This window comes from Cinclus cinclus, chromosome 1 (assembly GCF_963662255.1).
Source record: "Cinclus cinclus chromosome 1, bCinCin1.1, whole genome shotgun sequence".
NCBI lineage: Eukaryota > Metazoa > Chordata > Aves > Passeriformes > Cinclidae > Cinclus > Cinclus cinclus.
Window position 1 is genome coordinate 35138737 of NC_085046.1, and position 144179 is coordinate 35282915.

Here is a 144179-nt window from a genome sequence, read left to right on the forward strand (position 1 = left end):
TCTCTAATTTTGACTTGCTCTTTCACTCAGTGTTCACTCTTTTCATTTTTCCTCTCTCTAGTTAGTGCTATGAAATATGATAACAGTAATCTTGAAACTTACTGTAAGTAAAGGTTAATGTTTTTTACCATTATGTCCTATTGTCCTTCTGTGCTGGCCCTTTTCATAAATTTTCTTCATTCATACTCTTCCCCTGCTATTTTCCTAACTTTTCTGGAGTTTCTTCCGTCCTTGAGAATGACAGTGAATGAATGCTCAGAGGATCGAACTTCATTGCAGCTTCTTGTCTTAGATGGAGGAGGGAAAAGCAATTTGCACAATGAATTCAAGAAAAATGTATAGATCCCTACAGAAAGGGGAAGTCAGATGAGAAAAGGAAGGTTGGAAGGGCTTCTTCTGTACAAAAAGGATTTAGAAGAGTGCCAGCTGAAACAACTTTGTTTTCACAGCTTAAAGTCAAAATGTGAGAGAACAAGATATGTGAAGTCAGAATGTGAGAGAACTAGAAAATCTTCAAATAGTGCTTAGTTTTACTGTTATCCCAACAGAGATTCTCCCTCCTGGTGACTCTTCTTCCAGGAGTAGGTTGCCATAGCAAAGAACAGAACAGAAGCTGGGAATTTCCTTCTGGTTTTTGGCGGAAGAAAAGTGGTACTTTCCCTTGACTTCAGCTGCTGTTTACTCAGAAAGTGAGTATATTCTGTATTAAGGCTGTATATTAACAGAGAGATTTTGTTATATACATTTTTCTTAAAATCCAGAGAATATAGGAATAGTTACATTAGTGGTCAGGACGCTGAATTTCATGTCTGATTTATGCAAAATGTAAATGTTTCAGAGAAATTAAAAAGACTATTACCTATCTACTGACTCCTCTCAGTTTGTGATAGTTGTACAAGAGACATTTTCTCAAGGTCTTCTCACCTGAAATTTCAACCATCAACCTATTTCTAGTAAAGGAGTTTTGAGTATGCATGTGAAACCATCTATAAATACTGTAAATTGTTATGCATTTTTAGAACTAAAAATAAAGAAAACAGACATGACTGACATATGCCTCCGAAGTTGGAATACTGGATGAAAAATTAAATTGTGTAATTGATTCTGTTAAGAACTGTGCTGGTTAGTGCAACATACCCAAATCTACCATTCCCAAGGGACAGGAACTGATGTTAATTACTAATGTGAGCAATACAAAAATTAATGGGATTAAGGAACTCCACTACAAGCTTTAGGATAGGATACAATCTCACTGTCTGTTGTCTTACAGTCTACCAATATCCATGTCAAACAGCAGGAAAAACTATGTTCCCTGTGTGTTACCAAACCTTTTTTTAACCTGCTTCAAATAATTTGCGCTGTATGATTTTTTCTCACATGACTGAAAAGAAATGCATTTATGTCTTGGAGTATAGCAAGTTGAATCAACCCCTATAGTGGGCATATACTAAGAATACAATGTGATTTCTTGTAATTCAGAAAAGTTGCTAAGCTAAAGTAAATTATGTGTATTTTGACTGCCATTCAATAAAAGCCCTTCATTCCTCTTTTATACATGTATATTCCTCTTCTTGTGGTATTGTGTTGCAAGGTTTAAAACAAGACAAGCTGACACCAGCACACAGTTAATTGTCTATCAGCAGAAGTGTGTATGTGTTAACTCCCCCATTAAACCCTCAGAAGTGAAGACATATCACACTGCAACTCTTATTTAGCACATGTAGACCCAGTGTTTACCCTCATGGACATGATAAAATGAAGACAATTATAGAAGAAACTCAGGCTGTCAAAAAATTCAACTGATTTTATTTGCCTACCCACCTATAATGGAAAAGATGCAGTTTTACTCAAAGGAGTGGAAGTGTTTAATATTCTGCTATGATGAGAATTCACAAAGCATATAATGCTGAAATTGCAAATTAAAAGTTTTATGTCTTTTTCCTTGTGCAAATTTAATGAAAGCTCTTGATCACTATTAACACTTTTGTTAGTTTAAAAAAGGTTGGGTTTGAAGAAGTTATAGCATTGAGGGCTATTTTATTGGCATGCTCCTGTAATAAAAGAGTCAGATGCTTCAAATGACAAAAGTAGCTGACTTATGAAATACCTTGTCTCACAAGTCAAATGCTTCTACATATACCCAGTACTTACTAACAAACCTAAGGAGGGAAAAAATGAAATCCAATCCATTGCAGAATCCTGGCTCTCATCCGGTTTTTGTAACTCTGTAACTTCTCCTTAGAGGGCAGAGTACAACTCCAGGAGATGGGAAACGCTATATGTTCTTTTTAATGATGCACCAGAAACACTTCAAGAGCAGGTTTGTTGTCCTGTTCCCCCTGATAAAACATATGTCCCTCTGCTGAAACTGGCGCAATGCAAAGTCTTTCCCAGGGTGCCTGCCTTTCCTAGTAGAAGAAAATGCAAATTTTGCTCCACTGAAACTTTATCAAAAAATACCTCAAATAGCATTGCTACAAAATAAGTTTTCCAAATGCTGATATTAAAGACAAAGATTTGATTTTCAGCATTTTCAAGAATGGCAAACTAACAGCATGCTATTAGAATATGATAAATTTCCTGTAATTTCATGTTAAGATAACTCCAGGATTCCCAAAAGAGTTACTCAGATTTAGTGCCTAGGTCAAGACTTTTTAAAAAGACTTAATTTTTAGTTTGCAAACTAAGGCCTTGAGGGAGGCCTCTGATATCCAGAAAGTCCTTCCTGTCTGCTCTTTAACTTTCCCTTAAAGTCTTCTCTTTTAATGGGCAGGAAGGGAGTACTCTCTTTCAGGTTTTAAAAACCTTGACCTTTTTGAAAACATATATACAAAGAGTCTTATTTTCATAGCAATATGATTTAAAGCTGTGTTGTAACCAACTAGCCACTGAAGCATGATAGTCTTAAAAACAGACAGTTTAAAGAAGAACTGCTGAATGATCTTGATTTAGAAAAGCACTCCTGGATTCAAGAGCCTGTAGGGGTAGAGTAGATTGACTGTTAAGCTCTTGTTAATTCTCAACCATCACATTGAGTAGGCTGGTAGCCAAACTAAAAGGCATTATAGGTAGGATAGAGAGAAAACATTCCTTAAGCTGTGTTTAATAGGCTAAAATGGTTGAGTTACTTAATTAAAAAAATCTTCATACTTCGAGTTATAGAATCATAGCATACCCTAAGTTGGAAAGGGCCAAGAAGGATCATCAAAATCCAACTCCTAGCTTACTCCTATAATCACTGCTAGTATAAAGAACTTTCCAAAATAGAAAAAAAAAGACAAAAATAATAATGTACACAATGTTAATAAATGCTCTGCAGTAGACACATCTGTCAGTTTAAGTTTTTCTACCTCTTTTTGCCACCTTTAGTGCACATTGTACTGTCTGCACATTTTATGTGCATATAACACACCTGCTGTTTACAGATGTTGCATTCAATAATGAATTATTTATAGATAAATCTTGCTTTGGATTAATTATGAATCAGATTCTGACTGTAATGGGACAGCTTAAACATGTATGCTTAATTATAAACAAGCATAACAAACAAGTATGTGCTAGACTGTGACCTGAACAATCAAGTCAAGCAGTTTAAATTATCACCAGAATTGTGGAGATACTTACAATAAAGAAAAAATATATTTCAAGCAGAGGTGTCAGAAAAACAATATTTGAACAAGATAATTGCTAATTAAAGTGTTTTATGTTTGGAATAAAAAGTATTTAGTGTATTAGCAATAATCTGGTATTTGGCTTCTTTAAACACTGGCCATTTAGCCACTGGTTAAGGGTTTAAACATATCCTGTTTCTTGGCATGTTTCTACTGCCACACTATTTGAGTTAGAAAAGTTCAATGGGTAATGTTAGCTTAGCTGTGGAACTTTGATATTTAATAGGATTTTATGAAAATAGGTAATATGTGCACATGACAGCAAGTTCTCACAGTTAAATATTGTCATAGAAGGGTATTTTGATTCCAGTATAATCCTTATTTCATTTAACAATTAAACAAATAGAGCCTGCTGAGGCCACTACTGAATAATGATAATGAAAAAGTTTCTTCACCCCTTGATCTTCAAAAAGTTCTGCCAAAGAAAGCATACAGTTCACATTAGTATCACATGAACTGCTTTGGAAACCTGAGCTCACAGGGATAAACAAGGTCTCTATGGAGTAGCTCAGTCTTGGTGACCGTTTCTGGGATTTGGTTAATCAGAAATGCCTCCTTTTGTATATGGAAATACATTTCAACCTTAAGCATTCAAAATGCATCTGAAGAAACATCGTGCTAATTTAAGACGTCCAGTAAAACAGAATGGGACAGTAAGAAAAATCAGTGAATGATCATCAAAATAAATCTTAGCTTTGGAGAACGAATTATTTACTACCTCCATCTTGCTAGCACAACCTTTCTAGTTTAGTGTCTGATACAATGTTTTTATCAGTAATTGAATTTCAATATTTAGAATAAGCATAATACAGGTGTTATTACATTGATTTGTGTGCGTGTATTCTTAAGACTAGATTCAGAAGTTTTACTATTTCCTTTGTATTGGATCACCACCTTCACAGTCAAGTCTGGCAATGTCTGCAGGTATTGGTGTCATTCATTACAGAGCTGCCAAGGCTAAAGTTCAGTGATTTATTTTTCAGCATTGTTATCTTGTTTCTATACAGGTTGGACAGATAAGCAGAGTTGAAAAGGGGTTTTTTAATACTATTTTTTTTTTCTCTGAGACAGGACTGATCAGATTTTGCTAAAGGCCTTAAAACTGGTATTCTACTATGTGCATCTTAAGCAACAAGATGACAGAAAGCACACATATTCCTCACCAATTTACTGACAATGCTCTGTGACAAATGATTCTAATAACATTTTGTACCTGTTGTGTATAAATTTCATCCTTCAGAAGAAATGGTGACGCTCCTAATGACTAAGTGTCTCCCGTAGGGATGGTTTGTAATGTCCACATCTGTAGATACAATACTGGATAACATTTAATATTCAAGGCTGACTTTTCCTAGTTAAATGGCAAGGCACGATGTTCAGGCAAGAGATGTTCACATAAGGGCAAATTCTAAAATCACTGTATTACCAGCTAATGAAACCACAAACTTTAGCTACTTCAGATCTTAAGTTTAATATTAATGTCCCTAGTGTTTACAGTTTAAATCCTGCAAATGTGCAGGTTTTCACTTAACCTTAAGCTTTGTTAATAGTTTGATTAAATTGGGACCATATACGAGTCACGTAGCAATGTCAGAGTCTGAACTTCCTTGACCCACTAGAAGTGATACTGAGTAAGTAATATTGTCCAAAGAGCGTCATACTTTCCTCCAATCTGCACCACACCTTCTGGTTCCTTTTCTGCTGCAGTGACAAGCACCAGAATATTGAAGAAATCACCCTCACCAGCAGCAGTCTGTAAGTTGGTGGTTGCTCAATGACTGGGGGGACACAGATGTGAGTCTCTTCAGGAAGAGGAGATTGAAATGAGGGCTCTCATGCTCTGAGTGATCTAAACAGTAAAAACAGACAGAAGACATATGCTCTGTGTATGAGCCACTCTGTGGCTCTGTGTTTTGGAGTAGTAAGCTGTCCCTTCGTGTTCTGAAGGAAAAGATGGATGTGCCTTCCTTCTGGAGACAGCTCAGGGCAGTGGGCCACAAAGGTATGGAGGCAAGGCTCTGCAGTCTTTGGTAAAACCCTGGAGTTGGGGGACAGGACTGAAAATGTGCCCTTCAACCCAGTGTTTTCACCACCAGTTTGCTGAAGGGGGATATTTATGCTGCCTTATTCAAGCTATCTAAGGTAGGTATCTGATCTCTGTGCCAGCGGTTCCAGGCACAGTCAGTGATCTCCTGAGGGCAACTGGGGGAACCTAAATTAAAAGTGTAGTGCTTTCATTCGACTATAATCTGAGTCAAGATCCTGTATTAAGCACTTCAGCCAAATGCTGAAGGTCAGATGGTGTGGCTTGTCTTAGGTGTCTCTTTGCTCAGCGTGACTCTTTGCACTCTTATTTGTGCGATTTCCAATTTTGCTCAGGTTCTCAATGTATTGTCTCCCCAACTGACTCAATTTTTGAATTTCAACTAAAGGGCCAAGTGCCTCAGCTATGGCATTTCATTTCCCTTTATTCAACTTAATCGTGAAATATCAAGTTCTTGCAACATGCAACTGTGTTAAGAGGTAAAAATAAATACGTGGCTGTCTGGGATACTGCTCTTCCACCAAGTCCCTCCCGTTGGTCTCATAGCAAACCTAAACGAGCGTTTATGGGATATGTGAGGGCACTCTGGCCGAGCACACTGTGTTGTGGACACGCTCGAAGGTAACCATGAAGTTGCAGTTTCCGTTAAGCTTTTAATATTCCAGCACTCCATCACATTAGTTCCTTTATGAATTAAGGGCTCTAATTGGATTAATTGGGCTCTCATTGGTCTGTCAGCGCCCGGTAGGGTGCGGGAACGGCCGCTCCACCGCCGCCCCCCGTCTTTCCTGCGAGCCCGGGCGGTCGCAGCCCCTCGGGTGGGCAGGGCGGGTGAAGGGCCCGGGGTCCCGACGGCAGCGGAGCGGAGGATGCGGCTGGGCGCGGGGGGCCGGGGAGCGGGCTCTCCTGTGCCAGCCAGCGCGGAGCCCGGGCGAGAGGCGCGGGGCGGGAGCGTGCGGAGGAATGCAGCGGTGAGCGCGGGGCGCGGGAAGGGGCGGGCGCGGGTCCTGCCCTCCGGCGGAGCGCTCCCGAGCTGCCGGAGGGGGGTGCTGGCGGCGGGGCCGCCCATCGGCGCGGGGCCGGCCCTGTGACTGGCGGCGGCGGCGGCGGGGGAGGCCAGCCCGGATCGCTCGCTCAGCCTTCCCCGGAGAGTTTCCTCGCGGGGGCGGCCGGGGCTGCCTCTCCCCTCGGCGCTGCCCGCGTTTCTCCCCGCGGGACTGCTGCCGAGCATTGGGCCGGGGAAGGCGGCGGCAGCGGCAGCAGCAGAGAGCGAGGGAAGCAGCCACATGAATCAGTTTCTCTCTGTATCCGGCTCCGGGCAGAGGCGGCGACCATAGCGGGGAGGAGGGGAGAGGGGGAAAAGCGGCTCCTGCAGCAGCGGCAGCCGGGGGCTCCCCTCGCCGCCGAGGTGGGTAGCGGGGCCGCAGCGGGCGGGCCGGGGTGCCGCGGGGGCCGGGGCTGTCTCCGCTCCGGGGCGGCTGGATGTCGGCAGGCAGCGGGAAGGGAGAAAAGTTGCGGAGGGCGCTCAGGGGTTGCCCGGGGGGGGGGGGGGGGGGCGTCGAGCCTGCTTGTGTTCCGCCGCTTCTCGCCGCCGCTCGTGGCCGGTGAGCGGCTGCGGCGGATCGTCCCCGCCGTGCGTGGGACGGGCTTTCCTCCCGGCCGGGGCCGGAGGCTTTGGGGCGTGTTGTTCTGCAAGTTCTCTTTTCGCTCCCGCTTCGCTGTGTCAGGGTGAGAAAATACCGCCATCAACGCCTCTCGTTTTCCGCGGCTGAGCAGCCCCACAATCGCAGTTCCTCCGCTCCCCTCCAGCCTCCCCCGCCCCGGGGCGGGCCGGTCCCGGTCCCTGTCCCCGTCCCCGCGGCGGGGCTGCGCTCTGCCCGCTCGGTGCCCCCGGCGGGTCGCGCCCGTGCGGGCGGGGAGCCGGGCGGTCCCTCTCCTCCCACGCGTGTCCGTGTGTGTGCGCGCAGGGCAGCGCGCCGCGCCGCTCCTCCGCCTCGTGTGAGGACCGGTTGTCACGTTTCGTCTCCTTTTCCCTCCCCAGGTGCTGCGGGACTGGTGCTCACCGAGCCGCCACCGACACGTTCCGTCCGTCCCCCCCTCCCCTCTTGGAGCTACGCGGCCTCGGCTGCCAGATGCGCGGGGGGGAGAGACTTTGGCTCAAAATCCCCCGATCGTAAATAGAGAGAAAGCGGAAGGAGAGCCACCGCCGAGCGGCCTCGGGAGGAGGGGAGGGGGGCAGCGGTGGTGCTTCTGCCGTAGCCAGGGAGGCTGATGGCGGAGTTTGGCAGCGGTGGCGGCACCGGCGGCGGGGGGCTGCCCTCCTCCCCGGGGCCGGTCCAAGGCAAGGTGGCGTTCAAGGCAGGCGATGGGGAAGGAGGAGGAGGAGGCGGCGGGAGATCCCGCTTTGATAGTGCGGGCAGCCGGGTCTCCAACGGGGACTGTGCCCAGCCGGGAGTCGGTGAGGAGCTGGGATCAGCTCCTCCTGCAAGCCCGGAGAGCAGCAGCAAAGAAAAAGGATTTTCCACCAGTCAACAACGAGAAGGCAAACCCGGCATCCCCCGGAGGAGCAGCATAATTAAGGTAAGAGCTCTTGCTCCTCCCCATCGGGGTCTTTTTCCTCTGTGACAGAGGCGGGGAGATGCGGGCGATACATTGAGCCCTGGCTCTAGATGAAAGGAAAGGCAGCTTTTTCCTTTCTCTTTTTTTTCCTCCCGCCTGTGGCGAGGGGACTTGATTTTTCCTTTGTCAGAAGTGGACAACAGTGAGAGGATGGCTTTGTATACATCCACGCTTGTGGGTAGCAGGGCGTCATGTTTTGAGGTTTATTAAAGTAGAAGGCTCTAACTCCTGTTAGGGAAGGCGAGATAAACTAGCTGGCTTGTGACAAGAAAACATGGGCACCAGCCTGGCAGGGAAAGACATGAATTGCACAGTATGCTTATTATTTGGGATGCACCTGTGCAGAGCAATTTAGTTGGCTCCATTGGCTTGTGTGTGTGACAGGCACACAGCAGGTGATGAGAGATGCAGGATCTCATTGGGCTAGGGGTGGGAGACGGTATAATAGGGAACATTCTTCTTGTTAAAAATGACAGCTCGTTTAGCAGTAGGCCGAGTTGTACTTCACCTCTAGAAACATCTTTATACTTAGCTCTGCATATTCTGAACACTTATGTTTAAGCTTGAAAAGTAGGGGGAGCATCAGTGGTAGAATGTAGCTTGGGCAAAAAATAATGCTTTTTTTTTTAACTACAATTATTTCTACAAATAAGCTTGTTTTGGTTTCTTAAATGCACAGTCCTTGCGATACATATTGGGTTAGCTTTCCCAACCCCAGTGAAAATATAGAGAGAACGTACAGAAATTGGTCCAGTGGTATAACAGCTGTGAAATGAGGCACAACTTCAAGTACTTAAGATCTGAATTTAATCAAGATCAGCTAGATCTAAATTAAGCTAGATGTGTTGTCTTCTTAGATATTTATATGCTTCCAAAATCAGCTGTGGTGGGCTGGCCCTGGCTGGATTCCAGATACCCACCAAAGCCACTCTATCATTCCCCTCCTCATCTGGACAGGGAAGAGAAGCTAAAAGGCTCATGGGTCGAGATAAGGACAGGGAGAGATCTCTCAGAAATTACTGTCATGGACAAAACATGTCAGTAATTTGGTAATTACAGTTAGTTTGGGTAAATTAATTTATTATTAATCAAATCAGTACATGATAATAAGAAATAAAACCAAATCTTAAAAACACCTTCCCTCCATTTTGCCCCTCTCCTGTGGAATGGGGGTTGTGGTCAGTTCATCACATGTTTCTACTGTTCCGTCTTCCTCAGGGAATGAACTTTTACCCTGCTCCAGCATTAGATCTCCTCCCATGGGAGGGAGAACTTCCATGAACTTCTCCAGCCTGAGTCTTATCCACAGGGTGCTGTTCTTCATGAACTGCTTCAGTGTGGTTCCCACCTGGGGTCGCCAATCCTTCCAGGAGCCCTCTGCAGTGTGGGTTTCCCACAGGGTTGCATCTTCAGGCATCCACCTCCTCTGCCATGGAGTCCTCCTGTCTCACTGTGGTCTTCTCCATTGGCTGCAGGGAAATTTCAGCTCTGGCACCTGGAGCACCTCAGTCCCACCCTTTCACTGACCTTGGTGTCTGCAGTGTTGTTTCGTTTGTCAGTTGTGCCCCCCTTTCTCTGGCTGCAAGTGCTTCCAATCAGGTTTTTTTCCCCTACCCCATTAAGTCTGTTATCCCAGGGGCACCACCACAGTCAGGAGTGGTGGCTTGGCCATCTCGGAGCCAGCTGGCATTGGCTGGTCATAGGTGAAGCATCTCGAAGCTTCTCACAGAAGCCACCCTTGTAGCCCCCCTGCTGCCAAAATCTTGTCATGCAAACTCAAGAGGCATTACACCCCTTATCATTAAAATCCACATTCATCCTATGATATTCTCAAATTTCAGTCACATCAACAAAAAAGAATCCCCCACGCCAAAATAAAAAACACCACCATCACAGCACCAAACAAAGCCAACTCACCACAGTTAGAACGTAAATTTCACACCTTCAGTTCCTGTTTTGTCCATTTTCTCTGTTCTGTTGATTGGATGATAGAAAAACATGTAGAATATCAAGTCTAGTAGTGTATTGAAAGTTGTGTTACCATCTCCTGGGCCTTGCTGTAAAAACCAAGGGGAGACCAAGGGCAGTGAGCAGTCGAACATATTTGACAGGCAGTACCCACCCTTCCTGTCTGAGCAGTGATGCTGGGCGTGTACCTGTGTGTATGTGTGTGTTTGCTAAAGCAATCATAACAATGGACAGGGGGCAGCTGAGCTTGGTATTGGAATAACTTCTTATTTGCTGGATTTACCAGTGATTTTCTTTTTACAGGTCTGATACTGCTTAACAGTTTCTTGTTTCTTCTGTGGTAGCCCAAGAAAGACACTAGTGTTGTTTGCAGTGTGTACCATGCTGTTGTACTACTTTGTAGTGTATGATTGAATTATACAGCAACCTTCTGCCTCTCTGAGGACCAAGCAAGGTCACAGTGCCTAGGGATTTGTGATATATTAAGATCAAGAAGCATGAGATAAGGAAATAGATTTTGAATTACATTTAATAGGTACTTGAGTCAAGGTTCTTAGTTTCTACAGCAATGATAGCACTTAGGAATACACAGTTATTCAACTTTCTGCTATTATTGCTGCTGAATACCATTTTGCAGATGTGAACAGTAGTCTGTTCAGCAGCCAAGAACTGATTACTAAAACTTTGTGTTATTATTTGAATAATTATCTCGAGTAGAAAAATGTGACAACACTGCATTTAAAGTTATGTGGTCCATATTTATTTTAGATATGACTGTTTTAATACTTTTGGGAAAAATCACTTGTCTAAATATGTTCTGAATATGATTCTGCCTGCTTAGTTCAGCAGTTCAGGTGGTTTGAGTCCAGGTGTGTTGGTGCCTGGTTGAAACCTTCTAAGCCTTCTGGAACATCTGGCACGGATGTCTGCTCTTGCACAGAAGTCTGTAAAAAGTGGAAAGAGTAAGATGTAATATGCTTTTGGGAAGTATTCCTGGGGTTTTAATAGCTTATATCACTAAAACTGCTCTTAAAGAAGATAGTAACCTCAAGGTACGGGTCTGTTCCTTGCAAATGTAGATTTCATACATTGATGCAAAACATAAATTTGTCTTTGATCTGTAAAATGCACCTTTATGGAATATTTAATACTTAAATGTCGTGGCTGCCAATTACTGGTGTGGACATTTGGGTCACAATTGGAAAATTGACATTTGAATAATAGCTGTAGTTCAGATTAAATTCTTTAGATCCACATATTTGTGCATGAAAATCAGGAGCACAGATCTGTGTTTTATTTTGGTTTCAGTCTGTGCTTCCATTGGCTGTCTATTTTCATAACTCTGAGAAGAGCAGTTGCTGCCTTTTTCCCTTTCCTTTCTTACTTTCAGTCTCTGTTCCCTTTTTCCAGTAGCTCCATGTTTTTTCTGTCTTATGTATTTTGTGCACCTGCTTTTGACGTTTTCTTTCTCATTTGGTGTAAGATGATGTACTCTTTGAGGCTGAGGTGTCACCTAGGTTGATGACAGGTGGTACAGCCACTATTACTGGAAAAAGTAAGACAGTCTTTATATATAGTAGTTTACTTGGCCTTTCACTCTCATGTGTCAGCTGTGTTTAGGCTGAAAGGATTAAAGATTGTATTCTTCATTTGTTGCAATTTTAATGGAATAGCCTATTTTATTGCTTTCCTTTGTGGAACCAAATTTAAGGGCCAGGGGCTATATATATGTGTTTATAGAGACTTTCACTTTTATTTATTCTTCTCTGTATTTATGAGATTCTGATTTTTCAAGAGGCAATAGTGATGATACATTGTGGATCCATGGGATTAAGTGATTTGTGAACTAATTTATATGGTGTTTGTATGTTGTGGATTTTAGGGTGACTGTTTTGTTTTCCCATAATATTTTCCTTGGTGCAGCTAGCTGTGGTTTCCTATTATGTAATTTCCTACAACATTTCCTACAATATTCTGTGAAGCAAACTTACATCTTGCAGTTCAAAGTGGGTTTAAGCATCCTGTGCACTTTTCTTAGCTGCTCTGACAGTTGGCATTGAGCTTGCTTTATTTTTGTGTGAGGTTCCTCCATGCCTTTCTTAAAGAGACTTTGAGGTGGTAGGCGTTTGAGAATCTTTAAGGCAGCAAGTGACTTGTGTATGGGTGTGTTTCCTCAGAGCTGCTAGCTTCCAGGGGTGTCCAATAAATGCTTACAGAGCCTCATGGTTTCCCAAAGCTATAGACGGGAAGAGATCCATGGGGATAAATATGTCTTTATTAGGAGACAGGTTGCAGTAATAAAATGAGAAGAGATGCACTTAGGGGAGACTGCAGTTATTTAGAAGGCAGCAGTGAGAAACACGTGGAGAAAGGTGGCTTCAGCATTTGTGAGCAGGCGTGTTTTTATCAACATGTGTGTGGAAGCAAAGTCCACACAAATGGGTGTTTTTTTTGCATATGCCAATACTGATCTCATTGTCAATACATTTCTTGGCTGGTAACTTAAACAAATCTTTTTTTCTTATGGGTCTAAACTCAAGCTTTCATCATATAAAGTCATGTACTTGCTGAGCATTGTAAACTCCTAACTTTCAAAGCCTATAAGAAGAGAAGAACCAAATTTAGCAGGTAGATACTCTAGGCTATAATTTTCAGCAGAGCTTTGCTTTTGAAACTAAACATATCAGTGTCTTTTTATGACAGGGGATTTAGACAGCATGTACATCAAGATCTTCTTTCTTGTTAGAATGCCAGTATATGTTGCTAACTTATTCTCAGTCTTCTGTGATCTCTAGTTCGTACTGTAAACCCATTTGTATCAGGTGTAAAAAATATGAAATGTGGAGAATGTTGGACAGTGTTTTCTACAGCTATGATTGTTTTAAAGGCTTTAATATAAACCCTTTTGCTTTCATGGTAAATTCTAATGTAGCATTTGCAATGGACTTAGGTTCTCTGCAGTCCTAAGTTATATTAACCACAATGTTTGCAAGTCTTCATGGAGGCCCTGGAATAGGTCATAGATAGCCGGCTTCCATCTAAAAGTATATCAAGGAATTAGGTTGCCGGACTCAGTTTAAAGTGTATGAAATTTCCTGATTTTTCAGTAATATTGCAAAGAAACTTGTGTAACAGTGCAAATAAACTTGATTAAGCAGTCTTTGGCCTGAAGGTGCTAAGGTTCCTTAAGTTCAAAGGAAACAGCCATGGAGAGGAAAGAAAGAGAAAACTAACATATTTGGTTTATTCCTGCCCTTCTGTTTGGAAACAAAGTGCGACAGTATCAGCTGAATTCCTTCCAGTCGTAGAAGATCTTTGGAAGAAGGACGTGGATGTCCCAGCAGTAAAGGATATTTTGTCTATATGTTAAATGTGCATAATTGACATGTGCTAATTGACACCAAAACTGACAGCACTAAAAAGACATATATTTAAGAGAGAAGGCTGTAATAGTTGAGCTCCCCCTACATCTTACCCTGGACAGTCATTGAACTACACAGCCAAAGTGTAGGTTTTTCTGAGAGGCTGTTTCTGGATTTTTGTTTGTTTCTTAGTTTTTTATTTTTCTTTTAATGCATATCTGTCTTATTTCTGGTTTGTCAGTGTGAGAGGCCTGAATAGCTAATTGCAGCTCCATGAATCCAGGAGCTTCCTTTTAGAGGATGCTGTGTCTGTGAATTGTTGCACTCTCAGATAGATTATAGAAGGTTACCAGCACCTTTCCATATCTGTATTCCTTATCCATCCTCTACTACTGATTGTGTACTGGTTTCCTAATTTTTAAAGAATAGAACATTTTCAAAAGAATATTTAACGCTGTAAAGATCACATCCCCTGTGATACAAAAGCTGTATACCTTAAGTATTAGCAGAGAGTATCATATATATACATATATATACACACACACGCACACACACATTAGAGCTATGTACCCAGCAGTTTACTACTTGTGAGCCATGACAAGTTTTGTTGTCAATTAGCATATGTCAATTATGCACATTTAGCATATAGGTAAAATATCTTTTACATGTCGCAGCCACTGAGTGGGTATACTGTGCCTTGAGTTGGGTATGGATTTGAGTTGCATGAGTAGTTTCTGTAATCAAAATTTTATTTGAAGGTAAGCAGCACACACAAAAAAGTTGTTTGTAGAAATGTATACATGAGGACACTGCCTTTATGTGATTTAGTTAACTTATGCACTATAGCCCAGGAAGAGAAGTACATTTTCCAAAAGCTGACTTGGAATTGGAGCTTTATTTGGATGAATTTAGCTTCTCTGACTTCTCTTCTGGAAGAGCTTATCTGTCTTTTTCTTTTGACTGAGTAAAGAGCTTGGCTAGTGTGAATAATAGGAACTCCTTCAGCCCCTCTGCCCACAAAACCTTAAATTAGCTACAAAACACATTGAGTCTGTTCAGTGGTGAAAAATTAATTAATGGAATTAAGCATCATTATGAATACCTGTTGAGATTTTTACTTATACCTATTATCAGGCTTGATCAGTGACATGACTAGTTTAGCCTATTTTTAAACGGGGAGTTAGAGCAGTGGTGTACATGGCTCACAAATAATACACTGTGCTCCCATGATTTGATTGCATTCATGGAGGATTAAAAGAATTTAAACAGAGACTGACAGGACAAGTTAATTGTGTAGTTTCCCAGCCTTTGCTGGTCCATGGGTGATATTGCCATCAGTCCTTGTATTATTTGCACTGGCTCTATTAGGAAAAAACCCTTATATAAAATTCACCAATTATCAATCTCCACAGGCCAAATTAAGTTGGAACACATAATATTAGTCCATGGATTCTAAATTATTTATCTTTTCACACAAATATGTGATTGTGTTCAAAATATAGAAGTGTAAATATAAATAGACCAGCAGGTAGATTTTTGGGGAGGAAAGGTATATACTCATTTATGTGTAATATACACAGAGAGGAGGAAATTGTAAAAATGCGATAAAAAGTAGCAATGTAATTGTATTGAAGAATGTTTAAAAATAGGGCTGGAAGAGACCTCAAGAGGTCAGTCTACTCTGCTCCACTGTTCTGCTACAGGATCAACTGTTAATAAATTTCAGTATGATGCTTTTGTCTTTTAATCACCTTTAGTTTGTGATCCTTCTGTGCGGGCTGCTGGCTGGTTGTTCCTCTTTGTAATGGGCAAAAGCAATCATCTGCAAAAGGCTTGTTCTCATCCTACTAACTGCATTCTAATTATTTCAGATTATACCTTCAATTTGTCAGGTCCTCTCTGATTTTAACCTACCTTTTAACATGCATGCAGCTCTTCCAGCTTCAGGTAAACGTCCTGTTTTAACTATGCTCTCACTTTATCATACATGGTATGTGATTTTTTTTTTTCTGTAAAGTGATTGTAGATTTTGATATAAGATAAAATGATATATTCCATGGTTAAAATAAAAATTGGTTATTTGTATTCTTTACAACCTGTAAATAGAGAAATATGATGTAGCAGAATCTGGTTCAAAAATACGATTTATGAGAAAATATTTTTCCCTCCAAATACATTAAAATAATAGCTGCTAAGTACAAATTTATATTATTATTACTGGAGTGCAGCATTGGCACAAAAAGGGCCCTTTGGAGGGGGCTGGTTTGTTTGTCTTTAAGGAGAGTAAGTAGCAAGTGGCCTTTTCCCCTGTTTTGCAGGTGTGTTTTTGAAGACTATTGTTACTCATTTACAGTCAATCTTCACATCTGGCGTGCCTTTTAAAACGTGGGGCAGTGCCACCACTGCACTGACTTTTCCCTGTCGTAGAAGCCTGTGCATGAAGCAGTCCTTTGGACTGGCTGTTGCCCATCCTCTTGACTGCAGTACATCTCTCAATATCTACTTAAATAGCTTCTTTTCCAGAACTGTCTGTATAGACACTTGTATCCCTTGTTTCTGAAGAGGAGCATCCCTGAGTACACTCACCTGGTCTCTCCTAGACTGTGACCTCACAAAACATGAATGTTCAAAACAGTGAAGAGTGCACTGTAGTGAGTGACTGGCAATCGGCACTACTGGGCTCACAGTGTTAAATGGTGCAGCCTTGGGAAATTCAAATAGCTGTGATTCATTTCTGCCTCTCTTGGGATTCCTTTTAATGTCATTTGGCCTTTTGGAATAAGTAATAAAATATCTCAGAGCACTTCAGATTGTATACTGTGCTCAGGGATCTTTTCAGTTACCAAATATTCAGATTCTGGAAATAAGTGCAGACAGAGAGGAAGTATCTTTAAAGAAACAAACCAACTCCTTTCCAGCATAGCAGCTGACAGTTTTGTAAAATGAACAATAAAAAATAGCAAGATATTAAGATGGATTTCAAAAGTAACTGTGAAAATCTTTAACAAAAGAAACTTATTTAGGTGTTTTATTTTGATATAAGAAATGGACACCTTACAAATATATAGCAGATAATTGATATTATGCTTATTAGTGTAATGAGTGTCCTAATTACTTTGCTAGACTTGATTAAAATAGGTCAATAATTCCTTTAAATTAAGAGATAATCAGTATTGCAGGAGAAAAAGGACTTCTGCTTTTTTGGTAAAAAGCACATCCACAGAATTGTCAAGATCTTTTGATGGTTGCATTTCTGTGATTATAACTTTTCGCCTCTATTTTCTTATTTTCTTCATCTTCTTACTAGCATTATTATTTTGCTTACAGAGCATTATACAGTTTGGTGTGCTTTGATGTTTTAGCATCTGTGAACATATCCCCATCCTTTACTGCCCTTTTTAGTGTAGGATAGGAGAGGAAGAATGGTTGTGAAATTCTGCAGCAGCAGAATGGTCTGCATGGGTTTTGTTTTGTGAAGTATCTCTTATGATGGAAAATCCAGGATGCTTTATATATTTCATTGCCTGGTTTCCTATGATAAAACTGTTTGACATCATCAACTGTTTGCTCTAGCTGCATTTCTTAAAATAAAATGTAAATGACTGCATATTAAAAAAAAAAAAAGTTATTTCATTGCTTTGTACTACCTAAATGTAATTTGGACTAAAAGGACAGGCATTCAGCTTGTGTTGAAGCTTTTGTTAAGAATGTTTTCTTTCCTATTGTTGGGGATTTTAGGATAGGCAGTTATTTACTTTTTTTAAGTAACTGCTGTGAACAGTACAGGCACACAAAAAAAAGGCAACACAGTGACTTTGTATACTCTACCATGCCTTTTTGTTTAGTAAATTTAAAGCAGAATTAATTTCTTCCATGTATGTATTGTAGCAAATATTAGTTTCTGAGTTGCTGAAATAATACATCATTGCTATATTCACATGTTTACGATGTAAATACATACATTTTTGCTACTTAAGGCATGAGAAACTCAGTAATAGTTGGAAATAAATCACTTCAGGAAATGGCTTGAATCAACTGAAATGTATTTTGCTGTTTACAGAGAATGGTCCCTAAATAATTTTTGAGATATATTGATAGCAGTTTGTTACAAAAAGCCAGTGTAAATTCTAGAGTTCAAGACTAAATATTTATGTGAAATGAGAATGTATATATAGTCATGGCACATTACTACCACACAGTGGAGAAAGCTAGATCAGACATGAGTAGTTTGAGTCCCTGTAATATTAGGTTTCCTTGCTTTTGGAGAACCCCCCAAGAACTTTACATGGCTTATTGGATGTGCTTGTTAAACCCAAGTGTCCTCTAATTTCTCGTTGTTCTTCCCAGCTGCAGTAGTTGCAGAGGTGTGTTTCACAAGCACTGTTTGAGGTCAGTACTTTCCAGCTTAAATGACGTGTTCCATGTGCCTCTTGCTTGGTCCTGCAGTGAGTGGCCAGCCTGGTCTGGAATCTGCTCTGAGAGTGGTGGTGTAGTGTGAAGGCACTGAATGCTTTCAGTTGTGAGAATTTTCTTGTGGTATTTTGTAAATTTAGAAAGCTGCTGTGGAATTGATAGTTCTGGTCTGCTCTTTCACTGTCCTGCTTGGCCTGGATCCGGTTCGTGTGTCACTTCACCTGTTGTGTCACCCTGCCTGCTTGTCCCTCCCGTTCTTGAACCTCTCTGCATCCCTCATGCAGCTTCAGCAGTAACAGCCTGGCCACACTCTGCTTTTTGTCTGGAACAGCTGGTGGAGAACCTTTTATTCCCAGCAAAGGGCTGGAGCAGAGCAGAACTCTGTGTGCTCTGTGCAGTACTTGATGTCTGCTTGTGAATTCCCAGAAAAGGAGTGATGAAAAGGGAGTGCAGGTTCCAGTGCAGGGCACTCAGCCTTCACAGTGGGTTGAAGTCCCACAGGCTTTGGGGCTTGAACCTGTCTGTGATGAAGGCTGACTGCACAGCTTGGGGTAGATGCTTCTGTTTCCTCCAGTCTTCAAAAGCTCCCAGCCCTTGTGAATTTTAAGGATGACTGCTGGGGTCGAGCTGAAAAGTCCATTTGGCTCATGATGTTGCTTCCAACAGGAAGAATTGAAAAAGCCTCCTTTCCTGACATCTGCTTCCAGCCTTAAGTGGTCTGGAGCTAAGATGCATTCAGTCCTTATGGGTGGTTTTTTCCTCCCATTAGCTGTCAAAGGCCAGTTTGGAAGCTTTTTACCACCGTGACATCCTATGGCAGTTTCTTAACCACATGTTGTGTGAAGAAGTCCTTTCTTTCCCCCCCTCTTTGTTTTTTTCTTTGTGTGGTTTTACCAGGCAGCTATTTACTTGTTTACCTGGTGTCCCCTGGTTCTTATGTTGGAACAGCACTTTCTCTTTTCCACAAATGAGCTGAGAGGTGTTCCTCACGTTTGCTTGATGTAATTTCTTTTTTCTGGGCTAAAAAATCTTGATGTTTTAGTTGTTCCACCTGTTGAAGCGTTCTTTTTTTTTTTTTTTCGTGGTGCTCTTTTGTATATTTTTTTCTTTCAATTTTATTAATTTTTTGCAGTTCAGGACTACAATGGTATTCCAAGTGTGTGCCAGTCAAATGTGTAAATCCACTATAACATAATGAAGGTTTAGCAATATTGTGATACTAAATTGGATTGTAATTTATTTATTTTTAGCGTTGTCATCATCAAATATTTAAATGGTATCACTGCTGCTAATTGGCAGTGGGAGAGCACTGTTAAAACCTTTTGCTAAATATTTAAAACCTTTTTAAGGAACTGTGTAAGAAGGGCAATGCTGCTGCTGATTCTTGTGTTGGAAGTGGCTGCCATTAACATCTTTGCAGGAGACAGTTCTGTTGGAAGTCTTTTAAAGTGTTACAAAGTCTTTTCATGGTGCTGGTGACAGCATTGCTGATTAGCTTCTAGCATCGAGCTTCTAGCTGTGGTTGACTTTTAAGGTTCTTGTCCAGCACTCATGTTAATGGATTATTTTATTCAGTCTTTTATTTCTTTTGCTTTATAATGTCTGAGGCTCTTCAGAATGCCTGTGTCAGAGTCCAGAAGAGTCAAGAAGGCATTTTTATTCTTTAGAAGACTCACACAAAGTATAACAATGAGATCAGATAGCTTCCTAAAAATAGAACATCTACAGTTTCACTTCAGAGAATTATTCAACCGAGGATTAAAAAGATTATTAAATACAGTAAGCAATGAAGGACAAAGGTAACTAGAAGTTTCTGTATCCCACAAGATTGATGCAACAACATTGTCTTGGAAGGGAATCCCAACACTTGCTTGTCTGTCTTTCTCCTTTGAGCAGGGAAAGTGGTTTGTTTTCTTTCCCTTCTTCAGTACTTTCTCACTACTGAGAAGCAAAGCAATCCCTATTAGCCTATTCCTGTTCAGCTGGGCTTGCTGTGTTGAGACATACCTTGGTTATTCCTGAATTCCTGAGGGTTTTTGAATCCTTGTGCTTTTCTGTGCCCATTTTGTGACAAGAGTCCAGTGTCTGACTCATAATTTCTGAGCATTGCTGTCAGCAGCATTATCTTTATGCAATTAAGTCTCAAAGCTTCAGGTAGCTCTCCTGCTTGTTCTAAAATGTCTAATTACGTGCTATTTTTCTTCTGTGTGTGACATACACTCAGTTGGAGTAGCAATAATAGAACATGACCTGGATTTTCATTGTTTGACATGTGGAAATTAATATTTCTGTCCATAAGTATTGAACTTAATCTCCAAAAACAGTAATTTAGGAGTTCTTGCCTTGCTGGGAGAAAATTCACCATTTTTTTGTCCTGATAATTGCTGATGAATTTTTATATTAGTTGGAAATCATACCTCAAGTATATACTTTCAGTGGGTTCAGCTCAGAAAATGTATTATTTTCTTCTACATCTAATCCCAAATTCAACTCAGTCCATAGTGGATATGTAAAATTTACTATAATCATTTTGAGGGCCTTGTGATTAAAGCTTTGGCCACTAAAAATCATTTACAAGATTAACCACTTGCCATATACCTAAGAATCTTGAATTAATTTCTTTTTAAAAAATGAGATTCTAATGTTTAGATTTATAATATGGTCTGCAAACTGTTTCCTCATGTATTGGAAGTATTCAGAAGTGAATTTATTGAATTACTGAATTAATTTCAGGTCTTCCTCACTTTTTCTGGTGAATTTAGTAAAATTGCATTATGGGATGCCATCAACTAAATACATCATTTACTGGGAAAAACCTGTCACCAGGTGATTTAACCTAGTGCCTGATTATCCACCATCACACAGGGTTTATGTAAATCTGCTCAGTGTACTTTATTAAATGGTACCTTTGGCTTCAGTGATGGAGAAAGAAAATTTTTCTGATGCTTTCTGTTAAAATACAGCATAGCTGATAAATGTTTAAAAATGTTTTTGTGTGAAATAAATACAAATATATATTTTTTTTTTTTAGTATGCAAGACAAATGCAGAGCACTATTATGGTTTCTTCTGTTTGGTTCATGGCCTTACTCCTAGCTGCCATGTCACTGAATCTTGCAAAAGTCAAAATGAATAATGGTGAAAGCTACTCCCTACTTTTTTTTCCTTGCTATTTAAAATGTTTAGAATACAATTCTGTATTCTAGAAATGTACACCTTATAACCCTTTCTTATTTTATATGTCTCATCTGCACTGCTTACAGAGGTTGATGGGAATAAGTCGTGGGCTCCTGGTGCAAACTTCTGTTGGCTGCTTTTATCATAAGCCAAGTGGGCTTTTGTGTTTGCTTCTTTATTCCAGGATTTTTGAAAAATGTAATACAGACTGAACTCTTGGTCCAAGAAATCTTATGTAATTGTTAACAATGTAGTTGTGTAAATCTTCCTCTTTTTATTTGCTTAGGAGACTTTGGTCTCCTTCAAACTTCTAGGAGTCCTTGCAGGACAATGTAAACTGTCTTGGTCTTGCACTGATCAGGTGATTATTCAGTTAAAAATTCTTTAAATGCTGTTGTTGACAGACAAAACTTCAGAAAAAAGAGCAGGGCCTCAATTCAAAGCTCTCAATTTGTTATATTAGAAAGGATGAAAAAAAGTTCTGTATTATTTCAGGCCAACAACTTGGAAGGAATTTCAATTGCAATCCAAGGTTCCTGAAACCAGAGGCATGAGAATGCAAGCAGGTTGCAGGGAAAATACAGCGATTTCACAGATATCTGAGATATAAATCATAGTCACAGTGTTTAAAGGAGTTGCTTGGAAAATGTGGTATTCCATGATAATAAACAGAAATGAGGTATTTTTTTGTGTGGAATATCTTCCATGTTGCTGAGTAGTAGGGCAGTTTTTGAAAGCTGGTGAAAAAAATAATAGATTTTTGGTGATAGGTCAGGATGAGCTATATGCAAAGAATAACATGACTGAAGGAGGCAAAATATTTTTGATTTATTTTCCTACAACTTTGGTAGCTCATAGTTTTCACAGATTTCAGCACTGTACAGCCTTGTGGAAAGCTTACATTTTACTAGTATTTTGCAGTGATTTTTTTTTTTTTAATTTTTTCTTTGTGGAGTATCAGTTAATTTCTTGCTGGAAAGTGTCTTGGGAGATCTTATTGTGAAAGGTATTGTTGAGCAGCAGTAAAATCCCTCTGTGGCTTGTCAAATCATCTTGCAACACTATAGTGTATAAAAGTAATGTGATATTTCTTAACCCTCTTTCTGGAAATAGGGTTCTTTTAATGACAGTTCTTAGTTCATAAGATTTCTTTTTTTAATACAGACAGAATAAAATTTGTGTCTAATATTTTTGTTTTGTCAGTACCCTGTTTTTAATAAAAGTCATCTCAGGGAGCAGGCTTCTTCCAGTGGGAAAACAAAGAAGGACTGCCATTCTTGCACCTGCTAGATTGAGGAAAGGGAGAGAGGCAACACTTTAGAGAAAATAAGTGTTTGAACTTGTGCCTTTGCCCTATACTACTGCTAAGAAATGTTCTCACCCAGCTGTGTTCAGATGATACAGGAGAACTCTCTTCACTGTGTCTGTGGTCATTCTGTGCCTTACATTAGCTGCAGTTCTGAGAGGCAGAAATTGTGCTGCTTGAAACTTCATTTCCATCTCTGTTGTCTTTGTAGCTTGCCAAACTCATTACTTGTTTTAAATAAGCAGTGAAAAGCCATTTCTTATTGCCTCCAGGAAGTCTTTGTTTTAATGTAATTTGTTACTGTAAAGCACAATAAGAAATGTACCAAAACTCTAGGAGACTTTGAACCAAACTCTTACTGAAAAAATGTACTTATTTCACATTATACTTTTTCTTTCAGTATTCACAGTAGATGACTGGGAGAAGATGACACCTGCTAGAATTTTGTAACACTGTTTCACTTGTGTGTAAAAATTTAGAACCAACACTCCTCCCTGACCCGGCCCTCTCCAAAAAAACAAAAAAAAAAAAAAAAAAACCAAAAAAAAAAAAAAAAAACAAAACCCAACAAAACCAAAACCCTACATTTTAATCTGTAACTTGAAAAATTTCAGAGTTTATGGCACCTTTTCTTCAGTTCCTTGCCCAAATTATTTTGGGACTCTTTACTGAAGATAATTGTTATACTCAGCTGTTATAACCTGTTATTGCAAAGCTTATCAGATCTGAGACAATTGATTTTCAGAAAGATCTCAGAAATCTATGTAAGGGGCAGAAGTGTCATTAAGAAAATCTTTCCCAACAAATACTTTGGAAAGAAATGTAGCAGTTTTCCAAATACAGGGAATAAGCAACTGATGCAGAAAGCTGACTTTTAAGGTGGCATAATGTAAATCCTTCACTTTCAATTCTGTCCATGTTACCCTTTTGTTTATGACTTTTGGGTTTTATTTGTTTAGCTTTTTTTGTGTGAGAGACTGGGAGGTCTCTTGTCTGGCCTGAGTGTTGTGTCAGTTCAAGTTGTTGACCTGTGTTGGCAGCTTAGAACAACAGCACAAAAGAGTAATTTTATTTTTCTTTACTATAGCATTATTTTATTATGTGTGGTTCTTCTATGTGTATTCACTGTGTATCACTCCATCTTTTTGAAATGTTTTCTTTTTTCTTTAAAGGTAGTTACATAAGGTGATGCTATTTTCTTGGGTTAGACTTGTAAGCTTTTATTCTGTTTAGTTCAATGTCCAGAATTAGTTGAATAGACTAGTTTTAGTTTGGTGGGGAGGTATATATGTATATATATGCATGTGTGTATATATATATATATATATATATATATGGGAAGATTAATTTACCAGGAAGACAAAATACTCAGTTTAATACGAGTGAATCAGAATTGTAGTTTTCATTACATATGTTCCTGATTCATAGGGTTCATTTGAAGAGTCAAAATTCCACTTGAATTGAAAATTGTCAGCATAAGCTTAAAAGCGGAGATATTTAAACTATTCCTTATTTAATTTGAGACTAATTAAAAATAGTTATTTCTGGGGTTTATTTCATAGCTTGGAGGTTATTAAGTACACAGGAAGGGAATATTGTGTTGCAGTGTTCCTAATGTGCCAAGCAGCATCTGATCTATCGTGGTACCAGTTTGCTGTTCCAGTAAGTTTGTATTGTAAAAAAAACCATGCAACAAAACAGGTCACAGCCTTAGAGGAGAGTGCTTATTTAAAAAAAAAAAAAGTTACAAAATACTGAAATTTCACATCTTTTGTGCTCAGGCTCTTTAACATTTCATTTTCCTTTACACTTTCAAACAACCAAGGATAAAGAAAATGGAAAATATCTCAAAACTACCCTTGAGCTACTAGGGGGAATGGTTTTAAGCTAAAAGAGAAGAGATGTAGATTAAATGCTAGGAAAAAATTCTTTGTTCTGAAGGTTGTGAGGCACTGGAACAGGTTGCCCAGGGAGGTTGCAGGTTCCCTATCCCCAGAAGTGTTCAAGGCCGGGATGGATGGGTCTTTGAGCAACCTGGTCTAGTGGGTGGCATCTCTGCCCATAATGGGGGAAGGGAGGATTGGAACTGGATGATCTTTAAGGTCCTTTCCATTGTTAAGTCACTCTATTATATATTCCTCTTGATTGTGATTATGTATTCCTCCTGGGCCATCCACAAAGGTGGTAGTAGGGTGGTTGCCATGATTTGCTGCAAAGGCTCTCCATGCAAGTTCCTCAGTGAAACGCTTCCATCCAGCTTGTGTTACTCCTGGAAAACAGAAGGTGGGTTTTGGAAGCTCCTAAACTGGTGGTCATGAGCTGCTGTGTTCTTTGGTGTGCTGTAAAGCAGGCACGGTGGTGCAACAATCTCCATAGTCTGAAATGAATCAGAGACTTAAAAACTGGAATATAAATTTAAGTCAAACACGCAAATAAACAAATTCCTAAATATGCATCTTGTCATGTGTGAAGTCTTCTGTTAAGAATGGCCTTTTAATATCTAGCCCATCATCCTGTCTCCAGTGGGCCTGAAGAGGAGTGCTTGATGTGGGCTCTGAGGAGCAAGAAAGGAAGGAAGGCAAAGCTGAAGGCTGTCTGGGCAAAGGATAAGCAAGAAGATAGAATGAACTGATGTGTGTGCCCACTGGATAGATACTAGATGGGGAAACTCTGCTCAGAAGAGTACAGGGAATGCAGTTTGCATGGTTTGGTAAAGGCTGAACTCCCACTAACTGAGAAAAGAAAGATAACTCAGTGCTGAATGTCCAGGCTTCGCTGTCCCTGATCCACAAGCATTCTTACACTGGGAAGGGCAACATAACAAAGTCTCGTGCTGGAGCCCCTCTGGCAACCCAGGTGCTTCCCAGTGGGGTCACCTGGAGCATATGGTCACGCTGGGGCCAGTGCAGCCATCCCTCACTGCTGCCTTTGCCTCCTGGAGCTGTTGACTGTGGCCAAGGCTGCCGGCAGAGGGATGCTGGGTGAGAGCTGCAGCAGGCAGCTCTATGGAGCCAGGCATCCAGCTATGCAGTCTCACCACCTGTGTGGAGGGTGGGAGCCTCAGGAGGTGCCCAGGTGTTGTAGCAGCCTCTCAAGCTCGGCTTTGCATGGAGGCAAGGACAGCAGCCCCTGTTGTCTCAGAAGCCTCAGTGTGCACGAAGGAGGAGACGGGCAGGGAAGTGCTTTGACTTTTCATTACTAAAATTCATTGCTTCCCCCTGCCCTGCTTTTTGCAGGGAGAAGGAGGGTGGTGAGCTAACCTGTGTCATTATCCCTCAATACTGACCTAGTTGTTTTCAGTGACCTGGGTTCTGGGTGGGAGTTAGCGGTGCTATTCTCATATTTAGTATCCACATTTAAAGGATAGGTTTTGCTCCCGTTTATTTTTTCCCAGTTTCTTTTTGAACCCTGTACACTTTGGCATCTGTAGCACAACCTGTGGCTCAGAATTTTAGATGTGCTGCTGAGGAAAAGCTGCCCACTCTTCTTTATTGTGAATCTGCCACCTGCTAATTTAATTTGAAGTGCCTTTATTCTCTTTATAGGGTGAGATGGTGAGAAGTCATTCCTTATTGTTGTTTTACTTTGTATTCTGATGTCATGTTTGCACTCCTGTGAAGTAGTCAGGTGTGATGTATAGATTAAAAGATTTCTTAAGACTTTGGTGTCTTATTTTAAACATAACAGCTGTCTCGTCTACTTGGAAAGAAATGAAATCTTTTATTAATAATGTGCTATGCCCCTCAGCCTGTTTTTCCTCAATATGTGAAAGTAGATTGGTCACACTTGAAATCTCAATGCGTAGGGATCTTGTGATATGTTTTGACAGAGTTAGTTTATCTGATTTAACTGTAAGGCACCTTTCATGGACAGCACCTTTCATGGACTGTACTAACAAGTTATTTTGACTTGATGAACTTTTGTGCTGGCAATAATTTCCCAGTGATAGTATTCATTACCTTGAGTTTCTGAACAACTGTCACATCAACATCCTCATTTAAGGTTTGGCATTCCTGTTTCTCCATCCTGTTGGTCTGCATTATTTAAATGTCTGTGTTCTGTTTTATCCTCTGTCTCCATTGAAGTGTAGTCACTTTCTCTCCTCTCTCTTATTTGAGTATATGGTGTTAGTGTGGTTATTCCACAAAGGATTCATAAGCTGTGAACTATTGAATCCTTCACAGCTTTTCCCAGGTATTAAAACTTAAAAGGTCACAGGAAAGTATTGAATTAAATCACTGGCACAGTTCTTCTTTAGTTTAGGGGAAGCCTTCTTCTAGCATGAGCTCACTCTGTTTTTTCCAATTTTGGCAAATGTACTTGGAATTATTCTTCCCAGAATTAGTCTCTCTTGGGAGATAATATATTACTTATTCTCCTCCCCTTCCACTCACCCTTTTCACCCATACAGGAAAAAAGCCTTTCTTAGCTCTGAAAATGATTGGAACAATTTGATGACTTCTGTGTGTGGGTGAGAGGAAAATAATTTTCTTCATTCCTGATGCCTTTTTCTCTTTTTGAGCCGTTCAAGCTGGCCTTTTGTTAACAGAAATTGCTTGCTGCTCAAATCCATTAACCAAGTTCTTGCATTGAACTTAAGATACCTGTGGCAATCTCATGGTGGGTACTCAAATTATTCCTTCACACTCAGCAGAAGAAGGAAATGTGGTGTGTACAAGAAAGGAAAATGAACAGAAAATTCTTTGGTGGTTGTCCATAGTGTTTAGTAATATACTGATGGAAATTGATGAAATCCAGTTGATCTGAAGGGTCCTTAGCAGGTCAATCTAAATTGTTTGGAACTGAAGAATATTCTGCAGAGGTGGCAGTTCTCAGTGTTCATCCCTAAAAACTTGAGGCTGCAAGAGAAGTTTTCTTCTACAGCTCCAGATAAGGATTCATGCTTTACTGCTGCCGTGTATTTATTATTGATTGAATAAAAGAAGATATAAAAAGTATTTGTACTATTTTAATGCATTTTTAAAACCAGGTGGTTTTTTTTAAAAAAAATTAATTGTAAATCTAAGTTAAAACAGAATTAAATGCAAACCCCAGAATTGTAAGGAAGATGACCTTGTAAATCTGGTTGCTTATAATGACAATTTCTCCCTGGAGAATTCTTAGGAGTTCTAGTTTGCTTTTCAAGTGAGAATTTTTTTGTTACCTTTGATACTAGTTGGATGCTTTGAACTCCAGTCTGTCAAGAACTTTGGGAGAACCCAGCTTTTCTCCTGGGGAAATGGAGAGAATGGATAGTTCCTCAGAAGATTGTTGGATATGTTTTCTGTCTAGAGTACTAGAAAACCAGAGACAATTTTGAAGTAGGATCTAGAAAAAACAATCTGGACTCTGACTGGTTAATTAAACAAGTGGTAGTTTCTGTGGTACTGAGAAAAAAAATGGAAATGCTTTGGCAACACAGCTGTTGAACGGTGTGGTGAAATGACTCCTTCTAACTTAAAGATATAAAATTATTTCCCTGACTTATAGAAGTGTGTAAAGGTTTAGTATCAAAGTAATGAGAAGAAATTGAGTTGGTAAATTTTCTTAGTCATATACTTATCCATTTTGTTATTTCTCTGAAGCATTTTTCTTGGTTGTTTTTTTATCCATGTTTTTTCTCCTCTGTACGTTGGTATTTTAAATACATGACAAGAGTGTTGTTAATCCCAAGAAGATGCCAGTGACCATCCTTTTAGCAGAAGATAGGGTTGGAAAGGATTTTGAACTTACCACTTGTAGTGGGGTGGTTGACCTTGGAGGGCAGCCAAGCACCCATATGGTTGCTCACTTGCCTGCCTGTCCCACGCTACAGGAGAGAGTAAGAACAACAAAAGCAAAAAAACCTGCTGGTTTTAGATTAATACAGTGTAATAGGTGAAGAAAAGAGGAGAGAATAACCGGTGATGCAAAGGAAATTGCTTTCTACCTCCCACAAGCATCTTGGTGGCTCCCAGCAGTCAGACCCTTCCTTTTTGCTACCTGAGTTTTGTGGCTGAGCATGAGGTTATACAGTGTGTAATATCCCTTTGACCAGCTCAGGTCATTGCTTCAGGCTCTTTTCCCTCCCAGCTTCTTGTCCAGCCCTAGCCTATTTGCTGGAATGGGGCCAGAGTGAGGGGGTGAAGAAGGAGCCCTAACACTGTGTAGGCACTGTCTAGCAGCAGCCAAACAATTGGTCTTATCCACACCCTTTTAAACACAAGCTCAAAACACAGCTCCATACAGGTTGTGAAGAAAATTACCTCTGTCAGCCAGACCATGGGTTTCCCATGTGCCTGGGTGGAATTAACAGAGTAAAACATGTCTCTACAATGAATACATGATTATGTGGTCTGGAGTTTCTCTGTGTATTTCAGTTTGGTACACTGATGTCTTTTAAATCAGTCTCTTCTGGTGGTTTGATGTTGATGAATGTAAGGAGTATGATAGATTTGTGATTAGAAACCTTTGTATGGGTACTATGGCTTTGGAAAGTGATTGCATTTAAATGCTCAACAGGTCATCAGAGTGCTTAATTTTTTAAGCATTACATACATTAATTAAAAATTTTGACTCAATCTGTCATAGAGATTGAATCATTGCGAAGCTGGCACAGTGTGCAGGCCATCGAGCTCTTTGTAAGAGCTCTTCAAACTTCCCTGGCTGCAGCAAATACCATTTTCTGTCTCTTCTACAGTCATAGAAACATCTTCCTGTCATTTTGCCAGTTGAGGAGAGTGGCATTCATAAAAAGATCTTGAGTCTGTCATGTATTTTCACCCTTAACAAGAAAAAAAAGGCAGATGTTGGTCATTTGGAAAGAGGTGTGGTTTCACTCCTTTCAATGCCAGAGATCTAAAATCTTCATGGATTTTCAAAGTAATGGTAACAAGGGAAGACTTCGATCAGTTTTGCATTTCATTTCACAATCTATTCAGTGCATCAGACTTCCTTATAACTCCAGAAAATGTGTCAGTTTTTAGGAATGTAGGTCAAAAAGTCTGATAAGATAATATTTTAGTAACATTGTAAAACAATTGCTTCTGAGCTATAAAAATCTGTATTGAATTCAAAGAGGAAGTGCTATGGCTTGTAATCTAAAGTACTTTTATTTGTGAAAAGTAAGCTTATCTTTTATGTAGATACAAAACTATTGCACAGAAACTGCAGAGAAATGATCATAGTGATTGTTCCATTGTTCAGGCTGATTTATATCCTCTATTATTATTGTTATTATACAGTTTAGCAGGAGTTAGAGAAATAGGTCCTATATTTTGTATCTCCTATTTTTCTTTTTCTGAAAAGAAACTGAAGGTTAACTTAATATAACCTAGTTAAAACTGAAAGTTACTAGCTTTGTGTAAAAACAACTAATAATTTCTGATTCTCTTGGTTATTATTCAGCCTATATGGGTTTTTTTAAAAGTATTATATGCTTAAAGAAAATGCAAAGCTTGACTTGAAGTCTTCCTGTATCTTAACTACATTGACACAAATAGGTGCAATTTTATGCATCAATGGTTTTGAATTCAATGTGAGATACACCAAGTGCTAAATTAGCATTAATTGAATTGGCATACATCTATTGCTACTTAATGTGGCCATCAGAATATTGCTAGCTAAAGTGCTCTTTGGTTGACACGTGAACGCATATTGTACACTCTGCTTAATGTTTCTTTGAATATTTTACAAAACAAGGCAGTGCTAATTTTACCTCTGTTTTGTTACAGAGCTCAGTATGTGAGTGCCCTTAGCATCTCAGGCTCTTCTTGTGGTTTTATGCAATACAAATGGAGGGATGGGAATGCCCTTTTGCCTGAACTTGCACTTTGTTTTGCTGTGCACTGCTCTGGCTTTGCTGAACGGGCAAGCAAACAGGTCATGGGAAGGCTTGAGAAGCAGATGGCTGGGAAGGCAGCCGTAGACTGAGCTGTTAACCATGGAAAAGTACATTCCCTAGCCTGGTGTCTGAGCCTGTCACAGCCAAAAATATCTGTGAATGGTCTGTCTGTAACGTTAGGGAGGAAAGGTTAAAAAGAAGCACGGTAATAATACTAGAAGCAGGAGAAAGCAGTGCCAAGACAGTGTTGGATTTTTCCTCTGGCCAGTTTTCTTTCTCTCTGCAGTAGTGGTAGGAGGACAGAGTATGAGATGCAGACTGTGTTTCATTCACATCATACAGAAGCTGCAGAGAAAGGAGTGCTGAGCTGTCAAATAAATTTTCAGCAATTGTTGCTAAAATGACAGATAGTTGGGTTTTTTGTTTGTGCATTGTTAAGAAAAGTTCATTAGTCCTGCTAAGTTATGTTGGTTCTATTAAACTTGGTATCTCCAAACTGGAGTGAGAAACTGCTCTTAAGTTTTGGGAACAGAACTGTGTTATTAACGCTGGAAACAAGGACATTGCACTGTTAAAAACAATAGCTTAAAGTTGGTATTTTTATATTTCCTTGACATTTTTACACTCACTCCTTAGCTGCTGTAATTTAACATACAAAACTTGCCAAAAATAAAGAGAATGTGGAAAGAGCATGGTTCTTAGCATCCAAGTTAGGGAACAGCAGTGGGGGGGAAAAATTCACTATGTATAATCTAATATTTCTTCTGGATCTTACTACTTACATGTGTTACTATGTTCTTAGTCTGTGAAATATAAAATAGTGTTGGATTTTTTAAAAGTGCTTGGAAGCTTAAAGATACAAAAAGATAACATTTAGTAGATGAAGATGTGGAAAGGATTTATGAGGTGTTGTTGCAGGTTACACAGCCAGCTGCATTTTTTTTTTTTTTTTTTTGGTGGAGTGCTGAAATGATCGCAAACCTTACTTATATTGCACTTTGCACTCACTAAAGAAGCAGCTGTTATATGGCTCAGTGCTGAACACATTAGTGCAAGGGTCATACCAGGAAAAGCAAAAAAAATGAAGTTCCGGTGTTGTGTACGAGAATTTTTGCTTGTGCTGTTCTTAAAATAAGATCTGACCTGAAAGGTAGTGTTTGCTAATTTTAAACAATGAGATAATCATTGCACCTTTCTGCATTGCCTCCAAAAGTGTGACTGTGAGTAGCTGGCTCCCTCCCCACCACTTCATTAATCTTAACCGTGGAAGGAAACTACTTTTCTTTAGATTCTAAGGTCAGCTGAACAGCACTGTTTTTGTTTTTTTTTTTTGACTTGCAGTCAGAAACAGTAAGAAAATTGCAGATAAGCTTCAGTACTTCGTCTAAAAAAATTGCGTAAGCAAAACCATTTCTCTAAATTGCATGTAGTTTGAAGATATCTGAAATTAAAAATATGACTTTTCCATTTCTTTTCAACTTTTATCAGATTACCTGTAGTATTTCGACAAGGAGCAGCATGTTAAAACACAGTAAAATAATAGCAAAATCATGCAAGCTTGAAAATAGATGATTCTTAGGTTGCTTGGATATAATTAGTAGAAACAAGATTGTAGAAATACACAAATGGAATGACCACTTTCAGAATCTTTTCATATAAAGATTTGTATTCCTGCAGAGATAGTACCAGGCCACAGCAGCCTAATTTGGTCTGCCTAATGTTATCTGTTCTTGGTCACAGTATAAATATATATTTTGAAAGGAGTAAGAAAAGAATCTTTTGTTGGAGACTTACTCAGTTAAGATACAGACGTTTAAAACTACTGGTTATTAATTATAATGTTTTTAATGCTATTAATAATAATTAATATCCTTATTCCAAGGAGTAAGAATGAAAATAGCTCTGTACTGTCATGTCTGAATGTGTCTGCACAACACCATTCTGAGGCTAGTGCATTCACCTTGCAGGGGACTTGTGTGCTGGGGAAAGGAGTATTATCTCTGTCCTGTGGACATAGTTTCTTGGGATTGAGTTTCATACCACTGCTGCAATGTTTTTCAGTGGAATGTGCCCAAAGAGGATAGGTTGGTTACTGTGTGAAACATTTTGTTCACAAGTCACCACTTCCTTTCCTCCTTACCCTCTTTTCCTTGTGAGGCTTCTTCAGGCTGCCTTTGCCTTTTCCTTGAGTTCCACGATCTTGGAGGTCAAGCAGAACTTTCCAATCTTCATCAACTGGCACAAACCCCAGTCTTAATTTCTTAAAATCAAGCAAACAAAAACCACACAGAAGTAATGTGGCTTTTGCCTTCTTCTTCACCAGTGCTGGTTGTTTTCCTCTGGTTGCTCTCATTATGCTATCACTATATTTCTATAGTGATACAATACCTTGTTGTTTCCCTCACTTCTCTATGCATCATTTTCCTTTTGCACTTTCCTTAGGTTCTCCCCAGTTTTATTCTAGTTCCCTAGGTTTTATCTCAGTGGGATATCCTCAAGGATTCTTACCTTGCTAATTACAAATGCTGTCTTATTCTCTCTGTGCTGTTCATTCTGCATGCCCTGTCAGCAGTGAAGGGCAGTATACCTGTACATGATTTAATAATCTGGTATCTCAGTGTCTGAAAAAATCTTTTAATGACACATTCAGCCTTGTCGTTTACCAGTTTATAGACTGCAGAGCAAAACCTATGGACTCTTGATTTATTTCTGTAGCCTCTGAAAGTGACAGTGTCTAATAGCTATATTCAGGTGCCTTTCCTCACTGTGCCTCTGGGCTCTATCACAGCATACTGTAGAAATTGTTTAACTGACATGGTTTTGCATCCACTTCTGTTCAAACTTTGGAGGTCGGTGTTGAGGTTATGTCTCTTCCTACTGCTGGCCTTCAGGAATTAGCAAAATGTGTGCAAACATGTGTAATCTCTCACCCAAGAGCAGAATAAATTTCCTGGGATAATTCTGTAGTTTGTATGCTTGCAGTAGCTATTAGTGTTTGCTTAGATTTTATGGCATGGCAGCTAGAAATGTGAGTATGTAGCTTTCAGAAATTGGTTAATTACAAATCAACAGGTTCTACCAGTCATAAATAATGATAGGCATAGAATGCAGAACTGACAATAGCAGCCTGGTTTTGTGATACCTACACATAAGTACACTATCCAGGTTTTATAATTTAGTAAGGCTTAAAAATATTTATATTGGCCCCACTGACATCACAGTTTTCTGGTATTTATTTCAGTATATATGTGGTTTAAACAGAAGTTCAAGTGAGATAATGGATAAGGCAGTGTTTTGAAAGCTACTCCTGCTATTCATATAGAATGTCCTCTTTTGCTGAGGACTTTGTGGGTAGGAACATTATAGATCACAAGGTAATAGTAATAAGAGCTTGAATTTGGCAAGGTTGTATACAGTGTGATGACAGAAAAATGGGTAAGATATTGACTTTCAAGTTTCCAGGTATAATGAATGAATGTAAATCAGTGTTTCCCATTGTTATTAAGGCCTGTGATAGTAAACTTTCAAATTGATGCAGGTGTTTAAATAGCTTTAGTAGAAATCAGAACTTGAAAATGGTTTTGTGACTGGTATTGACATTTTAAGGTATACTGGGGTACATCTAACCATTTACATCATGTTGTGATGTATACTTCATAAATGCAGAGTTCAGGCACATTCCTCACTACTTTATTGAGAAGCAGTAAGATTTTTTTTTTGTTTGTTTGTGTGTTTGATGGTCAGTGGTCGCAGGGAGTAATTTCTTCCCCTCCCAGCCAAAACAATTCCACATTTGGCATTGAAAGTTGCCTGATTTGCCCAAATATATGAAAGACTTGTATAACTTTTGATACAGAATAATATTTTTATCAGATCATTATGATTGATATAATTAGAAAAACCATGTAATTGTTTTCATGCATTGATTGTGTCTGTAACCCTTGTGTCAGTATAAATAGGAGATGTAATACTCAAAGTGAAGTGTGTGAAGTACTGATTGCTTAATAAACATTATTACTTTAATTACTTATATTTATCTGGGTCCTTGACTGTGCTGCTGATGCAATCAGAACTTTCATAATAGCTAAATCTGTTGACATTCTGTATAGATAAATATGTGTTGGGAGAAGAGATCTCTAAGAAACATGAAACAAATTAATTGCTAATGCAGATATTATTACAATTGCTATAAAAATGTGTGGAAGTTAAAGGTGTCATATTAGCGTTCACTTTGTTCTAAGGTCTTTCAGAGATGTTCTGAAGTATTTCATAAGCTTGTCCTGATAGGGATTACATTCTGCTGCAACATTCAAATCTAGTTGGACTGGGTTGTTGGAAGAAATTTTTTTGTGAATATAAACATATACCAAGAGATGAGTCTGCATTTTTTTTTACATTTCAAGTAATAGGGTTCTTGGCCAACAAGAAATTTTGATGCTGATGTGGTTCTTAAACTTTTATAACCTCATGTAAGAGCAGATGAAAATAAAGTTTCATATTGACCATACAGCCTAGGAAAACCCAGAACCTGCAACCTGTTGCCAGAACAGGTAACAACAGTTGTTGACTTAGCCACATTCAGGAAGTGGTTGAAAATAACTATTTTGCTACATTTTCAGAACTTGATGTTCTCATTGGCAACTAATTTTTAAAGGGAAGAAATAAATATTACTTTTTGATTTTGGAAAGTAAAGTTGAAAGAGCAATTCAAAGTGGTGTGATGTAATTTTTGGTTCAGGTTCTATTTCTTAGAAGCAACGGATATGTATAAGATGTCTATACATTTATATGTGCATGGGAAGAGAGGGAAATCAATAAAAAACATGTAAAACCTGTAGTCAGTGTAATGACTTGTTATGTTTGGAGTCATCTTATACCTACTCCCTATTCCCCTGACTGAGATTAAAGTCAGGATTCTTTAAAGTAATCTTGCTGAATTGTTCTTGAAGATGTCTCATTTTTAATATCTCATTACCTATCAACAGTGATCAAATCTCAGATGTACTGTTAACTGCTTTGAATAAGTAGCACCAGCTTTTAAAAGCACAGAGCTAATTTATTCTGCAAACTAAATCAGGTCATCAGTTTTCATTATTTGTATTCTTAGCTGACTACAATTCTGTAAAACTTAAAATATGCCCATAATAGCAAAACAAAATATGTAAGACAAAAGGTGCTTTAAAAACTGCATTTGCAAATTAGAAATTCTTGTGTAAAATTGCAACTGCATAAGCTACAAATAAATCAGACATTTTTCTAAACTGCATTTACTTTGTCATAAAAACACTCCAAAAATACGAGTGAGCCTTGGCAGTATCGTATCTTTCTGAGCATTCTACCATTCTAAGAAACTTCCGATGTTCTATAACCAGTTCTACAGCCTGGGGGAAAGGAGTATGCTTTATTTATAGGCAATATACCATAAGGGTATTCTGGGGCTGATGAGAGATTTCTGATTACCATCTGCTGCAACTACTCAAGTTTCAGAGTGGATTAACTGTGTATACCAAGACCTTAAGATCTTAAATCCAGCTGTAGTCTGTTTATCAGTGGTGGTAGACTACGTAAAATCTCCTTGAGTAGAGTGTGAGCCCTTGTCTATAGCAAAAGAAGATCGGTTGTTGGAAGTCACTGTTAATGAAACAGTTTTTCACTCAAAATACAGATTTTTATTTCTTGAATTCCACTTTTTCCATTTTGGAGATGAAACTGGAAATGTACTTGGGTCTAAAGGTGAGACAGTGGCCAAAATGGCATTGTAGGAGTTTGCCAAATCAACAACTACATTTTTGTTGTTTAAGGAAGCTGAAGATGAGTGCAGGATATGCTTTCATTTGAAATTCTGAGTCTAAGACGTCTGATTCAGTGCAGATCTTGAGATTCTTGAACACTCCCGCATCTTTCTGTTTAGAAACACAAGGTGTTTTACAGCTAGTTGAAGAAATGAGGCTTTAAAAAAAATAATTGTGATGTTTGACAGATACCTTTATGATGTCTATCAAATGAAGAACTTTACAAACACTATGGTGAAGTTCTCATGTTAAGCCCTATTCTTAAGGAGGCAACTGTACAGGTAGCTATAGATTATTGGCCAGTTGGATGATGGCTTTTCGCGACCATCCTAATTTTGTCAACTTTCTCTCCCTCTTTCTCACACCAACTTTTAAGGAAACCACTGCAATAAAATAATGTTAAGATATCTGTTTCCTTTTTCAGATTTGTTTTAAGATGGGCTAATACATTTTAAAGCTCTAAGTAGGGGACTAAAAGAGAAGACAGACAGCTAGGTGAACATTTCAAGTATTTACTGATGATCTGTGTGTTCTTAGGGAAAGTTAGTTTAAAATATAGACTTACCTGTGTCTGAAGGAAGAAACATAATTGCATCAATAAGGATAAAAACCCTTTTCTTTGGAAGAATGCCAAGACCTTATGTGACTTCTCTGGTGCTTCAGTTGTCTGTTTGTCATAAATTTCCTGCCTGACATTCTTCTGTAGGAATTTGCTTTCTTTTAGGGGAACGTTTTGCTATTGATATATGATTGTAATGTAACTCCGGTACTATTTATGCTTTATAATTTTTTCATGTACTGTAGTTTGAACTGTAGCCTGACTGAAGAAGCTTCCTTGTTGAATACATTTTGCATTCCTTCAATCTGCTGCATCCTCTCTAACTCCTGATGCCAGGTTACTCTGTCATTTGAGCCCTACAGCCTGAAGGGAGGGGCAGGGAAGCTTTTTAATTATTCTTAAAACAGCTGCAACAGGAAGGAGAATAAGCTGTACTTAAACTCTTTTTGGCCCAGTGCTTTACCAAGCTAATTTTAGTAAACATATTTTGTAGAGCCTGTAAAATTAAAATATATGTTCCAAGAGCACTTTTTTGTGTGGGTTGATTGTTTTTCTTTTACTTTTTATTACAGTGGTTGATTAACTAATGTTTGTAGTACAGTCAGTGGCCTTATGAGTGGTAGTTAGAGGATCTTGTGGTTGAGGACTTGGCAAATAATTCTAAATGAAAAACACTAGTTTTTGCAGAGTGGATGGTAATCTTTCTGGCAATCTGAAGTAGCATTATCAGATGAAAAAACCACATTTTTGATGTTAAGCAAAGAATTTGCTTTCTAACTTTGTTATCACTGGATTAATACAAAATTGGTTTCACCCTTTTTTGTCTTTTTAGCTGCCTAGGAACAATTGGTTTACAATACTGAAAAGTACAGAATTGCAGAATTCCACAAAACACACAATACCATGTTTGGGAAATGATGACTAATTTTGACTTTATCATGATTATTGTTGTTGGAATGCATGCTATGAACATTTTTGTAGTGTCTGCAAGGGGAAAAAACCCAAACATGAACTAAAACTTGTACATACTAGAATAAATTTCCTGCAAAGTTATATAAGAAGTCCATGGAGACTGTGAACTATAGGCTCACTAGTTATGTTCTAAAAATGTCTGGAACAAGCTAATTGTAGTGTAATTTTAAGGCTGTTGAGTCAAATTTTGCTTAGTTGCACTGCACTGCAAAAGCAGAATACTTCATTTTAGCAATTGGTTTAAAAGCAGGTCAAGAAAGGGAAATCTAGTTGCTATTCTGCAGGTAGTAGTTAGAGAATACCTGAGGTCAGAAAGTTTCTCTTGGGGAAATCAGAGACAGGGTCATCAATTCTGGAAGAGAAAATCCTTACTAAAATAGCATTACAATTTTTTTCCTCTTGTTTTCTAATTTCTATTTAATTTTTTTTTTCAGTTTTTGCCTGGAATTTTTTTATAATATCTTTTCCTATGCTTTTCAGTAACTCCTAGAAGACTTCAGGCATGGTTTCATTTTGCAAGTCACTAGCACTTAAGAAATTCAGCTGAAGGCAAATAATACATGTATTAAGAAGAGGGGAATAATTTTTTGATTCATATTAAAAAATGTGGTAGTATGCTTGAAGTGCAGCCTTTATTTTTTGCCTTGTAAGAGGTAATTTTTTTCACATATAATCATTCTTATAAAAGGAAGTGTTTCTTACTCCACTGCAGTTTCTGCTTATTTGTGGATGTTGTCTTCACAGGTTTAGAATCAGTGGCAAGGATGGGTTGCAGAGAAAACATGATGTTCAGTCGCTGGCATTGTCTGCTTTGGCTGAACTAGATAAACATATTTTTAGTCATCTCTAAGTTTTCAGTTTTGCCTGTTTTTACCCACAGTTCTTTCAGGTTAAACCTACGGAGTCATGCGTTACCCAAGCAGACATAAAGAATTCAAAAATTACCTGTATCACAGAAATTCCAGCTCAGTCCCTGATGTATGTGCTTGTGTATATGCTATGGCATTCTAAATGCAGGTGTTCCTAGAGGAGATTAGAAAACAGCTGTGACTCAGAATGACATGGATCAAAATATCCTTCCTTCTTTCCAGTCAGAATATGTAGCTAGTACTCTTCAAAATGTTTGTTCTGAAAGTACAGGACATTCCTTCGGGAGTAGTTTGCTACTCGATAGTAATTGAATATGTCTTAAAATATTTGCAATGAAATGTGAAGGGCTAGCACTCTTGGGGTGGAATTTCAAGACTTAGAGAATGTTGAGAATGTCACTATGCAACAGCAAAGGAGCTTCTGCTTCCAAGTTATAGGTATGTTCACTTGACTGTGTATTTAGAAGTAAGGAAATGCCTGGAAAAAATTTCTCACTCTTATTCCTGAGAACAATATTACATATTTTCTTTCTTATGAATGTAGAGAATTTACTGTACGGATGTAAAGATGTAGAGGGTGTGTTTGGGTAATAGTTGGAGACCAGTCTAAATAAACACAATTCTGTTTTCATTTTCATTAATTTATGGTACATTTCACTGAGTTTTCCGAGTGAATACCAGCTATTGTTTTGTCTTTCCCACTTATATAGTACGTGCAATATTTTATGCATCATTTGGGCCTCAGATGTTGTGGGTGAACTTTATAATTCAAATAACATTTTTCATTGGAAGGAAAACACATTGTTTCTACACACTCTTGTAAACAGTTTTTTCCAGTGCTTATCTACATAATTTACTGAATGCACTCCCCCATGATTTATGGATCTGAATAATTCTTGCTAATTGTAAATCACTGAAAAATCAGGTTGAAGTGTGTTTGATTAAGTTCTGAAAGTTTGTTGCTCTGAAATTGGAACACTTCTGTATATGACAAATGGTTAGAAACATTCTGATTCAGTCAAAGCACATAGGACAGAAGATGTGTAATCCAGGTAGCAAAATCTGGTGGAACGCAGGGCCTTGTGCTTCTTTTCAAAATAGTAACTATGTGAGACTGGAGGATGGCTATTTCCCCATCCTGTTTGACTTTTTGTGTTTACATGTATTTATATGCATATACCCAGTATCCCCTAGATTTCTGTCCCCTCCCAGGTAGAATCATTGCTGTTTTGTTACACTTGTACATTTGTTTATTAGAGCAAGTGATGTTCAATGCTTGGGAGTCATTGAAAGTCAAGTGGCTTGGTTCCACTGATAAAACAGGTCCTTTTTCGGAAATGTGAACCTTTGCTGTGAAGTGTTTTTAACTCTAGAAAATAAGATATATATATATATATATATGACATTATTTTAATACTGAAAATAAAATGTGTAAGAAAGCAATTTGTCCTTTTTTTTTTTTTTTTACTTTTAAAAAGCATATTACTTTTTCTTTTTTGGAATGAATGAAAGAATTCTGTGACTTCAAAATTTTGTAAATTTTTTTAATTCTTAATATATTGGTTTTTGTTGTTGCTGTTGTTGTTTTTTGCTATCAGGTTTGGAGAGTGTGATGGTCAGTTTTTCATCTGTTAGCACTGTACTGAAGAGGAATAGGGTCAGCTGTTTAGAAAGTGGTTCAGAGCTGTGCTTTACCCTGTCTGGAGTCCCAAGCTTGGAGGATGACACCAAGACTCTTACTGATCATCTGAATGTGTTTTGTTGAAAGAATCTATAGATAATAGAAGTCCAGGGACATTTTTACTGATTAATGTAATCTTCTAGTATGAGTTGTTTGGTTTTTTTATACTGCAGGCTGGCTAGTCTCCTTACAAGACCAGGACATAGTAAAGAGCAGATACTCTTCTATATTTCTGATTAAAAATTGTAGAAAAAGGTTTATAAACTAAGCTCAATAGGAAGCTGTGATTCTTTCAGAGAATAGTGCAAATTAGTTTCAAATGTAAGAGTGGTTATAGTATACTAAACAAATTAGAAAGTTCTGTGTGGCAGCATGACTTACTGTATGCGAATGGAAACGTTTCTGATAAATGAGAAAACACCCAGGTTTTACTGCGTTTTCTCCAAGTCTGTAGTCTTTTCCATAAAAGGTATCTGGTTTTTAGAAAGCCAGCAAGAGACAGATTTTTTTTTCTATGTGCTTCCTGTCTGAAGTGCTCAGACAATATATTTGCCATATAATGTGTTTTCCCTTTAATGATCCAGAGATCCAGACAGATCTCCTTACTTAGCTGGGGAGGAAAAAAAAAAAAAAACCAGAAGAGGCAGTGTTTATTTTTCATGGCAATAACTTGGGGAAAGTGCAGTCGCTATCTGTTCTTTTAGCATTGACTTACTGAGCAGGTGCCAGGTCTGCCCTGCCAGGCCTTCCAGCACAGGTGATGTTCCAAATGAGCTGCAACATGTGAAGTTGTCTCTTGGCTGTCCTGCAAGCCAAGCAAACAAAGGGACACATCAGAATTTGCATGAGCTAGGTTGGGAGTGTTGCTGGAGTTGGTAGGGGACTATAAAAGATGGGAAGAGGTTAGTGGAGAGGACTGAGCGTGCTTGGGAAAATGAGGAATGTGATCAGGCATGAGGCTTGCTGTGACATGGGACCATTGTGGAATCTGGCACGGTGAGAAGCCGTGGCAGCTTCAGGCAGTGGTCAGGTGTGTTGAGGCTGAGCATTACTGTTCCCCATGTTCCCCTCTGCCAATTTTGTTGACAGGAATTCTCCCTGAAGCAACCTTTTGGACTTGGCCTCTTGTAGGGCTGCAGCAGCTGCATGGGTTCGATGCGGTGCAGTGGGTTGCAGTCATGCATGGTACATGTAATTTTAACATAAATTCAAGTCTCTTGAAACTTCTGTAATTTACAGTAGCCTGTGTGACCTCAGAGGTTGCCCTGGTAACTGGTGTCCCAGGAGCCTCTGGTGATATACTTGAAAAGTGTCTCAAAGTCTACATGCCAGTGTAATGTCTAAAAATATTGAGTAATTATGTTTATATTTAAAACTGGTTATCAAGGTGTCTTTGGCAGCAGACTTCCCCAAATATAAAATAAGAAAGATTGCATGTACTTGGAAATTATGTGGCTTAAAAATTCCTCAAAAGGCATCATGAGCACTCTCCCAAATTATGAACCATTATTTGATGATGCCTTCTACTTTTACTTTAATAACATAAGTAAAAAATTGAATTCATGTAGTATTTTAGTCATTAGAAGAATGACTTCTGCCTTCATATGACATAAAAGGAAGAGGTGTGGATGAAAGTACTTTAATGCTGTTGGTGTTTAAAAGAAGGAAGCGAAGGGGTTACAATATTTTAGCTGGGAGATGAAAGTAACGCTGCCTTAAATGCTGCTTTTAGAAAAGCGTCGGTAGAAAAGAGTTATGCAATGGTGGAATGTTCAACCTCTCTTCATTTTAAGGAATAATTCTCATAATTTTAAGCATTTGTCCCCTTTCTTTACTTCCCACTCTCTTAGTTGTGGACTTGGAACATAAACTGACTTAGTGTTGGCACCTTGTATTTGTTTGTGCAGGTCAGAGGAAGAGTGAGCTGCATTGGTACCAGCTTTTAGTTGGAAGGCGCACAGCAGTGCCTAAGTCACAGGATGCATGCTCTCTCATAGTTACCTTGGCTTCTGAAATGCTTTTTCTTTTTTTTTTTTTTTTTTTGGTGGGTTTTTTGTGTTTTTTAATGACCAGCTATAAATAAAAATTGTAGAAAGAAGTCTAGTTTGTTCCATGTAAGAAAAAGTGGGACTTCTGAATCCTTATTTAAATCTTGACATGTGGTGAGGAATTAAATTTAGTCACTGTACAGCTTGGTTTCAAAGCATACCTCAATGGAATTTCCTTAGTAAAACAAGAATTTAGACTAGCTCTGCTGTAACCTCAGTAAAATAAAAAAAAACAGAGGAGTATACACCACTGATGATTATTGGATAGTGAATCAAAGAACTGAACAACAATGTTAAAATATCAATGTTAAAATATGCATTTTGTAGTAGAGTGGTCCACTCCTGAAGAAAATGCTGGTTTATTTTTTCACAGGGAATCAAAGTGATGTTCTTTAAACCAGTTTGTGGTTCCAGAAGTAATTCATCTAAATGCTGTCTTTAAATAAATAAAAAAGATTACTAGGTGAATACTATGACTGTATCAAACGAGCATCAGAATGTTCCTGATTCTATTAATACTGGTCTGCTGGGACAACATGGAAATAAACCTAAGAAAAACATATACAAAACTACTATTCGTCTCTGTTGCTATATATTTGGGAGATGACTGTGAGGTAAAGAATATATGATCAAACCCCTTGTCTTTCATGTTCCTGAATGTTTGTCTTATCTCTATATTTTTCGTCTTTGTCATTCTTCATCTGATGACAAGTGAGTGAACCTGTCCATTTTCCTGAGACTTTGGCTACATTTGTAACATTTGACGTTAGTAAAAACAACTGGATCTTACATAGAGAGGCAGAGTTGCAGTCTGAATTTGGAACATTTTCCTGAAACTGGTTGAAGCCTTAGGATGAGAAGCATCCGAAAGATTTGCTGTTGTTTAGCCTTCGGGTTCAGCTGTTGGGTTTGTTTCTGGAACGAGCCAACGGATGTGTGTGCAGTCTCACCATCAGCACTCGTTGCCTTCCAGTCACACATTTTTATGAGTTTTCCACACACTGCTGGATCCAGAGCTGTGGCAAGTCTGCCAATTTTTCTTGGATTCTTGCATTGCTAATGTGTATATTGTTCAGTTATGTCCATGACAAAATGATATGTATGGCAGACTTGCTGTTCATAAAGTTATGTTTATACCTGGAGTGTGGTTTTGGATACAGTAATTTACTTATAATCTCAGGCAGAATTGCAGTCCTATTACCATACAACATAGAATTTTAGGAAGGTTGCCTGTGTAAACATTTCTTGTTAGCCACCAGTGTCTTATAAATCAGTGAATAATATACTTGCATACATCCATAAAATGTATCTGTTTTCTCTGCATAACATTTGTTCAATCTGGCATATGGGAACAAAACTAGAATTATAAGTCTGTAGCTGTGATACATTCACACAAAGTGCAGTGAACAGCTAAATGGAGGAGAAAATTTTTGGATATGTTTTCATGCATCTTGAAATATAATACTGTTGGTATGATGTTACTTCACCAGCTATTAGTTGGGAACTGAAAAAGGATTACAGTCCTGTAAAAATTACTTGAAGTTGAACGTGCATTAACGAGGAACTGATGATTATGTTGGACTATTCATTTTGGGGATCCTGACTTCCAGCACTTCCTTAAAAGAGTGACTGATTATTTCTAGGGGTCAGGAAAATGGATCACTTAAAAAGGTTTGCTGGAAGAGCTGAAAGTTGAACTCCAAAAATAAACACCTGTTTCAGAAAGTTTGGGTCTATGTAATAACACTTAATTACACTTCAGAACTTTTCCATGTATTTTAAAGTGTATTTTAGTCTTGTCTATTTTATAGACACCCAGAGTTACCTAGTAGTGTTATACTAGGGAAAGTTTCTAACATCTTGCTTGCTTTCAGTTGTGTTTTCTGTATTGCTTAGAAATTAACCAGAAACTCGGGGAAAAGCATAGACTCTATCATAAGGCTTGAAGAGCATAGAAGATACTCTCTTGAGGTTTTCAGAATGTTTATAATCATCATTAACAATCTAATTGGTAAATTGTGGTGTGCGTAATATGACTTTTAAGGATTTTTCAGCGCTGCATCTTTTGGTGTTTCCTCATTAACCAGTGGGTAGGTTATGTGCTCAAATGGTATCTTTTCTCTCTAATTTACAGAATATAGACAAATGCTTGAGGTAACTGATCATTGCACAGGTCTGAAGGGTGGTGATGAATGGAACCATATCCATCTTGTTGGCTCAAGTGGCATTGCCCAGGGCTGAGTATTGGGCCAGTCCTGTTTAATATCTTTATCCATGATCTGGATGAAGGGATGGAGTGCACCCTCAGTAAGGTTGCAGCTGACACCATGTTGGGCAGGAGTGTTGATCTGCTGGAGGGTAGGAAGCCTCTGCAGAAGGATCTGGACAGGCTGGATCAATGTCCCAAGGTCACTGGTCTGAGATTCAGTGAGGCTGAGTGCTGAATCCTGCCCTTGAGCCACAACAGCCACAGGCAGTGCTACAGGCTGGGGCAGAGTGGCTGGAAAGCTTCCTGCAGGAAAAGGAGCTGGGCGTGCTGGTCGACAGCAGCTGAACATGAGCCAGTGTGTGTGTCCAGGTGACCAAAAAGGCCACTGGCATTCTGGCCTGTATCAGCAGTAGTGTGGCCAGCAGGACCAGGGCAGGGATTGTCCTGCACTCAGCACTGGTGAGGCTGATAACGATTAGTGGAACAAGTTATTAAATAATAAGCGAAGGGAGGTTCCTAACAATGGATAAAGAAACTGTGGCCAGCATTGGCATTTCGTTGAGAGCACAAGCAACTGCTAAATTATACTGAAGTTATAATAGGTTGCAGCCAATGTGAACCCTCTGCATAATGTATTTTCATTCACTTTGTCACTGAGCACACTATCTTTAGGACCAAACCTCCTAAAATGGACTGTGTTTAAAACAAACAAATTACACAGGAATGCTTCAAAGTTGTGATAAAAACTTACTGTTATCCTTTGAACAGATGTGCACTAAATTGTCTTAATGATCAGTTATCAGTAAATGTGATTCTGAGTATCCTGAGATTACTGACTTGTGTGTGGGAAGCTCAAAGCCTACTGCCCCTGAGGAGCAATGTCTGCAGAAGATTGCTCCAATCACCCTTTTACAAAGCTCTGATCTCCCTGAAGAAAATAAATAATTTGAGATTCAGGTAGTCTGAGGAGAAGTAATTTCTGAAATCTTATGGTTTAATTCAGGTGTTCCAACATAGAAGAAAGTGTGTTCATACAAGGAAGTTTTATGACTTTCTTGTGTGTATCTGTCACCTCTCAGTATCTGCTAAGGGCACTGGGATAGTTGGTCTTGTTCAGGTGCAGTTTGCAGCTATCTTGGTAGAAAAAGAAGGTGGACAGTACATTGCTAGTTTTAAGCACTTCAGGCAATACATGAATTTTCTACATGAATTGAAAAATACTGTTTACTACAGTGGGAATTTTGACACAGGTTAAGATCTCTTCTGGAACTTTTTCTGTTCTCTTTCAAAATTGCTGGGAACTTCTGTGGGAGAACAGCAGGTTGTGCTCTGGTGAGATAAGCCTCTCTGGTGTCTTGCCTAGAAGAGATAAGGAACCTTAGTCTGTGTAGTAGCAGAGAATGTTGTCTTTGAAGAGGCAGGTACTCTACACCTGCCCTTCTTGGAGCAGGGTTTGCTTGATAATGTTCAACAGCAAGCCTTTGTTTTTTGGTATGGAGCCCTCGGGAGTTCTTGGCTGTGCTGTAATGTCTGCTGAGGAAGTCTCAGTGAGAGGCAGTAAAGACTTGAGATGTTTAGATCTCAGCGTTGTATATCCATTCCAGATAAATGAAGCCAGAATGAAAAAAAGAAGGGAAAAAAATGTTCTTTGGGCTAAGATTTTACATTGTGGAAAGTAGCAGGTGACACACCAGCTCCAGTGGGATTGTGTCGTGTTGGTTGACTAGGGGATCGAAGGAGGTGTGAATTCTTGATCTCTGGTTTTTTTATGATCCGAATTTTACTGATCCATTTTTTCTTCCCAACTGCCTGGTTTTGGAAAGTCTATGGAAGTGTGTCATCTTTAGATCTCCTCTTTTATCAGATTTATTTGAAATCTAGAAATACATTTTAAAGTTAGGAGAATGTGTGTCTCTTATGCATTCTTAGATGATGTGATCCCTAGGATTATTTTCCTAGGAAACCATCTAAAACATAATATATGGTTCATTGGTAGCCCTGGAAACAGCCTGCTTCTGTCTCAATCACTTTTATCACCATGAAGCTTACTCTGCCACGATTTCCTTCCTTCTCATAAATCTTTAAAGAAATAATTTTTATTGTAACTAAATGCCATTGTGAAAAGTGTGCAAATAGGGAAAAGATTCTGTATAAACTGGGACATTTCTGCTGTATTTGAGAGCAGATAATTTAACAGAGATATCTGAAAATTCAGTTCCTTAACGTTCTAGAAATAATATTGTGCTGGATGAAACTGGCAGAAAATGATAGGTATTTAAAAGAAGGATATTTGTAATACATTACTGGGGCCAAAATATATTCTTTATTATGTAATGCATGCAACTAGAAATGTTCTTAAAAAATGTTCAAGTAAATACTCCAGTGCAATAGGCTGGAACCAAATTGTTGTTGATTTTCCAAATTTGTAAAATTTGTGTCCTATTTCTACAAGTTTAAATAGCTAGTTTACACTTGGTTGGAAGATTGAGATAGAGTTGCAGCATAAAACAAGTTGCTGAAATAACCATTCAACATATATTGAATGAGAAGTTACCAAATGTCTGTGTGAAATAGTTATACCACTTACTGTTTGTTCTTTTCTACTGAACAGTTAAAATCCAATGATAAGGAAAACTTGGCCAGCAACAAGTTGCTGCAAATATGAATAGACAGTACTGTTAATATTGCCAGAATATTTTTGCTGTGTTCAGCTAACATTGTGTCTCAGAGAATTGGTTGATTTATAGCAATTTAAATTATAATGTCACTATTTTTAGTTCAGGATTCAAAGTGGGTAATACCTACTGAATTCTATATTCATGTGTGTATATGTAAACAAAATGCAGTACTCAAATAGCTTAATATTTTTATTAACTTTTCGATTAGCCATTGCATCAAGTTAGTTCAGCAAATCATTTTCCATTGGATGTATTCTTTCTGTTCTTAGTACAGAAATCTAAATCTTCTAAACCAGCATTCCTTTGATGGCACATCTGCTTCCTCTCAGTTCTTATGCTTCCCTTTAGCCCCTCTGTCATTTCAAACTTAAGTTCTGTTGAGTCCAACGGTGCAAGTCATGTTGCAGTATGAGTTTACAGAAATGTGTGGAAATCTGGGTAAAGCTGGTTGAAGATGTGCTTTTAAAATGTTTTACACACAATCTGTTTCTAAAGAAAAAAAGTTAAACCCCAAAAGTTTTGCATTTTAATGTCAGCGCTTTTCATCGCATCTGTTTGTTTGTTTTTAAATCTAATAATCTGTCTGGTTTTGTAAGAAGTTAAGGATTTACTGTTTTGGTCTTTATATCAGTTAAACTATTCTGAGAGTTCTTAAATATATAAAATATTGTTCCTTCAGATTTCATTATAGCATTTGAATGCTTGCCTTTATTTTCAGGGTTCAAGTGTAAGTATTAATATGGAAAGCTTGTCTGCTTTTGCCTAAATTTATTGGTGTAGGTGACACGAGGGCCAGCTCCATTTTTAGGGACCACACAAATTCTAACAGCAGGCTTTTTCTCCTGGCATAATTCAACTACTGGGAGGAGTAAGATAGGTAACCAAAAGGCACATTTGCAAATATAACTGTGTCCATTCTAGTACTTTTCCTGGTACACTGATGTCTTTTACAGCTGGGATTTTCTTTACATTACTGTCCACTGCACAGGCAAACTTTCAAGTATGATCTAAATATACTGTCCTATTAAACTATTCAACTGTCTGCATGCTTTAGGTACAAAAGTGGCTACTATGGTACATTTTCAGTTCTGACTAACTGTTTTAGGAAAAGAAGAACATTTTTTTCCCACAAAGGTTTCCATGTTGAAGACGAGTGCTCAAATAATTTTACAAGAAAATATGAACTATTAAAATAATATGTATGGAAAGTTTTGTTGAACCAATAAATAAAATAATAAATAGTTATAACGAAAGAGAAAACAAAGTTGGAAGTAGGAAGCGGGGAGAGTGAGGGTGTTGACTATAAGGGAACAGTCCTAGTTTCTGTCTCTGTTACATTGAACAAGAATAAAACTTCTCCCCCATGAAATCATTTAATTGCTGTGAGTTTTCACGGTGGGTGGCTATAATGTAGAGGTAAGGAAAATTAATGTAGTTTCTAAGGATTATCTACATTTTTCTTCTTCAGCCTTTTCTTGCCTACCCCAGGCATGCACGTTTTTTCCTGTTGGATTAGGCAGGGGGACCTTCATGGTGGGACCCTGAGCTAATTTCAAAGGACAGAAATCTGAGCAGAATCAGTGGAGGCTTTTGGTTGCACAGTGAGCAGAAAGTAATTCAATTTGAAGAAAACAGAGGAGAAAATTTTTTTGTTTCTGTAATTGGTTTTAGTTTTGGATATCATGTGAGTTAGTTTTTGTGCCCTACACTGTGACTTTTTGAGTATTTGTGATGTATAAGAAATTTAGAAAGCTGCATACAGGGTATTGAGATATGGTACATGAACATAGTAATGAAACATCAATGATATTTCACTTCTATGACTTAGTGGTTTAAAAAAGGAGTCTTGTTTTCCTAGTAATTATTTTTTTCCTTCACAGAACACAGTTATGGTATCAACATATTTTCATTATTGCCTGTACCAAGTACTGAATGCAGTGAGTTCTGGAAATTAAAAGCTGGAATTTTTTTACCTGCCATATTGTACTGCAGTTCGAGTGCACACTGTTTCCTTAGCCTTCCTCCACAACTAGGAGGGCTATAAACTGCATCTGACAATATTTTTGAGGTCTTTCATACTTTCTTACCACCCCAATTGCTATAATTCTAATTTATATTGAGAATTTCTTAGCAGCTACTTGATAAGATGCTGCTGTTATGGATGAGAATTTAAAAATTGTCTTCAGTGTATTTGCTCTTGCATATTTTAACATCTTGAAACTGTAGTGTCTTGCAGTGATACTTCTTCAGCATTGCTCACAAGGCAAACTTGTAGCAAGTGATCAAAATAAATCCCTTTAAAATACTGAAAGTCTGAAGAAAACTGGTATACCTGACAATTTTTATTTGTTTAGTTGCAATTACTTGGTAAAACATACTGATGACTTATTAAGTTTGGTTTGTCAAAGCTGTAAACATTTATATAAATAAAGATCTCCTGCCTTGCTTTTTATTTTGCTTAAGATAAATACTTTGTTTGATTTTTTTGTAGTCTCTCTCATATCTTTCTGTTACAGGCATCTTGTATTAAATATTTATAACTCCCTGTTCTTTCCTAAGTGCTTGTAACTGTTGTGAATAATTAAAGAACTGAGTTAAGGGGGGGGAGAAGGGCATTGTGATGTAGCATTCAGCATGAGAATTTCCTGTAATTTTTTGACAACTCGAAATTACATACACCTTAAAATCAACAAGGAAAGCAAGTCAGAAACAGCCTTATGTTTTTAACAAAGGTACTTGGGTACTCATGTCTTGTCTGCCCATGTGATAACCTAGTATTTTTTTTTATCCGTATCATAAGAATGGTCCTTAAAAATCAACAGCTGGTTATCACTGTTTAATTATCATTGCCATCTAAGTAATAAGGCTGAAGTAGCAACTCAAGAATTTGCAAGATAATATTTGTTTAGCAAGATGTAAGTTTCCAAAAGTTCCAGCTTTTGTATTTATTTTAATATTGAATTATTTGCATGAACTCTTCGTGGCATTGAAGAGTTAATATTGGTAATAGTCACTCTCTTAATTGACAAAAAGGAACTTATCTCAAACCACACAAGGATAGCAATATTCAGTCTGTGATGTTCCATTTCTTTCTTTAAAGTTATCTTGTGAAATTTGCTAGTCCAATTACAATTAGTCCAGAAGCAAATCTGAAGACACTGTTCATCAATCACTAGAGTGATGAAAATCAGTTGATGAATTGAAAGCTGCAGGGCAATGGTAATTATAGTTTTTAGAATGAAAAAAAAAAAATATTACTCTGTAGCTGAATGTCTCACTTGGAAAAAAATAACCCGTATGTGATAGTTTTATTTCTGTATTGTTCCCTGGAAAACACTCAGCGACAGGAAAGGACACAAAAACACTAGGAGCTTTCCAAGAGAACAGGTGACATTTGCATTGAAATTTGGACAAAATACACAAATTCACAGCACAGGTGGAAGTGAATATTTTGCCTCATCAGGGAAAGGAAAAATGCATGATTTAGTCACAGCATTGTGCTGAGAGATTGGGTAGGATGACCTGTAAGAATGTGTGAAAAAGCCATTCCCATAAGTCAGATAACACATTTATAGTCAATCGGCTCTTTATTTTTTGTGAGCAAGAGATGTTGACAATTAAGGGAATATCATGTAGGCTTCCTTATACAGTAAAGGAGAGAGACAAGGTACTTTTCTGCTTTCTGACTAAATTAGTCAATCATAACAAACAATTATTTTCATTTGTTGGCTGCATATGCCGCATTGAAAATAAGAATCTTTTCTGTATGGAGCAAGGTATCATTTCCCATATTACTGTTCTTTAGTATTTAAATACATGTAATGTCATGGAGTATGAACCTGTAGTGGCATCCCAAGATGCATGCTCTACAAGTTTTTGTCAGGTGGTTTGTCCTGGTTAGTTTTGAATCAGATAGGATAATGTCTGGGCCTGCTACCAGGAAAGTTGGTAAAAAACCAAACAACTATACCAAACCCAGCACTTATGTCTGTGGGAAAATCTGGAAAAGCTGCTGGGAAGGCTTTCCCAAGAGTGGAAAAGGGTTGGGAGTCTTGAGCCAGTGCTCAATCTCACCTCCTGCTGGTGATGCTGTTGGCTTCTCTTCCTCTATGAGGCTCAAGGGCAGCAGCAGAGGGAGAGGTAAAGCAGCTTTCTGCAAAGCCTGAATCTGAAATTACAGAAATCTTAACCGTAGTTACTCTGATATTTCAAAGTCATCCACATGCTGTACTTTTGCTTTAAAGGCTGACAGCTGTGCTACGTATTTTGTCAATTCAGTGAAATTGCTGTTTATGACTGAAACAAGAAATGGAAAAATGCCATGCTTTCTACTAGTGGAACTAACATGCAGCTATGAATACTTGAAGGCAATTTGATATTCAACTTCAGACTGCTGCATATTAAATCTGGTTGATAAATCTTGATTAGAATGCTCCTGAAAGTGTATCTTAGCTATAACGTTTAGGTACTTGAAGCATTATTGAAGACCTGAGAATGAAAATGCTCAGAGTTTAGATAGGTGTGCATGTATGCAGAAAGAGCATCTTGCTGGTTTTATAGATAACAGTGAAGACTCAGAGCCTTTTTCCTCCCTTAGCTGTGCTGAAACCTGTTGAACCTTTTTGTTGAGCCAATTTCGAATCCTTTAGTACCTTTACATACAGCATCAGCTTTGTCATCTTTAGTTATTCAAGCTAAAAGCATCTGTTGCTTCAATTACTTTTTCTGATAATTGATGGCAAAAAAATAAATGGTTATAATAAACATAAGCTTCTAGTATACCTTGTATCACTAGAATAACTCATATTTGTTAAAATGAACTGTTTGTCATAGTTTAGATATGATTTCTTAGTACATGAGAAATTAGGAATCTAAAAATCTCTCTACCTAGGGTTAAAACTCTTCATGCCATCAAGCAATTTTTAACAGCTTTCTGTCAGTGTAGTTTCCTCCGTTTAAGACTCAGCACTTAGGTACTGCTGTTTTTCATAAATAATTACTGCAGTTTATATGGATTTGGTTAAGATGTTGGTTGCTTGGATCTGAAATATGCATATGAATATGTTTTGCTTTTATTGAGTTTGTGAAAATGGGATACCTCTTTTGCTCCATTGGAAATGCTCCCCAGAAGGCTGAACTGTAACTGACTCAGAAACACTAAGAACTGAGACATTCATGCCAAGCATAACTCAGGCTTTGGCTCTCTCAGTGCTCACAGCAGTCTGGGTAATTTCCTTAAATGCTTCTTATTTATTTTCTTTTCAGATCAGACTTTTTTCTCCCTTTCCCCTGCTAATCTGTATTGTAAATTAACCCCTGAAATCAAATGACCTTTTAAATTTCATAAATATGCAGATGAACTCATGCAAGAAAAAATGCCTCAATGGTGTTTGAATTTTGGTTTTGCTACTGTGTTTTGATGTTCAGATATAATATTATATAACATACACACACACAGTATTAATGCATTATATAATTATAATGTAATACATGGTATAATATAATTAAATTATAAAATTATGTCATAAAATTACACAATCTTAAAATGGCGTATCCTAGAAATTGCCGCTAGAATGCAAACATTATGGCAGCATGAAACTGTAGGATCTCGATGTCTTAGTAGTAAAAATAGACCTTTTAAAATTTAGGTAAAAATCAAATGTAGTAAAAGTAGCTTCAAGTCCTTTATTTTCAGCAGAGTAGGCAATATCAGAATGTTTACTTTCTGTTCAAAAGAATATGGAGAAGATTTATGTAAGAGCCAAGTCAGGAGGGAGCAGGCGGCATCGTGCCCCTGGATGTCTTTGGCATCTTCCTGGAAGAAGTGCTTGCCTTGGACTTGACGATTTGTGGGCCCCTTCCAACTCAATATTCTGTGAATCTGTATCTGTGCCGTGGAGCACAGGGGAAGCTCCCCTGTGACATCCTGTGAGAGCACTTGAATAATGAAATAACCTGAGGATACTTGAGACAGCAACATGAAAAACGTATTAAAAGATGGTTTCTTTACTCTTGGTAAGCTGATCAAATGACTAAATAAGCTCTTCTGTAGGAAGTTTTGCAAAGAAAGCTTTTAGACTAAACTCTCTTTGCAAAACCATATCCTGTTATTTCCTGGCCTGTCGCAGTTTTTTGAGTTAAATTGCTGCTATAACAGCCACAAGGACAGCACAGGTCACTGTTTTCCTCTGCTCTTTCTAATAGGTAGTGTGAAAGTGATCTCTCTCATATCATAGAATCATAAATTTTCTGGTGTCCTGTTTTCTTGAAATGAGGCAGAACAAAATGAGCCCAAGAGCCTAAGAACCTCAATTCTGTTATTTTATGATGTTGGCAGTTCTTTCTTATAGCTTGCCTTTTTGTTTTATATGTTTGTGAAATTGTTGCTGTACTCTCTGAGGTGGACCAAGATGAGAGATTTTGTTTTCCCTAATAGAATTGTTTATGTTGGAAAAGAAATTTAAGATTGAGTCCACCACATAAAGACATAAAACTCTACTGTCAGTTCATGTAGGGTCAGATTTCAACAGAACAGTTTCAGCTACATTGATTTTAATTGAATTAATTTCCTGATGAAAGCGAGTGATTCTTTCTTTCCTCTGATTTTTAATCAGTTCCTTGCTTCTAGTGGTTATTTTGAACCAGCTCTAATACTTAGCTGGTCACATGGAAAATTGCTTCAGCTCCCTGAAATTGCAGAAAACTAATTTGGAAGAAAATAGATTTTTTTGTTTCCTGAGGTAGAGAGGTAAATTAACTTACAGTGTGTCAAACAGCTGTTAATAAGGGCGTGAGGAGCTGAAGTGGGGAGAAAGGAGATGCAACTAGGGCAGGAGGAAGAGACAGGACAGAAAATTCATGTTTTGAAGAGGGGTTGAAGAAAGAATTGGTTTAACTATATCATGAGCCATACAGTTTGCTCATCTGAAATAATATAGGTCATTTTTTGTTTGGATATTGAGTACCTGTGTCCATATTCCTTTAATCACAGAATTCCTTTAGTAAAAGAAACCAAAGCAAAACAAGAACAACAACAAAAAATCTACCCGGAATTGTTACTTATTTAACTAATAGTATTTTCTTTCCTCCTCATTGTTATGTATAACACTGTGTTACTGGGTCTGGCTGGAGTCAACCCACTACACATTAGAAAAATATGTTCCTCTTAGAAGATTTCTGCACACAACAGATATGTCATGAGTACTGTTTTTTGAGGAAATATTTAAATGCTGAGCACAAATGCAGTGATTCACAGCTAGTAGGAGGACTTGTGTTTTCCAAATAGATGATGTTTTGTCTCTCCTCAAATAGTTGTTATTTCAGTGGAGGACTGTGCTTTGTTTTACATACAACTGCTGGGAGCTGTGTGTAGTTAAACACTGGCTGTTGGACACAGTCTGATTTAACACAGGCCATTTCTGAAGTGTTTGGGATCCTGTCAGCTGAACTGCTGATTCCTTGGAGAGCTTTTTCTTGTTCTGGTTTCTGCATGCTCTGGGAGCTTTGGGCCTTTTAGTGAATCCCAGTCGCTGTGTTAGTAAGAATGTCTTGGTAATGGCAAATTGAAAGGTGCTGACTAGGAAGAGAGGATGCTTGGCTGGAAGAGAGGGGCTGAGTGGTGGCTGTCAGCAGATTATTCTGATGAGTTGTTAATACCAAGAGAATTAGGCTGAGAGAGGGTGCATGCAGGACAAGGATGTAGAGCTCCAAGCTCCTGCCTTTGGGGACCTGGCTCCTGATGGTGAACTGCCTTTTCTGCACCACCACCTCTCTCCTTCCTCCTCCCAGCTCTTTTCTCCCTCTTCCTCCACAGTCTTCCAAAGAAGACTCTGACTCTAACTGCATGAAACTTTTGAGATCACAGCTGTTTTATGTATCAAAGATGAAGCATTGCTGATTTGAGTTACCTGATATTTTCCTTCCTTTTTTTCCCTACTGCGTGTTTTACAAAAAACTCGCTTAGCTTCTTTTATAATGCTGCATTCTGTGTTGTAGAATGAGTTGGCAGCTGTGCATAGATAAACTATACATAGTATGATTTATTTTTTTGCATGTGTTTTTAAAACCAAGTCCTGTTCTTTATTACTGTTTTAGTTACGGGTTTTTTTCCAAAGAAAACCCTAAATATATTTGTGTTAAAAATATTTATACAGATAAAGATGATGTGATATTGACACTGCTTTTGTATCTCATTTGCTTATCTACACTCACATTTATATCTCTAAAACCATAGGTGGAACCTTGGAGAAGAGCAAGTTTACTGATTTTATAATGTTTGTAACAAAATACATTAAAAAAATAATATTTTAACGTACTAACTTGTGTTTTTTTCCTTCGAGAAGACTTAACTATGTATAGACATGCTTCCTTAAGTATGAAGAAAATCTATAAATTTCAAGTTTTTTATTTTGAAGAAAAATATTTAAGAAACTTAATTAAGTAAACAAAACATCAATTGTATTTCTTTTAACTTGTCATTTCCTGAAATAGGAATCGTGTCTGCAAGGTGATTTTCGCAGTTAGTGCTTAATTGCATTTGATGAAAACAGGCAGGTCTTGTACTCAAATTGGCTATGTGAGTATCACATCTACTATAAAAAACAAGTCATCAATAGATTGTGTAGTGCCAGAAGGGTAGTTCATTCTGTGTCCATTATATAGATCATCAGGCTGCCTGTTCTCATCATAAAGAATTTTACTGAAACCATTGGCTACAGACATACATTAAATTACATCTGAAACATCTTTCACGCTGTATTACATGAAATAATGGTGTAATTTGATAAAGATTTAAATAACCAAACTTAGGTCTGGCCTTTCTTCTCACCTACTCAGTAATGGCACACCACTGGTCTGCAAGCATGTCACTTAATTCAGAACATATATATATATATAAAATATATATTTGAAAGCTCTTGAGACACTGTACATGATTGCAGTCTTATTACTACAGCTCTGTACAGACCTTCCTAGGCTGAATGGCTCATGTTTTTATCTTGTTTTTAAGCCTGTTTGGGATGAACTAAGTAGGCATTCTGGGGACTGTGGCTCCTACAAACTGTGTACCATCATTGCCTCAAGGTGTGTGAGTTTTCTTAGAAGTTGTCAAAGCTCAGCCCGTGGCAATCAAAAAGCTTGCAGCAAAGTGCTGCACTTCAAGAGGTGTGTCTTGTGTTCTTGTTTCTTATGTAATTGCTTGGCTGGCAGAGCACTCGCCTGCTCATGGAGTGCTTGGGCTCTGGTCCCTCTGCCTGGGCATCTTGGAGTGCTCAGCCACACACCCTCGAGGCACTCATGGAGCTGCATTCCATGCTTTGGGGAACCTCTGGTATATAAAAATGAATGGAAATTCTTTATGGTTAGAGCATAAACAAGTAGCAGCAGGACCTGTCACCTGGGGAGATGCGTATTGAGAGGATAAAATTCAGTGTTCAGGTCCTTGCTACCTACCAAATTTTGCATTCAGGGTCACCAAGTGAAATATTTATATTTTGTGATGTCAGGGACTTTCACTTCCCAGACAGTGCTCTAAAAATCTGTCATTGTGCCACCTCCTCTTGTTCCCATTGTCTTTTCTGTTTGAAGTCCTCTGTTCTAAAAAGAGCACCTTAGTGGCCTAAATGCAGGTAGAGGCCTGGATTTTCCAGTCTAAGAACTATCACCTCAAAGCTGCAGGTGTCTTTAGTCATGGAGAGAGGCAGGATCACAGGCACCCATCTCCAGAATTTGCATGGGCCAGTGTGAGGACTGTTCTGTATTGACAGGTGGAAGGAGTGTCCTGCGCTGTGCTCCAGCTGCAGCCCCACACTTGCCACTTTGAGGGGATTGCCAAGCCCCTGCCTTGAGCTGTAAGTTTTCTTAATTCCACTGGACCGGGCCTAGTAGTACCTAATCATCTTGGCAGCTTGGTGTTTAAATATTTTTAAAGTGCTGCTTCTGGGGCATGATTCACTCTTTAAGTTATAAAATTCACTCTCTGCTTCCTTTCCTTCAGAAGATATTTACAAACTTTGCACTATTAATCCTTTCCTCTGTCATCCTGATCTATTACATCATCAAATCTCTGAGCTCTACTGCTGTCCCTATCAGTACCAGTGGTTACTGGAACTGCTTTTTAAGTAATTTTGTGATAAAGTTGCATACATTAAAAGCACTGCAGTTCAGGAATGATGTGCATCTCTCTCAATATCTGATTGAAGATTCTCTGTTGTCTCCAGAATTCTATTTTGTAGATAGTGCTGTCTTAGTCACACAGCTATTTCTTTGAGAGGAATAAAAAAGTTATCATGGATATATTCTTCCCTCCTTGTGCTTTTAATCCATTTTCTCCAGCTGTCTCTGTCTCTTAAGTACCACAGGTGACAGCTGGGATTATTTCTGTTTTTTAAACTGCTAGATGCTTTGCTTTCTGTTGCTAGGAACTCCTGGATAATCTAAACTCTTTGTGTAGTCACTTGCAGTGGTTATGAGCAATGTTTCAAAACAGTTTTATCTGTGGTCTCCTCTATTCCTCAAAACGTCTTTCAGGTGACCTTGGCTGGGGCATGAACGGTATTAGGAAATGTATTGATGAGGTAGTTGTTCTGGTTTCAGTGATTAAGTCTTATGAAGCATAGACAGTCTTTAGGGAAAATCCTCTAATGATGACAGGACAAATTATAAACTGAAGATTGACATGGTCTTCATTGTGTGAGAGATCCTAGAATGACTGAAAGTTGTTTCAGCACAAAACTGTAGCTGTTGTCTTGGCCTGAATTACAAATCTGCACTATAGAGTCAGTGTCACTTTGAGCATGTTGAACAACAAGAACCCTGTAAGTCTCATGAATGCTAAGGAGTCACTCCTGTGTTTGTTCAGATGCATGCGGTTTTCTGATATGCCATTCTTTTTGAGTCAAGGTATCCCTAGGGCCATGAGAGACTTGACCCAGTTCATGAATACACCTCACTTCTGGGGTGAAATCCTCCACATCTTATAGCAGAATAAATCTCTCTCCTCCATTCCAGACTACATTGCCAAGGCTCACAGAGTTTGTGCATACTCTATGCAGTTGCATTCTTATCTTGTGGCGTGAGCGTTTATTTTCTGTGTCTTTTCAGACTGGTGGGTAATTCAGACAGGTGGGTTCTTCTCAACAGTGTCTTTGGTAAAATATCTTTGAAGTTACTCTGATCACATGGATTGATTATGACTGCTGTGTCTCTGTCAGGATGGAGACTTGCACATTCTATCTGGTAGTTTAGGATTATTGATCTCGGGAGAAGCAAAAACATATGAAGGGTATTCTGGAGCTCAGAACGTTTCCACAGTAATTCACATTGTGGTGCTGGCTTTATATAAATAATCCGAGTGGCTAGACTCCTTTATCCTGCAAAAAGAAAGAGTGCTGCTGAACTGGCTGTGAATTCATCTGACAGGAAGGCAAAATAATCTTGCAGGTGATATATTGAATTGCTCCTCTGATCCACGTGCATGAACTCCAAGCTTTCAGTAACCAGAGCTGGCAATGGAACTGCCTTGAGATGGGCTTGTTTACATCAGAGGGATCAAGAAATGGAAGATATTTTTTTCCTGTCATGGTTCAGTAACTTGGATTAGATGCAGTCCTGATCCTAGAGAAAGGTGTAGACCTTTCTTCTGATCATGGTCAGGCAAGGTAATACTTGCTGGCCTTGGTGGTTCTGGTGTCAGGAGGTTATCTGTCAGCTGTCTTTTACTCAGCAGTTTGAGAAATGTATTTCTCTCCCAGGTCTATGACTGAGAAATCTGGAGCATTAAGGAGTTTCAAAATGCTTAATCCCAAGTCCTGAAGTACCAGGCAGGAATGTCATTGTTCATTTATGTGGGACTGTCCTTTGCCACTTTTTCTGGGCAGGCGATATAATCGGGTAGACAAACAAGTTAGGCTTAAAATAGAACAAAAACCTCTGTAAACAAAAAAAATCACATTTGATTTTATTTTTTTTCCCTAAGTTATGGAAATTTGCTGCTGTTTGAAAACAATCTTTGTGCCTAAACTACACGTAATGAGATTCTGAGAGTCAATCCTGTGCAGTATCCATTGCAGGTGTTTGATCTGCAGTTGGAAATAAAACAGTCCTCTGCAGGGTTATTCGCTTTTACTGGTCTCTTGAGAACTTCAACAAAGCAAATTCTGCTGTCATTAAAGGTGCAAGAATAGCATGGTTGATTAATTTTCTCAAACATGGAACAGCAAATATTAAGGCTGCTCACCTTACTAATCATTGTTTTCAATGAAAGGCTTTTCAGATGCTTATAAATTAAATTACAAAACCAGGACTCTGCATTTTTAATTTAAGGAAACTAAACATAAAGCACATGTGCACTGAGCTGGAAATGCATTTTGTAATGGATGGTTTTTATTTGAACATCTGTTCAGCACAGCAATCGTTAAAAGTTTTCTTTCACTTTCCTTTCTGCCATTTAAGCAATGCTGATTGGCACTGGAACATACTTCTAATGGAAAGCTGTTTCAGGGAATATCAAAATTATTTTTTTTCTTAAAGCTGGAAAAGTAATTTTTTGCGCTGTGCTGATTTTTAAGAACACTTCTAATTAAGGTATGTAATATGAAAATATTTTTAATGCAAGTGTTATGTCAGACTAAAATTTAGCTCCTCAAGACACATTGCTTTCAGAAAAAAAAAAATCCTAGCATTTTTCAGTCTCAGAAAATGCAGATAATGAAAGCATACAAGTTTCTTAAATTCAGTTCTTATGAAGTTGGTTGTACTTAAGTCATGTGTTGCTGATTTATGTGCACTTGTTTTAAGTAACGCAAATAGGTACAAGAGATACCTTAGGTAAAATGGGTACAAATAGGTACAATTTTTAAGTTACAAATGGGTACATTTTCCCCTGTTTTTTTAATGCTTATATATCCTTATATACCCAAGCTTTCTCTAGTAAAGTAAGACCTCAGGGTTATTGCATTGCTTTAAGAGCAATGGTGAGTCACTTTTGCTTCTCTTCATGACCAGGTCTTCTATTGAAGTTATTTCTAATGACATGAAGGTTCTTTGGAAACAGTTAAATCCTCACAGAATTTCCCTTCTGAGTCACCGCTGTATTTTCTGCAACTAAGAATTTGCAGAGCTATATCTGCTCCAGTCCAGTTCCTTGTGCTTCAGTGCAGTTTCTTTAGACTGTCCATGGGTATTTTCCTGCTAAGGGGAAGGATGTGTGCATGCTGTGGGCATTCTATGGGAAGAACATGGATGGGTGCTCTGGTGAAGGAAGCTTTGCATAAAAGAGTGCTGTTAATGTCTTGTACACTTAGATTAAGGCCATGTCCTATGGATTTTATGTAGTTCATTGTGTATTAATGTTTCTCTGCTGTTCACAAAGACCCTGTCAGCGTGGCATTAAAGCATTATATTCTGTACTGACAAGTTTGGCAAGTATCTGTAGGACTTTATATGGACTCAGAGAAAAGCTTGCTTCCTACTGCCTTGGCTTTAGACTTGACTGTTCTCTCTCTAAGTAGGGTATAAAATGCACATACGTATATGCAATAATACAGCATTATTATTTTGTTAGCATTCAAAACTAATTTTTCAAACTTTGTGCCCATCAAAATTACTGAAAATAAACTGTGGGAGATTACTTAGAGGAGCAAGAGCAAATATTAAGACATTAGTATTTTCACTGTGATGATGCCAGTAAGAATTTCCATCTTACTGGTCATCACACAGACTTTATTGAACTACTTGATGAACTTTCAGCTCTGAGTTGAAACCTGTTTCAATGTTGAGCAAAATCATACTGATACATCATTTTTTTTCCTCCTCCTCCTTGTTTACCAGGATGGTACGAAACAAAAGCGAGAAAGGAAGAAGACTGTGTCGTTCAGCAGCATGCCCACGGAGAAGAAGATCAGCAGTGCAAGCGACTGTATCAATGCCATGGTGGAAGGCTCTGAGCTCAAAAAGGTCCGATCCAACTCCAGGGTGTATCACCGATACTTTCTTTTGGATGCTGATATGCAGTCTCTCCGCTGGGAACCTTCAAAAAAGGATTCTGAAAAAGCAAAGATTGATATCAAGTCAATCAAAGAAGTAAGAACAGGAAAAAATACAGAAATCTTTCGCAGCAATGGAATATATGACCAGATATCGGAAGATTGTGCATTTTCAATTATATATGGCGAAAATTATGAGTCACTAGATCTGGTTGCTAACTCAGCAGATGTTGCAAATATTTGGGTTACTGGCTTAAGATACCTGATTTCTTATGGAAAACATACTCTAGATATGCTAGGAACTACTCAAGATAATATGCGGACTTCGTGGCTTTCACAAATGTTCAGTGACTCAGATGTAGATAATCTGGGGCATATACCCCTATGTAATGCTGTACAATTTATAAAAGACTTAAACCCTGGTTTAAAAATTAATAAAATTGAATTAAAATTCAAGGAGCTACATAGATCCAGGGAAAAAATGGGTACTGAAGTAACAAAAGAAGAATTTATCGAAGTTTTTCATGAGCTTTGTACCAGACCTGAAATCTATTTCCTGTTAGTTCAGTTTTCAAGCAATAAAGAATTTCTAGATACCAAGGACCTCATGATGTTTTTGGAAGCAGAGCAGGGTATGGCACAAGTCACAGAAGAAATAAGCCTTGAAATTATTCAGAAATATGAGCCAGCCAAAGAGGGCCAGGAAAAGGGTTGTCTTTCTATAGATGGGTTTACAAATTACCTTACTTCACCAGACTGCCACATATTTGATCCAGAGCATAAAAAAGTTTGTCAAGATATGAAACAACCTTTATCTCATTATTTTATAAATTCATCTCATAATACATACTTGATAGAGGATCAGTTTCGAGGTCCTTCTGACATCACGGGCTACATTCGTGCTCTAAAAATGGGTTGTCGAAGTGTTGAACTGGATGTATGGGATGGTCCAGATAACGAGCCTGTGATTTACACAGGGCATACAATGACATCACAAATTGTCTTCCGTAGTGTGATTGACATTATTAACAAGTATGCATTTTTTGCTTCAGAATACCCTCTTATTTTGTGTTTAGAAAATCATTGTTCTATTAAGCAGCAGAAAGTGATGGTACAGCACATGAAGAAAATTTTGGGGGACAAACTGCATACGCAGTCTCCAAACATTGAAGAGTCTTATCTTCCATCACCGGAATCACTTAAAGGGAAAATACTAATTAAAGCAAAGAAGCTTTCTGCTAATTGTTCTGGACTAGAGGGAGATGTTACAGATGAAGACGAAGGAGCAGAAATGTCACAGAGAGTGGCGAAGGAGGGGGTAGAACAGCAAAACTCAATGACAGGGAAACGATTCCAGCTCTGCAAAGATCTCTCTGAGTTGGTAAGCATATGTAAATCAGTTCAGTTCAAAGAGTTTCAAGTTTCATTTCAGCTCCAGAAGTACTGGGAAGTGTGCTCTTTTAACGAAGTGCTTGCTAGCAAATATGCCAACGAAAACCCAGGAGACTTTGTAAATTATAACAAACGTTTTCTCGCAAGGGTTTTCCCCAGTCCTATGAGGATTGACTCTAGTAATATGAATCCCCAGGACTTTTGGAAATGTGGTTGTCAGATAGTAGCAATGAACTTTCAAACACCTGGTTTAATGATGGACCTTAACATTGGTTGGTTTCGACAAAATGGAAACTGTGGCTATGTCCTTCGTCCTGCTATCATGAGAGAAGAGGTTTCCTTCTTTAGTGCAAATACAAAAGACACTGTGCCTGGAGTTTCGCCTCAGCTGCTTCATATTAAAATCATTAGTGGGCAAAACTTCCCTAAACCCAAAGGATCAGGTGCCAAAGGTGATGTTGTGGATCCTTATGTCTATGTTGAGATACATGGAATCCCTGCTGACTGTGCTGAGCAAAGGACGAAAACAATGCATCAGAATGGGGATAATCCAATTTTTGATGAAAGCTTTGAATTTCAAATAAATTTGCCAGAGCTAGCTATGGTGCGTTTTGTAGTACTGGATGATGATTACATTGGGGACGAGTTTATTGGGCAATACACTATTCCCTTTGAGTGTCTCCAGACTGGTTATCGGCACGTTCCTCTGCAGTCATTGACTGGTGAAAGTTTAGCTCATGCTTCCTTGTTTGTGCATGTGGCCATTACTAATCGAAGGGGTGGTGGGAAACCTCACAAGAGGGGCCTCTCTGTGAGGAAGGGCAAGAAATCAAGGGAATATGCTTCTATGAGAACATTATGGATTAAAACAATAGATGAAGTATTCAAGAATGCCCTCCAACCTATTCGGGATGCTACGGATTTGAGAGAAAATATGCAGGTACAGTTTTATAATCAATTTATTGATTCATATGTGTACCTTTGTACTGTGATGCATATGGCATACATGCTTTCTTAAGTATATGTTTGTATGTTGAACTATTTGAGTCTAATTCTGAGCAGCTCTAAGAGTGGAACATGTCAGAGCAGTCTTTTAGGTGAACTGTTTACTGATGCAACCTTGAATGCACACGTGTATTTTGTTGAACGTCAAAATGGAAATATGGCTCTAGTGTTAGAGCTCAGCCCTATTGACTCCTCCTATGTCTTTGAAGAAATATTAGAAATACACTAAAAGAAAGTATGGCAATATTTTAGTTTTAAAAAATTAAGTTGAAATGTGGGAAGATTCATACAACAGATTAAAGGGAGATTTTAATGCCTATCAGAGACCTTACTTGTACGTCTTAAGAATGTTTAGCTTAATTTCACCAAAGTTACTTTTTTTTTTTTAGTCCCAAATAGAAGGCAGTGCTTTCAAGAAATATCCATTTGCTTTCCGTGGTTCTTCCTTACTACGTTAGAAATACATGCCATTAGCACTAAGGTATTAGAAGTTATCTTCTAGAAGAAGTCGCCCTACTTGAAATGTCATGTTAGTACACACATAGAATTTAGGGAAAAAGTGCAGTCTGAGGTGCTTTGTTTTGTGGAAGCCCAGAGATCTTACTTCAAAAAATGTTCTGCTTGGAGATTCCAGGTAAATAACCCCTTTTAGAAATGTATTAAAATTAATTGTAAAGTTACATTCCATTTAATAAAACTTTTAACTATTTATGAACTTCTGATGGAATACTAGCAGTGATCAACAAAATTAAGAATCGTCATTTCAAATGGACTGACCTATCACATCCTTTTGGTGTAATACAGTATTAAGGGAAAGGAGATTAAAGGAAATGTCTGAGACCTGATTCTGGATTTTAAAGGCACATCAGTGTATATAAATTTCCTTAATGAATAATCTTATATTGAAAAGATACTAATAGTAATACAATTTTAAAGCTAATTTTATATGAAAGAAGAAATTAGTACATCATTATGCAGCTCTCCCATTCCACTTGGTAAATAAATTTGCTCTTTTAAAAGATAATTTAAAAAAATACAGGGATGATACTTTGACTTATAAATGTTTCAAACTATAGGCTGCATGTAAAATGAACTTTACCTGTATTTTACCTACTGATGGCAATAATTCTGTCATATAAAGAATACTGCATTTTAAGATACTTTTCAAGGAAGAGCTGAGTCGAGGAAGCAGTGAAAACATAGAATTTTGTGTAGCTACATTAAACTCATGAATGTGCAGGCTTCAGAATGCACAGTATAATGATATAATTGCAAACAGACTCTATCGTGAGGTTTCTTTGAACATGAGATATTAAAAGGTATTTTATGTATTTTATTGTGTCACTTTGAAAGATGTGCTATCAATTGAATTTATCATTATTTCAAAATGCTATTGAGAAGATATTTTAGGCACATGAGGGAAGATTAGTTTTTCTTAACTTTGCTCGCAGATTATATAATGTGAAAAATTTAAACTCTGTAACCAAGTTTTTACAGCTAATAAAAGCAAACAAATCACTCAATTAAAATAAGTATTAGTTTATGTCAGGGAATCTGAAATAGTTTAATTTCTATATTGCTGAAATTTTGTGTTATAAACTGTAATGATTTTTATGACTGTTATATCTTCATAATATCCTCAGAAGCCAGATTATGAAGGGCAAAGTTAGTTATTTTGATTTTTTTTATATAAGATGGAATGAAAGGAAAAAAAAATGTGGAGCAGCAAGTTGAGTAGTTTCTCTAAATCTGTGTAAGAATAGCCTATTCTGTTTCTTTTGTTCCTGTATTGACAAAAACCTATGTCATAACTGGTATTAATCACGGATAAAAGTATAATATGGGTGATTGAACTGGATGTGATGTTACATGTTTAAGTTTCTTAACAGTATGAGGAATAGTCTCTGGACATGGAATTGGAAGTCCAAAGGCAAGAGTTATATATTAATCCTGTCCTGCCTGTCATTAATGAATATATACAATTCCAGGGTCCCTGTTAACCTCTCTGTAAAATGGTTGTTCATAATGGCTTATCCCTTGTACGTATCTCAAGCAAAATCTGTTTTAATGGACTTCCCAATGTCTGTCTCTTGAGCTGTGTAATTATTATGTCATTGAAGTGTACATCAGTTGATAAAAGAAGTTTCTGTTTCCTGGACATTTACTAAAAGTGCACTCTAAGTGAATGGGTAGGTGCAATTGACTGTTCACATAATTTTGCACGAATATGCTGCACCTACATATTTGGAAATCTGCTTTGGTATTTTGTCTGATAAAATATTTCACATTGGATTCCTGTTTGAGTTAAGGTTGGCATTATGTCTTTCTAGGAGACATGTCCTCAAATGAGTCTTACCATGCCAGCAAGATGGAAAGTGATTTGGATTAAAATGAAATTTTTTACCAGATACTCTGCCTGGGTGCGACATGAGAGAAAGGAGCACTGAGCACATTTGTAACTTAAATATACCATATTTTTGTTTTTATTTCCTACAGGAGCACAAACTCCAGACCTGCCATAGATCACCAGTTCCCAATTGGTACAAAAATCCTAAATTCTGTACAGTGCTGACAATATTCCCATCATGGAATGTCAGTGGCTACTTGGAGTCACATTGTATTTCCAGTGCCGTAAACTTCCTTGAAGTTTAAACTTATGGCTTTATAGTCTACTATACTGGATATAAAACATGACTGTAAGAAATCTTAGGGAGAGGTACAGAATCAGTATTTAAGTTGAAGTACCTTAAAAAAATTTACTGAAATCTGAGTCTATGGTAGGAATACATCAATAGTGGAGTGCTGGGTTTGTGAATCACACCAAATGGGAGCCCTCAGATCCACAGCACGTCTGGATTTATAGTTCAGGTATGTTTAAAGTTACAAATGTGCTGAATTCCTCCTTCTACTTCACTTTGCTTAATTGACACATTCAGCATCTAATTTTTTTTATCTTGATGGCATTTAAAAATGTCATAGAATTTTTCAAAATATATAACCATTATATTTTAGAATCTCTTTATTTCCATAGTTAATTTTAGCCATGATAGAGAGGAGATATACTTGTTCAAAATAGATGGCTTTTACTGTGGCATTTACTATGTTCCTTGAATTTTTAACATTTTTCTAAAATATATATGTAATAATGATTGGTTTCAAAAATGTCAGTTCTTCAGGGAAAAGTGTGGTAACTGCAGCTCAGCATTGTAGCTCAAGTATTTATCCTGAAATTACAAGACTTTATATTTCATATTTAACTGTTAAGAAAACTTTTTCTTTCCTTTCTGCAGAATGCAGTAGTTTCATTCAAAGAATTATGTGGCCTCTCTCCTGTAGCAAATCTTATGCAGTGCATTTTGGCAGTGTCTATGCACTTGGTTGGACCTGATAATACACCCTTGGTAGTAGTGAATCTCAGTGATCAGTATCCAACTATGGAGCTCCAAGGGATTGTTCCAGAGGTCTTGAAAAAGATTGTAACAGCGTATGAAATGGTGAGTAGTTTTTTTTGGGCTTGTCTTATATTGTTTGTTTGAAAGAGTTTTTAAATATATATGTGATAACTGTACCTTGCCTGTTTTAAAAGTAATTTTAACCAGTGACTTCCTATTCCATGCTTCATTACTTGTGCTTGAAAGGTATTTCCATGAATGTATTGCAGTTTCTAGTGTTTTCATACAGAGTAAAACATAGAGATTGCTAATATACTGCATGAAAACATCTATTTGTACACTTCAGAAGGTAAAGTGGTTATAACCAAGAGGATTTAATATGAAGAAGAGGATGTATTGATTTACCTGTTTTTCAGTAGTTTGAAACTTCCTGTATATCTGTAAACCTCATACTAATTTACATTTTCCATTTTGTGGACCTTGGTTTATTTTGGCTTTGACTCAACATAGAATACAGAAATGTCAGGCATGACTTTTAGGCATTGTAGCTTTATAAGCATCTTGGCATGTAAAATTCTACACATGCTCTTTTATTTTCCTTTTCTCTATCTCTCTTATAGATAGATGTCATTTGCTTAGCCATTTTTATACATGTAAGCAGCTGTAATGTTAACTTCAGATATTATGTTTCAAAAAATACATAAACTGTGTCTTTAGAGACTAGAAATTAATCATGTTGCAAGAAAAAAGGAAGGAAGAACTAATACACCAAAAAATACTGATTTACATCTGCTTTGCATTAATTTAAAATGTGGAAAAAAGATCCAGAAGAGTGTTATTTGAAATAGCCTCTTTACTTCCATTGAAGTAATCTGGCAGAGTGTAATTGATTATATATTCATTTGTTTAATGTTTTATTTCAAGTGACAATAATTTTGCAGTAATTTTGTGTGCTATAATGAGAAACCTCACCTGGAAGTATCAAGTCACTTGCCAGAAAAGAAAATAGAGAGAAATTAACCAGTAGCCCATTTTCATATGTATCTTGTAAACTGCTTTTTAAAGGAAAAAGAAGCTTTAGAATTATGCTATGCCAAAGTGAAAAAAAAAAAGCCCACTCATTGATAATTGGAAATTTAGGCAGAGTTTATGTAGCTCAGTGGTGCTGTAAATATGACAAAATCTGGTTGGAATGATAGCACAGCTACAAGAAGATAGTGTGTATCCTCTTAGTGGTGGCTTACAGGATATCACTGTAATTGGGATGTAAACGAGCTTGACTGTGGGGATTACAGCTGCAACACATAAAGATGTTCTGTTTTCTTGATGGAAATGTCTCTACCTGCAGTTTGTTCTGATGTGGTGATGCTGCTTGTTAGTTATTAAGCTGTTCTAGGTACTTAAAATCTTAGCTCTCAGTCTGGAATAAATTTTTTGTTTGAGTATCACTGAGACAAAGGTGACTTGTGACACCAGAAATCTTTACAATCTAAGATTGGTTTGCTCTTTGTCTCTCACATGTTTTTCCCCACACATATCTTATACTCTATACATCTTATACATGATTTGAACGTTTCTGTACTTGAGAAATCTATACTTTACTTGTACCTGTAAAAAATAGATTTTTTTTTTACTGGCAAAAAAAGCATTTTTCCATCTTCTTGTCCCTGAAATATAAATACTCATTTTCAAACGGAGTATGATAGTGCTTCTAGCTCTAAACGATATTGAAGATAAGTAAATTTAAGGTTATTTTAATCAAATAAAAGTTATAAGTTAAAATGATGAGATGTGTTTCAATTTGTGGCATTTGGGTTTTGCCAGTACTCCGTTCAGTTTGACAAAATATTTTAAGGAATTAAAATCTGTAGGGTATGCTGGAAAAAAAGAGACAGCCATGGGAGACATATTCCCATGCTCTAATTTCTGAAAACTCATTGTGAAGCAGTGGGAGACATCTGCATCATAATTTCCTCAAAGAGAGAAGAAATGTGACACTCTTTTAGTTCATACATATATTGGTATTTGCTATAATGGCAGATGTTTAGAGTTTGACAGCTTTATAGTTTTTTTGGGGGGGGTGAGTTATATGATTTTGTTTTATATTAATATAATGAGCCCTCAAAAGGACAAATCTTACCTTGCCTTAGTTTTGACTTGGGGATATTTTTGTCACTATTAATTAATAAGTGGGTGTAAAAGTCTACTTAATAATGAGAGTTCTTTATCCCAAACTGAGAAGGGGTACATGTACTGTCAAAGTAATGATTACCTAGTTGTCTTACTTTCTGTTGGCTTAGGCTTCAGTACAGGTCAGAATTATGTAACTGTGTACTTCCAGTGTGTTAAGTGCTGTATGAAATCATGCGGATAACAAGGACAGAGTCCAATGTTTATGAAAAAAAACCTTGATCCATATCATAAATGCATGCATAGGCTGTCATTACCTTGTGTGTCCTCTCAATGTGGCACATGTCATGGCATTCTCAAAGTGTGGTTGTTTCAGGTTTATGATATTTTTAGCTAATGAAGGGATTCTTATCTGTCAGAAATACTCTTTTTTTTCCCTGTAAAACGACAATAAACATAGAAATTAATATTCAAGAATTTAATTATTCAGAATCTGTTTACACTGGGAGTGCTTGAAGGACTCATTGTTGCTCTGTTAAGTGAGAAAGGATGCAAGACTTTCACAGCAGGACAGTCAGTCCACCTTGAAATAATTGCAAATAAGTACTATACTGCAGGGGCACATGGAAAGGAGAGAGTATCTTCAGTGCAACATGAGCTTTTTTAAAGAAACAATGAGGTAAACGGTAATAAAATAGTCTATCAGTAGATACTTGGGGTTTTTATCTTCAAACAAATAGCACATAGTGCTTTCTTAAATTGCATTTACTTAAATGTAGCATTTACTGCTATATTGATGGAGGAGCTGTTGAGTGACCAATACTAGTACTTGTCATGGGTTAAAAACCCTCCTATCCGTGTTATAGGAACCGGAGTACCTTTTCAGGATAATAAAAATCAAATATATCTAGGAATTTTTGAGAAAGGCAAAAGTTTAAGGTGTGTATTTTCTTTAGGTTCTCCATGCTCCTGAGTATTTTTCACCCTATCATTTTTTCACTGTTTAACAATGTTTTATTTTTCCCTCTTGTTCATGAACTTCAGCTTCCTTTATGTGATACTTCAGCATGCACTCTGTTGGTGTCATCACACCCATCACTGATCAGTGCTGCAGACTGAAGCTTGGAGTTAAGGCAAGTGCCTCTTCCACACCATTGCATGTTTTTTTAAATGTCTTATAACCTTTAAGATAAACAGTAAGTAAACTTTAAAAGTTATACCATGGCAAGAGAAAAAAATTATCTCGCCCTAAGTCTGCAGCATTATTCAGTGATGAGTATAAAAGCACTGCAAAGATATGCTAGAGGACGGTACAAATACAGCCAGATACTGTTGAGAATTTGGCTGTCTCTGTTTGCCCGTAGTGGAGGATGAAGTGTCCCATCTGCTGACGATCAGGTTTTCTGAATTTTGGAAGCAGGCATTTACTTCTATGAGAAAAACTAACACAGAACAGGCAGGTAACTGTACCTGTGTGAAAAAGAAGTAGTGCTGCTACAGTAATTAGGATGTTATTAAATCCTAATTAGATAATGCTGCTAGTTCTATTTTTTTTTCCCCAGTTTCTGGGGGTGGTTTTTATTTTTTTTTTTTAATTTTGAGGTGATTTTGTACTTCAGAGTGTCTGCACAATGTGGTATAGGTCTGTATGTTATTTAAATGAAATCAAACAAGATTAATAGATTTGGTGTATACCCCCGAGGGATGGACTTGAAAGCAGGTCAGTGTTTATTGGTGGTGGGGGTTGTGAGATAATGAAAACGAGAGGTATTAAAATAGAGTGACACTATTAAACTGAAAAACAACATATCATTGGGGATGAGCAGTGCTGTAGAAAGCTTAAATCTGGTTGCCTTAAATTTTGCTCTTTCCAGCTACTGACTCAGTACAGCAGATTGCAGGTGCAATCATGCAGAAATTAACTTCATGTTACAGAGTTGTAAATTTCACCTATGACATAAACTAAGCCTATGTTTTGAACATTAACTTGTCCCTCCCATTGGAAAGCAGATAGTTTGACACTGTACCTGGTAGAGTTACAGACTGTACTGATGCTGATAGGGCTTATTAAAAGCCTATCTGAAAAGTTTTGATTGTCAAGGTTTTGGTAAAATGTTAGTAGTCCTCTCATACTTCAGCTACTGCTCAATATCTTAAATATTCTTCACTTTTAAAACTCATCTTGATATTAACATAGATTGAGTGGAGCACTTCTGTCACTGTTGAGTCAGACGTGACATATACGTGCACACTTGAACAGAATAACAATGGTGAATGGTGAAATCTTTATTATGCGTGTTCTCCAGTTCATATACTCTTTAACAAAATGTGATCTTAAGTCTTGTTTAATGGGCACGCTGGATTGAACCTCGTAATTCTGAAGGAGGCAAAGGGTATATCTACTGCCTCCTTCACAGGGCCTAAAAAAGAGTAATTAGCAAATCTGTTTTCAGTTACACTTAGCTCGTAAAATCTGTGTTAGTTACCTGTTCTTGGTGTAAGTCCTTGGTTATGGTTACTCTGCAAATACAGTAAGGAGGGTTACAGTCATCATGCTGTGATTATAGATTTGTGTCTTGAGAAAACAAGTAGAGCAAGAGTTTTCTATTTCAGCTTGGTCTAATGTTACACTACTAACATGTCAGAGTTATTCAGCTGAGAAGCCTTCATTCCCCAAATTACCCTTTGAGGTTTTGCAAACTTCTGGGGCAGCAAAAAAAGCCTGGATCCAGTGCTGGTAATTTGCTCCTTAAACTGAGTAAATATGCTGCTTCAACTCATGCACAGGCCCAAATGCTTAGTTTCTGATTGTGTCAGAGGAGGCTGAGTCCAATGTCGCCAATCTCCTCTAGTGGAACTCAATCTTTGGCTATCACATGATTTTAAATCACATTATAACACCTTCTCACCACTTGAATTGTGCACTTGAAGAAAATTCAGATTTGTCCGTGCAGTACCTTTCCTGAGGAATATGTGACTGGCATAGTCCATGAAAGCTGTGTTCTGAGCCCAGTTGGTTCAGAATGTTGTTCTTGAGCCCATGACTTAGAAGTCGAGCTCCAGGGGTGCTCCATGTTATAATTTGCCTCTTAGCATTATCTGGCTTACGAAGAAGAAAACTTAATTCTTCACACAGAAGATTGAAAAGCTATTATTCCTTGCTTTGGTACTTGATAGCATAACTATATAAAGCAAAACAAAAACATAAAAGAAGTAGTCAAAAGAACAGACATCACAGACACTAAAGATACTGCCTGGGGAGTTTGAAGTAAATATGTGCCACTTATCAAAAAACACTTGGGGAGAACAAAATGGAGGAGGTTCTCATGAAAATAAGGCATCATCGAAAGAGCTGAAGTCATGTGCAGACAGGGAAGACAGGATCTGTATTTAACCCTGCAAATTTAAATAAGAAATTGAAGAAAACTGACAGTGAAGAATTAAAAAAAAATATCTCCACAGACTTAAAAATAACAGTAACCTCGTTTCTGAAAAAAACAGAAGTCAGTCAAAGATTGTGTGAGATCACTAGCTGATCAATGCTTAAAAGAAAGCCCCAGCCCAGCTAAAGAGGCAAAACTGCAATACTGAGTTAGTTTTTGCATCCGTATACCTGTAGAGATTGAGGTTTCACATGAAAAGCTTCTTTATGAAAGACTGATTGGAGAATTCATCTGTAAGGGAAATGCTGACAGAAGATGTTACACAGGAAAGGCAAAAGACTGGGAAAATAATACACCAGAAAGAGGAGATACTAATTTAAGAGTTCTGAAAGATCTCAAGAGTTGATGTATCAAAACTGCTAATTGTTGTGTTTATTCTCTCACTTGAAACTGACTATCAAAGTTGTTAGTGTGGTAGCAGTGTTTTAGATATTTCCAGGGAAGATGATGAAATTACAGATCAGACAGGCTGACATCTGTACTGTGAAAATGGGTAGAAACTGTTTTGAAGAAGAAAATGAGAGGAAACATGGGGAAATGTGTCATGTTGGGGAAAAGTCAATACTGCTTTTATAAAATGAAGGGCTCATTAATCCCTTGGAGCTCTTTGATGTCAAAAAGCATGTAGACAGAGCAGATCAGTTTGGTTAGATTTTCCAAAGCATTTGACAAAGTTTCCTTTCAAATGCTCATATTAAAATAAAGTTGCCATTAAATTTTTAGACTTTTAAAGTTATTAGATTTCTGGATAGCTAAAGGGAATGTTGGACTTAACCTGGTGGTCCAGCAGGAAAAGAAGTGTTAAAGACAGTTGCTTATGTTGACTTTTGCATTAAGGGCATGTTTTTCCAGTAAGTGAATTAGAGGTAGTAGGTATAGCTCTTGCAATTTTGAACTAGCTAAAGCAGCTAAGCACTCTGGAAGCTGTATGAATTAATGCTGTCCCCAGATTTGCAAAGATCATTGAGGTGTGAGGTTATGTGGCTGCTTAGACTTCCAGCAACTTTATCAGTCTTAGTGGTAGATTGTTAGAACATGTGTTAAAACAGTAAATTTCAGAGTTGGCAACACAAATGCAGTATTTAAATTGTGATAACACACAGTGTCTCACTGTTTCTATGACTGCCTCTGGCTTTCTACAGTATTGCTTGCTTTCATTATCAGTCTCTGCAGAAGAGAACTGTCTTTATTTAAGAAATAAATGGATATAGTTTGGTGAGTGGAGATCTAAGAGAAAACATACATAATTCATTGTAATTTAATATTGCAAATAGCCCAGGTAATGGTTTTTGCCATGTTTAATAAATTATAGTAATTGTAGACCCTGGTTTTTGAGATGAATTGAAATAGTTACTGATTGTGTAGCTGTTAGTCTGTCGCAAAAACTGAAAACAAAGCATTCATGGAAAATACAGTGAATAGCTTGGGCAGTTTCTTCAGACAGAGTTGTACTGCTTATTATCAGTTTTTATTTTCCTGTTTTATAACAGCATGAAGGTTGTAATTATGCTTCCAAAAACAGAGCTGCAGATGATAACCTTAGCTTATGCTGGGCTTTTTCAGTCCACAAAGCAAATGTCTAATTTTGGATACTCAAGACTCCAGTGCCAAATGTTGTAAAGTATGAGCTGTTTTGCATTGATTGAAAAGCTCTGATAATGACAATTTAATGCTTCTGTGAAGTCAAGATTTCTGCATTTCTTGTTGAGAGCATGAACAGCAAAGCTTTTTGTATCCTCTCACTAATCCCATTATGCCTAATGGCTGACTCACAGTATTCATAAGAGCATAAAATAATACAGCTACTTAGGAAGAGGAGTTCGTGTAGCTTTCTGTCCTGTTTTAATGTAGTCCAATGAAATGTTTATGGAAGAGCATAAAAATAGGTCAGATGCATAGCAACTTCTCTTATGTATTCCATATTTCCAATAGCAGTTCTCCTTTTCAATAAATTTTAAATTTAGTGTTTGTCTTTTTGATTCTGTCTCTGTGAAAAAAAAAATGTTAGAACTGCTACTGATAGTTCTCATTTCAGAAATAACCTATTAACTACCTATTAATTTCGTCACACAGGTGATAGATTTTTGCTTCTTATACAGATAGAGGCTACTTTCATTTCATATACATGTCCTTATTTACTGTCCACTTTTCACATGGTTTTTCATTCTATCAGCTTTAGTTTTAAAATTATGAACATAATTTTGCTACAAAAACCGGATTATCAGGAATGTGAAAAGAAGTGACTGTTGAATTTGAAAATGTTTATTGTCCTTGGGTGTGTAGTTTGGAAGAGAGCTGCTGATTATTACATTTACTCTGTCTTCTACCTAGTATTTCTCACAGACTTGACTCATGAGGAATTAAGAACAAATAGAAGTCTCTTTAATGGAGAACTTGCGGACTGTTTGTTCCTTTGGTAAATTTTCCTAAACTGGGGGAAATTAATTCATTTTGTCATAGTGCAGAATTAAGAACAAATTATGTCCTATTTTTTCTCAGGCCTACAAGAATTAGCTTTGGTAAGTGGATTTCATATCTTTTGATTCCTGCAATGTAATATGGCATAATCTTGTCTTGCTTCTTTCTGAAGAAAAAAACCCAAACGTTTTCCATGTATGTGTTTTGTAGAATATAAAACATTTCAAAAAGAGGTGAGAGAGGAAAGGTAGGCTGAAAAAGTAAGACCATGAGTCTGTTCCCAAGTTTTTCCCACTTAAATGGATAAACTGCCACTGTCATGTACAGCATTACATTTTTAGCATTGTATACCAGTGAATTCAGTAAGCACAATGGAAATTTCATCTCTTTTTTTTTTTTTTTTAAGAGGACAGAGGTTGAAAGTCTAAAAAGAAACATAATGCTCGATTATATCATAATGTAAGTTATGCTTGAGGCAGGTGATATCCTTGCCCTCTATTCAGTGGTGCTGAGTGCCATACCTGACAGTGTCCTGTCCTGGGTTCCCCAGTGCAGGGGAGGCATGGATGTGCTGAAGAATCAAACAAAGGGCCACTAAGGTGATGGAGCATCTCTCCTACACAGAAAGCCTGGCAGAGCTGGGAGTGTTTAGTATGGAGAAAAGAGGGCTCAGGAGAACCTCATCAATGCATATAAATGCCCGAGGAGAGGGTGCAAAGAGGCCAGAGGTGGGCTATTTTCATTGCTGCCCAGTGACAGGAGAAAAGGCATGAAATGAAAAACAGGAGGCTCTGTCAGATCAGGTAACACTTTCTGACTGTAAGGGTGACTGAACATGGGAACAGGTTGCCCAGAGAGGTTGTGGAGTCTCCAGCTGGGAAGATACTCAAAGGCCATCTGCACATGGCCCTGGGCAGCCAGCCACAGTAAGTGGCCCTGCATGAGCAAGGGGATTTAGACCAGTTGGCCTCTTGAGGTCCCTTTTAACTTCAATGACTCTGTGCTTCTTTGCTAAACTTATTTTCTTGCATAGTTGAAGAAATATTTTCCAATTTAGACAATAAATTTGCTAAAAAATTTACTGCTTTGAAGGAAATTTGGTTTGATGCAATGAGTCCTCTGTGTGTAAAGAAGTAGCAGTTAGAAGCTTAATTTTCTTACCTTGGTACTTTGGATTGTATTGGGATAGGAGAAAGATCAGCTTTTGCTTATAGAGCTTTGAAGCAAAACCACACCTGATTTTTATCTATAATGAAATTATTATTGGTTGTTGTCTTGAGCCAGAATGCTTCATTTGACTGGAGATGTCAACTTTACTAAAATTCTTTTTTACATACAGTCATTTAGGTTGGAAGGCACCTCTGGAGACCATCTAACCCCAACCTCTTGCTCAAATTAGGATCAGAGAGAGCAGGTTGCCTTGGGCTGTGTCTAGCTGGCTGTTTAATATCACCAAGGGTGGAGGTTCCACAGTCAATCTGGGAAACCTCTTCCAGTGTTTGACCACCCAAGATTCCCCCTGAGCCTTCTCTGCTCCAGGCTGGACAGTCCCAGCCCTCTCAGCCTCTCCTTATTTAAAAGATGCTCCAGTTCCTTAAATCTCTGCATCTTTCTGCTGGGCACAGAGTAGTCCATATTGTACTGAAAAATCCCAAACTGGTCCAGCTCTGGCCTCACAAGAAAGAGATTGGAAAAACTCAGCATGGGTTTACGAAAGGGAAATCAGGCTTAGCCAACATGTAGCCTTCTACAATGAGGTGACAGTCTCAGCAGAGCTGAAAAACATTCAGAGGGAAAAAAAACCAAAAAGCAGAGGAAAGCTGTGAATGTTTTTTTCTTGGTAGAATTTGGCTTATGCTGTTTGTGGTGGTCCTGTTAGAAGATGGATGTTTCAGAATTCCTTCAGTGTGGTGAGCACCACGCTGTTAAAACAATTTGAGTTGTGAGGTTTGCAATTTGATTTTACAGTAGTTTCCTTTCTTATTTACTATAGCACCGTTCTTCTCCAGTGGAAAATAAAAGGCAGCACATACAGTTTAAAACAACTCCTTATGCAGCTGCAGAGCAAGCTGACCATGGCAGTTGTCACTGGAAGGACTAAGAATAGTCCTTCTGCTTGTTCCAGTGCCACAGCAAAGATGCTTTCTGGTGCATTGACACTGAATCCAGGACTGCTTGGATACAATTTATGCAGACATTCAAGTGGAGCTGACCATGTTTTGTTTCAGTTCCAGGTACCTATAATGGTTCTTGAGGGCAAAGAGTTCATAAGGAGTCCCTACTAGAGTCCCTTTCCTTGCTGTTGCTGCCTTGGACAATGTTAGTAGCTTCTTATCCTCACTTTGTAAAACATCTTTTGAAGTGGTGCAGATGCTACTAGCAGTTTGGGGTGCCCTGTTTTTGGTTTTCTACTTTTGTGAAGTACTGTTTGCTATTGGTGCTATTTCTACCATCCTGGGCTTAATAAAATGTCTGGAAAATACAAATTATATGTTTATTACTGCTGTTAAGACCTCCAGTTTGGCTTCTGAATACTAAAGATACACACATTGATTAGAAATGTAGTTTCTGTAGCTTGTGATTTCAGAAATGTATCTAATAGGCAGTGGTTTGGATGAAAGTAGAATGTGAGCACCATTTTAATGAAGATTTGATTTATACCTACTCTAAGTATGCTTTCAGTTTTACTGTTGGAATGTAGGTGTAACAGTATTGGCAACACATTTACAGATTTTGAAATCTAAATGTGTGGTGTGCTTTTCTTGCTAAAAATAATGTTCATCCTTGGTGTTGCAATTCTGTCAGTGAAGGTGTTTTCTCTCACTGAGTTTCATCAGCCAGACACAATTTATAATTGGTTGATTTTTCCATTTTAAAATGCAGCTGATGTCTCCCTGTGTGCTACCAACCAGTTCCACATACTGAGGATTGGATAAATCCTGGGGTTTTTAAAAGATTTCTTTCCCAAGGCCTATGTTAAATGTGATATTTAAAAATATTTACAGTTGAGTTCAGTTACATATTTTCCGCAAGTTGAGGGCATAAACAGAATGTTTTATCTTCTGCCAGAAGACCTGTGTGTGTGAGCCTAGTAGAAATAGGTCTTATTCAAATTAATCTGAAATTAAATAAATGGTTTCAAATATATGCGTGTGTACATACATGTGAGCACTTGCATTGGTCTACATGGTGTGAGTTCATAGCACTTAACTCTTTCATAAAACAACAAATTAGACTAGAAACTTTGGAATAGAAAAAATATATAAAAGGGTAGTCTAGACATTTATATATTTAAAGTAACCATCTTAATGAGAGAGTTCTGTTTTGCTGAGGAGGAGGATAGATTTTTTTTCAGTACATGAGTTTTTCATTTGGTTTGTGAGGACAGCATCATGTAAGTCATGAACTGTTAACAATGCAGTTCCATCAGTTTAAAGCTACAATTGTGATTTCTAACCATCATCATTGGCTTGTTAAGGTAGGAACAATCCTCATTGGTCTCCAATCCTCATTGAGAATTCTGGACTAATTAGTGTTTATTTCTGAACCCTCTTAATAATAATTTAATTTAAAAATATATTTATTGACATTTGTCCATTTGTTAGAATAACTAGGTAAAATGCTTGCATGATTTAAGCAATAGAGTTTGAAGAATATAACAAATAGATCAAACTGTCAGCCTGGCCTCTGTAGAAATGTGATGACTTCAAGGCACATAAAGCATACCATTCTTCATTTCCCATTTTCCACTGACCAACTGAAAAAGAGGATAGTCCAGTCTGTAATGAGTACCTGAGAAGTTTTCTGGTCATGCTAAGATAGGGGTGTGATGGTGGGATGGGAATAGAAAGGAGAGTTGAAGCAATTTCAGCATTATATCTTGTAAGTTCTATATTTAAAATACATTTATGGATATTTTGAATCTTTGATTCCAGGACAAAAGCAGCACAGGTTAGAAATGTGAATCAGTGTTGTAAAAGGCTTGCTAGAAAATATGGCATACTTAACTTCATGTAATGTGTTCTTTTCTTGAATATGCCTGGATAGTTTGCAATACATTTTTAATGATCAGGTGGTAATGATCTGGTTGTTCCCTATAACATTTGCTTCCATTTCTCTTTCAAGATTTGTCACTGATAATATTCTAGAAGTTGGATATGTTTAGAAAATACCTGCTTATTGATTGGCTTGTTCAATATAGACTAGTTTAGGGTAGAGCAGATCCTACCTGGTCTTTCTCCTCAATTTCCACCACTAATTTGCCTTGAGATTTCCATGTCTTACTCTGCTGCAGACATAGTGTTTTTCACACTGAAGCTCCTGCTTACTCATAATTTTCTACTTTACTTTTGTATCAATCACATATATACATACCAGTATCATTTGGATTAGGCTAATTTTCTGTTTAAATATAGCCATTTATACATAGTTGTTCCATATGCTGTGTCTGCCAAAAGTCTTTCAGTTTCTGTGAATGTCTACATGAGTGTTTTCATGAGGTTATAATTTTGGCTGGAACACTAGAAAGAATTTGTATGTTCAAGCCCTCCATAAGAGTAATTTAACAAAAAGCTGAACACATGCTAAAAGTGACTGCGTGGTGAAGAGCAATATAAGAATAAAATTATAATGAACTAATACTATTACTTTGTTAATCAAGCACAGCTAGAAGGTGGCACCTACTCATGCACACAGCATACTGCTCCATTCTTTTCTTAGGTAAGGACATTTGAAAATTGGGGTGTTCCATAATATTGATTGAATGGTAGTGGCAGTCAACCCCTGAATTATGGCTAGCTCAGCCAGTTCTGCTCTGCAGTGTTGTTTATCTTAAATACAACTTTGTATGTATTTCAGAGCCCAAAGATAATGAAAGTAACTGGTCTTGATGATATAAAAATGGATATTAGAATAATTTCTGCCACATGAAATGCATTGCCTTTTTTTTTTTTTTTTTTTCCCAGAAATTGCAAAGAGGGCATTCCTTTTGATCCGAGGGTATTTAGTAGCTTTCTGTACTGGAGCTGTGAAATATGAAATTGGCATGTTAATATGAATTCTTCAGTGTTAGCATGACCATGATGAAAGAACACTAATACAGTGATTAGTTTCTTTTCCTTTCATCTGCAGAACCAGTAAAACTTTCTTGTTTTGTCAATACAGAAAGTAAACAAAAAAGCAGTAATGTAAGCATTTTTATTCATCTTAGAATTGTCTTATTTCTGAAGATCAGTGCAGTGTGTCAGAGGAAGTTTTCTAATCAGCTGAGACTTGTTCTCCACTGCTTCTAATTATTGGATGTTCATGTAGGATGTATGAAGGAAGATGAGCAGATAGATATATTCTGTGTCTGGAACAGGACCTAACTGAGATGACTTAGAAATTATGTTATTATACACATGGAGTCAGTAAAACAGAGTAGGGCAGTTGTAATATTTCTTACAATTACTTCAAAACAAATACCTTGACTGGGCAGCACAGTTGTTCTCTTTTTTTTTTTTTTTTTTAAGGAACTCCAGTCAAAACAATGCTCAGGTGACAGGACTCATATTGATAGAGAATTCCTCTCTAGTCCTTATTATTGTGTATTAGCATCCCAGAAATGCCCAGCATTTCATTTCTGAAGGTGATTTTCAATTCAGAAAAACCCGCTTTACAGTTTCCTTTCAGCTAGTTAGCAAAATAGTGTCAGCTCTTGGAAGTATACAGCTGACATCAGCTGTGTTTTGGTTCTCTCCATTTAAGTTCATTGCAGAAACAAATGTGTTACATGACATACATATTGAAACAGGTAAATCCTTGCTTGTCAAACAACTTTATAGGCATCTTATTTCAATTTGTGAATTCTGTTTTAGAGACTGAATAGTAATGAAACACAGAGAAAGGGGGCTTTCTCCTTGACCAATCAGGAATAGTCAGTTTGCAGTGCTCCCTATGTGGGTGAAATATAATATTCTCTTACTTAAATTGTCTTTAATTTGTTACACTTAAATAGTAATCAACGTAATTCTATTTATTGGTAGATTTTGCTTCAATGAAAATTCATATTTATATTCAAAGAACAACCCAGTTAAAAATGGGGTAAACTAAAGTTTTTCACTTGCAGCTTAGCAACCTGATCAAACTATTTTTCCTTCATATATCATAATTTACATTTATTTAAAACAACCCTGACAACTGACATAATCAGGCTAAGCAGATAGAGATTAGTTGGGATGTGAGGACTAAGTTAAATTATCCAGTATGATGACCTCCACATATACTCTAAAGTTGCTTATTCACATGCTGATTGTGTGTAGCATGAACTAAAAATTTCAGGGTTTGCATTATTTTCCTTATGGGTTCAAACTGAAATAATAGAAATAGAACTAGAATTATTTTTAAATGTTTTGTCATTTGTTTAAACCAGATTTTTGTGCAGCTGACAGTTTTAGAAGCCTGTAGAGTAGTTTGTCTGTGCAGGTGTTTTTCCTCCTCACTTGCTTGCACATTTGTCACGATCAGAAATCTGAGACTTGCTTGCCTGCTTCTCAAAATTGATTTATGCCTTACTTGGAGCAATGTTCAGAAAAACAGCCTCAATGTCATTCAGCTGGGGAAGGCTCCTTCTAATATGTGTGAGGAAGTCATGCCTCTTACAGTAATTTTTCTCTGAGGAGTGTTAGAAAGGTTTGGGCTTTTTTTCCTTCTAACATGGAATGTTCCTCCTCGTAAAAGCAAATTGTGGTCCCCTAAGGAAAAGCAAGTTCCACATGAACACCCACATAAGTAACATGTCAAAAGTTTAGTCATTGTTTTAGTGGAGAGAAAATTGTCTGCTTGAGTGGATGCCAGAGACTTCAGTGGGTAAAAGTGAAGTTGTTACGTCTCAGTAGATACCCTCGACTGGAAATTCTGCACAGTTCCATCTTAGTAGCTGTGCATTCAGCTGGGCTCCCCTGAAAGGCTTTTTGTTTAGAAAGACCAGCTAAAGGAATAATTTATTTTTCTCATCCTCCTCTACCAGCCTCAAGTGATTTGTTTGCCTCCATAACGCATTGTCTCATGCATATGTGCAGGTCAAGCTACAAAATGGAAAATGTAGAGGAAAAAATCTGGAAAAGCAATGGAATGATGCTTAGGAAAAAAAGATGCAGTGGGTCATGAGTGATAATCATCCAGAATGCTGGAGTGAAGGAGGAAGAGGAAAATTCCAGGTTACCTCACCCAAGCCACCAAAAGTGAAATGCCTGGTGGTATCATTCCCAATTGCTTTGATAGGCAGTGAACTATGGAGTAGACATTTTGCTTCAGTATTCACAGATTCCAGCCCAAAATAATATTTTTAGGCCTTTATGTTATGTTTAGGCACTTCTCTGCCTCATTATGTCCAGGAAAATGAGTGTATTCATTATGTTAATGAGAAATATTAGTTTATCAAGTCAAGTTCAATTTTTAAGCATCATTTACAGCTGAAAAAAATTTAAGTAAAAATGTACTTTTACTGATATTTTGTATGTTTTAATTTATTTTCTCTACAGATGATTCACACCATCAGGATTCTGGTTGAAAATACAGATAGCTTATATGAGAAGATAGTACAGTGTCAGAAAGCAGGTAAGTACAAGCTGCTTTTAAAAATATTTTACATAACTTAGTGCATTTTTTTATTTTCCAAAACTTATAATTAGTATGCAATTGTAGCAGAAAAACCCAAACCAAAACCCAACAACCAAACAACAAAAAACCTCATACAAAAAAAGACAAGAGATTATTGTAATTTAGGCACATCCAGTAGGAGTGAAAAGACATTTCAAATAATAGAAGTCAAAGATTCATAGAATTATATCTTGAATTTGGAAATTACAAGTATTTTATACATGGGCAGTATCTTGTTGGTATTGTCATTTCCCCAAATGAAAACACAAGATTACAGGAAACAAAGAGAATGATCTTTCTTCACGCTGAAATTTTTTTACCATTTGCTCCTCTTTCTCTATGTGAGAACTTCTTTTTTTGTGGTAGCCCAGTGTTCTTCAAAAGCAATGGTGAAGTTTGAATTGATAGAAGAACGTTGCCTTCTGATAATTACGTGACACTAGCTCAGATGTTTGGCTCCTGAGTTTCCCTGGATCTGTTGGGTGGATGCCCTCTGGTTCTGTGTTGTTCCCACAAGTTCTCTGAAAGGTTTCCTGGGTCTGATAAACATTTGAAATAGATGGTATAACTACTTCTTGACCCCTTCACAAACTGACCCTTTTTTTAACATGATGTTTTGCAACAGTTTTCTCACTTGGACACAACTGGGTTTTGAAGGTTTCCTGCTTGTTTTGATAGCACGTCTGACCTTGTTGTTTAAACATGCTTGTTTTCTTTTGACCTTTTAACTGTTTTATAAACATTGTTACAATTTTGCTGAAAGTGATGCATCACATTTTGCATCAGAAGCAGGAATGCTGCCAAAGACTCAGCTGAAGCATTTACAGCCATGTTTTGCTTGACTTGATTGTAACAAAAGCTTTTTGCATACAAATACATTTTTATCTACCTGATATTAGGCATCCTGCACTCCCATTATCTTCCATGATTTTCTTCCATTCTTCGATTTGCTTCTCCACTCTCCTACAAATTCCAGTCTCTTTGCTTTGTTCCTTTTCCCCAAAAAGAAAAAATAATGCTCTTACGCTCTCAGCCTTCCTTTAAAAACTCTCTCCTATTAACAGTGGCTTTCAGCTCAGACCAGCAGCAAGGAAGGTTTACCCACTCAGAATTTCTAAATGTCCCCTTAATTCACAGCATAATCTCCTCAGACATTGTGAGCTTTAGTCACACCACAGAACTTTCAAAATGCCTGAAAATTTTAAGTTGCCCTATTTACCTGAAATTGTCAAACATAAATACCAAACATAAATTACCAAGCATAAATACCATGAGTGACAAAATATTATTTCACATATCTCATTGATAGATGCAGAGATTTATCTAAAATACTGTGGTGGTTTTGGCTGGGACAGTTATTTTTCTTCCTAGTAGCAGGTATGGGACTGTGTTACAGAGCTGTGCTTTAAAGTGAGGCTGATAATACAGAGATGTTTTTGTTACTGCTGAGCAGTGCTTACACAGGATGATGCTTTACTTTGCTTGTGTGCACGGCTTTTGCTTTACCCATTAAACTGTCTCAACCCACAAGTTTCTCACTTTTACTCTTCTGATTCTCTCCCCCATCCCACTCAGGAGGAGTGAGCAAATGTGCAGTACTGGTTTGCTAGCTGGGGTTAAACCACAGCAGTACCAAACAAAATATATTGTGTTGTTATAAGGATGTTGCCTGGTAGATGTTTATGCTTGCTTCTTAAATCACCTCCCATTTATGTGGTGATAATGTGCTGGGGTTTTCTTAGTGTCACCAGCACTTTAGATACTTGGTTAGAGGTAAGGCAAAAGCTAGTTGCCTGAATTTCAGTATTTTAGAATTGTTGCTCTTCAGAAAAGATTGCTTTCTACTAGCTTATGTGCATTCCTGTAAACGTCCATATGTCTGACTTTCTTGAGTCTTGCCACCTTATTTTACAGTGGGGACAATTCAGTCCAGGAATCTTTTGTTTAAGAATGCCAAAAACTAAAATGCTAAATAGTGGAGATTTTGATCTCCTTCAAATGAGAACCCTCCAGCATGGTGACATAAGCCTGAGTATGGATTATGTAATAGATCTTGATATTTAGGGCAGCTTTAGCCCTGCAGGGTCAAGGCATTTTTTAAGATGAATGAGCTGAATTGCCTTTTAATATCAGCGGGTTTTGAAGATTATCTTACGACTGATTGATCTCATGATCTCAGTAGATGCTACTCTAATAACGAGTAAAAGATTATACATTTTCCTCTGTAGTTTCATGATAAGGAGAAAGCAAAATCATGCCTTTCTTTGGGCTTTTTTGTTTTCTTTGTGGCTCAAAGGGTGAAAAAGCTGCTAAAATAAGAAGTACACAGTGTGACTATAAGAAGTAAATTTTTGTTGTCATAATCAGGCTTGCAAGAGAATTTTGTCATATCGGCAAAGTGGATTCACTCTGTTGAACTGTTTTCTGTCTTAAGTTTAATAATAAGGCTTTTGGTCTCCTATAGAATTCCGACCCAATTTGAAAATAAATGCTGTACTATTTCCTTGGTTGATAGACTTTTGGATAAACAAAGATACAGTTAATAAGATGGCTATTTTCAGAATTCAGGTTCTTTGCTATTAATATTCTCTGAGATCATTTAACTATAAACATCTCCTCATTTTGGTTCTTTAAAATTAAACCATATTAAAAACCTCTCTGTTTTATTCATATCAGCATATTAATTTCAGCTGAACACATTCCGTTCTTAGTTAAATAGTTATTGAAAGTATTTTAGATACATAAATAATGAAAATATCTGGGAATGTGATATTGCTTTCCTTCCCGCTGTACTTTTTCTTCTTTTCAGAATTAAGAAAAAAATCCACATAACTTCAAGGTGACTGCAGTGCCTTTTATTTTGTTGCTATTAAGCCAGTTAGAGTTGCTGCAAGAAAATAGAGTCTAAGTGCTAAAGGGAATTGGAAGATAATCTGGTCCATTGCCTGTCTCTCACAGAGGCCTAAAATCCTCCTGTATCTTTGCTAGAGTAAAGAATTTGAATGTCCAGGTCACCTTACCCCTCCTTTGCACCCAAATCACATTATTCCTGAACTCCTCTTTTGAGTTTTCCACTGCATTTTTTGCTTTATAATTCAAATACTGCCTGAGCTCATCCATAGTTAAAAGAGAGAACCATGACTTAGGAATTCATTTGGGTGGTCAGCAGTGGAAGCTCAGAAGAATATTCCAAATATTCATTAAGTTACAGGGGCAATAATTACCAAACACATCTTGCTGGTGACAAAGAACTACTGAACTTAATCAAATGTAGATATGACTGAAGGATTTTTGAGCAACCTGGTGTGGTGGAAGATGTTCCTGTGCATGGCAGAGGTTTTGGATCTAGATGATCTTTAAGGTCCCTTCAAACCCCAAACCATTCTATGATTCTATAATCTTGGGAAATATAAAATCAGTAAGGGTAAATTTATGAGTGTAGGGGAAAAGATTGCCTTGACAATACCTGCAAAGAATGGTCTCTGAGGTTTCTGTTTTAATTCAGAAAATGAAGTTACTGTATAGAGTTCAAGCAGTGTCAGTTTAGTGTTAATATGATGCATAAAAGTGTATTTTGTATTGCAGCCCTGTTTGCTCAAACTAAGGATGAATTAATTTTTAAGAGTTCAGATTCGTAAAAAACATACATATTTCTTTCCATATGGTTTTATAGACATAACCTTCCCTAGGCATCTGTGCAGCCAGAATTCTTGTTCAGATTCTTATTTTCTGGGAACTTGGCTCCACTATCCTTTTCTGCATTTGACCATCATAGTTTTGCCTTATGGATGTCATTTTCCTGGCTGTCATTTTGATGATATTCTGTCCCTGGATGGATTTTTATACTTTTTTCCTCATAGTGCGTCAGGACTGAGCTGCTTTTGCTTTTCTTGTGTTTGCTCATTTTTTAGCAAGAGTTTCCAGTGCCTGATGGATTTTCAGCCCTCGTCATGTTCTGTATCACATTGTCCCAAAGGCTCTCTGTAAACATCCACCAGGCTACTTCCTTTGAATTTGTTTTTAAAATTATCCCAGAAATATAGTTGGATTGACACATGTCCTCCTACTACCTTAACCGAAATAGTTTTCATTGCTTCCTTGTGGTCCCCACTCTTCCTTTATCCATCTGTTCTCTTTCTTCCTCATACTTTGATTCTTTGAGTTGTTGGAGCAGACTCTGTCTTATTTATCCCATCTGACTGCCTTTATTTAATAATGAAAGTAATGAATGACATAAAAGGAGTATATTTTCAAACATGTAGTTCAAAGCAGCCCTTCAGCAGTGTCAGTAACAGGATATGGTTTCAAGAAAGGAAGTATCCAGCCGTTCTGGATGCCATTAAAGATAAACACAGTACACAGTATCTGTTGGAAAAAGGTTAATCTGATCTGCATGCAGAAAAATACTAGGATGATGGCCATACAAACACTTCAAATACTTCTGGTAGTTGAAAATTGAAGGAATAAAATCAATTTTGTTCGAGTAGTTTTAACTCTTACTTCCCCACTGTTACTACTTAAGCTTTCCAGCAAAATAACACTTCTATTGAGCTGTTGAGATTTTTTTTTTTTTTTTGGTATTTGTTCCGTTTATTAGTATTCTAAGTTGTTTTTTGATTCACGTTCACCAAAATACGTATGTAAAAGTAATATTCTGACAGATTAGATAATCCACTGACAGAATAAAGGAAATTTATATACTTAACTATTGAGGAGCACTTTTAAATTTTTGGTATATAGTTAGGCAGTTGAGTTTTTTATTTAAACTGTGAAAGGCAATGACTAGGTTCCCAATATTTCTGCAGTTATCCCTGACTTGAAAGAGAATTTGTGGTTTTTATGGTTTGGGTACTGTGAAGTTCATCGGAATTAGTTAATCCATGTATCCTGAAACACTGCCTCTCATCAGCAGGTCTTGACTCTTGGTTAGAAGCCATTGGATTTAACTACTCTTTTGTAAATAGGGAGTGAAGGAGTGCTGTTCTATCTGTTATCATTGGACTTTGCACCTGAGAATATTTAATTTTTTTTGACTGCCATCAGTAGGACATGCTGATCTTCAAGTTGCATCTTAGAATTGGATCCATTACTATATTTTTCTATGAGTTTCACTGTCAAAAGAAAGCAATCTATAATATTTATCGCCATCACATAAACTCCAATGTCAACTATGGCTGAAGCAGTACTTGGAGACCACTCTCAGCCAGTTTGTATGCTTTTGAGATACCTGTTTTTCCTTGTTTTCTCTGTGTTCCTATTTTGTAATAAGCCAGTTATCAAATTCTTTAAACTCCTTTCTCCGCACTTGTCACAACATAATTTTCAATATTTGCTAGCACAATAGGCTTTTGCTGATAGCTAAGGAATAAAAGGGCGTATTCAAATTATTCCCATTATGTTTCGAAACTTTCTGTATTCTATCCATAATATCTACCTGTTTTTTTCTTGTTTGCTCTTTGTCCTGTCTACTCTTTTTTTCTGTGTTTTTCTTCCTATTTTGTCATTCCTTCTCAAATAACTCCACTAAGCCTTTCCAGGTGCAGTTCCACAGCAGCTCAGATTATACTGGCATTGCATGTACTCACTGGCTCTGTAAACCTGTTCCTCTCTTGTACCTTTCAAGAATATTCTTGAAACCACATTCTGCTGGGGAGGAGGGGAAGTGAAGAATTGCCCTTAGATCAACTTAAATAGTATTAGGGAATAGGTGATGAGTCATTTTTCTTTAGGCTCAAATCTTTTTCACCATAGTTATTCGCACCAGTCATACACCACGTTTTTTTCCTTTTTTTTTTTTTTTTTTTTTTTTTTTGTGTGTGTGTATTTTGCAAAAGGGTGGATGATTTCCAGGAGACATCTCACATTACTTCTTAATGACCTCACTTACTGGTACTAGGGCAAATACTTGACCGGCACAGACTTTTGCATTACTCTCTTGAATTTGCCCCTTCACATGAAGACTTCTTTATCCTTCTTGTTAATGTAATGCTAGAATAAGAAGTAGTTGGATTTCTGTGGAAGTGTGGAAGAGATTCATTACTATTGCCTATGAAGCAATGTGGGCTCAGCCAGATCTGAACACTGGGAAAAATGACAATGTGCCATAAATCAATATCTTTATTAAGTCTGCATTCTAACATTCAATAAAATCAGGAACTTTTCAGTAAAATCTCATTGGTCTCTCTTGAGTATCAAGACTGATAAACAAAATATGGAAACAGCCTTTTATTGACAGTCTTAATTCATTCTTATACATGTAGTGGCTGAACTCGAACCCCATTCAGAAATATAATCTGTCTTCACAGAGGAGTGTCTTTGTGGAATGAAGTTTTCTGTACATTGTGGGTGGAGTACCATGGGTCAGTTTTTCAGAACAACTGCTTTAGTATGTGAAGGTCTGGTGGTTCTCTGTGAATTTTGTGGAAGTGTTGTTTTGGAGGAACAGAAAATGTGTTGGTGTTGGTTTCATGAATTTTTTTCAGTTTATATTATTTTTATTGCCTTTGGTAGCTAGAAGGGTAATTTTACATAGGATTTTTCTTGAAAGCTTTTGGAAGGGTGGAGCTCGTTACTTAACCTTTGGAACTAAAGAAGTTGTAGCATGGATGTCACAGTGTCCTCTTTGCTGCTTCATACCAGTGTAAGCTTGGTGCTGCAACTACTTTGAATCTCTTCTGATCGTGTTTCTTGAAGAATTTAGTGAGCATCTGAGGTCCTCACTGACTTCCCAGCACTAAAGAAAGTTTCTTTTATGGAAGACTGAATTACTGTGATTGCATATGGGACTGCATGAGTCTGGATTGGAAGACTAAATACTAATTTAAAGGAAAGGATGCAGAAAGGATGGTCTCCTGGTTTGAAAGACGGGTGTTTGCTAAGGAAAGCAGAAGCTTCCCTTTGGACTGAAAAAAAATGTGATTCTTCCGATTATTATAATTTTGGAATTAAGAGAGCTCTCAGGCAAAGATATAGGGGTAGGAATAACAGTTCTTTACTAGTATATCTAACAAGACAAACAAGAACAACAACAGCTATGAAATTACCCACAAACAGAACAGTAACTCAGTCCCAGTGTTTTTTGGCTGCAGGCACCTTTTCCCTGAGCTGCAGTTCCCGGTGCTGGGGGCGGGCGGGTCCCGCAGAGCCGCAGGAGGGCTGGGGGTGATGGCAGCGCTGTCCCAGGGGGAGAGAGAGATGGAGAGAGAGCCCTCCGCTCACGGTGTGGGTCCTGGTGCTCAGCAGAGTGCTGGATGGTGGTAGTTCACAGCGAGAAGACAGCCGGGCAGGGTCCGATGGTGGTTTCCCAACGCTGGGATGGCAGGGATGGGACACCGGCGGCGATCGTCCTTCTCGTCCGAACTCCGCGGGGGTAATGGGACGAGGCCCAGCCTTCCGCTTCCTCTTCTGGCTGTTTGAATCTCGCGGGGTTTCCCTCTTCCCTCCCGTCCCCTCCCCCTTGCCACCAGGGCCCAGTCAACAGGTATCTTAGCATGACAATGGGGAAAATTCCACAGAGGGAAAAAGGGAGAAAACCAACCCCCAACAGATGGTGCTTGGCAGGCTGTGATGCCACTGTTGGTTGGGATATTGGAATAAGAAGGTTCTCTTAAGTATGCAATGTGTCTTTACTGATTTTCAAGAATAACAGGGCACCAGGCATCAAAATAGTTTTTAACCACCTGAGGAGGGGCAGTAGATACCGGTCTGTCTGTGTCTGAGGAACATTTCCACGTACTACAGAGATAGTGCACAGTGCCAAAGAAGTTGAAGTAATTAAAAAATACTGGACAACTAATTAAGGTACTGTATTCTTTTGTCAAGTAGTTACCTGAATATATTGAATGCAAATAATTTGTACCTTGAGCATCTTAAATCTGCAGCAAAATATTCTTTGAATCTGCCAAGAAATTCTGATATTCTAGTGATGGCATAACATTTTTTCAGTATCTTTAGTGGAAACTAAGTGTTTGGAAGTACTTCAGCATTTAATCTTTGCTCCTGCTATGACTCAATTTTTGCAGTTAGTAATGATTTTTAGAAAATAGGGAGGTACGCTAGGCATTAATATATTAAGGTTAATTTTAAATCTTTGTGTAAAGAGTGTTTTGTAAGCAAAATATATGAGAATTTACAAGTATAGTGACCTCTACTGCTTCTTTAACATGATGGATTTGATTTACTGTTGATATGGTTTGGTAGCCAGACGCTTTTCCCAATCTCTTTTTCTGATAAAATTCATTTTAAGAGGAAATTGTGTGGCTGAAATAGCTGCTGTTTAAGGAATATAATCTAAAATAAAAATATTAAGAAATATATTTAATGCTGTAAAAAATTAAAGCTGTTTCTTTCAAAGATGTGGCCAAGAATAGCAGCTGTATAATCAAATTAAATGTTTATATGTAGAAATGAATACTTACAGCCTAAAGCCTTTCCTAGAATTTTTAGTTCCCTTTATTGCCATTTAACTTACACAGTGGAGGAAGAAATATTTGAATATATAACTTGAATATATACTATTTGAATTATCTAAATATATATGTGTATATATATATATATATAAAACTGGTTTCTTGAATTTTTGTTCTTGTAAAGAACAAATCCCTGTATGCAAATTAATCACAGAATCTTTGTAAGTGGTTGAGTCTACATTGTAGTAGATCTGCAAGGTGTGGTAACCTAATCAAAAGCTGTGAAATATTTTCCTTACATTTAAAATTTTTAAATATTTATTTAGTTTTATTTTGTATTTATAACTCGTTTGAAAATTATTTAATTTGCTGTTAAATCAAAGCACTCTACCAGAAATGAAATAAACTATATTTGGCTTGACTCAATTTAAGTGCTTCATACCTGGAATATTACCAGTGTGTATTTCATATAGACGTAGTCAAATTTTGTTTATTACTCATTTCATGTTATGCCTACTCAGGATATGCATTTATTGCCAGAGTTTCATCACTATGCTGTTTCACTGATAAAGTTCTTTGTTAAGAGAAAAAGCTTAGCAGGAGGAGCCCACCTGCTGTGTAGTCATGTCTCAGCTAGGTTGTAAATCATCTCTTGGCAAGAAAGCTTTGATCAACGAAAACAAATGAGCGTGTCAAGGAGAGATTTGGCTTTAGAAACACAGCTAAGCAAGTGTTATGCTGGCTGTTTTGCTAAAGATTCCTTGAAAAATTAGTATCTTGGTTCTCAGTTAAAGAAAAGGTGTGAATTTTTTTGCTATAAACTGGGATTTTATGCCAGGGCTTTGTGATAGGAACTCTTACAAAGGCAAACAAATCTCAAAGTTCCAAATGTACCTGAACTTGTACCATACAGGTATGTATTCCATTTTTCCATGTTTCAGTTTGTTTTCACGTCTTGATTTTAATAAATGTGTAACTATCATCAGAGAATTCAAACAAAGATACATATATTGTATGTAAAACCATAATTACATGCAGTTCAGTGACCGAAGGCCACTTTCCTTTTTAATAAAGGCTTCTTAACTAGTTTAAAAATAGCAGAATCACTTATCCTGCTTTATATACCACATTTTAATTAATATCTTAAGTGTGGTATTTTGGAACTATACTGAGAGCCCAGTAGTGGGAGGAATTGCTAACCAACTTCCAAGAGGTGTCATTTCTAGTTAGTAATTAAGGATAATGAATTTCATATGAAGTAGCTTCAATTTTAGAGAAAGGAAGAAACTATTTTTTCAGTGGTTGAAAAAGTACAGTTGAAGATGGGTGTCTTTTAGTAGCATCAAAAATGTTGGTTTTGAGATATATCACTAAATAATATTTTTTTTGATGAAGATACAATGTTGGGGCTACAACAATATGCAGGGCATCTTTTTTCTAGCATTTCAAGCATCAGTAGAACAATAACACATATTTTAAGCTCATATGAATGTTGTAAGTTCTGAATGTTTTTTTATCTTCTGAACTTACTTGTGAAAAATCAAACGCTAAGAATCCAGGACATAAAATAAAGCTGAAGTTCCAGTCTGGAAGCTATTCTAACAGAAGATGTCTCAAAATTATCACCCTCTCAAGACAATTACATTGCTTTATATGTTTTATTTAGGAAAACCTTTTGTTATTAAAGTATGTCATAGCAATAAGACGCCTTGCTCTCTGTACTGTCATTTAGTCCTTGTTGAGTTTATTACATAAATGTTCCATCAGAATATGTTAAGCATAAATTAATGCAGGTTTGACATACTTTGCATGTAATACTGTAGGTCATCCTGCAGCTGGTTGAGGAAACACAGGACTGTAGGGTCCTTGAGTGTGCTTCCCAGTACAGCTCTTGAAAATGGATCGTGTTGAGCTATATTTTAAAATGAATGTGAGTTTTTGATTGGAGTAATTTTCTCATTTTAAAGCTGATCACAGAACCACATCTACAATAGTAATAAATTTTACAGAAGTTCTGATTTTGCTGATGGACAGCCATCCTAATATTGCCCTTTAGCTGCAATGATCCTTTGATGTCTGAGGTCTTACCTGAGTGGTCAAGAGTATCTAGAGAGCAATTGCTCCTCTTTTGGTTTTCTTTTTGCAAGACTAACCAAGCAAATTTTTGTTAGTCTCCTCAATGATACATGGTTCCTACTGCATCGAGTAGCTTTATAGTACTTCTCTTTTCCTCATGCCATTTGAATTTACTGAAAATGGGAGAAGAGAATTGTGCGTAAAATTTCAGAGTAGCATCTTGAATGGTAAGGTATTCCCAGCAGAATGAAGAAGTGTTAAAACCATCTAATGCATTCCAGGGCTGTGGTAAAGGGTCTGAGAGAGAGGGGAAAGCTGAGACAATCATGAAATTCAAACTAGCCAGCATTCATTGGGGAACCAGAAAGAGATTCAGCACTGATGGGGAAAATACTATTTGGAAATACTGAAGGATTATTTATGAGAATGCTTTAGAATAAACAAGTGTACTGCAGAGGAGAAGAATATGCTCTGATATCTCTGGTTATGATTGGGAAAATTTGTTGGCAGTATTTTGTTCACTGTACAGAGCTGCTGTTGAATCATGCTATTGCTGTGTTGTTACATATATTACAGTGTGTTTACATGCCTTGCAATAGGAGGGTGAATGTTTCACTGGAAAGCTGGTCTTTTTAATGTGGAAGACTTGAATCAGTTTTCGTTTTGCAAATGCTTGGGAAACTGTATGGCTTCTGTCAGCCCTCCCTTACTTAGGCAGTGATGGCCAGACTTCTTAGTGCAGGTTACACAAACTAAGTGCTCTTAGCACCCCCAAGCAGAAATTCACAATGGGACCAAATAATAATGGTGTTTGAAACGTCTTCACACTGTCACAAACAGTAGAGTTACCACAGTCAAACAAATTAAAGAAAGCTAGAAAGTAGGACTAAACCAATCAACCTCACTTCAGTCCCACAAAAGGTGGGATGTCCACCCTTGGTGATATTGAACAGCCACCTCAACGCAGTCCTGGGCCACCTGTTCTCTTTTCCTGGTTTTGAGCCATGGGGTTGGTCCAGAGCTGCCTTCCAACCTCAGTGATTCTATGCAAATAGGGATTTTAGTAAAGAGTCTCCAGTCAAAAGAGCTTTTCAGATCTGAGCTTTGTGGCTCAAGGCAACAACCAAGAATAACTTCATTGTAGATAAATACATTTGTGCAGTGGGCAAAAGTTAAAACACAGAAAATACCATCCAAACAGAAGAGCACACATCCTATGTGTTCTTCGTGGTCACTCACAAAGTTGTTAATTATATCATGCTTTAAATCTGCCACAGTAGATGGAAAATATTACTAACTTTTGCTTTCTTTGATTAAGGTGGCATAAGCAAAAATGTAGTGAGTAATACATCAGGTTAATTGTATGCCTGTTATCATTCAAGAGCTCTCAGGCAGTTCAAAATTACTAATTAACCAATAAATCTAGAAGTAATTAAGCCTCATAAAAGTTACTTGTTTACTATATCTTAATGAGAGTGAGAGCTGAATTTTTACTTGCAAGGAGAGAGAAAATTGTGTATATAAAATAGTAATTTAACATTGAGTTTTCCTTGTAAGCATATCCTGAAGGCACGTTTACATGGGTTTATATGGACATGTAATTTATTTTATTAATTTAGCTGATAGTGAGAATATCTTCCCTCTTTTTTTTTCCTTTTTCTGTTATCCTGTAATAAATTTTATTTTGGAATTTAACACTTGTGTTATTCCTTTGTCATAGTTAATGCATTAAATTATAATTTAATAAATTATATGCATATGCAATATTTAATAAATTATATGCATAAATAATTCCAAGGCAAAGTACAAGAAAACCAAGTGGGAACATATAGGAAGAGAGACATAGTCAACAGTTAAATGTTGTGCTGTATTCATGTTCTAAAATTTAATTGTCCATTTATTGTGTCGCAAATACAATTCACGCCTTTCAGCAGATGGAAACACTGAGGCAAGGAGATGAAATAATACATTTCAGTCAATCAGGCAAGAGCTAGTAATGGAAGTGGAAATAAAATTCAAATCTACTTGCCCCTGCTTGTATGTTTAGGCTCAGAGTAGGATAGGTTTAGTGTAGCATGATGCTGAGGAGTTGGCCAGTCTGTGAGAGATGTTGAGGTTAGGGGGGGTGGTCAGTGCTGTTTAAGCAGGAGGCACCTGACAGCTGAGGGTCTACATGTGTGTGCCCTGGTAGGATGATCTGACTCTTTCATTTCCTGAAGGAGGGAGATGGGATGTTCCTTCCAACTTCCATGTGTAGTTAGCTGGGGTGGAATGTCTTTGGCAGGGCAGAAATTAATCATAGCAGGAGTGTAGACTGGGAAGAGCATCACCACAGAAAGTTGTCAGTGAACATAAAGGAGCTTTTCTGGCTGGCAGAATGGTCACCATCGTGTCCACGTCTGTGATGTCAGGAACTTTGTATACATCAAAATAATCTGAAATTGTACTGGTTTGAAAAGCAAAACCAGTGAGACTTCAAGTCAGTAATACAATTTTTAATAGGGAAGAGAAAAAGGAAAAATACATGCAATAATAAAAAAATAAAACCACTGACAGAGTCAGAATACAACCTGATACCCTGTCAGTCAGGGTGTTGGTGCAGTTTTCTTCCAAAGGGTCCAGTGATGATGTGGAAAAAGCCTGGTTCTTCCTCTGGAATCCAGTGGAAAAAGGCTGCCTTTGCCGTTCTAAACCTCAGTTTTTATCTAGGTAGGAAAGGCTTGGCTCATCCCCCTGGCTGGAGCATCTCCCAATGGGATGATGTAATCTTCTCAGTTATACAGTAGGACTCAATGGCCCATTAATAGAAGATACTTCCCACAGAGAAAAGGATGATCACCCTTATCAGTTATGGCCCATCAACAGAAGACATTTCCCACAGAGATAAGGATGATCACCCTTCTCAGATGGTAATAGAATATGTATCTTGTATTGTAAACCAGGACAGAAATCTACAAAGCATTTAACACATAGGCACTCAGCATTGTTCTTAATATCTGTCTGAGTGCCTTTAGTTCAAGTTACTATCTGGTGTCCACCCACTTTAAAAGCTATAGTTGTTCAGATGGAAATGAGGTACAGAACTTCAAAAGTTTACCAGTATGTCTCAGAATTCATTGTACAGATCAGAAAATCTGTACTGTCGTGATTGCCTTAGAAGTGTAATATTGTAAATATGGATCTGCGTATAATCTTTCCATAATCATATTGGGAGTTTATTTTTTTGGTTGATTTGAATGGGAAATGGATACTTACAACAATGATGGGTTGATGAACTTTAATTTCTCACCTGTTTAGAAATCTGTTTTGTGGAAATATAACATGAACATTATACTTGAGACTGCAGAGGCAGTGCTATAGAGAAGTGATTGAAATAAAAATTATACAGTATGTTAATTCAGGGAAAATATTTGCCATTTATTTTTCTTGTAGCAAAATTTAAAATAGTAAGAAAAGGTAGGAAGAACAATTCTGCCTTTCCAATGAATCTATGAATACTTTTAAAAATGTACGTGTGTTTGTGGGAGTAAGGTAAGGGAGAGTACAATGAAAACATTCAGTCTCTTTCTTTTAATGAGACATGAGTGTGGGATAGAGATTATGAAGAAGAGATAATGTCCTTAAAAGTCAGACTTCTCTCAGATCAACAGCCAACCCAAGTTTATATGCTTATTCATGGTAATTAAGTACATGTAAATTTTGAAGTACATACACTCACTGGGCAAACAGAAGATCACAGCATAGTTAAAATTATAATTTGTGCTTTAACTTTTACATTTGTAGGTGTATGTCACAAGTACTTGCCAACTTTTAACCTCAAAATACCCTGTACTTTATTAGATATGGAGATCTTGAGAACATAACTAAACTATGACTTTCATAGAAGAGTACCTGTAATCCATGTTAGGTTGCTCTGTGTACCCATAGAAGGACATTTGACTTCTCCTGTGTGAAGGAAAATAAAGTTTATTTTTATATGGCTTTTAACAACAGCATGGAAAGTAGATTATGTTTCTGCTGTCTGTGCAGTGTGAAAACAAACTTTGATTGGTCTGCACAGTGCTTAGATCAAGCCAATCTGAATTTTGCCAAAAATTTTTTATTTGGAGTTTGTCAGATACAGGTTTTGTGGATGCAGTAGTTTATGTGGTGTGGTAAAATGTCATAGGCATTCCTTGACAAGATCGCTTGGCATTCCTCCTTCACAGTTATTCTTTTTTTCTCAGGGATAAAGTGTTTATTTTCTGGGCAGACTCCACCATATAAGCTGTAAGCTGGAGAACTGTGATGTAAATGCATATAAGAGCAAGGCACATAATAAATTTATTGGGCTAGAGTAGATAATAAAATTACTGTTTCCATCCTATAGCAACTACAAAAAGTTTTTTTGATGTGGTACAACAAATTCAGTTATGCTTAGAGAATATATTTCTAAAGGAAATACTTGCTGGGCTCCATCTTTGTATAGCAATGACCTAACAGATGCTTCAGTGGATTTTTGCTTAGAGAGATTTGTATATATTGGCATGTTGTATGGCATTGCATCTTACTACATCAGATACATTTGTGCTTGAAGAATAAAATTTCTGAAGCTTTTTCACTGTCTTTTTGCTATATTAGTTTCAAGTTACTCTCTCTGTGATCACAAAAATGCACTAAAATTGAGACTATGTTTGTCCCTCTTGTTTTCCGCAGCAATGGAGTTTCATGAAAACCTGCACAATATAGGAGCAAAAGAAGGCCTAAAAGAAAGAAAACTGCAAAAATCAGTAGAAAGTTTTACGTGGAACATAACAATTTTAAAGGTAACGTGTCTTCCTTTGGTTAGTTACTGTGTTTTTTTTTCAAAACTGTCATTCTAATATTGTTACTGGTCATTACTCGGTGTCACAGTTCGACTGGGTTTATTCACTTCTATAATCACAGTCAGTTTGGTTTATATAACCTGAAACACAGCAGAGTCTCAATGTGACTTGTTATTCTCGTGTAGTGTTATGGAAGCTTATTTCATTTAGTTTTTCTGACATTTTCTTTTTGCAGTCTTTTAACGTTGGCAGGATCCTTGGTAATCTTTAATACGTGGCTGAAAAATGAGTCTTGACTTCTGCAAAGTGGCTCAGGCTGGAAGGAAGCTATGCCAGTGTTTAAACCCTGTTTTGTGATTTGAAAGAGAATAAGTGTTAAGGTTAATGCAGTTACTGAAAAACAAAAGGGAAGCTGTTACTGCTGCAGTCAGTGATGAGTGGTGATTAATGGTAGAAGCAAATTATGTTCATAATCCCGGGTGGAATAAATGGAGTGTATGAGCTGGAGATTCTCTTTAAATTTTGTTGAGCGTATTTGCTTATATTTTGATGAAAGAGTAAATGGTGAAGTATAAGAAAAGCTTTCAGACTGAGACACTCAGGAAACTAGAATGTGGAACAGTTCAGGTTTCCTATCGGTGATCTTTCATCTCAATAGACTATATCAAAATTTGTAGAGATAGAAAAACTGCCTCCCTTAATTTATCCCCTCGACACTATTCTTCTACCTCAAATTATTCAAGTTTCGTGTTTGCATCCACTAATGAGTTCTTCTCTCCCACTCAATCAAATACTTCTTCACTACATTAAACTATAAAGTCTGTTTTAATTATAAAGAAAATTATTTTCTCCCACCTAGTTTTTATTTTTAGTTCTTCTTGAAAGCACAGTTCCATACCGCCTCTTCTTACAGTGAACTATGACAGAAAAGCAGCAATGCATATGTATTTCTCCAGCTTTCCATGTTGGTTTGAACTGTTAAGCTTTTCATGATGTCTCTCTGTGCTCCAGTCCCTCCTGTGTTATACTCCACAAATCCAAAGCCGAGGAGAATCAAAAAGTGGCGAAATTTGCTACAGCATGTACAGTCAATAAATTCTAAAAATATGGGTGCAGGTTCTGCTTATAGGTAGAGGACCAGAATATCACATTTCCTGTATCAGAACAGAGTTTCCTGAAGATAGTGTATGGGATGTGTAATGTATCAGTCCTGTGCTTCCAAGGGGATGGAGAAGAGTCGGTTCAGTGGCTTTGGGCAAATGTCAAAGAAATAAATTCTTATCCCTTCCTTTCTGTCAAAGGTGTCAGATACCAGCTTGGATAGGCAAGTCTATTTTAATGCTGCCTGAAACAGCAGTACCTTTGCTTCATCTCTGCTTTACACTCTGAACATACGGGTTGGTGGGGGGGAGGTTTGCAGTTGGTGAGTGTCTGAAATGTGAAGTCGTGATTTCTGCGTTAGCCAGGAATTGGAGAAGCCACATGGTAGGTCTGGCTCTGAGGAGCACTGAAGGGCTTGTGTACCTGTCCTTAGGATTAACACAATTATGAAGTTAGAAAGCCTCCCTTTTGAAGAGATTATTGAGAAAATCTCTTCAACATTGACTTGGTGGTATTATTCTACTCAGAGATTAAGATCCTTTCTTTAGGAAGGATCTTAATTTGTCCCATAATTAATACTTCAGTTAACAAAAACTAGTGAGATTTTAATCAGCCTGTTGTTGAAACTTTAACAGGAGGCATTACAGGAAGTTCTGGTATGTTGTTACATTTTTACAGTAATTTACAGGTACTGCAGTTCAGAGACATCCATTAAGTGCTGTTGCTCATATTTAGATGTACAGAAAGTTAAAGGCTGAGAGTTGTTTGAAGAGACATACTGAAGTTTTTCGCTCCAAACTCTTTAACTGTGGGCTATCACCATACTCTCATGTCATATAATTAAGGAGAAGTTAAGCAGTTTCTAAGACCCTACTCTTCCTGTCTGGAGAAAAAGATCTGCAATCGTAATTTCAATCTGTCTTTCCATTGCCATGTTCCCAGTTCTCAAAAAACTATGAGAGAACAGGGATGAAAAGTGAACGTCTGTGTTTTTTTTTTTTTTAGTAGAAATTGAGCAGAAGAGTGACAATCTGAACCACTTTAAGAATTTTTTAATGTGTTGAATTCCTTGCCATCTTCAAATTAACTTCCTTCTCAAACAGTACAAAAATTGACATGGAAATACATAGTAAATACATGGACTCTTGGCTATGATGTACAAATTATTGTGTGGCTCTGAACAGCCTTATTAAATAATCCTACATGAGTGCCATCTTCAGCTCCTGCACAGAGGATTCATGGAATGCTCACATGGTGTGGCTAATATATTTTCCAAACTGATCAAGCTGCATTATATCCTCGAGATACATATTGATTGCTCTTTTTCAATTGGGACATTTTGACTGCAGTTGATGCAATGGAAACTTTGATAAAATAACAGAATTGACAGCTTAATTCTAGGGAAACTTTATTTAGAACATCTGATGCAGTTAGTATCTCTGTGTGTTTTGCATGCATATGCATTGCAGTTACTGTTTTAAAGGATTTAATTTTTCTTAATTTGAAGCCATGTGGCCAAATTTATTATGAGTATAGTATGTTTGAATTCAGCTTAAATAGTTCCATCCAATTTGTGTATGTGTATATGCACACATACCCATTCTTATTCACCCCATATATGCACACAGGGATACTTAACTTCACAACATCACTTAGAGTAAATTTGGTCTGTTGCCTGATTTAGAGATTGTAAACTGCTAGAATATTAATCTCTTTCAAATAGACAGCTATTTGCTAGTAATTTATTTATTGTTACTATTCAGGCTGATAGAATTAATATTTCCTAAAAATAGATCACATAAAAATAAATCACATTTTCTGCCAAAAGTTCACTGTTGAAGAAGGAATATCACTCTTAAGTGCTGTTGCTGCAGGCTCCTATGACCTATTGTAAAAATTTAGGGACTTGTCTAGCATAGAAGAACTTTGAGAAAAACCCTCTGTAAGGCTCAGAATTTGAGATGCCCTTAGGAAGAATATAACAGCATCTGTAAATTAGTCTTGGCAAGGAAAAGCTGTTCTAAATACAGAGTGAGAGGTCAATGGAAGTATTTGGAAGGAAGGTGGGGCTCCTAATTTCAGCATTTATTTGATGTTTCTTGTTGGCTATGAGCTTTTAGACATGTTGTATTAGATGATGTGAATTACTTTCTCTTGCAAGGCATGCAGTCCATGGCATCTATTAGCTCTGTAATAGCATCTAGTATTGGTTCTGCACCTGCAGTATATTTTAAAACATGTATTTATAAATGAAACATTCAAGCCACTTACAGGACTGCAGTTTCTTACTGCTTTTAAAATAATCTGAACTTTCTGAATCAAATCTTCAAGTGAATTCTGGCAGCCACAGAGCATTCATAAAGCCTCTGATAGTTGCTGCCTGGTCCTGTAGGTCCTCAGAAGACATCCCAGTTCAATTTAAATATCTGAAGCTACTAGTCTCTTGATGTTGCTGGACTGATGGGATTTTGACTCCTAATTAACCCCTTATTTAGAAGTTAGGGAGTTAAGGCCTTTATGTCCTGATTCCACAATTGCTCTCAGAATGTGTCAGCTGGGCATGGCACATTGTAGTGTGTCACAGAATAATAAAATGGCTGGGGTTGGAAAGAACCTTAAAGATCATCAGTTTCAAGCCCTCTGCCACTGGCAGAGACATCTCCCTCTCAACCAGATTGCTCAGAGCAATGTTCCATTGTACTCTGAGGAGCACTTTGAGAAAGGGATAGTGGCTTCTTACATTTCTTGATAGGAACTTTGGGTTCCAGATCCTGAGCTAAAGACCAGTCATTAATGGTAGAGTTTCTTGGGATTTTTGGGAGGAAAGGGTGCTCATGCAATTATTTCAAATGTCATCTGCGCAATTTTACTTTCAGGCTCACACACCTAGTGAAGAACCAGTTAATCAATAATCATGAGTGAATACATAACAGCTTATGAAGATAGCTGTGCTGAGACATTCTAGTTGATCCTCTATCCAGCTGACTCTGAAATGGTACCTCATTTTGGATGTAGAAGAACTGATAGGAACCATTTTGGGTTTGTTTTCAGTTACTGTTAAGGAGCTAGGATATAAAAACACTGCCTCTTAGCCAAAAGTTGCTGAACAAACAGAAGGTTTTTAACAATGATTTTAGAAAAATAATGCAGACTAGGTGGCATGGGCATATTGGGCCAGAGAGGTTTAAAGGATACTGAATTTGGCTTCCAAATTAATCCATATTCTTTATTGCTGCTGTTTACTAATAAAGTGTTTGAATGAATATCAGTTTTGTTCTTTGATCTTCTTTAAGGTCTTTTGTCATGTCTGCCTAGAAAACACCTTTTTCTGAAGCCTGTAAACATGAAATATTCATGTTACATAGTGCTCAGTTCTGTAAGTGAATTTTAACCATGGTGAAGGAAAGGGGAGCAGTGGTTGCTTTGTGCTGCTGTGAGGAGTGTGCTCTCCCAGTGCTCTGCAAGGCATAGGTTTGTCCTACTCCGAGCTGGGAATTACCACAATCTGCCTGTTAACCACAGTGCTGGAAGTAAATTCAAGTTTTTTGGTGTGCTTGCCAGACAACACTGACAACTAAATTAACTTACATTTTGACTTAGTCTGAGATGAAAGCCTGGTGAAGACAGCCCTTCCACACAGGAAGAAACACAACTGGTTTGCTTTTGCAACTGCTTCAGTTCCCAGCATTGAGTTCTCTGTGCAAACTAGCTTTGTTTCTTGAAATGTGGGTTTTTTGGTGCACCCTCAAAATAAATCTGCTTGCCTAAAGTTTGAGCTCTTTGTAGGTCTCTTGTACTGACTTTACAATATGAATTTTATCAGAGCAAGTTGCTACAGTCATTTGGGTCTGCTAAAAGGTGAAAGAGCCCTGAGTAGTCCACGGTACAGAGAGATTCCCATGCTTCAGCTTGCAATCAGCTTGCAAACTTTGCTATGAAATCAACAGCACCTACTGTGAAAATCAGTATGCATAAAATATGAAGAATTGAAACTGAATCTTGAGAGCCTTTGGAAAAGACACATTTGATACCTAACTAGAAAGAAAATATTTGAGACTGTTTAATTGAGTGTGTGATGGCAGTTTTTTTCCAGATCTGGATGACTTTTTAAATTTTCTGCCTCCCAGATGCATGTATTACCTTTCAGTAGTGTTCAATGTGACTACAACTTGAATTTTTGAGGTGCATGCTGTTTCATTTCCCCAGCATATGTCTTCATTATAGTATATCAACAGAAGTAGGCACTTAATATGAATTGTGCAGAGCTCTCTCACTTGAGTTCATGGCATTACTGGTAGCAGTGGTTGGCTCTTGTTTTATCTTGAGATCAAGACATACCAGCAGATAATGACAACACAGTTGGCTTCAAAATATTTTTCTGAGTTCAATGGCATTCAGAAATAAATTCTGAGCATTGGAGAAGAGAGTAATGAACACTGATGCATTTTTCTATTTCACCTTGGTCTGAACATGATACCACTTGGTCAACTGCATTTAGTCTGAACACCTTGTCTGCAGTAATCCAGCCCTTTATCCTAGATCCTCTTTTGTCTTTGAAGCTCATCTTCTCTGATTGGAATTGTCACAGACACTCACAGTTCCCTGCTGAAAACCAGCCATTCCTCCTAACCCCTGATATTCCTTCTTTCTTGCTTTCCTACATCCCTTATTCTGTTCCCACTTGGTGCCTAATATTTTCTTCTTCCTCCTTACCACCTCTATGACTGTTAATTTTCATTTTCTCATCACCTTACTCAATTCATTGTATTCGGCAGCCTTCTCCCTACTCAGTGTTTTTGTTTTTCTTTCTCACCAGCTTTTATTCTCATTACCAATCTCTCACTCTTTTGAGTTGTTATTCCTTTTACTTGTATAAAATTTTAAGACTACTCTCAATGTGGTGAATTTTGTCGATCTGTTTTCTTTCTGTATTCCAATCCCAAATATTGCCTCAGTATTTCCCTTTCTCTGCTCACCTGTCAGATCTAAATTTAGAGTTGTTGCAGTTTAGTGTTTGTGTTTCACAATCTCTTGCAGTGAGATCTGCCTTGTGTAATGCAGTCTAGCTTCCCTTTCTGCAGCCCTAGGCTTCTTGCCAGGTCAGTCCCACAGACAGCTCTTGCACCCTCCTTTTCCCCATCCACCTCTTCTCCAGAGTCTGTCTCAGGCTCTTCCTTCCTCCCCTCTAGTCTGCCTTTTGGACTGCCTGCATTGACAACCGAATGTTGGTGGCTTGGAGAAACCATCCAGGAAAAAACCCAACTTTTTTCCTAATGCACGTTCATTATTCTGTGGGAATGAAATACACATTCTCTTTCCACATTGCTGGAGCTGTCAAGAGATGAAGGATGATCAAGAGTGGAATCCTGAGTGATTGTACTAACCACCTTCAGAATCTGATTTTTGTTTATTAAAAGCTCATAACTTGAACCTACTGCCCTGTAGTCATTTGAATTACAAGTCCCTACTCCAAGTGAGAGTAGGGAAGGAAGTATAGAAGATTGTTAACAAACTCTTGATGGCATTCCCCCATTTTTATTCTCAGAACTGAATGAACCATATGGATGAGGTTAAAGAAGAATATTAAACAGAAATAATAATAAAATCTGCCAAATCTGCCAATGGCAAGAATCCTGCATAGAAAGTATCAGCTTAAGTGGTTAAAGTTTGGCAGGCATATAAGTAACTGAAAGCAGAAGTGTTTTTTTAACTGAGAAATTTTGGGAAACCTTATTAATAGACTGTTTGCTAGGAGCTCTGCCTATAATAAACAACTTGATTAAAATTCCAGAACTATATTCTACTAATCCATGTAAAACAGAACTTGAGCTAGAAACAGATGCACTCCAGATATGACTCATTTGGTGCACTGGAGTGTTTTAAATTAGCTTTTAGTTGTTTGTAAGTTTGGAAAAAAGTATATGATTTTTAAAAAAAGTCGCCCTGATTTTCTTTAGAAGGAAATATTACTGAAACTTGTGCTGTGATTGATGACATTCTAGATTTTTTCCTCTCTGGTGATCAGAAAAAAAGACTTTGGCTATTATGGTCTTGGGTAAGGGAAGGGGGGACATTATTTCTTTGAAGAAAGGAGTATTTGTTTTCAATCTGTGTGTCTCAAATACGTAAGTGTACTCACTTCATTGGATAGTATGTATGCTTTGAGTTGCTAAAGAAGCATCAGAAGTATCACACCATGAGTGCACACATGGTGTTTGTCTAACCACTGTCATGTTTTTGTCTAACCACTGTTCTATCTCTACTCCTGCATTTTTAAAATCAAGATGTAAAGATGCATTTCAACCTTATTTGGCAGAGGAGAGGCAACATGTTATCTTTGGAAGAGATACTAGCATGTCTTCAAGAGATGTGTCTGTCAGGAGACACTGAGAATTTACCCAGGATGGACAGACATGGCAGGAGAAGGTGCAGTCAGTGTTCATACCTTATTGGACACTGGTACTGGCAGTCTCAAGGAACTACAGTACCTGGACTTTTGTGTGTGTGTGTGTTTGTATTTCTCCCCTTCAGGTATGAATTTCTCTCCTTCAGGTATTTTTCTTGTGAGCTGTGGAGCAGTTCTCCCTCAGGAGCGCAGGCACAGTGTAATCACTTTGCTCCTTGCAGATTTGCTGCTCTTGTTTTTGAGCCTTTCTGTGCCCACCAGTAAGACAGACATGCTCACCATGTGCTGCAGCCTTGCTCACTTGCTGCAAGAGGGCAGGGATGGCAGAAACCAGCTGCAGGGAAGGCTGTCCACAGTGGGTCCACAGTGAGAGCTGTTGCTGTTAGAGGGCTTTAATCGATACAAGGAGATGGAGGACTGTAGAACAAGAGCCAAATCACCAAAGCCTGGGACAGTTTCTCTTACAGCTTTGCTTATAACTTATTTGCTATGAAGAAGAAGTGATGTGCTCTTAAGGATGTGGTTTAGTGGTGGACTTGGCAGTGTTAGGTTACTGGTTGGACTTGATGGTCTTAAAGGGCTTTTTCAACCTAAATTATTTTGTAACTCTGAAGAGGGATAGCAATAGTCTGAATGATAGCAAGTATCTGAACTGCAGGCAGCCCTGTGAAGTCTTTGTCATCACTGTCCTTTTTAAGTGTTGCTCACCAGGCTGTGTTTTCTTATTTCAAGCATTGGTCCTTTAGCATCCTACTATCACAGTGAATCACATTGTTAAGAAAACAAAAAATCCTTAGGAACAAAAAAAACCAGGAAAGCTTTAAATGGCTCCCTGAGGTATTAAAATAAATCGTCACATTTTTCATTATGCAGAAACATTTATAGTCCCCATGGATTAAAAATACAGCACAGATTACTTTCATGAAAACTGTTAGGCATACTCCATTGCTGATTCCACTGATCGGCTTCAGAGAAAGCAAAGAGCTTGATTCTTTCTAACACCAGATAATCCATATTTGAGTTTTGTTTTGGTTTTTGAGGAGTTTTGTGTTTGTTTCATTGGTTGGTGTTTGATTTTGGTTTTTGGTCTTTCTTTTAATTTTTTTTTTTTAAGCAGGACAACTATGCTTTTAGGCTGAAACAAGCAGAAAGGTAAAAGAGAAGAGAATGCTGTTATCGAACTGCATTTTTTTTTTCCTTACAGGGACAAGCTGATCTTCTCAAATATGCTAAAAATGAAGCGCTGGAGAATCTGAAGCAAATTCATTATGCCACTCTTTCATGTGGACTTAATAAGCCAGGCACTGAAAATGCAGAAATCTCAAAGCCTCGTCGAAGTCTGGAGGTCATACCTGAAAAAGCAGGCGATGAAAATGGAGAATGAGAAAAGGCTCTTCTCGTAATTTTGGAGTTTATAACTCTGTGACCAATTGTAGCTTCATAGGACATTTGCTTTGCACTTACTGTTGGAAAATATTCGGAATTTTTAAAGCACAACTGGAGAAGCTAATTACAATCTATTGAAACTGTGAATGTATGTAGCAACTCTGCTTGTGAAGGCAATGATTTTGTGTAACATGGAAATTACATTATTGGCCTAAATATAGCATATATATGTAAAAGATACTGTAATTCAGTAATCGCGTGCAGAAAAGTTCATTGTAGGCCCATCAGGAAATGAACATTTTTAAATGAGATGTAACTAGCAGGAAATCAGTTGACAGAATTTGGAAAGATGCCTTGATTTTCAAACCAATTCGATGCAAAGGTTGTTTTTTCTTTGCACAGTTTCTTAATTGTGCTAGTGAGATGTATTATTCTTTTGGAAATCAGGCCTAAAAAAGTGGAATCCACATGTTTCATACTATATATAAATTCAGCTGCTTGGATATTTGGGTTTGAAGTGGTATTGATTTTATTGTTGAGCCATAAATTAAAATGAGAATGTAATTAGACAGTGATCACTGACTTCAGTGCACTATAGGAGAGCCATTATGTAAAAGGAGAATGTGCAATGAATCTGATAGCCTATGTCAGAAGAAAATGCATACCTATTTTGCCTAAGATCTTCTGCAAATGTGTGTAGATAATGTGACCAAACTGCAAGGAAAATGATGTAAATAGTTTTTCATTTTGTGAAGTGAAGTGCTCATATTAAAAAGAGTTTTATGAGATTGCTCCCAAACAAGTAAAGCTTTTAACTAAATTTTAACTTTTTTATTTTTTGAGTATTTTCTTCCTTACAGAATAGGTGATATCTCAGTAAGCAGTTTTGTCAAAAAATAAATCAATTGCTGTTCTGATTCTGTTTTGGTTTTCTGACAACATTAGGTAAAGGTATTGTAGCTGATATACTCATTGTAAAATGACTATACCAACCTAGAGTGTTCTCTTACTGTTTCTGATTTAACAATAAAATGGACTATATAATTACAGAAGCTAATAAATTTGAAGAAAAACAAATGAAATCCTACAGAGATCAAAATGCACTTTTTTTTTAGTTGCAAGGCAAAAGGGAAGATGGTGGTGGCTGTTGAAAAGCATTGTTTTAGATAGAAGTCTTCAAGACATGCATTCTACATGGATTTTTGTTTTCACCAGTTCAAGATGCTCTTTCTGCACTGAGAGTGTAATGAAATCTACATATGCATAACATCCTGTAGGAGTCAACAGAGCTCTGAACAAGAACGTCGTTACACTTGCACTTCATTGAATTACTAGGGACTTAATTTATTTTCTAGTCATAAAATTAAAGCGGGGATGGGGTGGGATGAAAACAGTTTGCATAGTAAATGTCACATCTTGAGCCTGCACTTTTAAATGTCAGACTGTAGGGGTTAGGAGCAGTTTTAGAGGGTGCTAAGCTCTTTCAGTGTCTAGTTACAGACTGTGTGCCTTAATGTTAGGATCTTGCCAGGAGTGAGTTCTGTTCTGTGTAGTACAAAATGAAGCAGTTAACCTGTGGTAATGACCTGCAAGTGTTGTTTTTCAAGCAGTCCTTTTCTGTGTTGGCAGCTGAAAGTCTTCTGATGGAACCTGAAGTTCATGGGAAGCAACTTGAAATTCATGTTGTTAACTGTATTCTGAGCCACTGTGAAATTAGTCGTCCAGGGCCAAATCTATCACATCTAAATCTGATTTAGATTTAAATTTATCTACAGCAAAACAACTGTGTTAGATCAAGATCCATCTGCACCATAAATATGCAAGGTCAGTTTCATTTTATCAGAAATCCCAAAACCTAGGCTGCTGGAATTTTATTTCTGACTTTTAGTCCTAATTGAAAGATGTAGGCTGTGGGAAATGTCATTACTGTTCACATTATGCTTCAGAGAGACCTAAAATCAAGTAAGGCTCTTTTTTCAGTCCTGCCCCAGCACTGTTTGCATGGCATTTACAGAACAACATAATTTATGTCACAAATGAAACATTTCTTTAGAGTCTCTTCCTCCAAGTAGGTTATCAGAACTGATATCTTGGGCATTCTTAGCATTTATGTGTTTCATTTGTGTAATGTTTAGGACATTACACACCCTGAACAGAGGTGAGGGAGCACTGAAAGGGTTCAACACACTTTGATGGTTTTTCCTGTGTTTTAAGGCAAAAATAGTAAGTGAAAAATGATTATCACGTAGACAACGGCTGAGAGATTTTGCATGTTCCACTCTTACAATATATGTAATTGTTGATTACAAAACTGTTCCTGTTCTACTTTGTTAAAAAGGAAGATAATATTTTTCAGACTAATGTAGTTACATAATATATCTTTTTAAAAAGTTAAAATACATGCATTTATCTAACTGACCCTTTAAATATGTTAGGATCTGTCATTAGTGCTGATGCCTTAAAATGGAGGTCACTTTTGTGCATTATTCATGCTCAGTCCAAAACTGTCTGTACCATAAAGTATTAAAATGAGCTGAGTTGAGTAGATACTCTGAAAGAAGGTGTGTAGCTAAAAATGCTTCAGGGAGTTTACATGTTGCGTGTTAAAGGATTTCAGGATAAACACTTGCAAGCAAAGTATCTGGCCCAGTGATTATGATTTCAACAAAAAATGTATTAGTATATTTTTTCAGTTGCATATTCTTAAAGCATTCTTTGCATCCATATTATTAGTCCATTTTTTTTTACAATGTTTATTTTAGGTTATATAGAAATATGCAACCAAGGTCGAGCACAGTATTTGAAATAAAATTAATCACAGGTTGACTTCGCATTTTTTGGGGGGGGCCTTTATTTTCTTAAATGTGCTGTAATGCAGTTGAACTGTTTATGTAGTTTTAAACTGTGGAAGATTGACCCAAAATATGAGTGACTATCTGACTGCCTTTTTACCATTTGTTTGGCTCCAATAATCATTGAGTATGGGTATATGTCAATATATTGCTCAATTTAAAATTAAAGGGCAATTGGGAAAATAAAAATTCACATACAGATTAAGCATACAGACACTAGCAGTAAATTCTTTTTTTGAACACAAGAAAAAGGTTAAACAATGCCTGTTTGGAAAAGGGGTACCTCTCTAAACTTCATCTGCATTCTTCCTCCCTTCCTTGTTGGTTTTGCTTCGTGTGGTACATAGCAGCCATTGGATATTTAACCACAGAGCCAGGACCATGCCTTCCATCCTCTGTACACACCAGCCAGCCATAGCAGACAACTCAGTTCTCCAGGAATTCCTGCAGCAGCAGTTACCAAGGGGCACTCCTGCACCCAGTGATACCCCCAAAACAGCAAAAGCCTTCAACACAGAGCTGAGGGCCAGGCTCTACTGTTGAAGCTGTGGCCTTTCTAATGTCAATGGTAGTCTTCTACACAAGTCAGTAGTACTGGGATTTAAGTGCAGTGTCGCAAAATTTCCCCTTTTTCTCTGATCCTTCTTTCATTTTGTACCTTTGTGTTGTTCTGTTGCTGCAGCAAAGAATGCTAGAATGGTGCCCTGCAAAATTTCACAAGCTGGCCCATGCAGGCATGGTGAAAGATGCTGTATGAGTCAACCATTCTTTCAGCTACTTTGTACAGACAAGAATAATTTTATAAGACTCCATGGCTGGTTGCTGTATTCACTTTTTCCTGTTTTGAGTTTGAAATGGCAGAGAGAGATGATTCAGAGTTACCAGCGTGAAAAATGGAAGTGAGTTCCAAAGATTTTAACACTGGTCTACTAATCAAATAAACTAATCCTAATCCTTTACTCCTTCAGTGCTTGAGTATCGCTTCCATTTATATGATTTCCTGATATAGTTTTCTCTGGCATGCATTTTAAAAATACTGCTTATTTCTTCTTGCTATATTTGTTTGCTGCACAGATCAAGGAAGTTTCTGAGTGTACTGTGCATGGTGTAATAATCTTCGAATCAGCTTTAGCCTACCTAGGTTTGCATTTGTGTTAATTGAAGGTTAAAAATGAATACAAAGAGTGATATTTGCAAGAAGGGTAATCATACAGCCATAATCATGGCACAGTTTGCCCTTGCAAAGGCATGTTCTTCACTGTGAAATCATTTAATGCTTATATAGCTAAGAGTTGGAGTCCTGCTGCTGAAGGATGATGAGCCCATGGGGTTTTGATACCATGAGCAGAATTCTGAAGCTGGTGGTGTTCCCAGCTAGCTTCTTTTGACTGTAATGGGTGTAGGACCTCACTACATTTTTTTCTCAATTCGCACCTACTCATTCTGACCAATTAAACTTTCTCAATTGAGCATTTAACAACTTGATTTAAAGATTATTAGATCTGCATGTACCCTATAAGGATTCAATCAAACCCTCCACCATTCTCAACACTCCCTGATTCCTGCTCTCAGTGTTATGAAAGCAGCTGTGGGACAGATCAGTCTGATAATTTTCAAAATCAACCTGTGTGATGTTCTTTAGTCATTACAACTTGTTTGTTCTCAATAAGAAAAAGACAGTAAACTGCCTAAGTAAAACTCCTGAGGTTTTCTAGTTATTTCTGTTTTAGGACCCTATTAAACTTCCCTTTCTGACTCACCACCTCTGTTCTGTGGGTGGCTGTGGAAACAGGGTAACAAAAAGGAGCACAGCAGAAATATTAGAAATAGGACTTAGTATACAGGAGAACAACAATTCCTCACAGGCTTGGAGGAGCATCCATTGTAGACAACCAAGCTGAAAAGCACTTAAGGACTGAAAGGCAGCATTGAGGAAGAGAAAGACGAACAGAATTGGATATTAAAAAAAAAGAAAAAAAAATAGCCCAGAAGTGTGGCTAACCAGAGGATGGAATGGTCCCAGTGCCATCCTGACAGATCCCTAACGCTTCCCATCGGTTGCAGGTACTTTGAGACAAAAGATAGCGTGTCTTCCCTTTACAATGTAACCTGATGTGGCAAAGAGCAGTGCTGCTGGGAGAGTGGTCAGGTACAAACACCAAACTGGTAATTTCTCTTTTTGGGCCTAGACTCATGCACTGCTTTGAGATTCATACTTTTGCCACTTGAGCTCATAGGACTTCCAGTCCTTGAGTGCCAGTTTGGCACAGCAGAGTTGAGAGGGAGGAGGGTGTGTGTGTCTGTGAGCAGGAGGAGTGTTCGAGAGGTGGCGTGGGGGGGTTGGTATGAAAGGAGGCAGCTTGAGCTCTGGTGGGAGTAGCACAACCAAATAGTGATTCAGCTGTCATGAACCTCTTCTGTTTGTCAAGAGCTATCCAGCCTCGTTAAGCTATCTGCAGTCTGTAGAACAGCTTTCTGAATAAGCTTGTGTGTTTAATTAGTTACCTCTTTTCCATGGAGACGAATGTGGGGGAGCAGAGACTCTTCTTGGCTGGCTGCAGCGTTGGCCTCTGCGTTGGGGACTGTCTGGGAGAGGGAAGCAGCACGGCCAGGAAACAGTGCGGGGACTGTGCTTTGTTCTCTGGCCCTCAGCTTCCTCCATCGATAAATTGGAGGAAATTACATCTACCACTTTTTAAAGTAGCGGGAGAAACATACTGTGTAATGGCAGAAAAAAAAATAACCCCCTCAGAAGGTGGCTAGGAGGGAAATAAAGTGACATATAAACAAGTGCTTTGTGAGAAGGCAGCACTCTGTGTTTGAATGCTGTGTACGTTAGGCTTCACTAGATAGTGGTTTGCAGAGTGCATTAATGCCTACATAGCTGTTCCCTGGCATGTACTTAGCAGGCATTCTTAAATGTACTACTGATTGGTGAAGAGGGTTCTGAAATACAAATCCTATCAGTTCATTACAAACAAAGCGTGTCCCAGGTCCTAGATGTTGGGGAAGATGAAACAGAAAAAACATTATAAATATGATTGCCTGGCAAAAGATTTTGAAAATATGGAAACTATAAGGAAGATTGAAATGAAAGCCATCTTTGAGATACCAAACCTTAGTTACTGAACAATTGGAAAACAATAGTATGGCCAGCTGAAAGTAATCCCCTCTTGATTGAACAATTCCCTCTGCTTGAGGACAGGTCCAAGGGTCAGAGCAGACCCTACTAGCTTGACAAAAGAAATCCAAAAAGTAGTTTTTAGGGTTTAAAATGTAACACAGTATGGTAATGTAATGATTCTTATAGGCTGTATGTAAATTCTATAGAATTTGTATCTTGTATTAGATTGGTTAGTGAAAATTATGATATTCAACACAGAAGAAGATTTATTGTATTGTAATGGAAACCTCACTCTCTTGCCCTTCACTTTACTATTGCTCGTACTCTCTCAACCTTCTTCTTATTCTTGCTCTCTTGCTCTTTGGTGCCTGCTCTGATCTGTGGCTGGCAGCTCCAAGCAGGGCCCTTTCACCCATGCCCTTTACAATAAACCACAAGTTCCAAGACCTGGCTTCAAAAATCTCTTGACTCCATCCGTCCCAACCGTTCAACCCCACAATGCTCCTATACTTGAGAGTTCCAGTATTTTTCCTGTCTAGTAAGAGAGTCAAAAAGAATTTGTTACACTTTTACAATACAGACTATGCTGTGGCTCACGACATGAACACTTCTTTTATTCTCAGATAGGTTATTTCTGGATAAAAAAAAAAAACAAAACCTCACAAAAAACTTAGAAAAAGCCTCAGGATTCGGGTGTCTCTGTTCTGAATTCCTGAACTGATGATAACTTCTGGGATTCAGGTATATCGTTAGCCAAATAATGATTAAATTTTTCAACTATTAATATTTAACAAAATCTTCAAATATTTTAATATAATGTACTGGTGCTGCTACTTATGCCAGGATTACAGAAAAAAAAGCAATTTCTTTGGATGGAGAAATAAGGATCACATCTTAGACCAGGAATCTGTAATTGTGGAGCTGACTAGTGAATTTCCCAGTAGAGTGATGGCTGCTGCTGCTTTTCAGGGGCCCATGCCTCTGTCAGGGAGCAGTCAGCAAGCAGGACTGGAAACAGCATTTCATGAACTTCATTCTCTAGGGTACAATATTTTGTGCTTGCATTCATTGGCACACAGTTGTATATAAACACACATTTCCCTCTTATTTTTTTGGGGGGGCCTTGATCATAACCAAAGTTTATTTGCTTGGGGAATGTTGGATTGTTTTGCTAACTGACTATTTTTACACCACTATTTTCAACATGATTTTAACAGCTAATAGCTGACAAATAGTAAGAGCCAGAGTGCATGAAGAACACTGGTGATGTCAACACTGTGACAATACATAGTTCTGGACTGAAAATCTGGTCACTATAATGTGAGCAGAGCCTAATGCTCAGGGAGGCTGTACTGGAGATAGTATTGACTGAGGAGACCTGCAAGCCCATGAAGGGGAGGTGGCAGCTGTTACAAGATTAAGGGCAGAACGGGGTATGAGAGATAGGATATGCTCAGTCCTGGAAGAGGAATCAGCTACTAAATTCAGCTCCTTCCACTACCCTGTGTCACAGCCAAGACTTCTCAGACATGACAGTTCAAGATAAAAACTCAATTTTGTATTGGAGATAATTCTCTGTAAGTGATGATCTGTCACATGTGATGGAGCACTCTGACAGCATCTCCCCAGACGAATTCTAGCAAAAGAAAAATGGCATTTTCTACCTACATAAAATATCTGCCACAGCTCAAAGCCCAGAGGAAAATCACAAGAACAATGATTAAATATGAACAACGTGTTTCAAGCTAATCAGCGATGTACTTTGCCTACCATAGCTACATTACCAAAAGTAGAATGATCCAAGGGTAGGACCCTGAAAAGACAATTTGCACCTATAATGGTGGAGATGCACATGATGGGTGGGAATGCTATATGCTCTAAAATCCGTCACCTCCAGGGTTTTCATAATCCACATAGAAAAAGCCAACCTCAACCCAGTTTCCAGCAGTGCTTTATTTTCCATGTATTTTCTTCCTTGTACAGACACAAACTAGAAAAGAGTTAGTAAATTACATTGTAATAAGAAAGCTGGAATTGTGGCTTTTGTAAATTGCCTAGGTATATAACATACAAATGACATTGGTGCAATTCCCCCAAGTGCTGAATCTCTGAAAATTAGAACCTCGCATTTAAGATTCCGTTCACAGACTATTCATTAGGGGAGCCAGATTAAAACTATCTTATGATCTGTGCTGCAACTATTAGTATTTATAATGCTGTAAGAATTGCTGTATTTTATATTCAGTATTGCTGTTTCATAGGTTCTACTGAGCTGTTTCAGATACAGATAAAGTGGGTAAATGGTGTATCACATTCATGAAATCAAAGGCTGCAAAATACTGAAATCCATAAAGGATTTCTCCATGGTAGCTAGTAGTCAGAAGCCACAGGATTTCATTGGGGCTTACCAAGCTCAACAAGGATACCATGCAATTTATACAGAATAACAGTGTTTAGTGTGTTGCACTAAATAAAGAATGATTAGATGTCACACACTGGGACCTTAAATAATCTCTATTTCATCACATTTGAGAGAACTTTAGGCTATCTCCTGAAATAACTGATATGAGTCTATGGTCAATGGCAGACAGATCTCCTGGTGCAGGAGATCTTCTGTTTTCTGTAGATATTTCTGTGCTATGTTTAGTGCACATAACTTGCAGTCAGCATTATTGTACCATAAACATGGTGAAAACAAGCCTCCCTCCTCCAGCATTAGTTACAGCAGGCAGGACTTCCCACAGATTTCAGCTCTTTTCAGAAGCACGTGTTCTCACTGTACAGCCCTGCCTGTACACCAAAATTCGGAGACCAGGTTGTGTATCTAAATAAGTTTCCCAGTGGTGTAGCAAAGCATCCATGAAACACCTGACATCAAGAGATATCTTTAGCTTAGCAGGGCTGCTGATGGCTGCTGTGTGCTTTACAGACTCTTCTCAGGGAGCTCAGAAATGCAGTGTGGTCATATTCTCTTTTTTTCCTAACTCCAGCAGCTTCCAAACCTGTGGTTTCCATTGTGGTTACTGTTTTTCTCCAATAACTACCACTGACCTGGCGTGGGCTGCAGCAGGGCTTAAAACACCCTGCAGAGCAGTTTTGAGGCAGGGTAGAGGAGTTTTTGAGTTGCAGAGATGAACTACAGTTTTTATGAGCTGCTGCTGAACTGCAGGGTCCAGCAACTGCAGCTTTATCCCAGGGCCCTGGAGGCAAGGAAGAAGGTCTGGAGAAAGGAAGACTTTTCCTTGGTTGAGGAGGATTGGGTTAGAGATCATTTAGGCAAACTTGATCCCACAAATCCGTGGCACCCCGATGGGATGCACATGTGATTGCTAAGGAAGCTATTGTTAAACCACTTTGTCACCTCTGAGGGGTCATGGAGAACTGGAGAAATGCCTGAGGGCTGGAGGAAAAGCAGTGTCAGCCCAGTCTTCAAGAAGGTTAAGAAGGACCCAGGAAACTACAGGCCAGTCACCTCACCTCAATCCCTGGAAAGGTGATGGAACCACTCATCCTGGATGTCATCTCTTTTCAGTGGCTCCCGTGTTAGGACAAGGCACAATGGGAACAATGGGAATTGGAACTCAGGAAGTTCCACCTGAACATAAAGAATTTCTTTCCTGTGAAGGCAACAGTGCACTGGGAGAGATTGCCCATAGAGGCTATGGAATCTTCTTCTCTGGAGATATTCCAAAGCCATCTCAACGTGATCCTGTTCACCAAGATGCCCTAGGTGAACCTGCTTTAGCAGGGGTTTTGGACTAGATGACTTCCAGAGGTCCCATTCAACCCCAATCATTCTGTGATTCTGTGATTCTGCAGGATGGACTGTCTGCAAGATCTGAGAAAGAAAGGGGCTGGGGGACTGTCAGTGAAAGCACTTCTGAAATAGCAGTGAGGGAACCCTGCAGTATTAAAGGAGCAGAGGGTCACAGAGAAAGGCATGTGAAATCTAGTGCTCTTCAGGTGCCCTTCTGAACCTTTCTTCTCAGTGTCAGTCAACAGTATGTATCAAGTGGCTTGTAATATCTTTGATTAGTCTGGAGGGAAGAGTAATAATTTATGAATAATCGGTCCAGGAAAAAAAAGAACAGTGATGTTGAGCAATGCAAAGACCAAGATAAAAAAATTTTTACACATAGTCATATTTATATTTATGGTATTTTTATAAGGATATAATAAAAATAAAACAGAAAGAGACAATAGCGATTCTGATCATACATTTGCAGTGCGATGAGGCACATTCATAGGTTGGACATAACTCTGGTTTAGGAAGAGACAGACCCTAAACAGAACTTTATCACATTCTGTCTTCCCAGGCAAAATCAACAGCTAGAAACAGATAATTTTTGACATATATAGTCAAAATCGGGCAACAACTTTGACCTGGGTCATTTCTAGCTGTTTTAGACTGAGCATGGAGAAAAAATTGAATCCTTTTGCAGTTATTGGTTCTGCTACTGTACTTATCCCCAATTTTCTGAATTGTCAAGCCTCATTTCTTCTGTTATGTAGATTGACAGTCCTCTCCATAGTAATTCTCATTATGGTTTGAAGGACACCATGGCCTACTTTTGTGGGGTAAGCACTGACCGAGGGAAATGTATCCTGCCATTACATTGGCCATGGTGTCCTGTAATGCTGGTAGTGATATTTGGTTCCTTTTCATATGCTGGCAATTTGCTAGACAGGAAAATTCAGAGCTGTAATTCATCAGCCACAAGCTTGGGTGTAATAGACTGTGGCAAGGTGACAAGTGTCCCAGTGCAGATGATTCAAGCTGAAAAAACCAGAGGGATTTCAAAGGTGCAGCTGCTGTTTTCATGTATTTTGATGCAGCCACTTTGAATAATAATTCACTCAGGATTACAAGGGGAGACGATGGGCTGCTGAAGAGACAGGAGGAACTTCCACTAAACCATGTGGTGGAAGGCAGGGTTTTCTCTGTGCTTGTCAGTCCTCTTCTGAAATAATATCCTTCATAGAGTTCTATGAATTCATTACCAATTCAATATGAAAAAGGTTATGTTTCCAGCAAGCCTTTTGTTCTTTAATTTGATTTTTCTGTTATTGATGCCCTCATAATAAAGGTTATATTTGAATGGAATTTATACACTTACATGACATTTAAAACTGCATAGAAAGAGTGTGTGAAGTCATTGCATGCAAAAGTGCTATTAACTGCATGTCAGCATCCAATAAACTCTCTTTTAATCCTTTTTTAAGATCTTGAAGTTTATCTGATGTAGTGACATTTTGTGGCATTTAAATGTCTCATCAGTTGGACTTTGTTCTTCTCATGCGCACCACTCTTCTAGGACTGAAAGAGCTCTAACATTGCAGATGAAGCAGGGAAGATGACAAAATAGGATGGATTGCCAACGTTTCTCAAATAAATTGTTGTACTCAGCTGAACTGCAAACAAAGCTCAGGCTTCTCCAGAGGTTTGAAGCGTGCTGAGGTGATCTGGAGGTGGAAGGATGCTTATGCTGAAAACAAAGTTGAATTTATTTTCAGCTGGAAGGCCTAAAGGCAGAAATACAAAACACTAGTCTTGGTACCATAAAGTCATATTACCACATACTGTATGATCCATTGTGAAACTTCTCAAAAGCTTCAAACTGCCAACTAGCTTCAGACACAACATGAGGGGTTTGTGAAATGACACCTGACACATGTGAAAATAGTTTAAATGACTGAGAAACAAAGTGAACTGATTTTATTAACTACTTTCCCTGCAGTGCTTCAAACTCTAATGTCACAGCAGTGGGCAGGTGAGCAAGGAGCCCAAACCCCATCCTCAGCACAGCAGCTGCCTCTGCATCCAGCATATGCATGGAGTGAGTGGAGAGCAGGGCAGGAGAGTGGTCGGTCTTTCTCCTTCGGTAACACAGGGAGTGGGATTGGGCACTTTGCCAGCCACTGTTCTCTCACTGGCTCCACACATTAAGTGTGAACACACTCCCCACCACCACCACAGGTTTTGGCTTAGTGCTGTCAGCAGCTGACATGAGTGTGACCTGTCTTCCACCAGGTAGGAAGGACGGTGACCAGCCACCTCCTCCACCCTGTGCCGCACCTCGACCTCGCTGCCACACTGAGAGGACTCAGTAAAGGAGGAGCTGTTAATAGAAAGTGCAATGAACTCAAAAGTGTCACAGCAATGGTTGTCTTTGTTACTTGGGTGCTTTCCTTGGTTTTGCTCGGCCAGGCTGGATGCTGGCACACAGCACTGATGAAGGAGAGGAAGTTGAGCCTTGCTGGAGCTTTGGAGAGGCCTGCCCCTCATTAAAGGACCTTCTATTATATAAATCTGTGCAAATACCTAAGAACATGAGATGGGTATGAGCAGACCTTGTGCATGGGTCTTGCACATACTGTGTGCATCAGAGACATTTTGAGCTGAAATCCACTACGGGCTCTTCCCATAGTGTCCGTGTCTGTCAGCTCATTGCAGAGCTGTCTGTCTCCAGATACCTTCAAATGCTTGCACTGATTTACTGCTTGTCCTGTTCCTGAGCCAGGAAAACTCTGAAATAAAATGGCTTTGTCTCGTAAAGAGCGACCAACACCCTTCTAAAAAACAGAATTTCATGTTTTTTCCAAGTAGAATAAATTTTGTGCTTGCCGAGATCAGCCTCCAAATTGCTTCCCTGAGGAAGCCGATCGCACGAAGAGAAAGAGTTGTTTAGTGCATGTAATTGAGGGGAGAAATGAGATCTCAGGGGTGTTTGGAGACTGAGCTGAGGCTGGTCTGGCCTGGAATATTTTGAGAAAGAAATATATTTTTGTAGACCTCAAACCGTACTGTGTTGTTGAGCCCAGCTGAACACATGACTGAATGTCTGTGGGACTGAATATAGGTGTGCTGGCATCCTGGGATGTGGCAGGAAGGCTCTGTATGGTTTATGTGTAACATTTTACTTGGGGTACACCACAATCTATTTATGGCTAGCCTGTGGCAGAACTGTGGATTGTCGCCCTGAGAATACTTAACAAAACTAAACGACTTCCATGCTCACTGGGAGATCTCATGTGCTGTTTAGAAGGAACTCGGCTCTAGGTGAGCAAAAACTGGGCCAGATAGATGTCATCACTGCTGCTGGGAATGGCTATACATAGACCAAAATTCTCAAAATGGAGAAGTACCACTGAAAATCAGGTTTTGTGGGGCTACACTTCTGGGACCCCATCTTTAAAATTGTCAAGTCGTGGTGCAAAATAGCCATGAGATGTCTTCCCTGGGGTGCTTTACTCATGTAAAACATCCTGACTTTAGCCACTGACAGCTATTTATATTCCAATTTTACCACACATTTTGCGTAAATATTAGTCTATGGTCCAGGCTGAGGTTGTTTCTAACTTTATCTCAGTTGGTTTGCCTGCCCCTATTTATAACACTCTTGCCTCCTTTCCTGAAAGTTGCCACACAGCTAAATTTATGATCTGACCAGCCACTGTTTACTCTGCACCTCTGCAGAAAAGGAAAGAAGACATCACAACTCCATCTCCTCAGCATGAGGGATGCCACTGTGCAGGCTTCAGCTGGTCTCAGATCTCCTTTACTGAAAATGTCTGGCAAATATCCTTCCAACACATGAGAAAAAGAGGTATTCAGAAATTTAGGTTGAAATACTTCAGGTAATTTAGTCTGCCTAACACCACATATAGATGCCAGTTCACCTAGTTCTCCTGTCCAGATTCTTTACCTGCAGCAGTTTTTAAAAATCTACATCCCTTCCTTCCTCTGATCTCTGAAATGATGAAAATTAAAAATGAAACAATTTTTGTAGGTTGCATTTTTCAAAGGTTAGTTTTTCTCATCGTAGAACTTGCACTTTGAGTGCAAGAGTTTGTCTACCTTGAGCTTTCACTCACCCACCGAGATCACAGTTCCCTCTAAAATCCGAAATCTTTCCTGTAGTCTAACCATGATGGAACATATATTATGTATCAGATTGACGTATCTCACTGAAGTGTGTTGTCAATGCCTCAAGTCACTCTTTTACTTTTGTTATTAATCCTTTTTGATCTCTCAGCATAAATTGTGGTGTCGACACTATGAAAATGTTTTCAGGTATGACAGACATGGTCCCTGCTAGTGATATATCACACGACCTTCCATTACTAGTCACAAGGTTTTTTCTTTCCTAAATGTGTTTAATGATATCTTGTGGTCAAGTGATGTAAGTCCATCTGTACAAATTATTTCACCTCACTTTCATTTACACTTACACAGTTATATGTGTTCCCTGTAAATTGGGTACTTAATTATATTGTTTTTCAGATTAATATAAAGAAACTGAAAGTAACCATCCAGCTCTACCTGGCACTCATCCTGAAACACTTCTGGGTGGTGTCTACACATTTGAAGTTAATTACATATTAGTATAATTAAACTAATTTCAGATACTTTGTATTATTTTAAAATTGAATATATCAGGCATGGCATGGAGCATAATTACCAAATTATAATCCTCTCAAAGAAGGTAAGCTTACTTGACACTTTGCTTGGTAAAATAATTTTAATTGAAATTTAGTAAGTTGTCACTCTTTGATTGCCCCTCCCTTCCCCTGCCCAGCTGTCCAATGTAAATAACACGTTATGTTTTTTTCCATTATGACCCAGATAATGAAAATTTCTATGTTTACTCCTTTGGACTACTACAGGTCTTCTGGCTTTGCTGTCCTGGGAACTTTCTCAGTTTACCACACTTAGTCAGAAACAAAGTCAAATGTTCAGAAAGTTTCTGAAAAATACTTTAAATATTTCTACATGAAAAAAGGGATCCAAATCCATTCTTTCTACTTAAGGGGTACCACTCCTTTCGTGACAAACATTTGGTTGAAGTAATGCTGTACAGCTCTGAAACATCAGTTGACACAGTAAAAGCAGATGGCATCTTCAGTGTGAAACAGGAGTTTATGCTCAATAAACAAAGCACAGACCAGGGCTTGGGTCTTGCTGCTGAACATCACGTGAGTGTTGATGCTCCCCAGCAAGAAATATGAAATGTAACATTGACTCACTTTGGTGTGTACTGCAAACCCACAAAACACTATTATTTGAGTCTTACACATCTCAGGCTTGGCAAATACCACCAATTTATGCACTTCTTTAATTTTTTTAGAAGTGTGTTTATACTGTTTTCTTGGTAAAGCTTGTACTTGCAAAGGCCTATGATGCTGAGAAATCTGTCAGAGCCACTTCATTGCCTCATGCTACCTCCCTTTACAGCACCTATCTGCTTGTTTAAGGATGGAGTCATTTTTCTGAAACACTGTCCTTTGGAAGGACAGCAACGAGCAATCCCAAGCTGTATTCATTGCAAGTATCCATCAAAAAAGGAGAACTTTTTAAAGCTTATTTTTCAGATTTCAGAATAGACATGAAAACAATTTTTCAGTGATCAAACCACAGCAGCTGCCAGTTAGTATTTAATGAGTGACAGGTATAATTCGAACTAATGTACACACTTGTTTTTTTGCCTCTCCCCCACTCCCCTTCCTTTCTGGCACTGAAATATAGAGCCAGACTCTTTATGATAACTCTATTTTGCTAATTAATCTAATTAAGTGCTGTATGTAATTTTGCAGAGTAGAGCAAGCTATTCAAGATTGTCATCATTAGGTTAAAGAGCTGACAATTGATGGAGATAATTTTTTCTTAACAGGCTGTAACCTTTCTGCAGGCAACCCCCTCCCCCAGGGGAGTTCTTCAATTAAATCAATAATGCTTCTGGGGAGAAAGAAGAACTTGGCTTTTTAAGAATCATGTAAACAGATCTTCAGCAGCTTCTCGTTGCTTTGCTCGAGAAGAAAAGCAGCAGCTGTTTATTAATACCTGCTGTGCTCTGATGAGTTTGCCTTTAAGAATAGCAGCTACTGTCTAGGTATGGTGCAAGTTGAGAAGCAAAGGTTTTGAATGTGTTGTGTGGAGAAACCTTGGCAAAATAAAAGGTTCTGGATCGGGTAAGTGTCAGGACTTGGAGTGGTTCCTAGGCAAACTGGGGAAACGAGCTTTAAACTGCTGGCATATTTGTTATTGTTTGGATACAAGAAGGCCTGACAAGAAGATAAATGTAACTAGAGGAAGAGGTGGGGAAAGCTCATCCTGATGACTTTTGCCAGCCTTAAGGCTTTAATAAGCAGGATGTGGTTGAGGCTTTTTTGGGTTTTTAAATACAATTCCCAAATGGCACTGTTTTCCCTGCAAAATACCCAGTGGGCTCACATAGCATTCCTATGTCCCTCCAGGAAGAAGCCCCTCAGTCCTCAGTGGTGACCAAAGGCTGATGCCCCTAGTCTAAGCAAGCTCTGGGCAAGCTCAGTGCAGCCAGGATGGAGCTGTGCCCGTGGAGTGACCAAATCCACGTGTGTCCTGTGATTTTCTTGCACTTAATCTAGTTAAGATGCCTGGTTATCTTCTCTGAGAAAAGGGTGTGTAACAGCTTGCTGTGGCTGGGTTTCACCTCTTTTCTTTGGCTCAGCTCCTTTCCTCTGCTGGCTCAGGATGTCCTGAGGATGTGGCCACAGAGATGCCTCTGTCTCCCTCTCTGCACAGCCTGGCCTCACTGGTAAAAAGCTCATCTTCGTTAGCTCCTGCTTTTTTGTGAAATATCCCCTTGCTTGTAGCAAGGATGGCTACTTTCTCTCTTTTACTTCCCAGCCTGGTCCTTTAACCAGTTCTCAGTTCTCAGGTTGCTGGGCCCTGGAACAGTGTCTGCTGCAGAGCGTGTTCTCCTTGGTGGACAGATGCCAGCACAAGGATTTCACCAGTCTGGAGAAGTACATGGCAAACGAAACTCACATGAGGTAATAGTGAGTAACAAAACCTAGGCTACAACAAGAAGCAAACTTGAAATATCACAGTACCTTTGGGTTTTGGTGCATTTTAAGGTTTTGTACCATGTTACAGATCACCCTTACCTTGTTTCAGGCAGGTATCTATCATCTCCACTTAATACTGTTCATTCAAAAATCCATCAGTATGACATGGGGTACACCATGCTTTATAAAAGGACTCTGAGCACAGGTTGCCAATACTGAAAAAGGAAAGTTAAATCCAAGTCCAGGCCAGTGCTAAACTGGTGGTCAGTGATCCCATTGGGCAGGGAATATTCAGACAAAATGAATTTGGAGAATTTCCACTATGAATTCAGAGACTATTTTAATTTGAATCCTTGTACCTGGATCTATTGAACTAATTTCTAGCAGGTGCCTTGACTCAAAAGACTGGGCTTTTATTTTTATTTTTGCTGTGTCTGCAACCCTGAACACTACAATAGGCAATATACCAAAGCATACCATTGTTTCTTGTTCATTTATTAAATACAAATTTGACACTGTTAAGGATATTAAAAGTATTCCATTCCCTGTATAATACAATTACAGTGGTTTTTATTTAATTTGGTTTCTGTCCTTGGCTGTTAGAGGTAGAAAGTTACTTTATGTAATAAGGAAAGAGAATTACGTCTTTTATTGAAATAAGAAACCAGCTTTATACGGGTTTTGAAGGTTTTATTAAAGTCCTTACTTTCATCACCTTTGCAGTGTTCAGCTAAATTTCTCCTACAGATGCACACAGCAGATCGCTCATAGAGGGGGTGTTCCAGCAAACCTGACTGTGCCACCAAGAGAGGCAATGGCACAATGTGACACCAATGTCACTTCTATGCTATGGCCCCAGCTGAAAGCTTTCTGTAGGCATCAAAAAGAAAAAGAACGTCTGGTCATAAAAATTAGGGGAAAACCCCCCACCCGCTTACTTTTCTGTTGCTGTTTTGTGTTCAGTGTGGTTTTAGTGACACAAGAATTATTGACAAGACTCAGAAGTGATGTCACAAGAGGTTCTTTATGTAGGAAATGTGGTACCATTAGCTAAAAGGATGATACTGAAGCTGAAAATGGGACTTCAAGTTGTGCACTAGAACTATTTCTCCTATGGGACATTTCCGCTAACTACAACTGTAACTATGCTCAGCATTACTTTCTTCTGAGGGATTGAACCATGTGCTTGTCAGAGCACAAGTGCTGCTGCAAGGCTATTTATGAAGCTCCTTGTCTGTGACAGATGCACCAAAGGAAAGGGGCTGCTTTGATCTCGGGCAAAGAGATCAGGAGCAGAGTGGTGCACTCACGAGACCTGAGCTCTCTTCCTGGCGTTGTCATTCAGTAAATCAAATTATGCTGGGCAAATCAGCGTCCTCAGCTCTCTGCCTCAAAACTGAGACAGATGGGCTCTATCAGCTTTCTCCCTCTGTTAAATGAGGATCAAGCACATACTGATGAAAACTCCCCCTGGCAGATAACTTTGAGAGCTACAGGCTCCAAGGAGCACAAAAGGGTTAACCTTATAGTAGGGTGACTTTTTTCCATGCTGTGGTTTTAGTGAGAAGGAATGCTTATTTTTAATAATTTTCCATTTAGGTTTTGTCTTATATTAGTTTTTGAGGGTGGATCTACATTAATAGAATGTTCATCATGCTCACTGCACATGGCCACACAGATAATTTTGCCTTTAGGAGGAGGCAGAACATCAATGGCAGCACACACTGGACATTTTTCAGTTGTATTGATGTTATAAAAGTGAAAACAACCCCTGCCTCTGCAGATGCTGTGCCTGATTTAAGGGGAACTAGACAGACGTCAGTTTTTAAAATCCAGTTATTTGTAAAACATAATTTTAGGATGAAAATAACATCCAATACACAGTCAGAAACCAATTCAAGTCAAAATTAATCTAGAGATCATAGATCTATACTACGTAGTGATCTTCAAATGGACAAAGCAGGGTGTAGATTTATACATTCATATATTTTGCTTAACACTCTTTACTTCCTCTAATGACTTCAGTTTACTCAATCAGTTTTCCTCCAGCATGGCTTATGGCTGGAGGGTATTTTGGACTTACTCAAGCATCTCAGAATACTTTACAAATAAAACAGAGGCAACTGACCGTAAAGTACATCATATTACCAGTAGTGTTATTAACATTTTCTCAACAAAAGTGATAGAGGAGAGAAAAGCCCATTCCCTCTGGGGAATGAGAGCTACATCTCAGGATGGGGGGGATCTAAGAAGGAAACTGGACTTATAAATAATTGTCCTGCATCTTCATTACAGCAACATTATTTCTCAGGCCAGGACTGTGTTTTGGTAAAGTTACTGCAAGACCAGCATGAGCCTTCTCTGCATTCCCTGGAAATCATGCAGGGATTAGATGTGTATGTTGTTTGTCATCACCTTGTCCACAGAGTTTTGTGCTAAGGGTGACCTGAAGCAGCTACTTGCAGTGGGAACAGGATGGATTTCCTGTGCAGATAAATCTAGGACAGGGGATGGTTCTATTCAGTGTTGAGCTGGCAAAGCAAAATAAGGAAAACAAAAAAAGGCAAGCACACTACATGAACGAAAGAGGGAACTTATTCAAAGCAAGAACTAAGATTGCTGGAATCTTGTCTGCTTTTAAAAATAAAATCTCCATCAGAGTAAGGGGAAAGAGTATATTTAGAGCCTGAGAAACAACTTGGCTTTCCTGGCTCTATATATGCACAATTTTGCCAGGCTCCATCTAAAACCACCCAGATTTTTCCCTCAGAAACAAACAACCCTGTTTGCTTCCAGAACTCAAAGAAAGCTTGATTTGCTTTAAGCTGCTAAAAAACCTTCCTGCATCTTGGGTTAGCATTGCCAGGCTTCAGCATGCTGAGAAATGAAAAAGTGCTTTGTAATGGAAAAACTAGCTCACTCCTTGCTGTGTGGTGCTGCAGCAATAAAAAACAAAGGTTGCAAACCTTTCACTCTTAAGGAGGCCAGAAGGAACAGGGAATTAATTAAAAAAGTTCAGACTCAAGATAACTGTGATCAAAACTACAGTTTCTGGCCATTCTCAGCCTCAGAGAATGATGGTTTTCTTGGATATTTGGTAATTCAATGAATTTCATGGTAGAAAAAGAAAGCTGCACAAAGCTACAAACTGTTACGGAGTGGGAGGTTAATGAAGTTCATTTAACAGACCAGTGGTGCAAACCTGTTATCAGACGGCTTGTGCAGATCCCAGATGGCATAAGTAAAGCTGAGAGCTTGAAACAGGTACTTCACATTTTGCCTTTGGATTACTAAAGCATCAAGATACAGCTCTTCTGTAGCAAGGTTAATGACTTTCCATAATTATGTGTTGTCACCAAGAAGGAACACATTTCAGCACCTCTAAATCATATTTTTTCTCAGATAATTGAATTATTTTTCTCATGGTAGAACAGTATTGGAAAACCTCAGACCTTGTCCTCAATTGCTACTTTGTGCATGAAGCAGGCATCATGCTGAGCACAAGCTACTCTTCCTCCTTTCCCGACAGCAGAGGATCCACATCTGGCCACTGGAAGGAAAAACCCAGAAGTCCCCCACTGCATTGCTGGCTGTGGTAACTGCAGAGCTGGACAGGACAACACACTCCACCCTGGCTGGGCAGCACCCAGGATGCAGAACTAGCTCAGTTTCCAGAAACCTTTTCGTGTCTGTGACTGAACTCAGACTCATGTATCACTAATGCCCTGCCAGTTCAGTCTCTGCACCACCTAATGCTTGTAACACCAGCCTTCATATCTGAATATATGTCATGTGTTTACATTATTGTTTGTTTGTAAAGCACACTGTACTAATTAATTCTGCCATTGGTCAGTTAGCCACACCATTCAGGTAAACCAGCAACTCTTCTTGACAATCTTGGATGCCCTCATTACAGCAGATATGCGGTGAACTACCATGACAGTTTGCCCTTTCTCATACAGCTTTCCCCATTCTCTTCTCCAGATCTGTAGGCAGTGTTTTTTGATAAGGCAGTTCTTCCAAGAGCTGAATTGGAGGAAATCAAATGTTTTGTTCCCCTTCTAGATAATAAATTCAAGTCAAGGTCTTGCAAGAGCAGGTGTAGTTCTAGGTTCGGGCACGTGGTTGCTGTGAGACCATGGTTTGGTGGGGTGTAGACTGTGTGTATATATGTGCACACATGAATATATATTGTCTTCATGGATATCTTCTTCATTCCCAGGGCTACGTTTACTATAAACAGCTACAAAACCCTGTTGGCTCCAGGTTTGTCACCCAGCACCTGAATGCTTTGCTGTTTCAGGGCTGAGCACCTTGAACCACCACATCTGCACATGTGCTGCTTGATGAGATGCATGTTTGTGGAGGGCTGTGGGGAGGTGCCCCAGGAGCAACCTTCAGGTGGGACACTTACCTTTGACCACCCAGCAAGAGCTCTCCTGCACAGACCCACCTCCTGCACCTACCTGGGCATACTCTTTGAAACTGTGGCCAGCACTGCTGCAGAGGAGATTGGGTTGGGAATGGAGGAGCCCTGCGACAGCAGTGCTTTCCCTGCATCTCCTTGCAGATTTTCTTGACAGCCATTGGACAACAGAATGGCAGGTACCCACCCCATGGGCTGTGCCTCTGCATTTTAAATGTTTGCAGATGTCTGTCTTACTCCACACTCACTCTTGCAGGCCATGGTCACATCTTCCCTCTGGCCAGAATAAGGCCCTGTGCCTGCCTCTTCCTGGGGATCTTAGACTCAGCACACCCCTAAGGACAGAGGCACACGCACTGGAGGGAGAACAGGAAGGTTGCTGGTGCCCAGGCACTTCTTCAGGGCATCAAACAGCAAGACCTGATTTCTGGAGACATCAAGAAACATTCCCTCTGACCCCACCCCAAGAGCAAAGCAGGCATGGGGGTCTCAGCAGCACCCATTCCTGGCAGCAGACCAGCAGTGTCCGGGTGTGAAAGCAGCCCCTGGCACAGCCAGGGAGACAGGGAGGATAATACAATCACATAACATCTTACATAATAAATGTAGGTAACAGTAGCATTAACTTTAATAATCTATTGCTTTCACTCGCCAAAACACAGCATTTTAGTTAAGACATTGCATTTCACTTGCATCTGGTGTTTACACAAGCCAGTGATTCAATGCCAGACAAATCGTGCATAATCTGTTTGGTAAAGAGCTGTTGAAATAGCTGCCCGCAGCATTTCTTCTCTGTCATCTCACAAGAGGCAGTGCCTGGTTCTGTGGGCAATACAAACCCAGTGACAGTTCCAGCGTAATCAATTCATTCACCCTTTCAGCAGAAATGACCAAAACCCAGCAACAATTTTATGTGTCTCCAAAATTGGATGACGTGGTAAAGTCACATCTTCAAGGTGGCTCTCTACTCAGCTCTCTTTCATGTATATAAAAAATGATAACATATGGCATCTATGAAAGTGGAGATTTAAAGCTATGAAAGTTAGCTTTAATCTTCTAGATGAGTATAAAAGGATGCCTCAGCAAAGCTTTGTGGAGGTCACTCAAAGGACTTCTGCCAATGTTGCTTAAATAAGTGTAAACTCAGTTATTCATTCATTTTTTAATCCCTGTTTGCTTCAAGTTCCCTATCAAAGATACCTTGATTTTTCTTCTTTTCTCCATGCCTCATGGTTGAGCAAAATTAGTAATTTGGGGTTTGGGGATGTGGTGGGAGAAGCTGAGTTATGAAAGCAGCTTCAGACTGCATTTCTACAGATCCCCCTTTTTTTTTTTTTTTTTTTTTGTTTTCAGAAGAAGTGTATTCCATGAGGAGGCAGCCAGGTTGACTAGGTGCATCCTTGGTCTTATCAAAATAACGATGTGGATATCAGAATAAAGGGTGGAAATGAAGACTCAGAATGACTTCCCATGCATTCATTCACTAATCCTCCTGGAAGTAAAGTCCTGTTTGGATATAAAACTACTCTTTTTCTGTGCCAAATTGTAAATGTAACTCAGCATCCTTTGCTGAGACACACAAAATCTTCTATTTAAGTGGAGAAACAGATGTGTTCATGTGGAATAGATTGGTGAATTAGGGTTAATTCAGCTAACCATGTAAGAAATTTACTTAACGTTAACCATCATATGTACCCAAAGATAATTAATGAGTAGAATGCATGTGTTCAACAGAGGCACTTTCAAGGATAAGCTGCCACCTTATTTACCGTACTCCTATGCAAGATCCTGACCAGCACAGCCAAGAACATGTTTTAAATTGCCCCTTGTTACTACCCATCTGCTAGGAGTGTGCTGTTTCCTGTTGCTCAGCTGGCAGTCTCAGGGATGTTCTTGGGGGAGAGGAGAAGCTAGCCCTGGCAAACACCATGTCAACACCAGCCCACTGCTTCCAGCCATGGACATGATCTGTTTGGTGCAAGACTGGAAGGTGTCTGCACTGCACTGTGTTGTCCAGATGCACCCTCACCTCATGGCTCGAGTGGAAGCTCTAGAAATAAAACAATCTTTTATGGGCAATCAACTCAGGCAGGGAAAAAGGGAAATGAAAGCTAAAGTAACAGTGAGCTTATCATGAGTAATCCTGCCTGGTTTCATGTGGAAAGGCTTCTGTGCAGAAAACAAAAGGCATTAAAAAAGTGATCTAACTGGTCATGACAGCAATTGTTGTACATGACTGAAGGAGAAAGATACAATGTCCTTGCTTTCCCTATAGATGCTACAAAGGGCTGGGAACAGACTGCAGCACCTTCCTCTTCTGCCTAGCAGGGCATCTGAGCTGTGCTTTTCCTTCTTAGGGCAAAGACCAGTACCAGCCCTTTGCCAGTGGATGCCGAAGGGCAACCTTTGGTGGAGACAAGGGATTTCTCTTGTCCTCTCTCTGCTGAATGGGAAGTATCAGCCATGTTGGCAGCTCCTTGCTTCCGTGTTCTAGCCATAACTATTAGGAAAGCAGCTCCTAAATTCTCGGTGGGATTCATCCCAGACTCTCTAGAAGTGCAGATGATGTGAGCCACGATGCAGTAACTCCTGTTAGTAATACCTTTGTAGATTCCATACGTGAGATCAAAATTAAATACCCTGAAGAGGCACATCTTGCAGAGCTTTCTCAGCAAGCAGCACTATTCAGAAGCATCAATATACAGCAGATAAAAACCCTTTAAAAGATCATGTGAAACAACGTTGTAGAATAAAAGAATAGGGGAAGAAAAAGTCTCTCTCCAGCTTCACATTAACCTACCCCCGACTGCCTTCATCATGTTAATTTTGTATTTTACACGTGTTAGATCGACAGGGAGCACAGATGGCTGCACTCACATGTGAGACTGCAGCCACCCACTGGGGCACCAGCAGCACCTCTGTCACTTCCCTGTAAAGTGGGGAGGGGGGCTCCTGCCAGCAAGCAACAGGAGTAGGTCACTGAAGGTTAACAAGAGCAGTCAGCACGCAATTATCACTCCCTTGTTAGCCTCAGCCTCTCAGGAATAAATTAAAGGGACAAAGTAAGAAGGAAAAGTGAGAACATCAGGGTGGGCTGCACTCTTCATGCTGCAGGAGGGAGGGCCACCATCCTGGATGTCCCTGCTTCACTTCACAGGGGTATTTTAGAGGGAGCTCCATCTATCTGACAGGAACTATTAGCATTTGAACATTTTAGGTAGCTACATTAATTTCCTTTAAACATTTAATAACTCTATAATAAATAAAAAATATGTATAAATCCAGGGAAAGTAAGTTTTCCTTCCTCTAATCCAGTGGCCTTAGGCACATCTGTCAGACGCATTGTTTTCACACATCTTTCCCCCAGTTCCTTAATCAATCTACTTTATTCTGGGCTTGCAGTAAAAAGGACACTTTAAGATGATTAATAGCACTCTTGAGACTGCAGCTCCAGAATGCTGGTCTCATTTGCAACAAAAATGACAACATCTCAATTAGCCATCTCTTTGCACACTTGTAAGCAATGAAGACGAGACTTTCTGTGTATCGAGTTAAAGGAGCAGATGAATTCCCAAGGTAGAGTGCTTGCAAGGCAGAGCCTGCAAGAGTCATGTTTGCAATTAACTTACTGCTAGTTGTTTCATCTCTATGCTGTCAAATAATGCATGAAATAGCTTGGGCTAATGCGCAGTCAGGAAATACTGGTCACAGCCCTAAAAGGTCACAAGTCACTATTCTGACTGGCAGCAAACCAAAACAAATGGAGGGAGAATTACAAGTTCACTTTTTACATGCAAGAAGGCAGAGTGAAGTTAAAAAAACTAAAGCATAAAACAGAGGTATTCTGCTTAATGTGGGAGCCTTGAAAGTCCAAAAAATACCACTCCTGGTGCCACTTCTGCGCTTTCATTATTAAACATTGTTCTCCTTGTAGTTGTTTTCCCTTACACGGGTAGCATATACAGACTTCTGAAAAGCATCAGCATCAGAAACACTGAGGTGTTGTAGAACCTTTTGTATGTATGTATGTATATCCTGCTGTGGCACAGCAAACACCTGATGTCTGGGAAATCTGGCTCCTTGGACCAGAGCAGAGCTGGCAAAGCCTTTCTAGGGCTGCAGCTTCCCAGACTTCTCAAGGTATCGGGTGTCTGGCCACAGAGACTGTCCAACTATATCCTGGGTTTATTAGGCACCTCCTTCTTTTCTCAAAAATAGATTTGTCTTGAGGCCAGATACTAGAACAAGTTGTCACCATCCTTGGATGTGTATGGCTATTTTCCACTGGAACAAAGCTATAGACTGAAAGTCAGAAACTGTTTATTGAATAAATAATTGAATTGGGATCATGCTACAATTTTGTTAACTCTCCCTGCAGGAAAAGAAGTCACAGGATGACTTTGAGTCATTTGTTCAATGTTAAGAAGATACTGTGGCTGTAGAATGCCCTAGCCCCAAAAGACGGAACACAATGCCAGCCTGCATTCTAGTTTGCCAGTTCAGTTCCTTACACTGGAATTTACTTATATTTAAGTATTTGGGGGATGCTTACTCCCAAATGCCATTATTAGGTCAAATATACAGTGAAGGCATCTCTTTGAAGAAAACTGTGGGGTTCATAACCCTACCATCTACATGCACCTGACTTCAGGGCTCCTTCTGCCCAGCTTCTGCCAGACCTGCTGCCTTTCCTGTGTTGCATACCGAGGACATTTTCCTCATGAAAATTCCATGAGCTTTCCATAGAAGCAATATGCAGACTATATAGTAACATATCAGCGATTTGATGTGCTTGCCATGTATGCTTCCATGTTCTAAGACATTCAAAATATTTCTAAATACTACTCAAAACACACCAAAGATCCAAAAAACTCAGTTAGTGAAAACATACCAGGCAGTAACCTCTTCAGCAGGTAGATATCAAACCCTGTCTACAGATATGGGATCACTCTTCTGTAATATTCCATATTCCACAAGTCACTGGAGCCATTTCCACAAGTCATTGGAGCCATTTCCTCAAGTCTCAAATGTTACCTGTAGTTTGCCTATATTTCCCCCTGGCATTGTTGGCTTCCTCTCCTCAGGGAATTTTCTGGCAATAAAAAATGAGCAATTTCTGCTAAACAAACCAAGGTTTAAAGAATTTTACCTTTGTGTTGTCTTGCTAACAACAAAAAGAAAATGACAGACACAAAGTTAAATGAAGAAGGGAATGGGTTGTTGAGATCCCTCTGTGGCTGCAAATTCCCAGACCCTGATCCATAGACTCAACACAAAGGTAGGCACCTTTATAACTTCAGTGGAAAAAAAAAACATTTCCGCCTTTGCACATCACCCTTTAAAATCACCTCTAAATCTCAGAATGACACAGCAACAAACATAATCTATGAAGTCATTGCCAGAAACTTCACAGTGGTGAATACAAATTCCTGTGTCATGTGTTCTCAACACTGAATACAAGATGTTCAAAAGTTGTGCATTCAGGACTTCCTGCAAAAGCTGTTCCCTTATATAAGAAGCAATCACTTATCTGCAGGAATGTGCTTCTGCGTGAGTTTGCCAATCATTTCTGTTAGAGACAATTCTGCCCAAAGAGATTTTTCTTTTCCCTTGAGAAAGCACTACGAGAACATATTCTTCTGCACAGAACAATGAAAACACCCCGCAAGCCCTTGAGCAGAGTATTCCTGCCTCTTTTCCTTGCTGCTTTTCCACATTTTCTGTCGTGAGCTGGTGCATGGCATTGCAAAGCTGAACACTGTTGGTTCACCCCAGTTTTGCCAGCTGAACAATGGCTGACTTTGGCAATGTAGCTGCTGTACAAAGAGACTCAGCTGAGACCTTACGCTGCCTGGCATCTGGCCTTTGCTGTGCTGCATGTTTGAAAGAAGAGTGATTAAAACTCCACCATGAGAACAAAAACTCTACAGCATCCCCCTGCAACACAGCTTTGTGGAGAGGTGGGAAAATCTTGTATTGCCTGGCCATTTGACAAGATTTTGTCTGAGAAAGACACGAGAAACAATTAACTCCTCAAGGACTACAGGGAAGTCTACGTTAGAAATTAACTCTCAGAGAAACAGCAGCTTCCTAGTGTTAAATTTCTTTCACCAGTGGACTAACTAAAGGACTGAGATTTCAGGAAATTTAAGTGATCACTTTTTACCACTGCAAAAGCATCCATCACTCCCTTCCTCTCTATTAAATAACCTAAAAATATCTCACCAAGCACAGTTGTACAGCAATGTGACATTTTTACTGGCAGTTTCTTTCCTCTGATTGCTCTTCCCTGTAGCTGCCCTATTTCAGAATAACTTCCCATGGCTTGTGCTCTGCGATGAGGGCCTGGTTTGCTTGAAAGGCTCTATGAAGTTAGGCAGGATCAGTCTGGCACAGAGCTGCCTCCAGCCACTCCTGTTACCCTATTTTCATTGAGATGTACAAGGCTGAAGTGAAACACCCCCTTTCCAAGTTGTGTGGCTGCCTGCTGTGAAGATGCAGTGATGTCAGTGCTGAATAATTAGGTGATAATGTAATAACTGTGAGTTTGTGCTCCATTATGTGAGCTCCTGCTGACTGCTTAATGAGCAAACAAACACCAAACCCCATTAATATTATTCCTGATACATTAAATGTAAGATAGAAAACTCAAGTCCTTAACAGTAATCAACTGGGAGGCTTCTGAAAACACAGATTAAGATGGAGATCATGAACTACCACATTGCCGAATTTTGGAAAGAGCTAGAAATTATTTTTCTTTTCGAAGGGTGGAGAATTAGGTAACACAACTGCCAGGATTGCTGTTTCCTCTGCATAACATCTAAATCCTTTGTGGCAATAACAGCCTTGATGGATCTCCCTGTGGCAATGCTGCAATGACTGTATTGCAGAGGCTGGGAAATGCATCTTCTTGGCTGCTGGGTGTTAGTAATTTGAAGAGAGAGAGTCTGGGTGAAATATCCCTACTTGTCAATAAAACACACATGATTTACAAAACATCTATATATTTTAGAAAAAGTCGGTGGTATAGATGTTGCTGCAATATCTGGGAAGAAGAAAATCTGGAGTCAGTTTCCCATCTCTGTTTCTCCTGCCAGGGCAGTGAGTCAGTTTAACACCTTTTAGAGAGGAGTTGGATGAGATACCGCCACTCTAAGGAAACCTAGAGACCAGAGCAGCCTCAGGCAGCCAGAACCTCAAGTCATACAGATCTTTTAAGTTAAGCTTGCTGCTTTGAGAATAAAACCATCATGGTTCAGAGATTAATCTAAGGTTTAGGCTTCACATGAATGGTGACAGTCTCAACACAACAAAGCAAGCGATAGCCTTTTTGCTTGTGTATGATCTGTGGAAAGACAGTAAAGCCTAGATCCCATTATTTTCCCCAGATGGTATTAAGGAAAAAACAGGATGTGAAGTTTACAGCTCAGTGCCCTAATTTCTGGAGGTCTGCTAGCTGAAATGGAGCTTCTAACAAAATATTTATATGCTCTTAGAAGTTTTCTCATAAAAAGGAAGAAGCATTATTTGCATTTTCACTGGTTTTATTTGAGAATCATGGTTAACATAAATTATTCAATGTACAGAATTTATAATCAAAGCCTAGAGAAACATGCATTCTTCCCACGTACCACTGAATTGTGTAAGCCTAGTTTTAAGATTTGCGATGCTATTAAGGAACTGAAACTTTGTACACAAATAACATGACCTACCTGCTATTTCAACTCATAACAACCTGCAGCACTCATCTGGGTGTACCCTTGTTTACTCCAACCAACATGCTGAGCCTTACAGGAAATACAGTTAAGATAGCACGCAAGAACGATGTCTCCCTGCTTCCTGAAGGACATTGTGAGCAGGTGATTTTTTTTCTCCACTAAAAGTACCCTGTTGTATGTTATTTATCATATAATCTGTAAGGCAAGGGCCTCATACCCTTAGTAATCACACTGGGTATTTTGTGAGAGACAGTAATAACAATAAAAACAATGAAAAAGTAGAAGAATTGGGGGAAGCAGCTTGTTAATTGTCATTCCATTTTTATAGTTTGTAGCTCCAAAACAGATATCTAAGGGCGAGGTAAACTCCAGCCCTGATCCTCAGGGAATGTTTTCCAGTGATGCTCTTGGACACAGGTTTCTTCTTTAAGATCTATAGCAATGTCAAGATTCCTCTCCATCATCATCATTCCTTCCACTTCTGAAAAGGAGTATAAATCAATCCCAACAGAGTATTTGTGCCCTGTGCTGAGTTCCGTCTTTAACTGTAAGAAGACAGGTAAGATACTGGGAGGTCCATTAGGGATCTCACTCCCTAAGGTGTTCAGATATGGAGGAAGATCATTGTAAAAGACCAGTTTGGAAATGTCAGCATGTCACAGAAAGTTCTTTGCTTCCTAAAACTTACTGTATCAAAGACACACTGAGGTATTTGCTTTTTAAAACAAAAGTTTCGAAACAGTCCTTTCCATGATCATGGTGAATTTCAAATACCATGACAGTAATATCTTATTTAAGGGCAGATAAACATTGCAAGCTAGTTATTTATTGTTTTAATGAAGGTTTTCATTACATACAAAGGAAACAAGTTAAAATATAGCAGCAGCCAAAATGTTTCAAAACAATGTTTGGTTTTTGATCTTGGACAGGTCATCCTTGTCCAAAACTCCTTCATCCTTCCACAAGAGCTTACTTAGGCTCCCCGAAGATACTAGGTCCTCTGTTAATGTTAGAGCTTCCCAGATGAAGAAAGATTATTTAGTCATCCCATGTGTGAAAGTTCACTGGTATTCTTTCCCACACTTTCTAAAAGGAGAAGTCTTGGTTTCCAGATTCAAACATGAAGTGTACCATATTTGTTCTGCACGGACTTCTACAACATTATTTTTTCCAGGAACCTTCCTCTCCCATAAATTCAATGAACTAGTGAATTCAAATAAAGTTCAGCATTTTTATGTTAAAATAATAAACACCATGAAATAATAAACCACATGTACACACATAATTATTTCTTCCTTTTTGCAGAATAGGTTGAATAGCAAAGATCTGGAAATGTACTTGGTGAAAGATTCTGAGAAAAAGAAACTGCTCTAAATTCTTTCATTTTCTCATGCTGCAGAGAGATTGCACTACATGGTATTGGCTAAATTGACACGTAACAGTGCAGAGGCTGACAAATCCAACACCCTTTTTTTGACTGTGCTGGATTTATTCCTTAACGAAAGCATAAAGCTCATCCAGCCTTTATTGTTGAAAAACACAAAGGTAACCTATAACATGAATTGTTTTTCCAGTCATTGGCAAAGAATAGGCACTGTCTGCATTTTCTACATTAGTACACATAGGCTGGTGATAATTCAGGAGAAGTCATGCATCTATCAATCAGTATTTCCATGCCCTGAGAACTATTGAAGTCACAGAATGATTTTTTGGGGCAGCAACTTTGTTTCAGTGTAGCAAACACTCTTATCTGATTACTTCTTTTGCATGCCCCTATTTGATCCAAGCTGTTCTTCAAATGTGGCCTTAACTTTCAATTCTGTAGAAAATCACACCAGAGTGGAGCCATTATGCTCTCAGCACCCAGGCCATGGCAGCTTTTTCTTTGCAGCATTAATACAAACAAGTATGTGACACTAGTGATATCTCTATGGTACCTTTAGGCTTAACCTCTGCAGCCAACTACTTTTCTTTCTTTTCTGAGTTTATAGTTCTCAGAAATGCTGCTATCAATAAACCTACTCCAGTTATCAATCTGAAGTAAAGCAGGGTCTTCCCATTACCTCAGCAGCAGAGGACACCAATTTTTCATGTATTCGTTATGCAATATTAGGGAAGAGCTATAATTATACTCTCCAGAGCTTGGGAAAGGGCATATAGAACAGCTCAGACAAGACTTGAAAGCTGCTGGCAGTATTTTCGGATGCAGCAAAGCACTTCAGCTGTTAAATCCAAATATCCACTTCAGTGGTATTGAGACAGCTAATTCATTCGGATGCTAACTCCGGTCCCACCTCAACATCTCATGCAGAGCCTGCTCTACCCTTGCAGATGACATGGGGTCACAATGAAACTGATTCCAAAGACACACCAGCTCCTGCTCCTGCTTGGTGCAGCTCTGCCACTCTCCGTGAATTCAGGCATCTGGTTTGCTGGTTTGATGAGTTGTCACATCTGTCTTCTCCAACAGCCAAATAGAAGCATTGGTCTCCTCAATTCTCTGCATGATGCTTGGGTAGCTGGTGGAACCTGATACAGCTGCGTTGGGAGCACAGCAAGCCCCCTGTTTCCATAATGACCACAGAAATTATAGCAGAGATGGCAGCATTGCAACCTCAGACTCTCTAGTCAGAAGTAATCTACAAAAGAAAAACAGCATGGGCAAGTGTCCAAGTGAGGCCAAAAAGTCAGTGTTTTGCCTAACATTGAGGCAATTGAATGGTGATTGGCAGCCTCCATTTGTAATGAAAAGAATCTCTCTTCGTCCCCATTTCTTGCCCTGCTCCTCCCAATAGTTTTGTGAAAAATCAGAGCTCAGTGTAGGCTCTAATCTTGATTTTAATGGTGTCTATGAATTTACATCACGTAAAGTTGAATCTGATAAAGTGCAGATGCTCCAGGAGAACTTTGTCCAGTTGATTGTTAATCTTGAAACAATGTTGGGTGTCTTATCCTTGTCTCCCTTCCTAAGTGACCTAAACACTGCACAAATTAAATGCAGAATATATTATCAGACCCATCTTAGTGAATTACTTCTGAAGGACAGTGCTACATGACTGCTTTTCATAAACACTTCATTAAACCCTAATGTGACTAATGCACTTGTTATTAATGTGTACTTAAATTTATTCTTTGAGCTGTTTGTAAATCTGTTTCAAGGCAACTAGAGTCAAGAGCCTTTACACTGCTCTCACAGCCTCTCCTCATTATTATCATGGTACAGTTAGTCTCTTTTACTCTCCCACACTTTTACTTTGAAAAAATAATCTTTAATCTTTAGCTGAGAAGTTAGGTCACGAAATCACAAGACACTATATAACATTTTTTAGAAAAAGAAGTTCTTTTCATGAAACGTTCTAGTAACCAAACATTCCTAAAATTATGCTCCTAATCAATATTGCACAAGCATTTCCAGCTAAATCTCTTAGCCACTTTCATTAAGCTATATGAGATGTAAAATAAGGGAATTCAGGAAAACTCTGAATGCAACAGTAATTATGGTGCTAAAACATGGACTCCATAACAAAAGTCTAACCAGATGTTAGCTGCTTCTTCACTGTTTAAGAAAATCTATTCAAATGCAAGTCAGCAGCAGCAATGAGCTCATGTTTTGCTTTCTGCTCTCCCCAGTCCTGTATCTTGGGATCTATTTTTAATGCTGTTTCAGGTCAGTGCAGATTAGTTGTGCTGTGGGGCACTGGCAGTCCACAGGGCACTGCCTGGCCCACGCAGTGCGTGGCAGAGGACCTTTGGTGATGGGGTTCTTCATGCTCTGCTTACTGAAGAGCCTGGTTCACTGGGGAACTTGCAGGCTGTGCTGCACAGCTCCCTGCTGACACAGGCTGTGGCACAGCCTGGGTTTCCAGGTGTGCATGGGGCGCGTGAGGGCCATGGCTGTACCTGCTCAGATGCAGACTTCTCCCATCATCGCTGGTGGTACCCCTTGCTCCCTCTGGAACATGCTCAGCAGCCTGTTGGAGCCCTGTGATCATCACCCACGGCACAGAGCAGCACTGGAGAGGCAGTGTGTCCATCCTCAGGAGGAAGGCCTATGTACATTTAAAAGAAAAAAAAACAACCCCCAACACTTCCCTGACTGAAAAAGTGAAGAGCAACAACACCCAACCCCCTTCACCCTCCTGATGAGTTCAAGTCCCAAGAACAGCTCTGTGAAAGATTTTAAGCAGGAAGTCAATTACAACCAAAAGCGAAACCTTTCTCCCCAGATGTAGCCAAACTGGAGGATGCATGGATGTAGGCTACACCAGACTGTATGAGGCTCAGTGCCCACTCACACCAAAACTTGCTGCTACCTCCACAGCAGCCCCACAACAGCGATACATGATGCTGAGGGGCAGGGGAGCAGAGCATGGGGAGGATGTCTGGCACAGAGTGCGCTGCAGGACGGGTGCCAAGTGCTCCATGCAGTCCCCAAAATCAATGCAGCCTCTGAAGGAGTGAGCAAGGGCCAGGAGCTGCTGTCCAAACGCTGCTGGTGCTCAGTGCTGGGCTGCTGGCAAGTGTCCTGTCCCCACCTCAGTGCAGAGGCACTGGGTGGCTTGTGATTCCTCTTTGAGACTTTCCCTGAACTGAGGCGAGGACTTCCAAGAAGTGTCAGCTGCTGCAGCCTTTGCTGGGGTTTGCTACGTGATTTAGCACCATCTGCAGCTGCAGCAGGCGCTGGCGGGGAGGGTCTGTGGTGAACGGCTCCCAGCAGAGGTGTAAGGACGCTTTCAACACGGATGTTCTGCGCACAACCAACCAGACCCCTGAGCCCAAATGTGATCAGTGTCTGGCACCTTTGAAGACCAAGGGGTACTTAGGGGCTGTGTCTGCAGTGAGCATTTCCAGTGACTGTGGACAGCATGAGATTTCTCATTTCCTATGGGTGTCTTAGAAAGACACACACTATCAGCAGAGATGAACAAGTGCTAGCACAGAGCTATTTTGATGGAGCTGGAAGGGGAGAAGAGGCTCTCCCCAGAGCCCAGGTCACTTGAGTTACCAGTACAGCAATTTAGCTGATAAACACTCTCAGTAAACTTAGTCCTCTGTTGTTCACTCTAAAACTCAAATTTTAACAGATCGTCTTATCAAAAATAAATAAAATCTTCCCCGTGTTTCTGGAGATCATTTGTATTCCCCTGACTTGCTAGCTTGCAGTGCCACCCCAAGCCCTGTGATGAACCATTGGTGCATGCCGTTATCTAGGCCAGCAGATGTTGGATAGAAAAGAAACATACCTTGATCTGAATAAACTGCTGTGGCTGTGGGCATCAGTCAAAGTGTGCTGATTCACAGTCAGGGTGATCTGATCCAAGCAGGCTGGGTCTGCACTGCAGACTCTGGAAATGGGGATTTACCTCTCCCCATGGTGGCTCTGCAAGTGTGACAAGGTTAGAGAAGATTGCCCAGCATGCTGCTAAAACCTTGGGTTAACCAACTGGTCTTTCATCCAAAGTATGGTGAATGACAATCATATAGCTAATGGTTTTGATATTGACACAGCATCCCATTCTGCCAGACAGACAGGCATGTACAGAGACAACAGACAGACAGACAGCTCTATCTGCCTCAGTGTGTAAGCTGTCCCTGACAGTGCTGCACACAAACTCTCCTAGAGGAGTGTTTTTCAGGTCAGCACCTACCTCCACCAGCCAGCCCCATAAAATGTCAGTCCTGCCTTTGAGTGTAAGCTGCAAAGCCCCACTTTTCGTCTTAAGTATCTCTCAGTTTTAAACTTGCCTGGCTCTGTTCCCGAGGGGCATCCTGCAGCACACGCCCACCTGACTCATATAGAATTGATTTCTTATTAAAGATAAGCACCCCTCCATCCAAAAAACAGTGAATTGATTAAGGAATTGTAGAACATCATTAATTGAAATACGTTAGTTTTAAAAGTTTTGTATATATTTCACCTTTTGTACTTTCTGTAAAGGATTACATAAAGTTTCCAACCAAAATAATTTCGAACCAGAAGGTGACTTTTAGACAGTATCAAAGTAGTATACTTGAAACTTTTACAGTTTATTTCTGAAGGAAGGGAATGGTATTTCACACTTTGTTGAACTCACCTTGCTCCTACCTGATGGTTCTATTTGGTCTCATCAGCATTTTGCAGCAGAAGCTGGAATTCATATTTTTATCACCAGCCCCCAGCGCCTGTCTTTATCTTGATCATGGCAGCATCCACAGTGTGCACTGACAGGCTTATGAAATGCGAGAATTTCGGGCTGCTTCTCTGTAGTTGAGGTCTTTGCTGTGCATTTTATAAACCTGCTGAAGGTTAGGCTCATGTTTTCTGATTTTGAAGGTAAAGGATACAGTTATTCTCACATAATGGTACACTGCTCTATCATGCAGATTCCTTTCTACGAATGCTTCCCCTTCACAAGAGGCCAGACTCAACAGCACGAGACCTTCGGTGTGCTTGTGGCTTTGCAAGGTCATTGAACCAATGAATATTTGCTGGCAAGGTGCTCATTTGGGTCAGGCTGCAATTTGTATTGTACCTTCACATTTCTCTTGGTGCAGTTTTCCCAAATCATTTGCAACTGGATCTCTCATAAATCCCAACCAGGGGCAGGCAGAGATGGGGAGATGAGATGGCTCTGCAGGTTGTGCACATGCCAGGGTGCAGACAAAAGACAGAAGATAGTGAGGAAGAAAAATAAACTCCTGACATATCTTATAGAAGCACAACAAAAAGGTGTTTTCAGAGAATGAAAGATTTTAGAAAAGAGTAAGAAATTTTATATGCAAAAGCAAGTACTGATTTTCTTTCTTTCAAAAAAAAAAAAAATATATGCAGAAGCTATACTCATCATGTGACTCTCCTGAGTAAGGTGAGATGCACCTTAACAAGCACTGGCAAAACACACAGTGCTCATGTAGATGAAAAATTGTAAACTTTTTCTCTCTCTAACATGTTTTAATAGACATTGGTTTTCTACTCAGTGAAAGCTACCAAGCATATGTCATCACATAAAATCTCAGCACTTAGATTACAAGAATTTTAAAGATACTCTTTCTCTTTGGCTTATTTCAGAATGTCTGATACATGGAGGAGAAAGAAGGAAGGAAGTTGCTGTAATCTCTATGAGGAAGCACACCAATAATATCATCTCTTTAAAAACCTATAATATTCACATGCAGCAAAAATCTCAGAATATGAAAAAGGAGATTTTTATTTAGTCTTTACAAGCCCCTCTACAATGCAAAATTTGCATCCCACAGAAAGAAAACACTGAGGAAAGCACATTTCACTGGCTGCAATGCCAGCACAGTTAATGGTGCTTGCAATTGCTTTTCCATTTTTATTTCCTCTGAAGCTTAAAGATCCATGGAAGGTAAAAACACACTAATTTTCATCTTCTGATCCTCCATCTGTCCAGAGACACACCAACCTGTAGCCCACACAAGGATGGGCCTTCCCATGATCCAGACATGGAAACACATGCCAGTGTGGCATGGCCTTGGGCATCCCACATTTCCTCCAAGCACAACCATAGGCCACCTTCCCCTGTTCCCAGGAGCACCCTGCCCCAAACTGAGTTTTCCCTCTCCATGGTTTCACCAGGGGGAATAGCAGGTTTTATTTTTTTTTTTTTTTTTAAAGAAAATGGCATAGTTTGGTAGAGTGCGTTATTTGCCCTCTGGTGTGTTTATTAAAAGATGTTTTCTAGAAACTGAAAATAGAAACTATACCCATTCATAGTTTTTTTTTTAGTTTATGCTTAACTCAAACCCCATTTATTATGGGAAAAAGTTTGGAGAAATCAGTCTTTTGCTTCAGCATTTTTAAAGAGAACATGTATCAGAACTTTACCTCACAAGCAGTGTAAGTACACATAGGCTGTTTGACAAGAACCAAAAATTCTCAGCAGAGAGACTTTACCAGTAGAGGCAGAAAAGAAGAAGCCAAGTATTTTTGAGTGAAGCCAAGATTTTCTTCTATTTTTTCTTGATTGTAAGAATTACAACAGAAGTATGGCTAGAGAAAATATTCTGCAATAAAACATACAATAAAGTTTACCACAGGCAAGTCATTGAGGACTAAATATGGATACCACCAGCTGCAGAAGTATTGTGAGATTCTCGTAAGACTTCAGATTTTACATGAGAGCAAGAAGCACACTGGTTGGGCTGGTGGCCAGGCTACAGGCATAGAGTATTGGAGTCCTGTGATGAGTAACAGCTAACTTTGATCACAGTGACTGAGAATTCAGTTATTCAAGAAGATTAAACAGCTGAAGTTTTTATGGGTACCGCAAAATTGTCAGATGGGCTTGACTGTGGGAAATGAGAACAAAAGAAGTTTAGAAAGAGGGTCTGTTGAGGAATTCCACCATCATGACTTCTTTGCAACTTAGTAAACACGTGCAATTCATTGCTTACATACTGGAATTAATGTTCTCCAGAATTTGAAAATTACAAGTCTGAAGCACAAGTAGTTCATTGC

The 144179-nt window shown here is 38.6% G+C and overlaps 1 protein-coding gene across 1 annotated transcript; it reads left to right on the top strand.

Moving 5' to 3' along the window:
• The first annotated feature begins 8184 nt into the window (after positions 1–8184).
• On the top strand, positions 8185–107063 carry PLCL2 (phospholipase C like 2). Its single transcript, XM_062496176.1, has 6 exons — positions 8185–8295; positions 61017–63503; positions 66859–67062; positions 82472–82547; positions 97769–97878; positions 106590–107063. The coding sequence occupies exons 2-6, from the start codon at positions 61068–61070 to the stop codon at positions 106767–106769; spliced, it is 3006 nt and encodes a 1001-aa protein (XP_062352160.1). The 5' UTR covers positions 8185–8295; positions 61017–61067; the 3' UTR covers positions 106770–107063.
• The last annotated feature ends 37116 nt before the right edge of the window (positions 107064–144179 follow it).

Coding starts and splice junctions, on each gene's coding strand:
- PLCL2 (XM_062496176.1), top strand. CDS start 61,068: ATGCCCACGGAGAAGAAGATCAGCAGTGCAAGCGACTGTATCAATGCC. Junction 67,063..82,471: donor TTGTAACAGCGTATGAAATG/GTGAGTAGTTTT, acceptor TTTTCTCTACAG/ATGATTCACACCATCAGGAT. Junction 97,879..106,589: donor GGAACATAACAATTTTAAAG/GTAACGTGTCTT, acceptor TTTTCCTTACAG/GGACAAGCTGATCTTCTCAA.